At 47.0% G+C, this 143,780-nt stretch overlaps 6 protein-coding genes and 3 non-coding genes across 20 annotated transcripts in view; 5 read left to right on the top strand and 4 right to left on the bottom strand.

The window, feature by feature from the left end:
* LOC144155495 (protein FAM210B, mitochondrial-like) overlaps positions 1 to 22,056 on the bottom strand; it is a 36,813-nt gene extending 14,757 nt beyond the window's left edge. The window contains exons 1-2 of the mRNA XM_077686982.1: positions 21,834 to 22,056; positions 9,748 to 9,830 (exon numbers count right to left, since the gene is read on the bottom strand). Coding sequence (XP_077543108.1) covers positions 9,748 to 9,775 — 28 coding nt within the window. The 5' untranslated portion in view covers positions 9,776 to 9,830; positions 21,834 to 22,056. The remainder of the gene's footprint in view (positions 1 to 9,747; positions 9,831 to 21,833) is intronic.
* The window catches only part of LOC144155494 (peptide methionine sulfoxide reductase-like), a 78,578-nt gene extending 13,210 nt beyond the window's left edge, over positions 1 to 65,368 (top strand). The window contains exons 1-4 of one of the 2 annotated variants that reach the window (XM_077686979.1): positions 2,907 to 3,068; positions 37,439 to 37,611; positions 61,022 to 61,276; positions 65,047 to 65,368. In XM_077686979.1, the coding sequence (XP_077543105.1) occupies positions 2,991 to 3,068; positions 37,439 to 37,611; positions 61,022 to 61,276; positions 65,047 to 65,272 (732 nt within the window). In that variant the 5' untranslated portion in view covers positions 2,907 to 2,990 and the 3' untranslated portion in view covers positions 65,273 to 65,368. Of the gene's footprint in view, positions 1 to 2,906; positions 3,069 to 37,438; positions 37,612 to 61,021; positions 61,277 to 65,046 lie in introns of those variants that run through there. The other variant, XM_077686980.1, reaches the window with a different exon arrangement.
* On the top strand, positions 44,540 to 44,611 carry Trnar-ucu (transfer RNA arginine (anticodon UCU)). Its single transcript has one exon. It is a non-coding gene; the product is annotated as a tRNA-Arg (tRNA).
* A 94-nt stretch (positions 65,369 to 65,462) lies between the features above and the next one.
* On the top strand, positions 65,463 to 65,535 carry Trnat-cgu (transfer RNA threonine (anticodon CGU)). Its single transcript has one exon. It is a non-coding gene; the product is annotated as a tRNA-Thr (tRNA).
* A 17,726-nt stretch (positions 65,536 to 83,261) lies between these two features.
* On the top strand, positions 83,262 to 83,343 carry Trnas-gcu (transfer RNA serine (anticodon GCU)). Its single transcript has one exon. It is a non-coding gene; the product is annotated as a tRNA-Ser (tRNA).
* Positions 83,344 to 92,154: 8,811 nt separating this feature from the next.
* On the bottom strand, positions 92,155 to 95,414 carry LOC144161469 (terminal uridylyltransferase 4-like). The gene has a single exon (XM_077692125.1). The coding sequence runs from the start codon at positions 95,412 to 95,414 to the stop codon at positions 92,220 to 92,222; it is 3,195 nt and encodes a 1,064-aa protein (XP_077548251.1). The 3' UTR covers positions 92,155 to 92,219.
* A 9,815-nt stretch (positions 95,415 to 105,229) lies between these two features.
* On the bottom strand, positions 105,230 to 132,907 carry LOC144155493 (type I phosphatidylinositol 4,5-bisphosphate 4-phosphatase-B). Its single transcript, XM_077686978.1, has 8 exons — positions 132,660 to 132,907; positions 129,075 to 129,214; positions 126,698 to 126,804; positions 124,335 to 124,437; positions 117,816 to 117,865; positions 114,954 to 115,044; positions 108,409 to 108,463; positions 105,230 to 107,506 (listed from the first exon to the last, which is right to left on the bottom strand). The coding sequence occupies exons 1-8, from the start codon at positions 132,745 to 132,747 to the stop codon at positions 107,418 to 107,420; spliced, it is 723 nt and encodes a 240-aa protein (XP_077543104.1). The 5' UTR covers positions 132,748 to 132,907; the 3' UTR covers positions 105,230 to 107,417.
* A 164-nt stretch (positions 132,908 to 133,071) lies between these two features.
* On the top strand, positions 133,072 to 135,568 carry LOC144155491 (ATP-binding cassette sub-family B member 10, mitochondrial-like). Its single transcript, XM_077686965.1, has one exon. It carries the CDS (start codon positions 133,308 to 133,310, stop codon positions 135,273 to 135,275), a length of 1,968 nt encoding a protein of 655 aa, XP_077543091.1. The 5' UTR covers positions 133,072 to 133,307; the 3' UTR covers positions 135,276 to 135,568.
* A 7,115-nt stretch (positions 135,569 to 142,683) lies between these two features.
* LOC144155492 (oxidative stress-induced growth inhibitor 2-like) overlaps positions 142,684 to 143,780 on the bottom strand; it is a 102,208-nt gene continuing 101,111 nt past the window's right edge. For all 11 annotated transcript variants that reach the window (XM_077686971.1, XM_077686968.1, XM_077686972.1 and 8 more), the window contains one exon: positions 142,684 to 143,780. This exon is cut by the window's right edge and continues 3,715 nt beyond it. The gene's annotated coding sequence lies outside the window, so the exon portion shown is untranslated.

Below are 143,780 nucleotides of genomic sequence, written 5' to 3'. Positions count from 1 at the left end.
AGTTTGCTCTAAGCTCTCCCCTAGTCGTGGCTCGACGAAGCGACGGCGACCGGCCCCGCTACCAGCAGACTGCGGTCGCTACAACTCGCTACAAGACGCAACAAGGCGTGGACTGCATCGGCAGCTTGCTGCAGCCTTTCCTCAAGGTCCCCATCACTGCCTCCAGTCGCCCAGATTGCAATATCATCTGCGTAGAGGCTACTGCCGCATAAAAGTTTCAGTTCTTACAGCCCGTGGTTCTATTCTCCAGCGTTGGACTGCAGCGTCGGTACAAATGATTGTGCGCGCCAACAGACCTCCGTCTCTTCGATGTTCGTGAGGTGGCTGAGCAAATAAAGCGTTTCACTCCCTCTCCATGTTTTCCCTTCGATGTCGCCGAGGTCGTTCCCGCTCGGATATCTTCTTGATCAGACTCTTCGACCGTCGTGAGGTGCCGAGGCAAATAAAATGTTTTACTTCCTGTCTTTATTTCCATTCGACTCCGTCGAGGTCGTTTCCGCGTGGCCATTCGTACAGCTTACATTGTTCGTCCCTGGTGGCCTACTATCACGAACGTTAGCTCCTCAGCATGTTTGAAATGTCGGCCGAACTTTCACAGTTAGCAGCACGAAGCTCCTGTGCTGCAATAGACGGAATAAACAGCGGTATGCCCGCCAGACATGGTATCATTAGCTAAATAGGCAACCAACCAATTCGCTGCTGAGCACGAGGTCGCGGGTTCGATTTCCGGCTGCGGCGGCAGCTTTTCTGATGGAGGCGAAAAGCAAAAACGCCCGTGTGTAGGAGATTTCGGCGCACGTTAAAGATCCCCAGGTGGCCAAAATTAATCCGGAGCCCTCCACTACGGCGCGCCTCATCGCCTGCGTTGCGTCGGCGCGTTAACCCATACAATCAATCAATCAACCAACCAACCAATTCCTTACTTTCGTTTGGAGCCACATCCGTGGAATATATTGTCACAAAGGGGCGGCTGCATCCATTCACGCAGACGTATCCGAGACCATGTGCCTGTCCTACATGTGAGCTTTTATTCTTGCAATACCTTTTCCTGCACAAGACGATCATTTTTGCTATTTTAAACCCTGTTTTCAATTTTTTAACCAATTCGCTCTTTCTTCATTAAACTGCTCGGTTTCTAATTTAGTCTGTTAAAGTGGGCGCATTAGCCCTTTTTACGCCCGATTCCTGCACCATTCCCCACGTGGGCGTGTGCCCTGACACGAGGAACAACAACCATGTCCAATATGGTAGACGAGAAATTCCTGACGAGCAGTTAAAATCGATCGTTTTATGTGCGAGAAGGTAAACACTATTCTAAGCACGCCCGAACAGCGGGTGACAGTTCACAACGATCTATGTTCACTGTTTGACGCCTCCGTGGGGTCAAAATCACAACGTTGACGAAGAAAGCGAGCTTACGATGCGCTCCTATCCTTTGAAGAGCATCAACATTTAAATTTCGGTCGGAATGTTCATTGTTGTGGTTCTCGGCAATGCGAAGTGACCTTCACCGAGCTGCGCTGCAGAATTCCCAGGCTAAATGTCTATCTGTACAGAACAGGGCTTTCACCTACGGAACTAGGTGTGCGGTGCCAGGTCCTTGAAACAACCGAACATTTTTTTCTCGCTTGTCACCGCTTCTCGACCGCTAGACAACTGCTGTTGAAGGTCCCTATTGAGCGTTTGGGGTTGACTCTATCTGTTCCACTTGTATTATCTATTGGGGCAACAAATTTTGGGGTATGCAAAAAGGGGTATATATAATTGCATTGAAGCTTTTCTTTCTGCTTCAGGTCGCTTGAATTACTGAAGGGTACTAATTATTGGGAAATTGGGGTTTTAATCATAAAGAACTTTCATTTTACGACCTCTGTCTTTCCAGAGATAAACTAGTATATCGAGTGCTTCATGAAATACAGTAAGGTATTTAGCCCTGGCCAATCCTTCCTTGTGGTCATCATCATAATCATCATAGTCGTCGTCATCATCATCACGTTCGTTTAGAAGAACCAAACTGCATCAACGGAATGGCTGGAAGTTCACAATGACCGTAAGTGTGTGGTTTTCAATCTTTGTTTTTGTTTGTAGAGTAGGTTCTCACAAGGAAAGCAGTTCCGAAGCGTCATAGACGCGCTCCCGCGCTCTTAAATAACACCTGGCATACAAGGCCAACTCAGACTCCTTTTTTAACGTTTCCGTTAGAGATGCACCACCGTGAGTGAAAGAAACGGAACGCAAACGTCAATGAACTATATTCACGCCAGAATCGTGACGACTACTGAAGTTATTTGGCGATGAATCTGGAGTACGCGGTAGAGCATGGGCATGGGGGTGTCACCGGAGCTTGGCGCATACGTTGGCCCGTGCGAATGAGCCCACACTAAGAGATCTACAGGACATTGCTTTACACAGGTTCGAAATTCTTGTTCGAAGCTGTTCCTCTGCTCTAAATAATAACTGAAAAGATCGCTAGGTGCCTTTCCCCCACTTACGACCACGGTCTCCGGCGTGGCGCGGCAAGAAGCCAGTAAAAACAAAAAAATCCCGTTCCTATATAACCGCTGCTCTTGGCCAAAACTTGCCACCCCTGACGAAGAAGCCGAGGTGGCTTCGGCACGTTGAGAAAGCCTTTCGTATTTTATTTTATTTATTTTCAAATAAGTTTTCACCAGACAGCTCTGTCGAAGACGTTCCCATGCAAAGGTGTATCTTAAATAGCCGTCGGTAAATGTGCCGCTCTGCACGAGCTCTGGACGCGCTGTCATTCAAAAGTGTAAGCGGTTCCAGCACGGTGCGTCCAACATGGATGGCAGCCTAAGCGGCGCGCGGAGTCTTGACGGCAAAATCAAGGTCAGTCGCGCGCTCCTTGCACGCCCAGTACGGAACAACAAAAAAGAAGGTGGTGCTGCTGTGTGCGCGATCACTCGCCCCGGCTGCACGCACGGGCGGCAGTTGAAAGAAGCGGGCCTCTCGACAAGGCAGTTGTCGCGATGGCGGCAGCCCTGGCCACGGAGCTCTACATGCGCCTGTGCAAGTGGTGGGACCGCCTGCTCGACCTAAACGTTTCCGTGAGTTGGTCGCAGTGCACCTCTAGAGATGCTTTGAAAAAAAAAAAAAACTGTGAACTTGAGCGGTAGGCGTCGGCACCCGCAGGAATTCACCGAGCGGACAATATCTGGAAGTCGAGGAGGTTGAACTAAATAGCAACTGGCGTCTCAAATTTTTAATTTCTAAACAGGAAAAACATGCACTTGAACTTAAAATTGGCCTTAAAAGTCAGTAAAAGCTCAGTTTTCCCCATTCCTGAAGGTAGGGTTTCAGCCGCGGACGCTCGTGAATGCAGGGTAAGACACCAACGAGGCAAACAGATTAATAATAATAATAATAATAATAATAATAATAATAATAATAATAATAATAATAATAATAATAATAATAATAATAATAATAATAAAACTTTATTTTCATCAAATGATATGAGACTGGGTAAAAGCCGCGCGGAAGCCAGGCAGCTTGAAACATGCCTGTGACACCCTCTACAAGGCAACTAAGCAAACATCAGGGAACTATATTGAAAATACAAGCTCCAGTGTGAACTTCGCCGCAAATTCCAGAATACATGAGAGAGAAACAAACTGCTAACAATGTGTCATGAATAGAATTTCTTCACAAATTAATACCAGGTTGATTGAGCGAATTCAAAAGAGTCGGTAAATGTGTGATAATTTTTCTGTTGAATGTTTTGCAGGTGGGTGACCGCCTTCCCCTGCTCTTTTTTGCGAATTGCGTCAATTAAGCTGCGTGTTTTCCACTAATTAAGATAAACAGCGCAGAAAAGTTCGGTTTGCCCTTAACTTGCACTTGTGCGTCATACTGAATTTATATTTGTGCACCTAAAACACTAATTAACTGGCCTCTAGAAACAAATGAGAACAGTGAGCGTTATATGGAAGGTTAAAAAGTTTCTACAATTCTACAAATTTCTACAGTTCTACAATTCTTTTGTAGAATGCATTTTTTGCTTTTTTACAAATGTGTAGATACCGCCGCACCCCATACTAGAGTAGCGAGAAAGAAAGGTTTTATGACAAAGAATTTTTGCCTAGAGGGGTAGTATATATCTACACCAGGATGACATGCCAACGACACGAGATAACTTGCCTACCACAACATATATGTACGTGAGCATTCCAAAGCATGCTTTGGGAGAAGATAACACTGGCACTATGAATGTCCGTCATGCAGACGACACGAGATAGCTTGCATACCGCTGTGTATACGTGATCATTCCAAAGCATGACTAGAGAGAAGGTAACACCAAGATTTGCACCATGTGTCCCACTTACCACATAATAACTTTGTGTCAGTTACCCAAAAAGATAAGTGTTATATGTGCAGGTAAAAGTTTACAATTTCAACATTTTTAGATTCACTATTTATCAATATTTCAATATTTGACCTTGTTCGAAAAATTATGGCGTTTGCCACATGCAATGCCGGTTTTATTTCCGAGTGGTCTAGCGCAGGCCATTTTTGAATATGGATAAGAACAGAGTCTTTCGGTATTCTTTAACTGACAACAGTCAAGTGCATAAAAATATGTATTGGCATTTCCAGCATAGGATCTTTGTAGATGTTTACCTGGTCGTTTAGATAAACACGAAAAAGAAGAGGCCTACAATACCACCTTGCGGAACACCTTCTGCGATATGTTTCAACTTTGAATTACGTATATCTTAATTTAACAAACTTACAGGTGCTGTAAGTAAGACTGTCTACTGCTTAGACAACGTCTTCGAGTGCCGTAGTACTTTAGCTTCTCAAATAAGGTTGAGTGGTGAATACAGTATAATCCTTGTGAAAAGTATACATATAAACAAAACTCTATGCATGAACATTTTATTTTTGAACTGCGGCAAAATAGATTGCTTTTGTTTAATTTGTGAGAGTTCAGTGGACCGCCGTTTTCTAAAACCGGACTGTGCTGAAGAAAATACAAAGTGTGCTTGTCAAAGAAAGTAGATTAATGAAGGGGACTGAGTTTTTCTAGTCCTTCCGAAAATACAGGTAAGAAAGAAATGGGCCTATAGTTTTTGACACTGTCCATATCAATGTCTTGTGTGACACTGCAGCTTTCGCGACCTGCATTCTTTCTGGAAGGATGGAAAGGAAGTATGCATGCAATATAGGGGGCTAAATATCGATAAGATATTTGATGGGACGGATTTGTATGTCATAGACATCACAGCTTGAGCTACATGCTAACGAAAGGAAGCTGTACGCACTTCGTTTTCTGTAACTGGCGGAAGAAAAAAGGAAAATTTATTGAAAGCAATGACCAATTTCGAAATATCACCCAACGTCCGGTCATCAGCACAGTTCACGAAATAGTCATTAAAGGCCTCTGCAAGGACGCTACCTGTCATCTCAACATCATCCGTTACTAACCTTTCGAGGCTGGAAGGCTATTTCTGGAGATTTTACATACAGTTTAGTTTTCTCCCTGAAATAAAAGGCGGACTTTTATGGAAGCGCGGGCTAGGGCCGGACATGTAGTGCGGGAAAGTGGCAATAGCTGGACCATCTGGGTAGCAGGATGAGCACTGAAAAGCTCGAATGGTCCCAACTCGATGGAGGGATCGGATAAGACAATTGGGGGGCAAGGAAGGGATTCGAACATCGCAGGATATTTGGAAGCAGATGCGCGAGATAGGCTTCATTCTGCTCAGTGGACATCGATAGGCTGATGATGAGCATAAGGGTGATTTTGTTTTTGGTCTAGTCAATGGCTGATATTAAGTATTTGCTTGCGCACAGTTTACAAGGCTGAGCTCGCTCGCAATCCATTCCGCCCTCCGGGCATGCAAGTGCGTCGTCACTGTCGACGTCACACAATCGGCCAGGAACAAGATGCCGGGAAAGAGCATTTTTGAATGCCCAGTTCTCGCCAGAAAAAAAAAAATATTCGTTAAAACTGGCCGAAATATCTAGCCAAAAAGAAGGTGGTCAACGCATTCTCCACCTCAAGTTGATTAAGCAATTAAACAATGTGTAAAGCTCAGCTTCATAGCTAAAAACATCTGATCGCGCTGACCAAAAGTTTATTAAAAAAGTAAAAAAAAGCGTTTATGAATCTTTTACCTGACGAGACAAGATTTCGCCAAACCTCAGACCTCATCACTTTAAGCTTTTGCGCCCACGAAGCATAAAAGCTGTAGTATAAATGTCGCTCTGGAGAATTCACTTACAGGTGTCAGTGTGTGCCGTATGGTTGTAAATAATCTCCTAGCTATCTGCGCTCTAGTTAACTATAGCTCTGTATAGAATTTATCAATCTTTCTTAAATGCAAAACGCACCATCTACTCGCCCTTCTGCCTCGGTATGAACGAAAGACGAAAAAACATGGCGGCCCGAAATGTGCACCGAATAAAGTTATTGGGTTCCCACTTTGAAGGGCATGCAAAAAAAAAAAAAAAAAACCCCGAAAAAGTTGTCATGCGGAATAACTGTTAAAAGCAGGTAGTGGGTCTTCTGTTATTGGAAGTATTGCCTAGAATAAACTTATCTTCAACACTCCACACCAAGTGCATTTAATGATCTGGTTGTTTTCAATTCAGCTGAACTGTTGCAACTTGTAAGAAAAGCTTGTTTCTGATAGTGCTTGTATTGCATTTTCCTTGCCCATTTCAGGTTTCTCAAGCCTAAATGTCTGTCTGTAATATATAACTTCTTTGGTGCCAGAAATTCGCAACCCTAATCGCAACGCAATTGAAATTTCATGATTGCGTCCACCCCTAAAGAATGAACCACTGTACCACTGTACTTCGAGGGCAGCCCCCCACCGCGCCCCCCTTTCCGCCTTCTGTTTTGCGTAACACCTCGTATAAACTGGCAGAGGCTCTGAATGACATTTGCTGTCTTTGCGGCTTGGGCGACCTACCTTGTCCGTCGAACTCGAGTGCACATGACGCAAGAAGTTATGTTTCTGAGATGTTTTCTTCCTCTTCGTGTCTAATGGCCCCCTTCCCTCGATTAAGGGGCCTCGGAAGGCGCAGTTTATGCACTTCTCGCCTGTATACGATGCTGTATACAGATGCAGGGCACAACACATGCATATAATGTTTTCAAAGTCAGATTTTCCTACCGAAAAGGTGGGTTGGGAGGTATCAGTCCCGAAATTCGAGCAGGTTCGATGGCAGGAAAACCGCTGAGACCACCCAGGGCGAAACGTATACAGTAAAGGAGGCGTCGACCGCTCCAACGGAAGGGCTTTCATACGTCACAACATTAGGGAATCCTTCTACTGTATCGGGGTGCCACATTAGCTATGCGGCCTTCGGAAATGGTCGCTCGGATACCATTTATTTACGCTGTCGCGTACGCCCAACTCTTCCGCTTGAATGCGAGCGTATGCGTCATGAAATCACCTTCGCCACAGCAACGCCGCTGTCCAAAACAGCAAACTTCCTGGTTTTAGTGCGCGCCATTATTAATGCCTATCGTACACGGCGGCTGCATGCTGGAGGTTGCGTACGCACAATAGAACGTTGCCAGTGGGACCAGGAAGACGTAGCTATATATCGTCAACGAATATGTTCGGGATACGAAACTGTGATCGTCCTCACCCCTCGATTCAGCGTACACCCTTAGTCAACCCCGCTGTTCAACTTCATGACAATGCACTCAAGTGACCAAGCTATGCCGCCGCCCAAGCAAATTCGGGGAACGACAGCAACGTTCCTTCCATTTGACTCAAAGTGGGACCTGCGCTGTGGCACGGCGCAATGCAGAGCGTCATGCTTGCGTTGCGTGATGACACAGCGCAGACAGAACTTTTCCGAGTCAAATCGCATGCTCGACAACGTCATTCGACGAAATTTTGTTGGCTACATGGATTGCCTAACCGAATTCATTGTGGTGAATCTGAACCGCAGGATTGTAGATTCAGGTTATGGGGTTTGACGCAACGAAGCTACATCGCTGCTGGTCTATGAGGTGCGCCGTGGAGGGCTCCGGATCAATTTCACCCTTCTTTCCAGAGCTATCGTGCGCTCTGGAATAATGCAATTTTTAACAGCAGTGATGTTTAAGCTGGTGTTGGGCCGGCGAACGCGCTCAAGAAAACCTCGCCGAGCGATGGCGTCATCGAGCGCGCCAGCACATACGGAACACATCGACCCGCCCAGCAGAATTTGTGGCGAAATCTCTCTCGTGCTCTTCTCCGCGCCAGTTCACGTGAATTCGCACCTCAAGTGGTAAATACAGAAAATCTCGCGCTACAGACGCCGAGTTCGCGAAGCCGGTTGCCCCTGGTTCTAGCGCGTGCTGACGCGATCCCCTTTGGAAGGGATGTGAAAGCTTGCGGACAAAACGATCCGGGCCTGCCAGCCATGGAGAACTTTCAGCGGCAAGTTCGGAAATTCATATGAGGTGCAACTTTCGGGTCTCCGACGAAGGGAGAGATGGGGCGACAGAAGAAGAGCGCCACTTCCGAAGAAGAAAAAGCGCTGCGCGGAAGCCGCCGCGCCATTACTCGAGAACTGATGCGACACCTCGGTCCAATCCAGAATATCGCGCCGGTGAAGCGACGGCGAAACGTCAGCGGGTTGCAGAAGACCCGGAGTAACCAGCTCACCTGAATTGTACATACATTAATGACAGAGATGTTCATTGCTCTTTGGGGGCTAACGACGACACCACGCAGAAACCTTGACCGAGTCTCGAAGCATAACCGTGCATGCAGAAAACTTGTCCGAGTTTGCAAGCATAGCCACGTATAAACTTAGCCGAACCAAGAATAAGTTGGGTGGGGCCGCCAGCTTCGCCGTTTGCCCAGTCTTCGCGCCACTAGTGCGAAGCTGCCCCAATTTTTTTGTTTCTTAGAATTGTGTACGAGTCTAAATTCCCGCTTTTGGGGAGCTGTTTCAGCGGACATAACATACGTATCCTAAGACAAATTTTCCCACATTTGTTCGCTACAACAGCACTATAATTGCGTCAAATTACCCCACGTGACTCGTGTAGTGTAACAACGAATAATATGCTAGTAAATGCTTCGCACCCCATATAAACATTCATAATTCGTCGAGAGATACTGCCTCCTCCACTCCATGTGCAGGGCACGACAATGAGCTCGCGATTTTTTTGGCTCCATGCACACGCAAGCAGAATGTCTCCCCCCCCCCCCTTTTTTTTTTTTCCTTTTTGACTCGCCGTAGCTACACCTGAGAGTCATTTCAGGTCTCCTGCAACATTTTTTTTTTTTTCAAAATCTAAACTGCTTTTAGAACATGGTCAACGAGCTCGTCTATGGTGGTCAGATTTGGTGGCCGTGAAGTACCCGAGACAATTCGTGGTTTAAGCACATCAGATAGCTGGAAAACTTGCTCAAAGTATTTTTCTGTCGTGTTAATTAATGCCGTGAAATTATTTTTTTACATGCCGTGATGAAACGACTGCTCGACATTGACGTCTCTCTCTCTCTCTCTCTCTCTCTCTCTCTCTCTCTCTCTCTCTCTCTCTCTCTCTCTCTCTCTCTCTCTCTCTCGCTCGCTCGCTCGCTCTCTTTCTCGCTCTCTCTCTTTCTCGCTCTCTCTCTTGTGTGGAACAGTCGAATAGTCGACTTTCGAAGCTGGCTGTTGTTTTAAATATAGCAGATAAACAAACAGGAATGTGTCCGGCGACATAAATGCACGCTACCTAACATTTGCAAACACCTCTCCAGTCGCGGTGAGCTTTTTTATTACCTGAGTTTGGAGCTGCACGGGAGCCCATGGAGGGCGCCAAAGTAGTCAAACTGTTGAGTGACGTTTTCAGTGAGCTTCGCTGTCTGCGGAATAGAAAAAAAAAAGGCGAAACAATGGCTGTTTGGTGCAGCGCGAACGATATTGTAGTTGGGCTCGTAGCAAACGCTGAGTAACAAGTGGCAAATGTCAAGGTAGCAAGAAACGTAGTCACCAGGTCACAGGGGCTGGATAAGTACGATAGATTACAACAAAACAGAGCAATCCTTGGATAGGGACGAAATAATCGTTGTCCGGTTCGTAGCAATGCCTACACTCATCATCATTGTCGTCGCCATCATAATCATCCTATTTTTTTGTACTGTGGGACTAAGGCCTCTTTACTGACTTCCAAAAGGCACTGTCCAACCCCAACTTTCCTTACCATATCCAGCTATCGGTATTCCCCTACTTACCGTCCTGACTCTCGGTAACCACTGAGTTAATTCAAATTTTTTTGTTGTTGTTGTTGCCTCATTCGGGTCATGCGCTGTGGTTGACACCGGCGACCGCTTCCGCATGTGCCACAGCGCCTACCTGCAACGAGGGCGCATGGTGTCTGACGAGCGCCTACCTGCAGCTAGCTTTATGTTACGCTAGGAGGACTGTAATCAAGCTTTTACAAAATAAACAAACCCGTGAGCATGTGGGGCTGAATTCGCAAAGCAGTTTTATGTAACCGATGGTGCTGTGGGATCAGAAACCGCTTTCTAAACCCGCGGACGCTGGCGCTTCGGAGTATACGAACGAATGGTTGCAATGTCCTTGTCGCAGTTCACGTGTCCTATGTCCCACCACTCCCTTCTTATCTTCCTTCTTGCAGAACTTCTTTTCACCCGAGTGGGGCCGCATTGAATCACAAAATCTTGTGGCCCAACAGCAGAAGCAGTCTCGCGAAGTTTTTTCGGGAGTTTCGGTGAACAAAGCGTCTAAGGACATAGTCAGATCACGTGCGAAGGAGCTCGGCGCAATCAAATTTTTAACAAAGAAACTGCCTTATGGTGGTGGTCGGGCGAGCGTCGCAATATAAGACGGCACATGCGGCCTGTACGAGCCATACGTCTCGCTCGCTGCTTTTGCAGCACGTCGAGCAGGGGAGGGAAAACCTTGATTGAGGAAAGTTTCTTCTTTCATTTGTGTACACAAAGGCGTTCGTGTAATTGGGGACCTGCGCGCTACGTATGTGCTTATTTTCATGCGTACGGGGAAAGCAATAGGAAAGAAGACGCACGGAGACAGAAACAACACCGCGTTTTCGGCCTTTTGCGCCGAACTTAGATGCACCACCTACTCGCTCACTGAATGGCGCATGATTTACTCCTGTGCAGAGCGCTCAGTCCGCTGCCACGCACTCTGACAAATGAGCTTAACGCTGCACCGTTACATTTGAGCAGCGAGGCGCGCCGTATATAGTGGAGGGGCGCTGAATCATTTGGACCACGTGGGATTCTCTAACACACAGCGATCTCTCTCTCCCACAGTTTTCTGATTTTTCGTTTCAAACAAGGAAATTTTCCTTTCATGTTCAAAAAAAAAAAAAAAGCCCGCTGATAGTTTTCCCGTTCCCGGGCGGTGGTCGCTGATCTATTTTCTCTTCCCCATTACCCCTTCCTTTTCCTGCCCCAACCACCTGTGTACCACTACCTCAACCCATATTTCTACCCCCTCCCCTTCCCTTTCTCTCCCTGCGATACATATGTGGTGCAGGCTGGGAACCTCTTTCCCTCTCACAGTCACCTCACATTCTACAGAACATTTGCGGCCGTGTTTTGTACAACGCACCCAAAGGATCAATCACTACTCAAACGGGCGAAATAAAGGCCAGTCACGAGGTCCAGCACGCTGACTCGCAAAATGTCTTGTACTTCAACATTGACCAGCGCAAGCATGGCGTTTTTGCATTAATTGCGCGATGCTGGCGGCACTGCATACGTAATTTTGCGAATCAAATTGCATGGCTCGTGATTCACAAAATTAACTCCCAGTTGGCCGCAGCCATTTGCCATTAAGCTGCTGTGTTGTGAAGATACGCACTGAACTTTTTTAGGGCGTGGGTGCTTTTGTATTTCAGCTCTGCGTGATGACGATGTAACCCACGGAACACCCCATGTTACCTTATTTTTTACCTCTTTTTTCCCCTCTCTTTCGCCCTGCTTCCTTTAGGGCCTTTATTCCCTTCACCCCATCCCCGCAGAGTAGCATGTAGGCGAATACATCCCAGCAGATCTCTCTGCTTTCTTCTAATAATCTCTCTCTCTCTCTCTCTCTCTCTCTCTCTCTCTCTCTCTCTCTCTCTCTCTCTCTCTCTCTCTCTCTCTCTCTCTCTCTCTCTCTCTCTCTCTCTCTCTCTCTCTCTCTCTCTCTCTCTCTCTCTCTCTCTCTCTCTCTCTCTCTCTCTCTCTCTCTCTCTCTCTCTCTGCGTGGTGCACAGTCCTGGCAGCCGGGAACCAAACCGGGGATTCTCTGCGCAACAAGCATTCTTGGTTGGTTGGAGACTTTTCTGGTGTAAGAAATCACGCTTGAGGAGCCATTTTCCGCACGCGGGATCGCAACAGGAGAGTCGCATTACAGTATAACGGCACGCTGCCTAATTAGCGTGCACACCAAATTTTACAGGTTAAAAAGATCGCAATGATCACTGAACCGACCTGAATGAAATTTGCTGCATTATAAACAGAAAAATCTAGTGACGGTGACAGTAGTATCCTTAGTCAACCTCTCGATTTTATGTAAACTGAGTGCTCACATTGAGAATGTTCGCATCCTAATTTGATAGAGTTGTAACTTCTGAACCGCAACAGTAATCATCAGACGCTTCAAATTACACCAATTCGAGTAGTCTATGTTTTCTGAATCCAATTTTGAGCAAACAGGTTCTGTCAACCAGAGGTAGTTCGCTGTGGTGTGAAGCGTTTGAAACCCTCGGCCTTTCATTTATTTTATTTCGACGCATAAATGTTCAAGGATTGTCCCTGCGCAATCACCTCGGTTGCAGTATCTTTACTGCTACATAACACGTACTTAATACGGTAGAATCTTCGACGAAAATATCAGACCGTACAGGGAAGTTGCTTTCATATGTGCCACGATTTGCTTATGGCGTTAGCATGATTCCACAATGCGGGTACAAACGTATCTTTGGGTGGTGCGGTTACCTTTGCGGCGCATATAATATACACCAGCTTCTTGCACGCAAAATGAAGGGACGCTCGTACGGATCTGTCATTGGCTGAAGGAGAAGGACGCGATTGGCCCTTTTGCTGCGCCATGGTGAAGAACAGACAGCGTGTACGAAAGTTTGGTGAAGAAACACTGGGCTGCTTTACGTGAGCGTCATTACGAGCCGTTAAGCAAGCAAGTGGCATGCGCGGACGCTGAGCTAAAGGAGCTGGTAAGAAAAACTGCCTATCATTCTTGAGCCCTAAGTGATACGGTCAAAGGGTCCATGCTGCGGTGTCGATTAACGATATCACTCTGTCAATCACGCGTAGAAGCAGTGTGCAAGCTGTAGCTATCCCCAGCGCGGAACGGCCCTCCCTTATTTGCTCACCCTGGCAGATATAAAAGTAAAAATGGAGAAAATAACCGCAAGCTCACGTAAAGCCTGCCCAATGCATCCCAGTTTTTTGTCCTGTTTTGGTTTTTACCGCGTCAACTGTGCTCAGTAGATTGACTTGGTTTCGTGTCGACGTGACTGAAAGCCCCCAAGCGTACTTCACTGTGCAGTCAGACGTAGCGTGGCGAAACTCACCCACCGAGTCCATGTAACGAGGGCTCATTTCTGATGGGCGCGAAATACAAACATTGTCGGCGAGCACGGTGACTAGATGAGAATTGATAGCGCCAGCGCACCGAAACTGGTGTTTGGGGCAATACTTCTACAGTCGAGCGAACGGCAGCACCTGTTGTATAGCCCCATCTCCTCCAACGAACTACCTTTCGCTCGTCCGTATAAATAAACTCCTTCCCACCATAACAGTGCGTTATTTATTAATTGGTTTTGCACACGTGACATTCGGCTCTTGCTAATCCGCCCTCTACTGCTTACTGCGGGGCCGATGCAGGGAATGGGAACAGAAAGTTGACCCGCCGCGGTGGCTCAGTGGCTAAGGCGTTGTGCTGCTGAGTCCGACGTCGCGGGTTCGATCACGGCCGCGGTGGCTGTTTTTCAGATGGAGGTGAAAAGCACAAACGCCCGTGTGTCGAGATTTTGGCGCGCGTTAAACATCTCCGGGTCGTCGAATTTAATCCGGAGCCCTACACTACAGAGAAACTCATTTGAGTTTTGCCACAGAAAGATAGAGAGAAGCTTAGTTGGGTTGAAAGATTTCGAAGAAATGGGGAAAAGGGAGCAATCGTGTCACGCCCGTATGTCCGGCTTCGCTGTATGAATGCTTTGCGCCCGATAACTTTGAACCGCTACTCTTCTTCCGCTGCTCCGTATGTTGAGACGCTAGAGCACGTTAACAATCCACAAGTGACGAAATTAAACCGTAGCCCTGCACTACAGCGCGCTTCATAGCCCCGGTGCCTATCTTCGGTGCGTAAAAATACCCAGCTTGATTTGAATTGTTTGGCTGGCGTTCATGGTATACCAAGGGAAAAATACGGCAAATTAGAATTTCATTTTATCCCGAAGATTGGACATTTTGTAACTGGAAGAGATGTTTAATTATCTGTCAACCGAAGGGACGTTGCTTGACTAGAAATCAGCACATTAGGCCGGCATTTATCTCTTTCATTTAACCCCCATTTTTTTATGAAGCCGCAAGTCGTGAGCCAGGAAGCCCACGTTTATACAGTAATCTAAGAGGAACCTATCAAAGGTTTTATATTTATTTTGTACGCGTTTGTTAGCACGGGCACACCCATGTACGTTGCTGTATGCTAAAACGCACAAGCTCGCTCAGCGAATTCGAATTAACGATTCGCGGTGCTACAAATAGCGGTGCAAAAAATTGCCTGTTGCGGCGTTCTGTTTTCACGTTTAATGTCTTAGGAGCGAAACCCCTTAGGGGCTGGGGCTGCTGGCACCTCCTGTCGTCGTCGTAATCGTCGTCTCATGTAGTCATGGTATCAAAACACCTGGAAACTCGTTTACGCCTCGCGCTAGAACGTAACGCGTACTAAAGAAGTTGGCTCCAATCCACGCTGTGAAGGTGGTTGGAAAGCAAAGCTTTAAACGACACCCACAACAATTGCCCATGCGACGTCACTTGAATTCGCACACGTGGCTCTACAAAGAGTGAAACCAGAGATTCTGCCAGCCGTTGCCTGGGATTCGCGGGAGCGGTGCCCCGAAAGCAGCAGCGTCGGCCACGGCCGGGCTAGAGCGGCGGACGCCACCGCTCTAGCCCGGCCGTGCGCCGGCAGAAAGAAAACGGAGAGGAGCGTCTTTCGAAGGGTGAGACAGCGGAACCTAGCCATCCTGATGTGCTAGCTCGGGGCTACACCACCGCGCGACACAAGCGCAGACACCGAAACAATTCGGAATGTGAGCTTAGTGATTCCCATTTATACCGATGTAAACTAGTCAGCTTAGTGTGTTTGAGAATCGTGAGAAAGCTGAGAGAACTTTTATAATCGCTATTTATCAGAACCAGTTGCTCCTTTCACCTTTTGTAATATCTGTTAAAACACAACCGAATTGGTATTCACCAATTTAGAAAACGCAGTCCCTTTCGTGGCAAGCAGTGCGCAAAAGGTAGCGTTTCTCTAGCGGCCAGATGTCTGTATGGGGTCTCTACATTTTGTTTTCCCGCCCTGTAAACAAATCCTTAACGTATCTTTGTCGTACGACCACTTCATTCCGCCGGGTCCGGGTTACCCAGGAGGTGAGGTGAGGTGACTGTAAGAGGGAAAGAGGTTCCCAGCCTGCACCACATATGTATCGCAGGGGTGCTGTCCAACAAGTTAATCAAGCCGTGCGAAGTAAGCCCGCAGTGGACGCGAAGCTGCGCCAAAACAAGCCCAAAACAACCGTCGCTAAAGCAGACGACAACGCCGTACCGCCGACGTGCCCACCGGCGAGCACGTACTTCCACGCGGGGAACGCTGGGTAAATTCGCGGCGCCATCTCTGATGTGCTCCGTAAGTGAAACCCTCCGCTTCCACTCCCTTGCCCCCCCCCCGCCGCCGCCTCAGCCGCGTTTGGAGTTTATTGTCCCGCACGCCGCGAAAGAACCGTTGGCTGATAGAGGTAGAAAGCGTTGCTTTAAAAGCATCGGGACACTCGTTTACGCCTTGCGCTAGAGAGCTCCGGGCTTCAAAGACAAGAGGCTTTTCTAGCAAAGCTGTATACCTCTACCCCCCAACGGTTTCATCTCCGTTGGCAAAAACGCCAAGATGCCAAGGATACACTTATACACGGCATGCTTCGCCCCTCCTCAGGTTTCACGTTATGTGGAGATGGCCCGTGATTTTATGTCTTTGTTTTTAAAGCGCGGCTGACTCTATATAGCTGTGAACTTGTTAACCTAGAGGTATAGCCCAACCTGTATCCGGCCTTTTACTGTTCCTTTAAAGGGACACTGAAGTGATATGTAAACATTGCGGGATTACTAGCGCAAATTGTAGTCCGGAGTCCCCAGGCCATGTTTCGACCACTCTAGGCGCGTTTACGCGATTTTATTTAGTAGAAAAACTAATTCGAAAACGCTGTCATCCTCTCTTTACGCTCGCCCATTTTCTGTGGTGTTTTCGTGTGACGTCAGGAGGGGATGAGCTGGCAATTGGCTGCGCCACGGCTGCGCTACTGCACGGCTCCCCGGCCGACAGAGTCAGTCGGCCCAGCGTTTCGTCCGCCGGCCGCCGGCGGGTCGTCGCAATCAAGGAGGTTAAAAAAAATTGCTTGGTCGCAATTCGTTCGCTTAGTTGAAACGAAGCCAGGACACTTGTGAATGGAAGAATGTGCCTTTCTTTACTTGGTTTGTTTGTACACTGTATCTAGCTCCAAGTCAAGGTCGCTTCACACAAGCGCTGCACATGCGACGCTTCGCTGACTGGTACGCCAGTAGGAAAATATAAGGCCTCTTGAAGGCGGGAGAAGAGTCAGCGAAGTCAATATAGGTACTAAGCAAATAAAATCAACTGATATTTTTACCGTACAGCGTAAAACTAGGGCGCGGGAAGCACTTTTTTGCGCTGGGCGAACAAGCACAGCGGTCAGCAGCACTACGCATCTGCGAACGCTTTTCCGTCTACGAAATGCAATTGCTAGACGTGAGCTACTGTGGAAACTCGGGCGACGCTTACTGCACGATCGCAGTACAACAAATAGTCACCTAAGCGGCTTGAAATGCCAAAACTAAATAAAAGTGTAAACCGGTTGTACAATATACACCCTATATTAGCAAGGCATTCACGTCCCGCTCCGTGGCCTAGCTTTTCTGCATCCGCAGTTTTGGGGATTATCACCGTGTGTCCTGAATAAAAGGTTGGCGGCAAGATATTGTGATCATAGGCAGCCGTAAATACGTCCAAGAGAACTGGAGCAAGGATACCAGAAAACTTTTGATAGAACTCCCCACCAAGGCCATCTGGCCCTGGGGTCTTGTTAGTCGCCTTCAATTTGTAATCACTAGTTTAGTGGGATCCCACCAAACTTGCGGTATTCGGGGTAGGAGTATTCACACAAATATTCATATCGCTCGTTCTGTCATAAAGTGCGTGTCCGATTCGGTAGATCAGATGGCCCTAATACAAATTGACCTTGCAAAAGCTTTTGATCGGGTTTCTCATGATTTCTTATTCGCACTTCTGGCAGCAGTCAACTTAGGTGATGTGTTATATAAGGGCATCAAGCTGTGCTATGATCGGTGCAGTACACAGCTTATCGTCAATGGTACTCTGTCTGAGCCGATTGCGATCAAGTCGTCTGTCAGACAAGGTTGCCCCCTGTCACCATTGCTGTTTGCATTGTACCTCGAGCCTCTTTGTCTCAGCATTCAGCAGAGTCAAAGAGTAAAAGGTTTTTGCTTACAATCGTGCGAAGTTAAGGTGCTTGCTTATGCAGATGATATAGCGTATTTTTGTACTGACAAAAGGAGTGTCCAGGAAGCCCTTACAGTGACTAAGCAGTTCTGCGATGTGTCTGGAGCGGATGTTAATATGGAAAAAACTAAGGGATTTTGGATCGGACAATGGGGAACAAAACCATCTACATTCGCTGGTATTATTTGGGATAGCGCCCCACTTCAGTACCTCGGCGTGCCGTTACATCAAATACGGAACACAGGGCCTCATTGGTCATCAGCGCTCACGCAAGTTAAGCGCGCATCGCAGGCATGGAATGGGCGAGACCTCTCTGTGTTTGCACGTGCAAGAGTGTGTAACGTCTTCCTTGCCACAAAGCTCCTTTATGTGCTTCAAGTGCTTCACTGTGCGCGAGCAAAAGTTCAGGCCCTACATAGAGTTTTTGCAACATTTGTGTGGGGCTCTCAATGGGAACCTATGCGCAGGGACAACTTGTTTCTTCCTTTAAAGGCAGGGGGTGTTGGGCTCATGCATTTGTTTGTGCACCAACTTGTGTCTCGTTTTTTCTTCTACAAATTGAATGATCACCCACTTTTACTGACTGTACTTCAGCAGCGCATAAGTTTCCATTTGCCTTTTTTGCTTGTATGTACGGGCGAGGTCAATACGAAGACTCCATGGGGATTTCTCAAAGAGGTCGTGGAGTCATTTAACTTTCTTACCGCGCGGTTTTCCTTGGAATATCTGTTCAGCATGTCAAGGAACACTATGACGAACACTCTTATTGAAAGTCTATTCCCGGTGCCTGTTTATCGCCAGCCTTACTTAGGCCACCAGAAAAGCAATGTTTTAAAACGCGTAATGAGCATGTGTATCCCGCCAAATGCAAAAACATTTTTCTTCAAGCTTCATTCTTCCACACTCCCAGTTAAGACATGGCTGCGCGAAAAAGGAATGTCTATTCCTTGGTCGGACAATTGTCGCCTCTGTAATCAACCAGAGACAATTGATCTTTGTTTTGTGTTGTGCCGGGACGCTGTGTTCTTCTGGGACGTTTTGCAGCGGACACTAAAAAAGGACATCGACATCACCCCGTACACCATTCGCTTCCTGCCATTTGAAGATGTTAATCGGGTGCCATATGACGTTTTCGTTCTCCTAGGATTGTTTAGCTTGTGGAAGTGCCGTATGACTGATCGGCATGCGGAACCCCCTAGGCCGACCAAGTGCATTTTTCGGGAACAGGCGGCGTTGGTGCGGAGCGTTTATGCTGCGCAGAGTGATCCACCAGAGTGGCTGCCTCTTTTGGATGCGTGCGTTTGCTTGCCTGAGTTTTGATCTTTGTTCGCCTGTCTGTTAGTGCTTAAATTGTGTGTTAAGTGTCTCGTCTTTTGAAGTTTTCTAACATTTCCATGCATTAAAAAAAAAAAAAAAAAAAAGCTCCGTGGCCTAGCGGTCTGGGGCGCTTGGAATTCCCCGCAAATGTTTTGCGAGTCACGAGTTCGAATCCCCGCGGGTACGTGCTTTTTTTCTTTGTAAGTTAACTTTTTTGTTTTCCGCCGATGTTTCCTATATTGAGTTCACCTTTTTTTGGGCCGCAACGTTCATGGCTACACGAACTAGTTCACAAAACGCGCGCAGGCTGGCACTGGCGCGCTAGCGAGTTCTCGTTGGCGTGCTGTTGCCATAAGCACCGACTGCTTGCAGGCAGTGGGCACAGGCCAGAATGAACAGACCCTTGGCCTGGTGCGAACCCGCTTTTTACGATACAGGCATGAGGGAGGCAAGCTCCAAATATGGGGGAAAAGCGCATGACATTTGGGCGTCTGCGGGTACGCGGAGGGCGTTCATGCACTGCGTAGGTCTCGGCTAGTGAATGCTACGACTACAAGCCGTCCTGAGAGGCTTATCTTGTGCATTTTACAGCCGACAACATGGCAGAAGCGCGGTACGATGATTACTGAGATATTGAGAATGCCCATCCAACAAAGCCATTGGTTATGTTTTACAGAACCGAAACCGAAACCGAAACTTGTGTGATTGCTAACCTTGGGCATCGTCCAATCACGGCGCCCCTCCTCCCAACGTCACAGCCTTAGTTGGTGCGGCCGCCGCAAACCGCGCATGGTAGTTTTTCTTCTTTCGCGCTTTGTAAAATAATTACCGATTTGTCAACCGGATAAACGATGAAAAGTGTGCTAATTTGAGCCAGTCTACGCAGTGCAAGCAAAAACGGGAGCTTGACAAATTCACTTCAGTGTCCCTTTAAGATGCGTTGTGCGAAGCCTGCACAAGTAAGTGCTGGTATTGCTAGTTTGGTTTCGGAGCGGCGAAAAGGCTAAGCAAGATTAGGTGTGTCTTCTAATACTAAAAAAAACGGTAATCTTATTATAGGTCGACCTGCATTTAGAATTTTGGGAAAAGGGGTCGGCTTATAATAATGAAAATACAACCGTCTAAAATTTCTGCGCTTCCGTACCTTATCTGCATGCATAGCCAAACGACTTCAATAGTTGTTACCGCCGCTCCAGCGTCACGCGGGAGCGATAAGCCCGCAGTGGACGCAACGGCAGTTTTTACTCCCTTCAATTCTTTGTTGGAACACAGCACAACAGTTGCAAAAGGTCTACGCGAGTAAGCGCGTACGGGAGTGCGAAAAATGTCTCCCAAAAAAATGCGCACTCAAAAGCACATAAAACAAAACAAAAGTCAGGACACATCTCAGCGACTCCCTCGGCGGAGTTATGCTTTGCTAGCATACTTTGCTAGCATTTGGCACAAGTTTGGAATACCCTCTACCCCCTTTAACCCCATGATGACCCCTACACTCTCTAAAACACACTCAATTGTGAAGCAATTCAATTGAAATTAAGAGCAACCAAAGGGGAAAGCGTACGATTTGGTTCGGAAATTTCGTCTAAGGTGACATCACACAGCGCAAGTATGACGTTTTGTGTTTCGGGGTGTCACGTTGCCGACAAAAATATTCAGCGAAATCGTACGTCTGGCATAATCGGGAATCACTTACAATTGTTGTAAATAAGCGGTCTACCCGGGAGAAGCAACCAAATTAGGCTGTAATTTTTTTTTTTGTCGCCCCTCAATATACTCCCGTGCGAACAAGTTGGAGCGTTACCTCTTCCCTTAAGGCCAGTTCTCTCGGACAGGCGTTTGAGTACGAGCACTGGCAATCTTTTTTTTTCGTTTGTTTTCTCTCGAGGAGATATGCAAGTTCTAGGCGCTATTGCCAACGCGGAATCACAGACAGCAAGCCACCTGCTAAATCTCGAGGCTACGGATATCATGAACGGGATAGCGATAGGGGGGAAGGGGGGGGGGGGGATTGCATGCTAACACCATTCACCTGAAACGGTGCAGAGAGGGAGGCGGAGGGAGAAGAGGAGACTGACCTCTCCATTCATGGCGAATCACCGAAAAGCACTGCCAATTTTTTGACTCCCTGTTCACTCCCGCAAGCTGGCAAGGCCAGATAAGTATAATTTTCTGGGTCCTGACGCGACTATAGTTACTCCAAATGGTGCTGCGTTTATCACCTTGGCTTGTCGGCATGAGTTCATGGGTTCGGTTCCGTGTCGTGTCGGCTATGAGAGTGCGGAATGCAAAATGCCCGTGCTGGTTAAACCTCTGGCGGTTCTCTTTCGCTGTATACATATATGCGGCGTGCCTCACCGCCGAGTCTTTTTTTTTTTTTTCGACGCGTGAAGCCACAAATTTCACTCAAGTTTAATTTCAATGAAATTCAGTTATTGTTCGCGACGCGCATGCACACACGAGTCAAGGCTCGCCCGTTCATAGTTGCCCATTCATTATGCCGAGCTCGCTTACAAAAGTAGTAACTTCAGTAACGAGACAACAAAATCACAGTGCTTGTTGAAAGGGTGATCCGTTACTCGGGCAGCTCACGACTACGATCTCGCGCTGCCGAGAACTCTCTGGGAAGATCCACAGTTCGTGCAACGGGAAGTAGACGCCGCAAGACGCTCGCATTTCCGGCGCTGTCTCCTGGCTTGCGCCAGGTGGCGAGCGCTGTGCAACAGCAGCATGCAGATACGCACCTTGTGACCTCCACTCGAGACGCCTGCGTTCGCGGCCGTTGCCTGCGAAGGGAGAGCCGAGTCGCCGCGTACTACACTGCTCAACTGTCAGTTCTCCGCAGCCGCCTTGTTTTGTGCACGCAGGGGGCCAAGTAGCCGGGAACAAAAGAGGCTCGGCTGATAACCGAACCTATCTAATCTAGCGCTTCCATTGAGCGTGGCCCGCTGTGATACGCGCAGCGCTGCGGCAGCAGATATGTGCGCGTTTGCTTGGGCGTCAGCAGCCGACGTAGCAGCTGTCCTTTCTGCTGGCTTTTGTTTGCGGATTTCCACCTTCAGACGTGCTCGAGAAACAATGTGTATGCCAGCGACAAAGCGCGCTTCGCACGCGACCAAGGGAGATAAAAAAAAAAACTGATTACGGAGTGAAATGAACGCCTCCTCGATATAACGCGCCAGGGGGCTGCTTTCTCTATATATCTGCCATGCTGTTTTCTGTAAAGCCCTAAACAAAAACGCTGTTTGCGTGACAGGCCGCGCTACACTCTCTCCCTAAGTTAATATATTGTAAACACAAAGCATATAACCCATGTTGCTGCAAGTTGTGTTGGTTGCTTACATTTTGTGGACAGCGAACAGGAAGTGTTTGATTCAGGTTCCGAGCCAGCATATACAAATAACCAAGAGACCTTAATGACTAAAAGTTCCAAAATGGATCGATTGACTGGCTCTGTGTATATAAATATATATATATATATATATATATATATATATATATATATATATATATATATATATATATATATATATATATATATATATATATATATATATATAGTTGAAAAAATGGTAGACGCACGATTAAAAACAAAAACAGTGGTTTACTGACGTTTCGACTGGAGGACCAGTCTTCATCTTGAGTAACATACAACGTTGGAGCACGCACGCTTATATAGGTGCAGAAGGTGTGCAGCAGTGCACCCTTTTTAACAACATTGGCGGGTTGGGGCGAGGGAACAGGGAAGGGAGGGCATTATACATGTGGCACTATACATGATGACAAACTCTTTTCTAAAAAGCCCCGCAATATTCAACTTCATCCATTAAAAAAAAAAAAAAAGACAGGGTAGGGAGCTGTTCAAAAACACTTTTCATACGTATTACACGAATAAACGAATGGTGCAGGGAACGTTTCGACACACGAAATGCAAAGTACACGAACAACAAATACAGAACGGACGCCGCCGGTGACACATCCATTCTGAAAACACCAATTACCGGCGGCGTGGGGAATGTCAGGGCAGTTTACAAGTTCACAGAAGTGACAGAAGAGCGCACGTGCCAGCAACGCAACCAATTATTTAGCCAGGTAGGAAGTAATTAGGTGTGTCCTGCGTGGAAGCAACTATTGAATCGGTCGCCAGTAAGGGTCAACAAGTTTCCGTGTATATGATAAAAACATGTCACAGCATGATGGAGGCAGGCAAAGAAGTGAGTAATGATTGACTGTCCAAGAAGCGGAGGGGTGGGGGAACCGCGCAACATCGAAGAAAATGGTGAGTGACCGCGCGGACGGCGCGTTCGCGATAACAAATTTAACCCCCCAAAGGGGGCTGCCAACCGCGGGAGCGGAGGCGTACTGCGAATGCGGCTACTATTCCACGAAAAAAAAAAAAAAAAAGGGGGAGAGAGACAAGGGTGGAGAGGGGGGGAACGTGTGGTGGCTGACAGTGTTCGGTAGGGCGAATGAAACAAATAGAAAAAAGAAAGAAAGAAAAAACGGAAGAAAGGGAAAAGGTGAAAATGGCTTAGGTACCCACCAAAGACGATAATTTGCCCAAACTCTCATTAATGCCTGAGGACGCAGATTTGAACTTGTAAATGAGGTACGATTCGCGGATTAGTCGATCATGGTGAGAGCGAAACCCAGATTCTAATATCGTGGCTCTGAGGTGCTCAAAAGAGTGCCCAGGAAGGTTAACGTATTTTGACAACGGGAGAGATGGCAGAGTTTTGGAATGTGACTTGTGATTATTAAACCTAGTTCTGAACGACTTTTGTGTTTGCCCGATGTATTGTAGGTGGCACACCGTACACTCGAGCAAATATACCACATTGGAACTATCACAGTTCAGGTTTCCTCTGATTTTTAGACGAAAGTCAGAGGCTGAACTGACCGCGGTATCCGTTGGGGACGGGTGTAGGCCCGTTCGTCACATGGCGTTTCGTCATAGGCCGGTTCGTAATAGGTTGTTTGGTCACATAGGATCATTCGTCATAGGCCGGTTCGTAATAGGCCGTTTGGTCACATAGGATCATTCGTCATAGGCCAGTTTGTCACTTAGGAAAGTTCGTCACAGGAACGCAAAAGCAAAATTTCTGGCATTTTTTAGAGTAACTGGTGATGAGGCATGACAATAACTACTTTACACACCTTTTCGCCGTACCGGTCCTCTTAGCGGCCGCCACGGCGATCCTAAACTGGCAGTAAGGCACGCCCCAAAAAATGTTTGGCTTTCAGGGAACCTGTGCACGAATTATCCTGGTCCTGCAGTCCATACCGCTCCCACCCGTCCCCCTTGCCTTTCACATGAATGTCACGGTAGCAGGCGCACGCTCGCGTGACTAATTTGCAGTGGCCGTAGCACTCCTTTTTCTTCACTTTTTTTTTTTCATTTTCGTTGCTCCCTCACTGGTAGCCAAGTGCTCACAGCGTGGTCATTTTTGCCCCTTTCCTTGGAAAGCCTTTTTGTGTGCACATAAGAACTCAGTCGAACTGTCCGAAAGGAGGATATAAAAACGTGCATATCCGCTCCCCAAGCAGCTAGCTGAGGGGCGCTCTTTTGTTTATTTTGCCCGAGAGCTACAACCCGGAATGGCGGACCGGCGCCCCGCGCATGCGCAGATGGCTACGGGGGGAAGGTACATCAAATAATTAGTTGCACCACTTGTGTTGAACCACTAGTAAGTGACACGAAATGGCTCATGTGAAATTTCCAAGAACGAGGAGGTCGGTGCTACCACTTTCCCTATTACGGGACCACTTAGAACCAGACAGACGCCTGGCCTGCCTTCCAAGAACTTTATTGGGCTTCGTCCCTGTCTCACTTTTCTGTCTTCGGTTGTTCAACTCGTATCTATAATATTGTCCGAACACGTCACCCTACTTTCCCACTCTGGCTTGCATTCTTTGTTGAGCTTTGCTAGATGTACCACCCAAAGTAAAAAAAAAAATCTAACTAAACCTGTGCCTCGCTTCTCTCTTTCGAGTCGAAAACAAAAACACGTGGACATTCATTTTGTGCACCTGTGGCGAACTTTCCTAAGTGACAAACTGGCCTATGACGAATGATCCTATGTGACCAAACGGCATATTACGAACCGGCCTATGACGAATGATCCTATGTAACCAAACGGCCTATTACGAACCGGCCTATGACGAAACGCCATGTGACGAACGGGCCGTATCCCGTTGGGGACATGTGCGTGCATATTTGACATCGAGGCTTCCCGCAAGGACTGCATCCGCCGGTCGTTTGAGTCCTTATTTTGCATGAGGTCAGGACATCCCTAATGTTTTTGTTTCTCCTGTACACAACCCGTGGGGGTTCGGGAAAAATATGTTTTAGGCGCTCACTTTGGGTAAGAATGTTATAGTGCTTTTTTAGTATAGACGAGACTTTGGGAACAGATGCGGAATGAGTTAAGACCAAGTTCGTTTGCGGGGTGTCGTGGGAGGTTTTGGTGCCTCTGAGAATGTCTGAGCGATTCAGGTTTCGTGCTCTGTCTATAGCGTTGTCAATTATTTCAACGGGATATTTTTGTTTCAAAAGTGCACTGCGTAGCTCCTTACAATTATCATTGAAGTCCTCTTCCTTTGAGCAAATTCGACGAAAACGATGAGCTTGGCTATAGGAAATTCCGGTTTTGCAATGTTTGACGTGACTGCTTTGAAAATGTAGGTACTGTTGCTTGTCGGTCGGTTTTCGGTACAGTTTAGTGATCAGTTTGCCCTCTGAGACGGTGACGTTTACGTCAAGAAAATTAACAGTAGACGGGGAGTATTGGTAAGAAAAAGAAATGGAGGGATGCGCAGAGTTGAACGCGTCTATGAAGGCTATCAGGTTCGTCTGCCCGTGGGTCCAAATCAGGAATACATCATCAATGAAACGCTTATAATAGAATGGATTTAAGCTTTGGCTATTCAGAAATTCACCCTCTAGGACGCCCATAAATATATTGGCATAGTTTGGCCCTACGCGTGTTCCCATAGACGTGCCACTTATTTGGACGTAGTGTTTTCCATCGAACTCAAAATTGTTAAGCTCTAGAATTAGCCGAAGAAGAGTGCTTTTGTCAAAGGTTGCTTCCCTGTAAGCGTGAGTTACTGCTCGGATTCCATCGTCGTGCGGAATATTTGTGTAGAGTGACGCAACATCCATTGTAACCAGGAGAGAATAGCTGGGAATATCCAAATCTAAAACGCCCGAAAGGAAGTGGTTAGTATCTTTAATGTAGGAAGGAAAACTAGGCGGTATGATGCTAATTATCGAGTCCACGTACCGCGAAAGGTGTTCCGTGACGGTGCCTATCCCCGCGACGATTGGGCGGCCGGGATTGTCTTTTTTGTGGATTTTTGGCAGCAAGTAAAACCTGCAAGCTGCAGGATTAAGCGGAACAAGTGAATGGGCGGTTCTTTCTGCCATTACTCCATCCTTCACCAATTGAGTCAGATGTTCTGTAACGGTTTCTTTAAAGTCGGCTGTAGGATCATTTTCGAGTGGTTTGTAGAATGACGAGTCTGATAGCTGCCTCTGTGCTTCTTTAACGTAGTCAAGCTGGTTAAGTATTACTATTGTACCACCTTTGTCAGCTGGTTTAATTACAATATCAGTGCGGTGAGAGAGGGTTTCTAATGATTTTTTTTTCACTGATGGAGAGGTTATGGCGGAAGGTAGACTGCTTTTTGTAAGCTTCAATGATGTCTTGTTGCACAGCTTTGATATACATATCTAAGAACTCGTCCCGCTGGGGGGGTGGTGTCCAGTGTTGAGGGGTTGGAAGCAATTTAGCAGTGTCACTATATGTTTCGCGGTCATGAAAGTATTCCTTCAACCTCATGGTACGGGCAAAATTTTCCAGATCTTTAAAAAGCGGGAATTCGGAAAAAAACCCTGTTGTTGGGCAAAAACTCAAACCCCTAGAAAGTATGCTCAAATCGGCGTTGGACAAAACCGCATCTGACAAGTTGACTATGTTACTACTCTCGAAATCTTGCTGTGTGACTGGTAATGTGCGGGCAGGGGACCCGTCTGGTTTAGGGATAACATTATCACGCGAGAATTTTTTGGCCTTGACATGAGGCAGCTTATCTCGAACCTTTAATTCGTGCGAGGCCAATGACTCGATCTCATGCTTACTGAGATGGGGAAAGAGAAGTTTTGCGTTCCTTACCAAAAGTTCAAAATTTGTCTGGTAGTGATCGATAATTATGCGTATCAAGTCCAATGAAGCGGATTTGAGCACACTGTCCCACTTTTCCTTATTCGCAGGCGACAACTCAGATGTGGCTGGTTTTAATTCTATTGCAAGACGTTTGGGCACAATGGAGGAATTGAGGTACTGTTTAAGAGTGGAGGCATATATATATATATATATTCGTAGGACCTTCGGCCCATTTGGGTTCATGATGTTAAAGCAGCGCAAAATACACAAGGACAAAGGAAGGAGACACGACGGCACAGCGCATAACTCACAGGTAAAATTTTATTAGAGAGAAGCCTATACACCATTTTCCATAAGCGGCCGGGAAAGGGGGAAAATACTCTCAAACCAGTTCTCTCGGCGGCCGACCAGCGTTGCCTGTGCGCGCTGGGCTGTTAAAATCGCCCGGCGCGGTGTGCTCCGCTGCGTAGTTCAGGAGTATTTCGCACCGTGTGCTTAGTTTTTGCGGAACTTTCAACTGTTTTAGCCAATGCTGCGCTGCCGTTCGATGCGCAAACGTCGCTTGGCCAGCACTGCGCGGTGGTGGGTTATTGAACAACCAGAGGAAGCGAGAAACAGTCGCTGACAGCACGCATGTGCACGACACCGCCTGGAGAAAATGCACTGCGGTCGCGGCGTGTTTTTGCTGCATCGCTTCCCAACGCACACCGAGTTGAGATATCGGTGGATGCCGTTGATAAATCGCAACGACTTTGTACCAACGACCAACTCCAGGGTTTGTTGGGTGCACTTGGACGGCAAGTAGACGGAGCAAAATCCATTTATTACGTGCTGCGACAGGGAACGGAACCCCCTGAAATGTTAGAAGCAACTTTATCTTTTACAATACAGCATTGATTGATTGGTTGATTGATTAATTGATTCATTATGGTGTTTAACGCCCCAACGCTTCATGGGTGATGAGGCGCGCCGCAGTGGAGGGCTCCGGGTTAATTTTGACTACCTGGGGATCTTTCACGAGCGCCGATACAATACAACATTACAATAACTTCTGGTTCCTTGTAGTCAATTTAAAATACCATATATTGCTTGTCATTACAGCCGATTGGCATTAAACAATCCCCTTTTCATTTAATCTAACCTTTAAAATCACGGCGTTTTGTTTACTTTTTTTCTGGCCAACGCATTACACTGCCAAACGATATGAAAAGATAACTTTCTCCATCGCACACTGCTGGTCGATAGCAGGATAAGCAGGCAGCCCAATGTGGAAACGCAGCTGGAGATACGCGTGAACGCTGCATTTGGAAAATAACTCAACCTGTTCACAACGCGGTCAAAGGAAAAGCTTCTACTCCTTTTGCGTTGGCACGGCATCTAAAGTATTACAATTACAAAACAGTTTCTGCTGCTCGCGTAAAGCATTTGTGGTGCAAGCAGCGGTTTTACAAAGGTAGGCTCCGAGCGAAAAGCCACATGCGCTGCGCAGAGTTAGGTCAATCATGATCAACCAATATTAACTCGCCCGAACTTTGACCCTTCTGCTCAGCCTTCGAATAGTAAGTTGACTGGTTGTGCGGTCGTGTTATTTTTCCGCCCAGGTAACTTCGTTTTGTCAGTAACCTTCGTAAGTCTAGTTAAGAAAGATTATATTGCATTGCAATGTCAACAGCGTAGCAATCGCCTCGTCGAAAGTCCATCGCGAGCACGGAGCACCGTGACCCACATATGCTGTGCGCGCTCCGCATTCGACGTCCGCGCTTCCGTAAACATGACTAATCGGTGAACATAACAAGCACGGTGGCATTGAAAACACGTATTTACTCCCCGATATCGATTTCAATGTCAGTCGGTGCCATACCGGAACGTTTGCATCGCGGAACTGCGGAGCACCAGCGGCACCACCACCACACTGCTACTACTGCTTGCAACAGCCGGAGTCGCCATTTTCCACTCTGGCAGCACATTAGGACCTAAAATCCGTACGCAGATGATGAAACCAAAACAGAACACACACACACACACAAGCACTGCAACCGCTAACTTAACGCCAAACCACTACGGTTCACTCGGTAATGCACGGGTACCGAGCAGACGCACGGAAAGAACGGAGCACTTAAAGGCCAACTGCACTCAAATTTAGAGAGTTTTAGCAGTACGTTCGTTACGTTCGTTACGTTCGTTCCGTTGCTACCGGGTTTACCGGGACCCGACTGCGCATGCGCGCGTACGTACCGGGTTCTTTCCGTAGAGTGAGACGGAAAACGTGTTTTAGCACTCCGTAGCGTCGTACCGTTCGTTCCGTGTGACGGCTGATTAGCCGAGTAGTTGCAAAAATCCGCACGCTAAAAATACGTAAATAAACAACGCAGTTTCCCCTAAAGCATTGCAAATCTAAAATAAATCGCGCTCGGCCGGACGCATTGTGAGGCAGGGGCTGCGGTGGCGGCGACGGCACCAGAGCGAGCGCAGGTGACGACATGGTCGCGCGCCGTTCACGTGGAGGAATGGCCTTGGCCTTGCCCGATTGAAGCGCTAGACACATGTAGAATTGGTACACGCGATTCGTATGCGACTGATCGTTACGACTGTCACCACGACTAGTCGTACGCGTGAATTTGAGACACATGGCCCGATGCGGGTGTGCGATGCCTCGTCGGCGCCGCTCCGCCCACTGTTTTTGCTCCATGGTCAACTACGACGATCGCTGAGCTGAATTTGTAGATTCCGCGGGTTTGTACGCAAGAAATGGATAAAGCAGGCAATCGTGAAGCGTTTTCTGCATCGGAAACAGTCCGCGCACACGCCGGTCGCGCCTGCCAGCTCGGCACACTCAGCGGCTCGAACCGGCGCAGACCACGGTAGCAACCGCTTGTCGCTGTTCTTCCAAATCAATCTGATCACTAAAACGAAGTTCCACCTGCGAGAAAGTAGGTGTTAGTGTGGTGAAAAATTGTGCTAGGGATTGTTCTCGGGGCTTATTTTAAAAGCGGCGATCAGATATATCTGCCGCGATGCAAGCATATGCTGACCGGACATGGATGCCGCGCGCGCGGTGCGGCGAGTGGCCGAGAGATGGCGATACCTGCCTCGGAAGCATCGAAACAGGCTACGCAGATGTCTCGGTCACCGGTCGCTCACGGCAGTTGTAGCTCAAATAAAGTTTCACATGCGAGAAAGGGGATGATAGTGAGGTGAAACGTTGTGTTACGGAGTGTCATTCGCAGTTGCACAGATAGCGGCGATCGCCAGGACGCCAAGCCTAAAGTTCTCAACACCCGAGCAAGCCGGTTGCGGGCTCCGGATACGGTAACACCGGTAACACGGAAGCAGAGCGCCGGGATAGACGCCGGCCGCGTACGGAACAAATGGCGCATGCGCAGTCGGGTCCCGGTAAACCCGGTAGCAACGTAACGAACGTAACGAACGGAGCATACGTACTGCTAAAACTCTCTATTCTCCCGAACTGGTGACCGTCCGGCCGCTCGCTGGACGGCTGCAACGTCACTGCAATGGCCGCGCTCTCCTCGGTTTCGGTTTCAAAATCGCCGATTTTTGCTGGCCGCTTGCGGCGTCCACGTGCGTATTTCAGCTGTTGTATTTTGCATGTTGCTTTCTTTTTAAGCAGACTATACGGAAATAGGGTTTTCAAGAAGTCGAAATTTTGAGTGCAGTTGGCCTTTAACAGCCCAGTGCGGAGGTTTCGGCGGTCGCTTCATAGACGGCGCTAGCGGTCCGGTCAGAAAAAGCAAATGGCGGCGCCCACCTCTAGCAAGGAAAATGGTGTATATTTACACAAGAAACGGAACAAACATGTGAATACGTATACCACGGCTAAATTCAACAATCAACCACAATTTGTAACCCCGCAAAGTATTTAACGTGTGAAACTCCGCATCCTACAACTGATTACACATTGTTACCAAACAAGACACCATGCAAATCCCTTGCCCAGTAGCAACACAGATTGAGCACCCACGCACTTACCCTCATTTCTTCTAATACGAAAAAGCTTCAATTATCTCCAGCACGTGCTTTTTTTGTCAATTACGGCAGTATCTTTAAAGACAGGGAATTGCACCTTCTACAATGTTGCGCAATATGTGAATGATTATTTAAATATACAAGGAACGCTTTTGTGCCAAGTAGTATAGTTATAATAGGCATGCAAACGGACCGTTTGCTCTATATAAGTTTTACCGCACAAAAATGGTGTAAAACACCGTCCTTGTGTATCTTGCGCTGCTTCTACATGATGAATCTGAACTGACTAGCCCAACTTGCCATCCCATTCATATTGGACCTCTTAATGAGGCTCGGGTGACGAAGAGGCCCAACGAGGAACCTCACTTCGGATAACTTTTGTTTGCTATCAGTTGAGTTACGTTTAAGGAGAATATTTCCGTGCATCTCACTGCTTGATGCAACATTTTATGCTTTTGTCGTCCTCGAGCGTCTTCCTGGATCAAAACAAACTATTGGCCGCGTACGTGCTTGCTTCGCTGAGAATGGCGCCGAAAGACGGTAGAATTTCTTCTGCCGTTACCGCGTAACGACTCCCACTACCTCTCCCCTGTCCTCTCCCTTTTTCAATTCCTGTCGTCCTTTCCCTTATACAATACGACCTCCTCCTCCTTTTCCATGTCCTCCCTTCCGATCCTCGCCTTCTCCCCTCTTTCGAATAACTTCCCCCCAGCGGTACATTCCTCTTCCCCTTCCCTGATTGCATTCCCCTGCTCTCTGCCCAGTACACTGCTCATTCCGCCATTCTCCTCCCCCTACATCTTACCAGTCCCACTTCTTCCCTCCTTGTCTGTCTACCGCCACTTTCCCTCATCCACTTTCCCTCCATCCTTTCTCCTCTATTCCCCTCTTTTTATTTCACACTTCCGTCTCCCCTTCCCCCTGTAGCTACACTCTTCCCCTCTTCCTCTGCCTTATTTTTTTTCTCCCTGTACCACTCTGCCTGCTCCTCCTTACGACGTATGTAAGACTTCTATATTCCCTGGTCTCTTACTGCTTCCAGTAATGCAGTCTGCAGCCCACAGGATCAAACGCTGTTTGTAATCTATGAATGAAATGAGAAGGGGCTTATTATGCTCTACAGTTTTACCTGTTACCTGATTGACCACATGAATGTGATCAACTGTTTATCCAAATCCATCCCGTTCTCTCACTACTTCAAAAACGTCGCTTGGGTGGTTAATTATTACCTTTGTAAACGATGGGTCTGTAACTCTTCAGTTGTTTGACATAACCCGCCTTGTGGATCAGAAGTACGTTGTCATTTTTCTAAACTAGGGGCGCCTTTAAGTTCTGAGGCATTCTTAAAATAATTTTTCAAGTTATTCTAGTTGAATGTCTCCTCCCTCCTTTAGGCGATCCAGGCTTATTGCATTGTCTTCTGGAGTTTTTTTAGGGGCGAAGCACCTTAGGGGCTCGGGCTGTCGGCATCTCCTGTCGTCTCATGTGGTCGTGGAACTAAAACATCGGGAGACTCGTTTTCCAACGCCTCGCGCTAGAACGTTTCATGTATGTATGTATGTATGTATGTATGTATGTATGTATGTATGTATGCATGTATGTATGTATGTATGTATGTATGTATGTATGTATGTATGTATGTATGTATGTATGTATGTATGTAAGACAGAAATAAGGGTTGGCAGTCAAGAAGACCTCGGAAAGCAAAGGTGAGGATGTGGTAGGTAATTGAAACAGATAAAGAATTTGGAAAGAAAGAAAGTGGAGAAAAAATGCCCGCCAGGTGGGATCCGAACCCACGACCTCCAGAATACCGGTCTGGTGCGATAACCACTACGCTACCGGCGGGGCTATGTTTCCCCTCCACTTTTTGGGTATTTATGTTAGGTAATTTTGTTTCCTGCGCTTGAGGGTGGTAGCCAGCGCCACTCTGACTACTCGGGGTGAAGGGGACCTTCTTTTTAACCCCCGGGCCGTGACTCGAGTGTCGACGACATGTCGAGAGTGGTCGACCAGCATTGAACCCTCTTAAGCTCCCTATGGCACCAAGACTGCCAGAACAGAGGCCCTTGCTATGCATGTAGCGAATCAGAATAGGAAATGAGGGGCTCGTTGAAAGTAAGACAGAAATAAGGGTTGGCAGTCAAGAAAACCTCGGAAAGCAAAGGGGAGGATGTGGTAGGTAATTGAAACAGATAAAGAATTTGGAATTTGGGTTCGGATCCCACCTGGCGGGCATTTTTTCTCCACTTTCTTTCTTTCTTTCCAAATTCTTTATCGGTTTCAATTACCTACCACATCCTCCCCTTTGCTTTCCGAGGTTTTCTTGACTGCCAACCCTTATTTCTGTCTTACTTTCAACGAGCCCCTCATTTCCTATTCTGATTCGCTGTATGTATGTATGTATGTATGTATGTACGTGTGTATGTATGTATGTATGTATGTATGTATGTATGTATGTATGTATGTATGTATGTATGTATGTATGTATGTATGTATGTATGTATGTACGTGTGTATGTGTGTGTATGTATGTATGTATGTATGTATGTATGTACGTGTGTATGCATGCATGTACGTGTGTATGCATGTATGTATGTATGTATGTATGTATGTATGTATGTATGTATGTATGTATGTATGTATGTATGTATGTATGTATTGTTCTATAGAAAGAAAGGAAGGTCCACCAACAGGCGTAAATTGTCTCTTCTAGGGGCGGACACCGGAACGTCTGCTGGTGTAAGGGAGGTGGGATAGGGAGGAAAGAGTACATAGGAATAGGGGGATAGGGTAAGGCCACATTAATCATATATAACACATAGTCAGGAGTAAGTGGCAGGAACGCGTACTAAAAGAACACACCGGGGCACTCGTTTTCCAACGCCTCGCGTTACAACGCATGCTGCGGCGTGTGATATGAAGACAACTTACGGCCAGTCTGTCTCTCATTTAATTGCTTGAATTCGGCTCAACGCAAGAGAGGGAACCACCGCCTCAGCAAGCGCGTGATTGCTCCTCCCTCCGGCGCTTCTCTGGCGCCCAATCAGCGAGCGTCGTGTGGCAGGAGAGACTTACAATCTTTGAATACACTTTTACACTTTTCGCCCCTCCCCAGGTTTCACGTTAGCGGTAATAGCCCTGGATTTGTTTTTTCTCTTCATCCCCTGAAGCGCCTTTTCCACCTCGCCTTTAGTTACTTTTGGGACCCCGCAAACCAAGCTATTCCTGTGAGTACTGTCTCCTAAAAAAATAAAATTTTGTGTGTTTGCGCTCTCAAGCGACACCTAAGCTTTGAGGCACACCGTATGGATGGCTACGGATTAGTTTAGATCGCATAAGAATATTTAATGTTCGCCGAAATCTGGACACGCGGGTGTTTTTGTTTTTCTCCTCTATCAGTCTCCTGGTCAGACATTAATTGTTAGCGTACAACTCGGTATAATACCTTTCCGCCATTTGCAGGATCATGTTCATGACGTGTGTAGTCTTCGTCTCTGAGTGCATAAGTCGCATCTTTGCAAATTTCTTCTTCTTCTTCTTAGCAAGTTTCTTCTCAGTGCTTACGAGGTACATGCAATGGTACCCGAAATGTAGGCTGCGAGCCTTTTTGTATGTATGCCGCGAGCGAGGGCGTTTTCAGCGCCGACAGTGATGTTTGGATTTTTTATTCGCTTAACACAAACAAACCGAATAATACAAAACTACTAGGGTTTGCGTAGTGCGTACTTGTATGAGACCTTGTAACGCAGGCGTGGAGAGGCATCTTTTTAGCAGTGTTGTCTTAGGAGTTTAAATAAGGAATGCTTGTACCAAAACATGTTGCATTTTAGCGCGCAGGTAATTGTGGGGACTTGTCAAGATAGCAACGTGGCTGTTGTCATCGGCAAATCCTATGGTTTCGCAGTATGGGAAACAGTTCCGGGGCTGTAAGTAACGCCGTCTAACATTTTAAACATAACTTCGCAGATATTTCTGTCCATATGTTGTCTTTTCTTTTCGCATCAGACACGATGTTTCAGATTGTCTGGTCTGGTGGACCTCAATGAAGTGCCATGCGTAGCTTTCTCTTGGTGCAGAGCCATCCGATCAGGAGGTGAATTAGCTAATTGGAGGGGCCAAACCTACAAAACGCCAGCATACGGCAGCCAGAAGCGAACCGATCCGACCGATCGACTTCGTCAGTTGTTTATGGCTTGCTGATCAAGTAAATGGGGAGATATGTGTTGGCACTACAGAAGTGTGCGCGTGCGCGTGCGCGTGCGCGTGTGCGTGCGTGCGTGTGTGTGTGCGCGCGCGTGTGTGCGTGTGTGTGTGCGTGCGTGCGTGCGTGCGTGCGTGCGTGCGTGTGTGTGTGTGTGTGTGCGTGTGTGCGTGCGTGCGTGCGTGCGTGCGTGCGTGTGCGTGTGTGCGCGTGTGTGTGGGCGCGCGGGGGAGGATCCTTAAGTACCAGGCTATAAAGAGAAACGGGACATTTCTTGAGAAATACAAGGATGCACTCATGCAACGGGGGGCGGTCACTCGATACTTCACGACAGTAGCTTGCATTAGGACGTACAACGCAGAGCAATTCTGCTTTTGGTGATTTGTCGCACGTTGTAGTGTTTGTAGTGTTTTCCCGCTTTAGTTAATTTATCCTCTAAAGCAAAACAGCCTGCCGATGCACTGGGTGTACCGTAAAGTTCCGAAAGAACGCCGACCCAATACGGGATGGGCGAACTTTCGGGTCAGGTGCGAAAAACTACAAAAAAGTGGCCTCACCGCCAACCAAAACTGCAGAGATATCAAGTAAAAAATACGAGATGTGCGACCTTTCGGGTCAAGCGCGGAAAGGACAAATAAGTGACTGCATCAACGCATGAATCTACGATTCGCGCTTACTTTGTTCACTCATCAGCACTAAAGCCATCGTTTTTAGGGGTGGGCCATCTTTAGGGTCTTTCAGTGAAAATGCCACCCGTAAAGTGGGGAGGGCGACGTTTCGGGGGAGGGCGTTCTCTCGGAACTTTAGGTAAGTGATTTGTCCCTTCAGCTCTAACGTCTCGCTTGACGCAAATTTTATTGCCCCCCACTTCCAACCTGAGGAAAAGTGACCGCGGCCTACTATCGAGTGACCGCGGCCTACTGCTTCCTTATTTCTAAGTTATCTCGATAACACCACTGGAAGTTTGAAATGTGCACGAAGGTTTTTGTGTGTGTGCATGTATGTGTACGGACAATCAGTACACTCCCATGCATTAGTTTGTCAATATATGTGCCTAATCCTTGTGAGTGTTTCCTTCAATAAACCATACTTACTGCTTACAGCAACATTAATTCCAACCAACTCGCCCAGACATCCGCTTCCTAGCTGTCAACTGAAAGTTTATCTCCCTAAATAGGAGCTTGAAATGCCGCTTTGTGCTTGTTGTAAAAAGTCTTATTAAAATTGATTTTAGGATTCGTGCAAATTAATGCCGGAGAAGGTATGGAGTGAGTACGGTAGAAACGCGGAGGTTTTCATACGGCCCTGCAGACTGCATTCTTGAGTAAAGAAAATGAGCTGAAAAAGTGTGAAAGTATGTACCAAATTAGGGGGTGTGGATGATCATCCGTCCCGCCAACTCGCTGCCGGGCCATCGCTCGCGAATGCGAGGGCGCTGACTGTCTGTCGATAAGCTCCTGCCGTTTCATGAATTGCTGAGACTGTCTGGAGGCGGGTGGTGTGCTTGCCTCATTCTATTACAACCTGCTACGAATGACGTACTCCATGACTCAATGGTATTTCAGACTACTATCCACCGGATTTGTGCAGCAAGTGCAGCCTTCAGTTCAGCTTCCTTCAACGACGTGTTGCCTATTCGTTTGCGATGCATTTGACGACGCCGATGTGGCGTCGCTCTACGAGCAGCGCATCTCGTCCGCAAATGCTACGCACGTTTGTTCCGCATCGCCAGTGTGAACGTGCTTCTACAGCGTTGGCTTTGTCGCAGTATTAGACAATGTCAAACTCGTCGCTCCGATTGAATACGTGATTGTGGACGGTGCGTATCCGCGCATTGAGTCATTATTCGTTTGTCTTTGGTGCGTGTGAACGAAAGACGGCCTTTTAGATCTTTCAGTGGGCGGCGTTTCTGAATAACTATGGCCGACAACGACTTTTTTTCCGTGTTGCTGAATAAATTTGGCCGGCAACGACTTTTCCCTTGCGTGTTGCAGATACAGCCGTCGACAAAGCGTCTGTACGAGCCCAACGTGTCGTGCGAGAAGGCCACCTTTGGAATGGGCTGCTTCTGGGCACCCGAGGCCATGTTTGGCTGCGCGCATGGGGTGCTGCGGACCAGCGTCGGTTTCGCCGGTGGCACCAAGAAGGACCCCACCTATCGGTCACTGTAAGCGCACGAAGATACCACGACGCGTCATTGCTGCGTGGCTGAGGAAGGTCTCGTAGTAAGAGAGGAGGGGGGGGGGGGTCAGGATTGTTTTTTTTTTTTTCTTTTTGAGTGTTTTCAAGTGTCACCTTTTCAGCCGCAAGCTTCGGGTGCGAAATTTTTTTCACGCGCGTATAAAAGGGGCCGTGAAGAAAAAATGCGACCATGTTCAGTTTGATGTGCAAGCCTTTGGTAACTCCCTCAGCTATATTCCAGCCACGAAAGACGTTTCCCAATCGAAAAAATGCAATAAATATTTAACCATCCTCCAAGTTTCCGCTACATGACGTCAGCAGTATGTACTAGCAGCAACAGGGACGCAGGAGGGAGACACCGAAACGTAATTATCAGCGTGTTAACTGCCCGTTAGCGTTGAAGCGACACGACCAAACGGAACAAGCTCGAGGCCCATATACAATCTCCCAGTGACGTTTTTTGGCGGTGGCTTTGCTCGGCGGCCGCCAATGGCACGAACAAGATTCTGTGACGTCATCGAGACATCGCCAGTAAGTGGCTTGGGAGTCGCCTCCGTTTCGCCCGCTTTTTTGAATATTTAGGTTTATTGTTTGAAGTTTAATTGGTATCACTGTTATAGGGAAAAAACCATGTTTTTAATGAATTAGACTTGTATTTTCTCTTCATGGCACGGGCCAGGTATAGTTATAACTACAATCGGCCCTGAGGCTTCACTTAACATAAACTGACTCAAATGTGCTCAATACTTTACAAGCTAGTAAAGGCAAAGCGTATATAGTGCGGAGTTGCATACAATGTTTAAAGAAACCAGCCCATTCATTTCACTACAGTAAATCCTCGTTATAGCGAAGTTGAAGGAGGAGTCTTAATTGCTTCGTTATAAAAAATTACTTCGTTATAGCCAATGTCCATTTCTACCGACAATTTGCATGCAAGAGAGGATTTACTCACCACCGAAACTCACAGCATCCCGCGAAAACAAGAAAAACAAGCGAAAAAAAAAACCCAGCAAAGAATCGTTACTTTGATTGTAGGGTTAACGCGCAGACGCAACGCAGGCGATGAGGCGTGCCGCAGTGGAGGGTTCCGGATTAGTTTTGACCACCTGGGGATCTTTGAAGTGCGCCGAAACATCGTACACACGGGCGTTTTTGCTTTTCGCCTCCATCAGAAAAGCGGCCGCTGCGGCCTGGAATCGCACCCGCGACCTCGTGCTCAGCAGCGCGACGCCTTAGCCAGAGCCACCGCGGCGGGTAGAATATCGTTACTTTATTCACACCAAACGGCTCATCAATGATCATTCGACAACACATGAGCTGGTGGCTCACAACTCAGAAATACAGTCCTTGACAGATTTGTGCCGCGTCTACTGGCGAATAATGGGTTTTCAGCTGCAGCCGCGATTTCGAGTCCGTCCTCGCCATCATCGTGAGCGCCAAAGAAGCGGCGCAGCAGGTCTGCCGCAGCCCGGTAGAGGGCCTTAGTGGAAGAACATCCAGGCACCCTGCCGGGCGCCTGGGAGTAAAGTGAGTTAAGTCCCTTCATCGGCTCAGCCGATGAAGGGACTTTCCGTGGAAGACGCGCACCCTCGCGCGTGCGTCCAGGCACATGCGCCATTTTTAGCGCGCTGGAGTTTGCAGCCCCTAGCTAGCGCGAGTTTTGAATGACCGCATCCGTGATGCGACGTAAACCGTTGCGCGCTATAAGACATTGACCTGACGGGTACTGAAATGACCCGTAAATGCTGGCTGTGGGAAAAAAAGGTTCGTTATAACCATTGTGACGAAATTTTAGCTTCGTTACAATGAGGTCCTAAATACATGGGCGTCTATGGAAATTTCAAGGGGAATTTCATTTACTTCGTTGTACCCATTAGTTCAGTTATACCCCGATTCGTTATAACGAGGCTTTACTGCTATATATATATATATATATATATATATATATATATATATATATATATATATATATATAAATATATAAATAAGGGTTGGCAGTCAAGAAAACCTCGCAAAGCAAAGGGGAAGGTTGTGGTAGGCCATATAAACAGATGAAGAATTTTTTGAGTCAGAAAAAAGTGGAGAAAAAATGCCCGCCGGGTGGGATCCGAACCCACGACCTCTAGAATACCGGTCTGGTGCGATAACCACTACGCTACCGGCGGGGCTGTTTCCCCACCACTTTCTCGGGTATTTATATTAAGGTATTTTTTGTTTTCTGCACTTGGGGGTGGTAGCCAGTGCCACTCGGACTACTCGGGGTGAAGGGGGCCTTCTTTTTAAGCACCGGGCCGTGACTCGAGTGTCTACGACATGTCGAGAGTGGTCGACCAGCGTTGAACCCTCTTAAGCTCCCCTTGGCACCAAGACTGCCAGAATACCGGTCTGGTGCGATGACCACTACGCGACCGGCGGGGTATTTTTTCCCTCCACTTTCTGGGGTATTTAGGCTAAGCCCAGTCGAAAAACACAACAGGAATTTCTGTCGCACTACAGAAATTTCTGTCGCACGACAGAAATTTCTGTCGCATGACAGGGAGTTCTGTTGGAACTACAGGATGGTCTGTCGTGCGACAGGAAGTTCTGTAGTACAACTACAGAAAATCTGTCGTACGACAGGCATTTCTGTCGCACAACAGGAATTTCTGTTCGGACTACAGGGTGGCCTGTCGTGCGATAGAAATTTCTGTAGTACAACTACAGAAAATCTGTCGTACGACAGGCATTTCTGTCGCACAACAGGAATTTCTGTTGGGAATGCAGGATGGTCTGTTGTGAGACAGGAATCTCTGCAGAATGATGACAGAATGTCTGTCGTACGACAGAAATTTATGTAGTACAACAGACATATCTATAATGCGACCGACATTGTGCAGTCCCCACTACAAAAACCTTTGTAATAGAACTGCAAAATTTCTGTCGCATGAGACCTTTCTGTTGTACTACAGTTATTGTGCAACACCCTGTAGGCACTACACAAACTTCTGTTGGCCCACAGACTGTCCTTCAGCCACAACATTCAGCATTCGGTAATTACCATTATTATCTGCCATGCGACAGATCATTTTGTAGTCCCTGCAGATTTTTATAGAGTGAAAGACAAGTTTAGATCCATTGCGAAAGCGTCACATGACAGACCGTTCAGTATTGCTACAAAATCTCTTGCTTACCCTGTCGGAAAACCCCGCGTTTTCCGGCATTAGGAGAGCGATGGAATAGCCCGGAAAGAACGGAATACACAGGAAAACGCCGCGCTGAACGACAGCGACGCGGGGAGGTTGCTGGAGAGCATCGAATAACATGGGGACATTGCCTTTGGGGACAGGGCTTCAGCCAATGCGAAGTGGATATCACGAACGGGATATTCCGGGACGGTATGGTGCCGCTGCTTGGCTGGACACGGGAATGCCGCGCGCCGCGATCGACGCAGATGCTCCGAAACTTGGTGTTTGCGGCCCGTGCGGTGCCGCAAAATCCCACTTTTTTAGCGTGCGCTGCACGGAAACAATGCTGCGTGCGAGTGACGGTCATCTCGTTCAATTGCATTGCAAGCGTCTGTTGTAATGAACGTTTGTTGCATTGCGGCCATTAGCATTCCGGCCGTGTTGGGAAAAACCTTCGCTACAAATTTGCAATTAACAACACAACTTAGCACAAATCAGACTAATGTAGGAGCATCTAAGCGTAGCCCCATAATAAAAAAAAAATGGATACATAGAGAACTTCGGAAATTCCTTGGGTTCTTTGAGTGAATTGAAATTGCGTATATTGTACTGTGGACAATGTTTGATAAAAGAATCAGGCAACAAGGGCAGCCCCTCGGCGAAACGGACGCATAAAAAACAAGCAAGATGTGCTGTGTGAAGACGTGGTGTAATAATTGCAGTGCACATTCTGTCATGTATTTCTGGGTGTCTTTGAGAGCCCCATTGTTTCAATCTGCGTGCTGTTGTTTTATTTTTTTAGCGAGCATTTTTTTTTATTTTAACGCGAAACATGTGTCCAATAAAGCCGAAATAGTTAAAATAAGATTTTAAAAACAGCGAACCAGTTGCCGCTACCTGTGTGAAAAAAAAAAAAAAAGAAACGGCGCCAGTGAACTCGCTGCATTACCGAGATGTGTTAAAGAAATAAATGCAGAAAGAAAGAAAACGCGCGCCTTCCCTCTAGCCCGGCCCTTCCGAAGAAGTTCGGGGAAGCATCGTCACCACTGAAGGCATGTCGCGGCGCGGCAGAACTCGCGGGACGGGGAGACCAGAATACGAAGAATCGAGAGGGGTGTGGAGGGGTCGCGAAACAACTTCTCGTGATCGGCCGGTTCCCTCCTTACCCTTCCTTTGTTCCCTCCTGCTTTTCGTCTCCCGGTCAAAATTTGCGGTGGCTGCGTGGCCCAGTGGCTCGTTCACATTTCACATCGGCGCTTTGCCTAGTTGAAGTTAGGCTTAACTTTTTTGTAAAAACGTGCATCTTATGTCCCCGCGGAGTGTCAGCAGCAACATTTGAAGATTCGGAAGCTGTGGTAAAAGCAAGATCAGTGGTCCGGATTTCAAGCATCTCGATGTGAGGACTCCTCCAGCGACGACTAACCGGGGTGCTTGGGATAATTGGCACTTTAATGTGAGTGAATGCGACGAATCTCGCAGGCAGCGTGATTTGGAATACGTGCGATGTGCTTCGACAATCGACTGAACTTGCCACGATCCCTGCGTGACTTCGGCAGGTATCGTGCGTGCATACTCTTCAAGATAGTGCAGCACCACAGAGACGTGCGCTTTTCGCCACAGGATATCCTTCCACCCCTTGCTGTGCGAATGCAACGGAAATAGGTTCACAAAGGCAAGCATTCCAGCTAAAGATTGACTTTCCATTTTAATTTTCTCAAGTTCTCTCACGTTTTGCAGTGTAAAAAATATTTGTTCACTTGTGTTTTAATGCCCTAACTAATATAAGGAACGAATTTTCGAATGGTTATTGTCGATGCTCGTTTAATAAAAATTATTTGTTTGGTGTAACAGCAACATAAGAGGGCAGTAAAAGCCTCTCCATGACAAAAAGTGAAGCCGCGGTAGTGCCCAGGAACAGTGTTGTAAAAAGAGGAAAATAAAATAAATAAGCACCGCAAACTGCTTTTTTTTTTTTCGGACTGTGATCAGGCATGTGCAGTCTGCGTAACATCAAACTTTTGTATTGCATGCATGAATGTACCGCTAGTTTCATTGCTTAAATGCCTTTTGGTTCAGCTTTCTGAAATAAGTTATTCACTGAAAACAATTTCAAGCTTGTACCAGAAAGGCAAGAATGACCCCAAATGCTTATGTTTGTTGGTCATATTTTTATGGAAATTGTTATTGAAATTTTGAAATTGAAATTGAATGAAATTTTATTGAAATCCTGCATACTTCAGGTACTTAATAGAAAAAACATCACGGGAAGTAAATTTCTTATGCCAAACAAGTTGAAATTGGAGACATGACAGGATTTACTACGAAAACAGACATGACAGGATTTACTACAGACTACAGGGCAGGATTTACTACAGACTACAGGACAGGATTTACGACAGACTACAGGACAGGATTAACTACAGACTACAGGACAGGATTTACTACAGAATACAGGACAGGATTTACTACAGACTACAGGACAGGATTTACTACAGACTACAGGATAGGGTTTACTACAGACTACAGGATGTCCCATTCCCTCACAGGATCATTCTGTCGTATTTTTCTGTTGTGTTTTTCGACTGGGAGGTAGTTTTGTTTCCTGCGCTTGGGGGTGGTAGCCAGCGCCACTCGGACTAATCGGGGTGAAGGGGACCTTCTTTTTACCCCCGGGCCGTGACTCGAGTGTCTACGGCATGTCAAGAGTGGTCAACCAGCGTTGAAACCTCTTAAGCTTTCTATGGCACCAAGACTGCCAGAACAGAGGCCCTCGCAATGCATGTAGCGAATCAGAATAGGAAATGAGGGGCTCGTTGAAAATAACACAGAAATAAGGGTTGGCAGTCAAGAAAACCTGGGAAAGCAAAGGGGAGGATGTGGTACGTCATGGAGACAGATAAAGAATTTGGAAAGAAAGAAAGTGGAGAAAAAAGTTCGGATCCCAGCTGGCGGGCATTTTTTCTGGCGTTGTAGACTGCCGACCTATCTTTCTATATTTCCCCCGACGAGCCCCTCATTTCCTTACTATATTATTCTGCGAAAGCCTAGCGAGGGTCTCGGTTCTGGCAGCCTTGATGCCTAGGTAGCATAAGAGGGCTTTCCGCCAGTTACCCGCTCATGACAGGCTGTAGACGTTCAAGTCACGCCCCGGGGGTTAAAAGAAGGTCCCCTTCTCCCCGTGTAGTCTGAGTGGCGCTGGCTACCACCCTCAAGCGTCAGATACACTTCTAGTAAATATAAATAGCCCAGAAAGTGAAGGAGAACACAGTCGCCCAGATAGCCGAATTGGTAAGGCATTCGAGATCTAATCGAAAGGCGTGGGTTCGGTCCCCACTCTGGGCGCGTGTTTTTCTTTCTTTCTTTCTTCCGTATATTTAAAAAAAAATGTTAACTTCATTAACCGTAGTAAAAAAAGAGCCTAACCACACCCCTATGCCTCCTCTGGCGTTGTAGACTGCCGACCTATCTTTCTATATTTCCCTCGACGAGCCCCTCATTTCCTTACTATATTATTCTGCGAAAGCCTAGCGAGGGTCTCGGTTCTGGCAGCCTTGATGCCTAGGTAGCATAAGAGGGCTTTCCGCCAGTTACCCGCTCATGACAGGCTGTAGACGTTCAAGTCACGCCCCGGGGGTTAAAAGAAGGTCCCCTTCTCCCCGTGTAGTCTGAGTGGCGCTGGCTACCACCCTCAAGCGTCAGATACACTTCTAGTAAATATAAATAGCCCAGAAAGTGAAGGAGAACACAGTCGCCCAGATAGCCGAATTGGTAAGGCATTCGAGATCTAATCGAAAGGCGTGGGTTCGATCCCCACTCTGGGCGCGTGTTTTTCTTTCTTTCTTTCTTCCGTATATTTAAAAAAAAAAGTTAACTTCATTAACCGTAGTAAAAAAAAGAGCCTAACCACACCCCTATGCCTCCTCTGGCGTTGTAGACTGCCGACCTATTTTTCTATATTTCCCCCGACGAGCCCCTCATTTCCTTACTATATATATATATATAGTCTGGAAAGATAAAAACTCACACAGAGCGCGGAAAAATAAGGTTAGTAGAGACAGAGACACACGAGAAAGACTCCTCTTCCTGAAACGTCAGTAAACTTATTTCTATTTTGTATGTCTTTCTCGTGTGTCTCTGTCTCTACTAACCTTATATATATATATATATGTGTGTGTGTGTGCGAGAGAGAGAGAGAACGAGATTAATTCTTTTGCACAGCAGTGAGTGCTTTTCACAGAGGACACCGACTGATAATAAATGGCAGAAGTAACAGCATAATGATATATTATTGCTTTTTTAGGAACGCTAATGTGGGCCACATTGCTCTGATGGGTTATAAAATTAGCCAGCGTGTACCGCAGCAATGTATGTCTATCCATGCCTATAGTTCGTACTAACTTACCGAAGTATCCCACCAATCGGTCATAATCTTGTGAAGTGCATTCGGCTCGATTTTCCATAGTTCACGTGTGTGCGCGCGTACATTGAACTCTGTCTTACACCACGGTATAGCAATACAGTCGCAGGCACATTTCACACACTATCCGGTTTGCGGTACAGGGGTGTATGAGTGGGTCACAGATATCGAACCTCTATCCTTGCGATATATGTGACCAGGGGTCTCCTTAACTGTTATCTGCCAAAATGCAGGAGCCCTGAAGAGGACGAGGCCGATAAGTAAGTTAAATCATTGTACAGTTCAGGATTACAACGCACAAGGTCATCACCCGAAAGAGACCAATAGGGATGGTCACGGCGGGTGTGCCTTAAACTGGTGGCCAATCGCAAGCGCTATTATAATAATAGTATGCGGCCTGCGTACATTTTTCTTATATATTTTCTTGGCTGTAATGAAGCATAGCACGAAAAAGGAAAAAAAAATAATGAAACGCAGACATGGGTTGTGTGCTGCCGCTTTTGTGTGCTTTGTCATCGTCCTTCTTTACGAAGTTCGCACCACAACTATGTAGCACAGTAGGGAATTTTAACCACATACCCGTTGATATATACATGCATCGAAGCTGAATGGCCTCGTCCGAAAACTGTGGTGGAGATTAACTAACTACGAACATTTCAAAATGGTCCTCATAACAACACGTGTCCATCAGCATAAGCCTGTCCTTTGCATTAACTGTAAAGCCGGCTTTTCTGCATATCCATTCCCCAACATAGCTCCCCTGATTAACGGAGTTCGTGCGTAAGGCATAGCAACGAGCGCTGCACATATGTCTGTGTGCCCTGCACGCATCTTTGGTGTTTAACGTTGTTTTCGCGGTGAAAAACAATGCATGCATGCCACCATGTTGAGTACATATATTGGCGGGAAAGCTAGCAACATGTGAAAAATGGTTTAATGAACGGGAAGAGTAAACAGCGCAGTTGGCAAGATCAGGTGCAGCTGCCTTCTGGCTCATTGCAGTTAGTGCAGGACTGATCAATTACTGTGAAGTTCGTGGTGTTGTCACAAACCTATTACTGAAGGGGATAGCTTGCTTTGACCAAAATTTAGAGTTCACGAATTGTTTAAGTCAGGCTTCAAAACAGAAAATCAACCGTAGCTCACTGTGCAGCAACTTTTGAGGACGAATTACACGAAAATGCTTGAGAGTTCTGCGAAGTATTTTTTGCTGCGTTCTTACTCAAATTGGTCCCTTGCTCGATGCAAAATATCTCTTTTATGCGATATTATTTTCACTAGGTTCATGAACGGTCAAGTGAAATGGCCGGAGGTGAGTATACATAACCATCAGCCAGGATTTCGGTGGTAGTTTCTCTCCTCCCCCGCCCTCATCGAGGTTCGAAAGGAAACGCGCTACGCCGAAGTGCGCCGCCGATAGCTTTCAGGCTCACCATCGCCTCATTCTGACCTCTTCCCACTCCCGCACCTCTCAATCTTAACACTTCCCGCTAGCCGTACGAAGGACCAGGACGTTGCAGCAGTAACAAATCAAAATACGGCTCCCACAGAGCCTCCATTGCTTGCATCGTGTACGCTCTTGCTGACGCTCTTGCTGAAGAAGTCGAACGTTTGACGGATGCCCATCTAATCGGGAGCATACATATGAACAAGCTTGGAAGCACGACCAAGAAATTCAAAACGAAAGTAAAGACGTTTCGCACGGAAGCCTTGTCCACAAGCATGTTTAAACCATGCAGATGCTGCGTGCCTTAAGCAGCGGATATACATATTGTGTAGTGCTCCGTCGTTGCGGCTAAGGGTGTATTCTGTACAATTCCGCGTGTATTATAACTCTATAAAGCTTGTTAAGGGCGAAGCCCCTTAGGGGCTCGGGCTGTCGGTGTCTCATGTCGTCGTCATCGTAACCATTGTCTAATGTAGTCACGGTACTAAAACACCGGAACACTCGTTTACGCCTCGCGCTGGAACGCTTCGTAACGTGTACTAAAAAAAAAACACCGGGACACTCGTTTATGTCTCGCGCTAGAGAGCTTCGTGCTTCAAAGACAAGAGACTTTTACAGCAAAGCTGTATACCTCTACCCCCCAACGGTTTCATCTCCGTTGGCAAAAATGGCAAGGCGCTGAGAATACACTTGTACACTGCATGTTTCGCCCCTCCCCAGGTTTCACGTTAGTGGAGATGGCCCGGGATTTTTTGCGTGACAACACCACGGAATGTTGCAAGTGTGCTATCGGAGATGATTTTGCCCATTTTACCGACATGGTTGGCGATGTTCACATATCAACTGTCGTTGACAGCAAGCTTTCAGTATTCTAGGATGACCTGAACTGACTGCCTGGAAACACAGCGTATAGCGCGCAGCCGATTAAGAACATCGAATACTACTGCCCCGAGTTCACAAGGGAAACAACGCCAGTGAATGCCGCCACGGTAACTAGCTATTAGGCTGATGTGTCTACTGCAGTCATTATGCGGCCATTCACGAAGGACAATAACTTTCTAGGTAAGAATTCTCTTACAGCGCTGGCTGTTACTATAAAAATTTCGGTTGTTCCGTGCCCGTGCCACTATCACGAGGCTTGCTAAAGGGTGCTCCACGGTACGCAAACTTGCGCTGCGGAGAAGCCAGAAAAACAAAGCTGTGCGGTGCGCGAAACTATTGTCATGTGACAATTTGTGAAAATTGATGCTCGAGTGTGCAAAAACTGCAAGGCAACGCCTAATCAGAATAATATCATTACATTAAAGCAATCGACTGTGAATTTTTTTTGTGCATATTGATTTGTGGTTCGGATTCCCTGTTCTTCTAGCAAACGCTTTGAAGGTGTTCTTATATGCGACGCGTAGTTTTGCGGCTGCAGCGTTATTGCTTGGGGAGAAGCAAGCGAACGAGCTTTTCGTGGTGTCATCTCTGTGCTGCCCCCACGGTATTCTCGTCGAATTGTTTGCGTTAAACTTTTTGTCACTGCTATAACAGCGATGTATTTTTCAGCTATCATTTTTGCATAGGAGATTTCGACCAGAACAGCACTCAGTTATCCAGCCTTTTTAATATTTAGTTTGGCAGAAGAACCTGCGAGGCTGTTCGGTGCAACCAAAATAAAGCAACCTCTAGAGACAACATTTAGAATTACCTGTATCGCTGCTTGCTACGCTTTCATGCCTTTAATAATTACAGTTGATAGGAGCGATGCAGATTTGCTATACGTATACAGTGAACAGCAACGTTGTTTTTTGCGTATAATATGCAAGTCAATGACAGTGATTCCGATGCTGCAGTCAATCGTCGCGTTATAATTGTTCGTTTCAACAGCCCAACCTGACATTAACTGGAAATGAGACCCCATAGTTTGATCTGATTGCCCGCATTGCGTAATGTCTTGCAAGCAACAGAGCGTGCCACAGCTATCGGCGTGGTTTATGTATACTGAACAGATGAGTTTTTTTTATGTGGGTCTGTTTCGTACCACAAGGAATGAAAGTTGCTTGTCGGTAGGTATATCAAAATAGATGATGAGAGAATCAGAAATCAATGAGCACAAAAACCAAAAAGCTTTTGCCATTATTTGAATATAAAGCACTACTTTGGGAGTGTTTCGAACAGCACAAGCCGTTCTACATGGTTTGCCGCCATACTAGAACTTGTAGGACAATATTCATTAGTTACGCACGCACGTTGTGGCGAGGTTTGCAAGCAGCATATGCCGATGTGTCAGGTGAGTAGCGGTGCAATGCGGTACATTATGTCCTACACTTTTGCACCGAAGTATTTCATCTGTGCACTTGAGATGCGTTTATTCCATATAACATCAAGAAAAAAAAAAACTGTTTGGCCCATTTTACTATGTGCTTTCCCGTTCCGTTTAACCTTCTAAGAACGCAAGGCAATATTGCGTCAGGGGATTCCTCGAAGGTGAATATTTCAGAGGTAACTGCATTGGTGCTCACATTATTTATTACAAATTAAAAATTCGCCACATAGCATTTACTGAGACTAATTTACTCACGCTATTTTCTTGTTCTCTTGCCGTTACCAGGTCGCACCAGCGGGGTTTCTTGGGCCGTGTATTGTGTCGAATGTGGCAGTGCACTGTGTGCGTGAGTTAATACAGAGTTATGGCAGAGCGTAGAACTGGTCCCGGTACGGTACCCGGTAGGCGACCGGCGCTACTGCGCGTGCGCCGAGGCGGAAAAAACTGGTTGTGCGCATGCGCAGGTGTACCGGGTACCGTACCGGGACCGGCTCTCCGCTCTGCCATAACTCTATAAAAACATCACGTATCCAGTCGCACATATCCAGACTCTTGGTTTTGTCCAGGCGACAATTAACCCGGCAGGCAGGGTGGATCACGTGGACGCTGAAAATATTAAGCGATCTTTTGATACCGCTACACATTTCTGCAAATGAAAGATAATATCACCAATTTGGAGAAATGGGATCTACACTGCTCACTGAAAACTTGAGTAAATAAGTTGCGAAGCATGTATTCCTCGATATTTTTCGAAAGAGACAACAAAAAATTGAGTCCCAAAATCGGCTTATAAGCTTGTTTGCTAGTTTATATCATGTAAGTATTGCGTTTTCATTGAAGCCACTATTACCGGCAATTGGGTCTTATTGGAAGAGCTCCTCAGATATTTGGTGTTACACTGCTGCTGTTCGTATCCTGCTGAGATTACACATCATGCGCAAGAAGTGGGTTGCCTTAATCTGCGCCTTTGCTGTTTAACCAACGCTTTAAAAAGACTTCTTCCGTGTTCAATGGGGAGCGCTGCAGCCCTTTGGGCATGGCGAGAGAACATTTTCGTGTTCGATTTTTCTGTATTACGCTTGTTATTGCAGAAAGCCGAACAGCTTTATGAGCATGGGAGGGTCGTTTGAAGCGTGTGGAAAACGCACGTCAAACTAGGTGTCCTACATAATGCGCAACGGTCACGTCTACTGGGCCTGAAAACAAAAGCGTGGATCGTGTAAACAGTAAGCCTGATATTTAGATGGGAGTAGAAATGGAACCTTTAGTAAGCGTGTAAAAAAAATAAAATTATCTCACACTTTCTCAGAGTGTGCTCTTAGCCCCACTGAGATGCCTGCCGAAAGTGCCTGCTTGGGCATGCAGTGGGGCATCACCGAGAAAATGCGAGTGTTTCGACCATCCATGTGCCATGTGCGCGCATCTCGGAATTCGGGTACAGCAAGCCTGCCTTCAGCTGAGAGCGAGGCCGGGAATTTGGAACTATATATGGTGCGGTGGTCACTCGAAGAGATCGAGTCTTCAAGGCGGAAGCTAAGGAAGCAACGAGTAGTCATCCTCTGGCAGCAAAATTAAAAAAAGAAGAAACGGGCCATCTCCACTAACGTGAAACCTGGGGAGTGGCGAAGCATGTAGTGTATGAGGGTATTCAAAGGTTGTAAGTCTCTCTCTTGCCACACGGCGCGCGCTGATTGGGCGCCGGAGAAGCGCCGGCGGGAGGAGCAATCGCGCGCTTGCTGAGGCGGTGGCGCCTTCCCTTGCGTTGAACCGGATTTAAAGGCCAACTGCACTCAAATTTTCGACAACGTAAAAATAATGTCACCTAACAGTACACGTAAAAAGAGTGCGACATGCAAAATACTACATTTCAAACATGAACGCGAGTGACGCAAACGGCTCACAATCGAAACTGAATAGAAAAGGCGTCCATTACCGGCGGCCGGACGTGACGTACGTGATGGAACCACTGATGCATGGAGTGAGTGGATGGAACGCTTTCCTCCATGATGGAACGGAAGCGGCCGTGCTAGAACCGGCGTGGTCTCAGAGCCGCCTTCAAATGCGCGGGATATCGTCGCGTTTCGCACTGTTATTTCCACAGAAGAACTCCCACTACCGTTTGCCCAGGATAATGGAGTAAGGCGCAATTTCGACATCGCGTTGCTATCAGTGGAAATGAAGTAGACCGTACGACAGTTTTTTTTTTCATAAGAGTGATCCTCGGCAATCCGAGTAATAAAGCGGGCCCTGATTTACAAAGCTAGTTGCTCGTACGATATCGAAAAGCAGCTTTGGTTAGCTGGCGCCTCGGCTGTCACGTCGCTCTCTCTGAAAAGAATAACGCTGTGTCTAAAGGTACGTCGGACGTACCCGCAGCATTTCTTAAGATGCGTCGGACGTATCCGCAAAATTTCTTGAAGATACGTCGGACGTACCCGCAAGATTTCTTAAAGATACGTCGGACGTACCCGCAAGATTTTTTAAAGATACTTCGGACGCATCCGCGAAACTTTTGTAAGTACGTCGGTGTATTTGGTTTCACTCGGCCCAAACATGCAGCGTACGTTCAGCGTTTTCTCGCGTCGACGTCGCGTCGCCAGAAATGCATGGTGACGCGAGCTGAAACTCGAGCGACGCCGATGTTTACGCTCGCCAGATATCGGCGTCGACGCAGCGCGAGAGAGCATCGGAAAGCCAGCGGCAGCGTCCGTCTTCGCGTGGTTTGGGGTCGTTCCTTTCAGCAGAAAACAATCAATTTCTTTTTAACTTACGGTAATCGGGTGCCTTGAGACAAATTGCAAGCTATTTCTGTTCTCAAGCGCTCATCCATTTGTGGCTTGTTCGGCTTTCATCGGGGAGATCGGGGATCTGCGATAGCTTTGTGTGAGGTAAATGAGGGAGCTCTGGTTACATCGCATCTAGTATTAGCATAATGTGGCTTGTCAGCAAGATCGATGCGTGACGTGCAAGCGTTATCAACGCCAGAATTCTGGCGCATTCCATTCCATTCGTAGCTCCCGTGGCTTGCGCAGGGGAGACCGGGGATGTGCGATAGCTTTTTTTTTACCCAAATAAGGGAGCTGTGGTTACATCGCTTGTAGCACTAGCATTATTGTCCTCGGCTCCAAGATCGGTGCGCAAGAAGCAAGCGTTACCACTGCTCAAATCTCTCAAATAGGACCAAAATAAAGCTCACCCGACACTATTCTTGGGCAGCCTCAGTTGGTACACCGAATTCTTCAAGCTTCGTCTCGGACGGTCGGTCAGGCAGGGCTGCCCCGTGTCCCCTATTCTATTCGCACTGTACATAGAACCTCTCTGCAGGATGGCAATAGCGTCCAAGTCGATCCGAGGCTTCGTCCTTGGAGACGAAGAACTAAAAGTCTTGGCCTATGCGGACGATGTCGCCTTTGTGTGCACATCAAGAGAGCAGGCGGGGGAGGTTGTTGCACTGGCCGAAGAATCCTGTAGATTCTCCGGGGCTCAGCTCAACCTTTTGAAGTCGGAGGGAGCATGGCTAGGCGAATGGCTCACCAAACCCCAACAACTCTACGGAGTTCGATGGAGGGTGGCCATCACCCGCTACCTTGGGGTAAACCTAGATACCGGCGCAGCCATCGCCCCCCGGTGGCAGACAAAACTGGCAGCTGCCGGAAGGAACTTGGAGCCCTGGAGAGCGCGACATATTGCTCTCTTTTCTAGGGCACATGTTTGCAACACAGTGGCATATCCGGCCATCTTGTACGTGGCCCGCGTCTCGACTATCGATGCAGGCTCGGTGTCCAAGCTACACCGGTTGTTTGCGGTTTTCGTCTGGAGATCCACGTATGAACCCATGCGCCGCACTAACATCTTCTTGAGTGCCGAAGCCGGGGGTCTTGGGCTCGTTAACATGGAACTCAAACTGATTGTACAGAGATTTGTGTACTTCCGAGATCGTAGTGATGGCTTCCTCCAGGCGGTTCTCCAAAGTGTAGGCGCCCTACACCTGGCCCCTTGGCTCGTAACAACAGCCGACCTTGCACATGGCACCCGTGCAACAGGCTTTTACAGGGAAGTGGCGGGGGCACTGGCCCTCTTGCAGGAACTCTTCTCCTGGGAGTATTTGTGCGCAGTGAAGCCGAGGAGGCTCTACTGGGATTTGGTAGAACAGACCCTCCCACCCCCCTTGTACCGCTCCCCACCTTTAGGCCGCCTAAAAAGTGACGTCTTACGGCGTGTGCGGAAACTCCCCGTTCCAACAAGCTCGAAAGACTTCTTTTTCCGTTTGCACGCAGGGATACTCACAACTAAGGCAAGGCAGGAAGAGCGGGGTTTCTTCCTCCCTGGAGGGGCCAACTGTCCGCTGTGCGGAAGGCGGGAGACGGGCGAGCATGTATTCTTAGATTGCAATACGGCATCGTATTTCTGGGACGAGCTGCAGTGCTCCTTTGGCACACAATGGCAGCTCACGTGGACCAACCTAAAGTTCTTGGATGCAGACACGGAACTCCCACACCTTCGAGATTGCATCCACGTCATGGGACTCCACTCGCTTTGGAGGGCAAGGGTGGATGCTGTTGAATGCGCTGAACACCCTCGGCCGGCGTGGAGGCATTTTGTTCAGAAGGCGCAGTGGGCAGTGGCCGCCCTTGACCGGCCTGACTCGGACACCGAGCTGCGTGATGCACTGGCGCAGGGTTCGCGTGTCCTTTCAGAATTTAAGGTAAAGGAGCGGAGGAGATGGGACTCAATTTAATGGCTAGAATCGGGTAACACTCCTGCTCACCTCTGCTTGCCCAGAACCCCTTTCCCCTCCCTCCGCTCCCATCCCATTCCCTTCAAGCGGTGCACAAAAGGCACCGTCATCCATTCAACAACGTTCGTGCCCAAACTCTGCGGCTGTGCCAGCATTACGATGCCACTAGCTTACACTTGCCGGCAGAACATGCTTACGCCATGCTAGCGTAAAGGCCTTCAGCGCCTATTTTTCTGCATGCGTAGAGCTGCTATTGTGTACGACGAATACCCTGCAATCATCTGATGTGATCCTGTATATATCTCTGTAAATAAAGTTTTTGTTGATAAAAAAAAAATTCTTCAAGCTTCGTCGTCTCCTCGCGTGGTCGGGCGGTTGAGAGCCGGGCTTCTCTTTTGAAAGTCCGTGGTTCGAATCCTAGCAAAGACGGTTTTTATATATATATTTTTTTCTGCCAGGGTTTGATCAGTTTTTCTTTACAGGGTACAGACAGGGTGCCAGAGTACCTTGCCTTTCAACCAACAAATGACGTTCGACGGTAACCTCAGTGGCAGCGATGGTAGCGCTGAAATTTGTTTTGCTTACAATTTGAATTCATGAACGTGCAGTCGGTACGCAACATGAAGGTTAAATCAAGTAGCAACTAAAGCAGTTGTGCGAGGTGTGTCTTCGTTTGTCATTCTATCTTATTTTGTTCTGATTTGACCGTGATGGCTCGAGATACATTTCGCAGCATTTCAATATTTGCCCGCCAACATACTTAGCAATAAATAAAAACGCCAAGTGATTTCTTTTTTTTTTTTTTTGCTAAAGCTGAAGTCTTGATAATTGCAGTTCAAGAAGCGACAATAACTGTTCATAAACGACTTCAACAGGATGGCATACGTGTCCAGCAACGCCCGCCCATGAAACTCTATGCGCCCGCCGACGCAGCGACTGGCGCGCGACTACGCCGGTCTCCTGCGGGCCCGCGCGTTGACGCCGAACGACGCCGACGCTAGCGCGACGCGTGATTTCGCGTCCATGTGGTTAGGGCTTTAAACAGAAACATATGAGGGGGAAAAAAAGAAAGATACTCGCGTCGCACACGATTTTGTTTCCCTCTTGCGAGAACCCGCAGTGGTCCGCATTCGATCTCTGACCTCAGCGAAGGCTCTAACCACCCCTTCAAATAAGGTCCAACTAGAGAACAGGAGGAAAAAAAATACATTCTTCGTCAGGTTAGGCATCGTTAGATTCTTGGCTTATATACAGCAAACGCGTGATGGTTTTGCCGTCGATGGTTCGAGATAACCACGCTAGTTTCGAGCAACGCCGCTTTCGAGCCACTCTGGGCCCTGTATACGTCCGACGTATCTTTAAGAAATCTTTCGGGTACGTCCGACGTATCTTTAAGAAATTTTGCGGGTACGTCCGACGTACCTTTAGACACCAGCGAAAGACGCTACCACACGCGGGTGGAGATTACTCACTATTTTTACTATACATTACGTGCAAACAGATTCGTGAATATCAGCCTAGTATTTTCCGCCTTGCTGCACATCGAGAATCGAATTATAAAAGGGATCTAAAACGATAAGCCATCTTCCACAGCTAAATGATGCACTAAAACACGAAAAAGATTACCTATACTACCGCTGTTTTCTGCTCTCACCAGAGACCTGTGCTATTGAAAACATTTTACTTTCAAGTAAACTAAATGTAGCGCTCTACAAAATACATAGCTACTTCATTTGAGAATTGAAAAAATCAAATTTATTGTTTATGAGAGGAGCAGTTTTGTTAGCTTTCGCACTTCACGAAGGCGACGGCCGATATTTGTGTGGAAGTATTTGTTACCATGAGCAAGGCTGATTTTGGTCCCCTTAGCGAGTGAGGCAAAAGCCGCACAAATGTTTATACCCGCGTGTACAACAACTCCAGTTAGGTCGTCAAACTTTTAAAAAGGTCTGGATGGAGGTGGCGTTGGGCTAGCCCAATATGGCAAATATTGGGCGCGAGAGTGCAAGGGGTCAAGAATTTATAAAAGATCCTTTTTTTCTGTGATAGATGTAACAGGAATGGCAATTTAAGGCAAGTGTGCGTTTGCGCTATTTTTTTTAGTAGAAATGTTATTTTCAAGTAAAAAGAATTTTGCCAACTCCAGAACGTTCGCAAGCGCGTGAATAGTTTGTAGGCTTCTAATCTCTTTTATTGCATTAAAAAAAAAAGGTGGATATTGCTACCTATACAATTAGTTTGAAACATGTGATGGCGACGGTGGTACAGCGCGGTGGTGTAGCAGGAAAACCCCGGGCGAACGCGTCTCTGCGCCCGGCGGAGCGCCGTGCAAGTCGCCGGAGAAGCGCGAGTACCACGGGACAGGTTCCCCAACCTCCGTCACAGGCCGCTCGCAACTTGTTTTGGCTACCCTCCGCCAGGTGCAAACGTCGTCTGCACGAGGCTACTTTGAACGACAGTACCTTGTGGGCTGTGTGCTTACGAAGCTTAGGATTTCGCCATGGTGATTTTAAGAGCATAGACTACTTATTTGGATCAAATTTGGACAATGAAAAATTTGAGTGTGTTGGCCTTTCAGCAATTATATGAGACAGACTGGCCGTGAGTTGTCTTTGTGTCACACGCCGCAGCATGCTAAGAAGTATGCTTTACAGGAGAAAACCTGGCGTTTGAAATCAATCTCGAGACGGAATTTCACAAATTTCTGTTATTAATGCAATTAAATCCTGAATATTCCTGTATTCTAAATTAGTTGAAATCATGTTAGTTTATTTTTAACCGGTTTTATTCATTACACACTTGTCTTTTGACTATCGTTTGACAACTTGATTTATCGCGGCGACATGAGACGACTACAGGAGACGCCGGCAGCCGGAGCCCCTAACTTTGCCCCTAAAAGGGCGGCCGTGAGATGACGCACGGAAGGTGAAGTGCGGGGGATGGGGGACTTTTTTCGGGTAGGTTCAACTAATAAACACGCATTTTCCAATTTCACTTGTTCACTGTATCGCAATTTCGTGTCACTGTGTATTGGCACACGGAGTCTAGTGGAATGCAGTCTATCCGGAACGTGCCCATACTAATACATTTCAACAATCATTTTTCATACGCACATCCCGAGACTGGAATGACCTACCTGCTGCAGTTGCTACAATCATTGACCCATCTCGTTTCAAGCACGCCATTGAAGAAGTGCCGCCATAATTAGTGTACCCATTCTGTTGCTGTCGGTACGTTGTTGTAACCCTCCTTTCTAGTACTGCATCATACCCACCCCTTATATAGAAGTGCCGCTATAATTACTGTACATCGTCTGTTGCCGTTACAATGTTGTTACCTTTTTTTCAAGTGCCGTGTCATGCCCACCCCTCATGTAATGTCCCAATGGGACCTTTGAGGAATCAATAAATCAAATACTATATCCGTGCGAAGCGCCCAAGAACACGCGTACTAACTGCATCGTCGTATAGATTGGCGATACAGGCTACCTAGAAGTGCCCCTAAAACGGCATTGTTACGACAAGAGAAGTGAAACGTGACCCCAAACGCCCTCGCCGAACACGCACATATATGTTACCAATCACGAGATAGAATGGAGAAAAGCGCGCATCAACGGCACTGAGAAAAACCTTACAGCGAGCCTCTAAACATGGTCCTATATTAAAAGGTGCACGCGATAAAAACCTCGCCTCTCATGATGAGGTTGAGGTTCATTTGAGGCTGAGGCTTAAGCATCATGAGGCTGCCCACCTTTTGAGGCCCAATACGAGCGCGCGCTGCTGCGACTCGCCCATTACCGTCGGACCATGTTTCATGCATGAGTTAGTGAGGAAATAAACTTTATTTCCACAATATTCACGCGCTCATGGGCACCCGCCCGGTGGGGCCTCCTCTACGTGTAGTTCGGGAAGCCCTGATGACAAGTCGGACTGGCCAACTGGATTGCCCACTGCTCGTATGTTGTGTGAGGACTGGGGGATAAAAGATGGGGTTTGCTGACACTCCCATACCATGCGGTACATGGTGCCAGGTTGGGGACAAATTACAGGTAGCGTAGTGTAAAGGATGGTGTTACGATTTTGCGCGCCGCCACCCTGGGCACGCATGCTGCAAGTTTTGTGTAGTGAGGGGAAGTTCTCCTGTGCTGCAGAAAAGCCCGCCTTTCTCGAACATGTGGCGGCAAGCGCCCATCGCGCGAGCCCCGCTGGCGGCGACTTACGCCGTGGCAGCTGGAAAATACAACTGTTCTAGCGAAGACATGTAGAGACTTGAATCGCCCCTTTCCCAGACTCAGCGTGCGCTGGGTTTCACGAAACCGGCAAAGAGTGTTCGTCTGTGTCTGTAGTCTCTTCGTGTCCCGTGCAAAGCATTGTGAAAGCTGTTTGACCGTTGGCGCTTCGGGTTCCCTTCAAGCGCGTTTCATTCGGTCGACAGCATCGGGTCCTGCTGTTGCTCTGTTCGAGTCATGCTGCTGTTCGCGTATCGTCGCTGCTCTCGCCATGCAGCAAAACAGTTAAGTTTTGCCTTCAGCTCTTTGTTGTCGACACCAAGGCAGCTGCTTCTGCTCGCCGCTCACCACGCTACCACTACATGACGGAGGCCATGGAGCCTGGTTCGGGGACGCCTCCGCCAATGTAACAGTGGGGTGCATGGCTTGGAGGAGAGTGTCGTGGGGATAGGAGTTCGTCTGGAGACAGCGAAAGGCGGTAACCTCGTCTCTGGATAGATGAGGGTGTGGAGGCGTGACCTGTGGTCGTTCGTGGCGGTATTGAGCGTAGGTGACCGTCTATGACGTAAGAGTAGAGGGCTTGAGCGTGCGAAGGGACTGCAAAAAAGGCCCAGTGGATGAATTCGAGTAGCGGCGTGTGCCGCCTCGTTTCCCTTGAAGCACTCGTGTCTGAAGGTCCAGATTATGTGTATTTCCGGCCTTATATGTATTATGTGTATATGTATTTCTGGCCTTGCAGGGTGTTGCGGCAGGCTGATTGACAACCTGTAATTACATTCAGGTATTCGTCCTCAGTGGTGGCGGTCAGAGCAATAGAAAGTAGGGACAGTAGCAACCGTAAGTTATGCGCTGTTGGCGTCGAAGAAAAGAGAAAGTAAATAATACAGCAGGAATCATACGTGCACTCGCCTCAGTACAAAAAAAAATGGCGCAGCTTCCACTACTGGTGTAAGGCTGGCGGCCCCTCTCCCTTCGCCGGAGACCCGGCTGTTGCACCTCACATGGATTTCCGAACTTGCCGCTGAAAGTTCTCCATGACTGCAGGCCCGGATCGTTTTGTCCGGAGGCTTGCAAATTTCTCACAAAGTGGACCGCGCTAGCACACGCTAGAACCGGCGGCAACCGGCTTCGCAAACTCGGCGTGAACTGGCGTAGAGAAGAGCACGCAAGAGATCACGCCACGAACGCTGGGAAGAGTGGTTTCGTAGGTGGAGTTCGACAATGCCGGGAGCTCGTCACGAGGCGCATGCTCACGTGCCCTCGGTATTTTTTTCTTTTCTTAACTCACCCGCGCGAAGCCAACGAGGTGACGACGATCCCTCCGCAGCTAGAAGCTGCCACGAGGTGCTTCCAGACATACAACTTCAGGCCGTCCAGCAGGTCTCGGCAGTCCTGGAACGACAGCGACCGAACAAAACCGCGGACAAGAGACGCCCCCCCCCCCCCTCTCACCTCCCCCCCCTCCTTTGTTAAGGGGCGGTGGTCCTCTCGAGTCCCCGGGAGTAGCGAGGACGCTCGACCTCTGGGAGCAGGAAGTCGAGATGTGGTCGAGATTAACGTACAGGCCGCGTTGGAGTAGCATTTTCCGTCCCTGCGTGGAGGAAGTGTTTACTTCTGCAGGCAACTCAATAAAGTTGTTTCTCTCTCTCTCTCTCTCTCTCTCTCTCTCTCTCTCTCTCTCTCTCTCTCTCTCTCTCTCTCTCTCTCTCTCTCTCTCTCTCTCTCTCTATGCGAGCCCCCCACGTGACGCAAGCCCACGCGCAAGCCTGGACGACGCCGGGCGCTCCTCCCGAGATGCACGCTCACGTGCGCTCGGTATTTTCTTCGCTCGGTATTTTTTTTGCGAGCCCCTCACGTGGCGCAAGCCCCGATGATGCCGGGCGCTCCTCACGAGGCGCACGCTCACGTGCGCTCGGTATTTTCTTGGTATTTTTTTCTGTTCATGGACGGCGCAACCAAGCGCTTAAACAGCTCTGCTGTTAAAACGACGTGACGGAGCTCTGCTCATCAGCGGCGCAACGGCCCATGCGCACTGCGATTCTTAACGGGGACGCTGAGGTCAGTTCTGTACACTGCCTAACTACGTCACCAGAATAGAGTCCAGTATGCTAAGGTCATGCTCTTATATAATTCGGTCAATGTACGCGCATTTTTTAAACCGATAGAAATGCTTTTGAACATGCCGTTTCCCCCGCACCACCTGCCCGTCGGTGTGCTGACGTCGGCCATAAGTTTATGACGACACACTCCCAAGCCCGACGGCTAAATTTAGCGAACTCCTTGCATGTTTAACCTGCACAAACTGCGGGTGAGCAGAAAATAGTTGACAGAACACATTTCCGACGACCGCCGGTATATTAATTAGCATAATTCCGATTGTGTGACATATTTGCGTTAAACTCATTTCACTTCAGTCTCTCCCTCCCCCCTCCCTCAAACCCCCCCTCCTCAGTTTGAAGGCCCGATTGCGGCTTCTGTGCGCTCTAAGCGAAAAAACGGCTAGGCAGGCCGGCAGAACAACTGGATGCAGGAAAGCTGAGAATGCCGATCTCATTGAAAGTCGACATTAACAGTGAAGATGGTGAAAATCGAAATCTTGAAGGCTGATGTAGCTCGAAAGCACATTGGAAGCCAATGTGTGAAGTGCGGCGGCCGAGAACGACGCATGTCACTTTCTCTTCTGCCATCGACTACAGACAACGTAATTAAGGCGCTAGACCACCGCTAAATAGCGGAGTAATAAGTTAAACGGGCAATGCACAATGCAGCCATAAAAAAGAGTTGGACAAGTTTACTTCAGGGTTCATTTCTCCTGTAGCACTTCGTTTCAGTTCAGCTTTTTTTAACACGGAAATTTTAAGACATAGTCAATAAGCGTGGCCTCGAAATGCCCGAGTCAATTATTGAGCTTTGTAGTATGTCACCCGCACACCGTTACTGCGACAGTCTAGAGGCTGCGCCATCGTATACTCGTAGCACCCACTCTAGGAGGAATAAGTTCATAAGGTTGGCTGCGTAGGCATGCGGCGACATCGGTACACGCTGATTTGCAGACAAAGTGAACGCGCCTCTCTTGGGTATACTTTTTCAGTGGGGACTACACCGAGGTGACGCGCGTCGAGTACGACCCCAGTGAGACCAACTTCAACGAGCTGCTCAAGCTGTTCTGGGCCCACCACGACCCCACCCGGTCGCGAGCCACCAAGGAGTACATGTCGGCCATCTTCTTCCACGACGGCGATCAGGAGAAGGTGGCCAAGAGGTCGCTGGAGGAGAACCGAAAGAACTTCAAGGCGCCTATTGTCACCCAGATCCTGACACTGGAGAACTTCTACTTGGCAGACGAGTGAGCACGGCTATGGTCTTGCAAGCGGCGCTCGAAACTCAGCACAGGGCTTTCCGGCTTAGCACAGGGAGGAAGGGACTAAGTATAGAACGGCCTTTCTCGGGACCGCATATGGAGAAAGGTGCTGTTCTCTGAAAATAGAAAATACGAGTGCACCTACGCACCTAACACTCTTAACAAATGTGCTAGTAAAAAAGTAGCAACGGGTTGCGTTTACTAACTCCTTACGAACTTTACTACCCCCAGAACGATATAGGTCCTGCCACTAAGTATGGAACCTAAATGACATCGTTACTACAGGTTTCCCCGCTCAATTTAATCCAATCACCATACAATTTAATGCAGGCGCCAGCAAATTTAATCCATGCGCCATATAATTTTATCCAGACGCCATTCAGGTGCCATGGAATTTAATCCTAGTGCCAGCCAATTTATTCATTTCGCCAACAAATTAATCCAGCTACCAGAAGAATGTCAGGAGTGTTTTGTGCGAAATCAGGCACAGCTTTGCGGACTTTTTGGCGTGGTGGGGTGAAAACGAGATGTTTCTTGAGCCATTATGTGACAAATACCTTATGCGAACAGCTTAATATTTATGAATACGCGCAGACCGTTGGTGCCGCTTGCTGTGATCTGATCGTCAGCGAGAGAACCGTCGATAACACACGTTAGAAGCATCGTCTGCTCATCGTGTAACAATGCCTTCAGCATCGAAGAGCTCTGGCCTTCAGAAACTTTTTTGATAAAGACACATTACTTAAATGACCTTTGCATTCTCATTTTCAATTAATGAATGCTTTTCTACAGCTTTAAGCATTATTTCCAAATTATAATATCGTCTGTGAGATCGTCAGAGATATCGCCTGCTCGTGACAGAAGTGTCGTCTGCTCGCGTAACAATACGCTGGCAAATCTGCTGGCGTAACAGTGCGCGAGCAGACGATACTTGTAATGATCTCGCAGACGATCAGCACACGGCACCAAAGAATCAAACGAGACCGCTCTCCTAATCTGCGGGTGCTAGTAAGCTGCGCTGCGCTGTCCATTAAGCGTTGTCCTGCTGCGCTGTTCATTAAGCTGCGCGCATATGATATTTTGCCCATAATGGATTAGAAAACACCACGCCAACAAAGTCCGCAAAGCTGAGCCTTATTTCGCACAAAACACTCTTGAACATTCTTTTGATAGCCGGATTAATTTGGTTGGGGAAGGGATTAAATTGGTTGGCACTCTGATTAAATTCGCTGGCACCTGGATTAAATTAAATGGCGTCTGAATTAAATTAGATGACGCTTGGATTAAATTCGCTGGTGCCTTGGTTAAATTGTATGGCGATTGGATTAAATTGAGCGGGAAAACCTGTAGTCTACACCGTGCACTTAGTAACTGCTGCTTGTTTGATACTAACATTCACCGATCGTAAAAAAATTTCAAGAATTATTGAACATAATAACTACGGCACCTTTCCCAATTCAAATCACGATTGCAACGTTTTTGCAAATCCACATGCTGACTTGTATATGCTTACATTAAAATGCATAATTCTAAACTTTGCAGCTAAAATATTTTATTTTTGTGACAAACACGCTGACTTTAACAGAGGACTCTCCGCTTCTGGCTATAAAAGCAAGGAGAGGAGATGTATTTATAATGTAACTGTTTGTACTCGCTATCCTCGTGCGCCCCGTTGGTTTTCTTGCTCAATTTATTTGTTGTCTAATTAAGTGCGATATGTGCATGTTGAATTTGTCTGTGTCGTGCTACGCGCTAGGCCGATCCACATTGCCACTCGTAGCTTTTTAATATAGGTTATACATGGCGAGTTAGTAAAAGCACTGAGTACCAAGTGGATACCGTGACAAGAAACTGGTTAGTGTTCTGTTAGTAAGTGCCACGACCTGTTTCTTAAGAGCGTATGATGATGTAGAGCTAAAGAATTTGTATCCAATTGCCGAACATGTACTTTAGTTATCAGCATCAACGCGTCTTTTTCTTCTGTCCGTTACGAATAACCTCTTGTTAGGCATATATCTAGGCCTAGCGTTGCGTAGTAACGCCGAGCCTACGGCGTGCCATGCAACGTCAAACTCATTGCACGTGAAGTTGCGGGTACCGCGCGCGTTGACCACGTTAACGCTCAAAACGCAACGTTCGACCTAACGTCAGAACGGCACATACCCACATTCGCACCGCTCGCACGCCATGTGTTGGGGCAGCACCGTGCGGTCGCATGTTTCCTTTGATGCCGCGTGATGGCGCTACTAACGTTAGGCCAGAACATACCCACGTTCACATCCAGGACACTTGGCCGAAACGTACTTGGCTGGTCGCCTGATTTCTACTTCTGATTGATTGTAGGGTTTTTACGCGCCGACGCAACGCAGGCGATGAGGCGCGCCGTAGTGGAGGGCTCCGGATTAATTTTGACCACCTGGGGATCTTTAACGTGCGCCGAAATCTCGTACACACGGGCGTTTTTGCTTTTCGCCTCCATCAGAAAAGCGGCCGCCGCGGCCGGGAATCGAACCCGCGACCTGATTTCTACTTCTATAATTAGCATGCACAAATTATTTTGTAGGGCATGCCTGTAACACACGCTTCTAAGACGAAGGTCACAAGCAGGGACGTAGCCAGAGGGGGGTTTGGGGGTTCGAACCCCCTCCGAATTTTTTTTCAGGCAGTGCACAAGCGAGGCTTAGTTTTTGTTTCAGCAAAGCTCCTCACCTGCGAAAACCAACAACCCCCTCCTAAAGAAAATTCTGGCTACGGCCCTGGCCACAACGCATTCACTGGGTCCGATTTTGGTTTTCTGGAGCCATGGAGCCGCCGTTGAGGATGCCTGATCGTCTCGCGAATTCCGGAGGCCTTGAGCTCAATTTCCATCCAGACCCCAATTGCCTAATTCTCAACTCAGTCGCTTAAGTTCTATAGGTGACCGGTAACAAGCGCAAAGGCTCATGGGTACATTGTCTGCTCCTGTCACTTCCGGTTGGAGAGATTTCCTGTCCGCCCGTACGCCCGCGGCTTTCACGCGCGTATGCGCGTGTTGCCTATCTGTTTCCACCGGAAAAAAAAAAAAACGCTCATGCACCGCGCACTCAACGGATAACAACGATTAATCCTACTAGGGGCTTCTTTGAAAACTAACCACTCTGTGACAAATAGACAACACGCACACACGCGCGTGAAAGCCACCGGCGTACGGGAGGCCAAGAGAGATCTCGAACCGGAAGTTGCAGGAGCAGACGACGTACCCATGAGCCTTTGCGCTTTTTACCGGTCACCTAAGCCACCATAGGTCACCTATTCTCTCTGCGCCGTCGGCCATTTTGTCAGCGTCAGCCGTCCATTGCTTAAGCCAGGTTTTCGAGCTACCCGGTGACTAACGCTTTCGCATTATAAATAAATGGGCAGCTTGTCTACGGCGGGATAATGGCACGCAGTGTAGTGCTACTTCCCACCCAGAAGCTTGAAGCCCAACACTCGGGTGAGCCTGTGAGGGCACAGGAGGCCACCGTGACAAAAGCAACAGTAATGAGCGACTCGGAAGGATCTCCAAATAGCCACTAAGACCTGCGATATCATTAAACTAAGCGGCGGTGTTCGCTAGAATTATCGAAATAAATCGCTCAGGTTGCTCGCAGCTCCCGAGCGTGCAAATCACACAAAGAAATACTCGCGTTTTGTTGTAGTTTTTTGTTCGGAAGGCAAATCACATGGCTGTTGTCAAATGAGCCATGGTTGCCAGCGGCTGTGTTTCCGCTGCGCAGGTCCCACCAGAAGTACCGTCTGCAGCGGCAAGCGGCGCTCTACAGGAGCCTGGTCGAGTCGGGCATGAAGGACGTGACCCGCAGCCACGTGGCCACGCGGCTCAACGGCTACGTGGGGGGCTTCGGAACGGTGGCCGCCTTTGACGCCGAGAGCCATCGGCTGGGCCTGTCGGCCGACCAGATCAACGCCGTGCGCGCGCTAATCCGCAAGGGCACCGGTCGATGAGCGTGCAGCCGATCGAATGGGCGCTCCATGCCGGGGCTCGCCCGTCGGCAAATCACTGACCCTCCACGTAGTCCATTAAAATTGATCTTACGATGCTGTGGAGACCTCAGTGTAGATCGAAACGCGAAAGCACGCACAAGTATAGCGAGAGGGCCAAAGTTTCTGCCGAGAAAGTGGAGGGGAAACATCCCCGCCGGTAGCGTAGTGGTCATCGCACCAGACGCGTATTCTGGAGGTCGTGGGTTCGGATCCCACCCGGCGGTCATTTTTTCTCCACTTTCTTTCTGTCTTTCAAAATTCTTCATCTGTTTCAATGACCTACAGCATTCTTCCCTTTGCTTTCCGAGGCCTTCTTGACTGCCAACCCTTATGTTCTGTCTTAATTCAACGAGCCTTCATTTCCCATATCTATATATATATATATATATATATATATATATATATATATATATATATATATATATATATATATATATATATATATATATATATATATAACAGAAATAAGGGTTGGCAGCCAAGAAAACCGGGGATTAAAAGAAGGTCCCCTTCACCCCGAGAAGTCAGAGTGGCGCTGTCTAGCACCCCAAGCACAGGAAAAAATTACATTGACATAGATATCCCAGAAAGCGGGGGGGGGGAATCGCCCCGCCGGTAACGTAGTGGTTATCGCCCCAGGCCGGTATTCTGGAGGTCGTGGGTTCGGATCCCACCTGGCGGGCATTTTTTCTCCGCTTTCTTTCTTTCTTTCCAAATTCTTTATCTGTTTCAATGACCTACCACAACCTCCCCTTTGCTTTCCGAGGTTTTCTTGGCTGCCAACCCTTATTTCTGCGTTATTACTACGAGCCCCTGATTTCCTATTCTGATTCGCTATATATATATATATATATATATATATATATATATGTATATATATATATATATATATATATATATATATATATATATATATATATATATATATATATATATATATATATATATATATATTTATTTATTATGTGTGTGTGAGTGAGTGAGTGAGCAGTGCGGGAAGCTCGGTCGGTCCCCAGCCACCCCGGGAAAATTACAGCTTTCCGCCTATGCCTGAAGGTTTGTAGACCACAGCTTGAGAACGTGGGGCAGGGGTTCCCAACCAATGAGCAAGTAAATAGGTGTCAGAGCTACATAAAAATTCACTGAGAGGCCACTGTTACATTGTCGAACCGGGCTCCGTCGCCTGCGTCATGTAGTGTACAAGCGGCGAGCAGAAGCAGCAGCCTTGGTGTTGCCGACAAAACGCCGAAAGCAAAGCTTCACTGGATTACTGCATCGCAAGAGATGAACAGCGACGGTACAGTAACAGCACCCTCCCGGGCGAGCGTATACTATGACTCGAACAGAGCAACAACGGGATCCGATGCTGCCAATCGAATGAATAATGCGCTCGGAAGGATCGCGTATTTATAACACGAAGAGCTAGCTAACGGTAAAACAGCTTTCCTAGTGTTTGCACACGCACCGGGAACAGTACAGGCACACACGAACACTCTTTCCCGAGTTCGTGAAAGGGGGGGGGGGGGGAGAGAAGATCTCGGCGAGCGGAATCCGCTCACAGATGCACGTCTCTACATGTCTCCGCTAGAACAGTTTGTTTTGTATTTTGCAATTGCGGCGGCATGAGTCACCGTCAGCGAGGCTCTCGTGCGGCGGACACACTCCGGCCTGTCGTAGTATATTTGAGGAAGGCGGGCTTCTCCGCAAAGCACAAGATAACTTCCCCGCACTACACAAACTTGCATCACGCGCGCATAGGGTAGTGGCAGGCTGAATCGTAACACCCCAACACAAAGCCGTTTTTCTGGTACGTAAGGTGTGGGAAGTTTCCGGAAATGTATAGAATCATACACACCAGCGCTCGCGAGATAGTAGTCACGTCGCCACACAGAAATACCGGTGGCCAAGAGCGTCGCGAAGTCGCCAGTTCGGCGAAAAATCAGCAAAGCAGGCAACCGTCATTAGGGTAGGGCATATCCGCTCAAGCGCAAAACTGAAAGCCGTTTCATTGAATGCGAGTGGTAGCGCTTCAGCGGTGTTGCAGCACTATCTATGAAAGTGGCCAATAAACAAGGTAACCAAATCATGGTCTCCGAGATCACCCCGGAGGTCATGACTAAACGGCCGTCTGTGGGATGGTAGCAGCCCTGGTCAGCTGACTATATATCTTTAGTTTTAAGGCCCTGCTCTGGATACGTTAACGTCGACGTTACGAAAACTTGATTTAGCGGGAGATTCGAAATTTTGGCTTAAAATGCTTAATTTCTCAGTGAATAAAGCACTGTTCGCTGCCGAACAAGCGCTGGGGGTACTATAAAACACTAAAGCTTTCGAATAAAACAAACTTGTATTTCATCTTCATGTCCCCTTGGCTAGTTGATTCTGACTTGAATGTATTCTCTAGCGAAATAAAGAACATGATGAAGATGCACATAGAACGCTCGCTAGTCCCGTCAGCTAGCCAGGTGGTTACCGCCCTTCATGGGAGATGTCTACGACGTGCGTCTATTCTGCTGACACCCTTTCGGCTCATAACTGCGCACGTAAAAAACTAGTGGTCCGATTGACCACGCGTATTCGCAAGGGGCAATAATACGTCGAATATTTCTCGTTGAGGCTCGTATTCCTCGACGCAGTCGCCACTGCTTACGGTTATGCAGAATCAACTACACCAAACACAAGAACACTTAAGAAAACCGCCACAACAGCGTTCGTTTCAACCCACCTATTCCAAGATGAAAGCGCCGCTTTACGTCGATTTGAACGTGTGTGACAGATCCGCCATATTTTTTTTCGGATGAGGAGGAACAAACGTTAATTTTACATATTTAGAGCAGATGGGCGGCCGCCTTAGTCCAGGTAGCCGCGTGCTGTCGCTGCTCGGGTGGCCCGCTGGATCAGGCTTTGCTGGTCCTGCAGGTCCGAGCTGGTCAGCGCGCATTCCCACTGCTCGAGAGTAGGTGTGGGGAGTGGCGAGGGGTGGTGTGGGCAGAAGAATCATTAGTTTTATTCGAAACTATATTTAAACATTAAAGTGCGACAGTGTTGTGACATAAAATTTTAAGTCTGTAAAAAGACTGCTGTATGCTTCCTCTGTATGCAAAAACACTGAACACGAAGCGCTGGGTACAGCAAACGTTTAATATATTTTTAAATTCACTTTTAAAAGTACTTAAATGCTCGTTTTGGACATCTGGACCCATCGCTAGCGCCACTAACCATGATGTCAATGTATTGCCAGCATAACAAAGTTTCAGTGACGTCATACCACGTTAGCGACCCGAGCGACGCCGACGTGAACCCCAGTTACCCCAGTTATTTGTTTGGTCGGATCAGCAAGCGAGTGCGAACGATGCGCGAGCCCCATCTGCTGCGCTACGAAGTATCATGTTTGTCTACTGTTGTGTTATGGATTTTGTCCAAGCAAATTCGGGGACCCTGTAAGCTTTCACAAGAGGCAGCTGGCCACGACTTAAGTACTAGAGCGGTTCCAGGCACTATACTTTCATTGCTTTTTATTACACTGAACGCAAAAACGCGCCGCGCACACGATAGGCGCACTGAGGGAGCCGTACGGTCGCTGCGCTCAGGCGCAGGTCGGCGCAGGCCGGCGCAGGTAGCTCGACCGATAGCTTCTTACCGCCGCACTAAATGAGACTCAAGTCCAAACAAAGCTGAACATACGAGAAATAAGGTAACGATCTGATGGTCAATTGCATTAAAAATCGTCATCTGAACCGCTTACGAGAGCGGCAGTCGGATACCCGCCGCAGTGTTAAGCGTAACATCTGTAGGCGGACCTGTAGGCAGACCGGCAGGCTGCTCCCACCACCGTGTGTTTGCGAGAGCTAAAGCCCCTTCATCGGCTTTTTTTAAGCCGATGAAGGGACTTTAGCGAGACCAGACACTGCAGTAAAATCGAAGCGTACCGCAGCGCCACATGGTAGACACACATGAAAGAGCGTACTTGCAACACTGTGACGTCACTGCTCTAATCGGCGCCCAGGAGCCTAAACCGAATCCTGTTCACATGAATCGTGCGATAATAATTTACTCAGAATATATGAATATGAGAGCGTGTATCACGCTTTCTAAAGCAATATGAAACGTTTGCGACAAAGAATGCGCAAGCAACAAATTTGATGTCACAACCCTTTTAAATTATTCCAAGCAGGATTTGCAGTTTCTGTCTGTCTGTCTGTCTGTCTGTCTGTCTGTCTGTCTGTCTGTCTGTCTGTGTGTGCGTGTGCGTGCGTGCGTGCGTGTCCGGCAATGTCCCCACCAAAACATCCCATCTTGTACAGCAGCACATCGCCTTATAGCCACTGACATGTTTCTTTCGCACGATATTCCGTGTTTGGAGCAGTCATGTAAACCATTACGCGAAGCACTTATGAAATATTTGATGTGCTTGCGCGTGACCCGCGTTTACGAAGCAAAACGTCAATGTTTTTTTTTTTTTTTTTTGCTTGTAGGGGCCCTATTCTCGACTGCACAAATTGCCGGCATTTCGCCCATGTTTTTTTGCGTAAGCACGACGTAAGCAATCAGTGACGTGCTGCACCTATAGCTATGACGACATGCAGTGTAATTTGACGAGTCACTCGTTAAGATCGCTACCAAGGTATCAAATATCGTGCAAGAAAGATATAAAAACACTTGGCATGTACTATAAAAATTAAGACGGTAGCTGAGGCTGACAAGAAAAACACATTTCTGGAGGTCAAATTTGGCGCCAACACCACAAGGCGATCGAGTAACGTTGATCCAAAAGCGAGCGAAAGGCGGATGTCGAGCTAAAGAACATCACGCAATTTTTTTACCGTATCGATTTATTTCTTTCAATCGCTTTTATTAACATAGCTGGGCTCTCTGCTTCAATGCAAGCTTTGTTGCGTTATCACCTTCCCTGCTGCCACCACCGCAACGCCATCGTCTGCTGCTATGTTACAAGTTTATGGCGTGATCACAGAAAAAGACGGCCGCGACTATCGCTTCTATGACACATAAGAGCAGCGAAGCGCTACGCCTGATAACCGCGGAGCACACCGATGTCACCGATTCACTCATTCGTCAAGCTCAACTGCAATCAGCGCTGTAATGAACTAAATATTCACTTTTCATTGTTATTTTTCTCTTGAGTTCGATCATGTGACCCAACAGCTTACTAGGACAAGTATGGACAAATGCCAAGCATTCGGTTCTCTTTGTCATGGAGAGGCTTGTACTGCCCTCTTATGTTGCGGTTACGCCAAACAAATATTTTTTATTTCATTGCCAAACATAAAAGCAAAATACTGCATGTTATTTGTATGTCGCATGATCGCTGACTTGGAAGCAGTTGAAACTATAATTTGTTTCGGTAGGAAGCATGCTTTAAACAGCGCGCATGCGAAACTGCGCCTGCTGCAAATTGCCGCACATTTCGCGGCGCCGTAAGCCGGGGCAATATTGTGCCCTATTTTGCTTGTATTTTGCGACAAAAACAACCGCCATTTTCATGCTGTTACGTAGCATTACGTCACTTTTACGCAGGCTGAAGTTGCCAATGCATGACGTAATCATTCCCGCCAACTGTTTAAATTACGTCATGCCTTCTCAGCCAATCACAGAGGGGGTATGTATTAAAAGCAGTATTGTTGTTGAATAGCAAAGACAGGCTTACGTTGTCATTTCCGCCGCATTTTGTCTGGTTTTTCATTGCCGGCCAAGAATTATGCGCCTTTAGTAACGAGAAATAAGGCAAACTTTAGAACTGGTGTCCGTAGACGACATGAAACGTCAAAATGACGACACCACACACAACCGCTTTGTCAGCCGGAAGCACGTGACCAAAATTGAAAGCCAATCAGAAAAGACTTCCGGAAAATTGCCTAAATTGCCGGCAATTTGTGCAGTCGAGAATAGGGCCCTAGGAACTAGAATTTTTACTTTAGCGTTTTGTGAGAAAACGTCATTAATGAAAATTTCGCTGCGACAATTTACGATGCACAAAGCACTCGAAATTCAAGCCAGGAGAGTATCTTTGGAAGCTTTTAATGGTCCTCATCGTAGCAGTGCCACATAGTGCCTGTGAGCAATGGTGAAAAGGTGCGATGACGAAAAGTCAAGTCGCGGAAGGCAGCACAAAGTGGTGGACGCCAGCTTTCTCGGGTTTTCTCTGGTCAGTTCATAAGACGCGGCCTTGAGTCAGCCAGCGCCTCGGGTTAGGTATGTCCTTGTATACGCAAGCAGCTGCAGCACCGCACGCAACGCTTAAGCCCGGGGCATTGTGCCATACACGTTCCCGGATATCGTATCGCTCGACGAGCGACACTGTCGTATCCCCGTTGACCTCTCCGGCCACATAGATGCTTCCTTCCAGGAGCACGGCCACGAAGTTGCTTCTCGGGAAGGTCATGCTGGGCACCTCGGACCAATGGCCCCGGCGCGCGTCCATTCTCTCGGCCGTCGCCAGCCTGAAGGCACCGTCGAAGCCACCCAGCACGTAGATCATCTCGTCGTGCACGACCGCTTTCAGGCCGCTGCGGGGACTCGACATGCTCCTCACGTACGACCACGCATCAACCGACGGGTCGTAGCACTCGACGCTGTTGAGCACTTCGTGGCCCGAGTAGCCGCCCATAATGTAGATGCGTCCGGCGGCAGCCGCGGCGCAGGCGTCGCTCCGGACTGCGTGCATCGACGAGACGAAGTCCCACTGGTTGCGCTTGGCGTCATACCGTTCGCAGGACGATGTGCGGTCCTTACCGTCGAAGCCGCCCATGGCGTATATGTAGCCCTGGAGGACGGCTACGCTGACGTAGCAACGGACTTTTTGCATGTTCGACCTTGAAGCCCACTTCAGCCGCGACACGTCCAGGGTTACGACAGTGTGGCAATAGTGACGGCCATCGAAACCGCCCACAAAGTAGATGAGGCCACCCAGGATGGCCACGCCATGGCAGGCCCTCGGAGGCGTGTCCTGGTAAGGCTGGAGCAGCCAACGACTGGAACGGCAGTTGTACGTGATCAGGTGGTTGGTCGCGACGCCGGTCCAGCCCCCGAAAATGAAGAGTACGTCCTTCGGAACGCGCGGCTTGAGCCAGCGCCGCTCGGAAAGGGCCGGTCTAGACCTCCAGTAAAGGTCGCTCAGCGGCTCCTGGTTCAGCGTCCGCGTGACAACAAATAACACCTCACGCGCCTGCTCGCATGCGCGCACCAGGGGATCTCTCTCGACCTTTTCCATGTCTGCGCGGCTGCAGAAGGCGAACCTTATCAGCGGCAGCAGTCGAGGCAAGTGGCCTCGCCTCTCCTCGACGTTCCCGGCGATCCACTTCAGAATTGCCCCAAAGGCGCACTCAACCTCATTCGGGGCGTAAAGCTCGTCGTCGCGCAGCAGTCTCATAAGCTCGGTGGGCATGAGTGATTGGAACTGGGAATTCGTGGCCCAGACCTTGTCAAAGTTTCGCACTATGTAGCGAAAGGCATCGCTACAGAGCATTTTGTACCCTCTGCTCAAAGCCAATTTGTAGGTGACGACGCAGTTCTCAGGTTCCAGATTCTTCCCCAGCAGCTGAAGACAGTGGTCCCGTACAATTGAGATTTCCAGCGCCTCGGCTACATCGAGCACCGCGCGGACGTTGTGAGGGCCTACGTGCTCCTGAATCGGGACCTGGTATGCAAGGTCGATGAGGAGCTCTAGCATTTCTGAGCTCAGGTCACTCACGACTGCCTTGCTCAAGGGTGGCCACACAATGTCTTCGGGCTCCGGTGCCCATTGGAAAAGTAAGTCCGTTCTCTCTTCAGAGCTGGAGAAAAATGCCCCACAGCCCGCGTATCTGGCGGCGAGCACGAAGCGATGCGCCCAGAGCTCGGCACCGTCCCTGGTCCGGAACACGACATCGCAGTGCTCGCGGGCTCTCCTCAGCGCTCGAAGCGCGGGCATGGAACGAGCCATGAACCCGGCTTTGAAGGTGTGCTGGCGGCCGTGATCGCTGAAAAGCTGCCTGGCAGCAGTCGTTGCCGTGTTGTCCTCGGAGGCGGTCCGGTCTTCACTGCTGTCTCCGGCAGCTTTCATCTTATGGCGGCCGGGGAGCTCACGGGTCGCACGACGTCAGAAATCGCGAGGGAAGTTCAGACGAGCGCGGCCGTCGGTGTTCGGACAGAAGTACGTGCTGGGGCGCACGAGCGTTTCCCAGCTGGTCTGCACAACGGCCGATTCAAATCTAGTTGGTTGGTTGGTTGGTTGGAGCCAGAACAAGAATGGCGCGTACCCACTCTGGGGGATTGGCCAAGTCTGATTGTGGTTGACACTGTTGAAGAAGCTTATGAATTAGTTTCAAACTAAGGGAAAATAGGGTACAGTAATGGTAACAATTTCGGAACCAAAAAAATTCAATACTGCTGTACCAACAGGTGTTTCAATAAACGATTAAAAATTGGTTGATGCGATTGATTAACAAGGCAAGCGACCTGATTCGGCAATAAAAGAGTGAAGAGCGCGACAAACATCTTTGCTGCACCAACCAAGCCCCAAGTCGGTGCAACAAACATCTCTGTTGCACCGACTGCCCCAAATGACAATAAATTAGGCACCGACAAGGCGAGACTCAGGCACCGGAGGGGAACCTCCAGGTAACGGTTACGGAGGGAGCAGAACCGCCGACAAGACAACAGGAAGTGGTAAATTGTTTCTTCCCCTTGACAGAAGCTGCACATGGACGATGGCGCTATGCGAGCGGTGTAGATAAAAATTCAAATTAGGTGTTCGGCAGGGAAAGCAAGTCAGTGTGACCTCGCACAGTCGAGACTGCGCAAAGTCACACTTCGAAGAGTACCGGAGATGCTCAATGTCAGGGCAACCAGCGATACTGTCTGGTGGGAAGCTGTCCAGCGAACTGTACCTTTGAAACTTAGTTGCAACAACGTAGGCTATCGGGGGCATAGTATCAACCAGAGGACAATTCAGTGCTACTCCTGCCAGGTAATTAGCGGGTTCGGGTTCGTTAAGTTCAACACCTCTGTGCCCTGGGACTCAGACCAGACGGATTTCCCTGACATGTGCCGGTATAAGCATCGACAGCGATCGGCGAAGTGGAGTAACGGTTGGTGAAGATAAAGCCGAGCAGACCGAAAAAGAATCCAGTAGCGGCGCGATCTGCAGTCGGATTGTTGTCTGCAGTCAGCGCGTTCGCTTCTTCCTCATTCAGCAGTTGTTTCTGATGCTTATGGAAAAGTTCTGGAAGGCTAGCATCCAAAATTGACGCTCAACCGTATACGTTTCAAGGGCGATATTCAGTTCGGATGTGTATAGGCGTTTCCTAATCAGCACGGCCAAGCGACGCATGGCGCCATCTAGGGGCATGTTTGGAGCTATGTCCACGTGCATGTGGCCCTCAATTTAATTGCTCAGAACCGCTTCTTCTCGTGGTGTAGTAGTTCCGCTCCTGAGAAGCAGTCATCCTAACCCGGGTTCAAATCCCGTTACCGCTTTTTTTTTCATTTTCTAGGGTTTGTCATATCTGAATATTAACATTTGCTATCACGCATATAATCTATTTATGACATCTTTATGCATTATAAATGGTATTCCGGGTATTTTTTTGCTTTTTGGTCAGTTTCAGCTACTGCTTCTTGTACGTTTTTGCGGGTTTTCTCTTTTTAGGTCGGTTTCGGCTATTTCTGTTGAATATTTCTCTACACCGTGGTTTACAACCATTGCAGGTCCCTTTTGGCTGCTATTTATTTCAGTTCAGGTGGTTCTGTATGCTTTAGGTACGTTTATGCTGTGATATAACCCCCATAAGCAAGCTCAGGTGACGGGTGGCTGTACTGACTAGGAAACGTATATATGCGTTCCGGATAGGTGGAAGCCCGACACTTGCCTTGCGATGCAGATGGTAATTAATCGTGTTGATATGGTGCCCCCTGCGCCTAAACAGACCTGAATAATAATATCAAACTGCCTATATTTACAAAAACAATGCGTAGAATTGAGATAAGAGATAAGAATACCCTTACAGTGAAAAACAGTCACGGGTCTTTAAAAAAAAAGCATTGCTGCGGCTCGAATCCAGGCCGTGCGCTCAAAAATCCGCGATTCTACCTTTAGGCTACTCAGGCATTTTAACAGCAAGGCTCCTTTAGCAGTTGTTCAAAAGAACTGAAGGAGTGTTCCAAGCGAGCGTGAATACGTGTCGCTGGGTGTGCACGGGAAATGCTTGGCACAGAGTTATTACTACTGACTCGTGCTTGGCCTGTTGCTTCCAGGATTGCCAGGTCCTCAGAAGGAAATGTCGCCGCAAAATTGCTGAAAGTAGCCAAAAAAGTCCTTAAAGGGACACTCAAGTGATTTGTGAACATTGCGGGATTACGAGCGCAAATTGTAGTCTGAAGTCTGTAGGCCATGTTTCGACCGCTCTCGCTGCGTTTACGCGACTTTATTCACCAGAAAAATCAATTCGAAAATGCTGTCCTCCTCTCTGCATCCTCGCCCATTTTCGGTGGAGTTTTGTACGACGTCAGAAAAAAAACATGGCTTGGCTTGACTGCGCTACTGCACGGCTCGCCGACCCTCCGACCAACGTTTTTAGATTAGGTCTAAAAACGTTGCCTCCGACAGAGTCAGTCGGCCCAACGTTTAGCCCGCCGGCCACCGACGGGTCGTCGCAATTCGTTCGCTCAGTTGAAACCTTCCTACACCGTGGTTGAAACTAAGCCACGACACGTTTGTGAATGGAAGAAGAATGTGCCTTTCTTTAGTTTGTCAGTTAAGCTCTAAGTACAGGTCACTCCACACAAGCGCTGCACAAGCGCACATGCGACGCTTCGCTGACTGGTACGCTAGTAGGAAAATCGAAGGCAGTTGAAGGCGGGAGAAGGGTCAGCGAAGTTAATATAGGTACTAAGGAAATAAAATCAACCGAAACTTTTACCGTGCAGTGTAAAACTAGGGTGCAAGAAGCACTTTTTTTGCCCTGGGTGAACAAGCACAGCGGTCAGCAGCACGGCCACACATCTGCGAACGCTTTTCCGTCTAAGAAATGAAATTGCATGCTAGACGTGAGATATTGTGAAAATTTTGGGGACGCTTACTGCACGAGCGCCTTACAACAAATAGCCATCTAAGCTGCTTTAAATGCTAAAACTAAGTAAAATGTAAAACTGGTTATACATTGTATACCTTATATTTCCCGCATCGGCAGCGCGGGCTCGGGACAAAGAGAGCTTCAGCAGAGCGGTTCGAGTAGCCGCGGAATTTTGTGAGCAGACAGGAAGCGCAATCGATTGGAGCAAGTGCATAGGCACTTGGCATGGAGACTGGGAGGGCACGCCAGAGGAATTTGCAAACGTCAACTGGAACACATCCCCCACTAGATACCTTGGTGTGCCATTACAATGGTACCAGAAACCCGCTGAGTTCTGGTCTGAGGAAACTGAAAGAGTCCGGAGTGAAACGCTAAAATGGGGGGTTCATTATATGTCAATATTTTCGCGCGCTTCTGTCTGTAATGTATTTTTGGTTGCTAAAATATAATATGTGCTTCAGGTGTTGTGCATGTCAAGGGTCAACGTGCAAAAAATTCACAGGGTTTTTGCTGTGTTTATGTGGCGCTCAGGATGGGAGCGCATGAGTCGTGCGAATCTTTTCATTCCCGTTAAAAAAGGAGGGCACCTATTTCTTAGGCAGGTTGTCTCTAGGTTTATTTTCCTGAGAGACGAGACAGACCTTTTTCTACGAACAGTTGTTCAGACGAGGTTGGTGAATTATTTGCCAGATTTTGTTGTGTCTCCCAGTGCACTAAAACCAAGAGCCCCACGAGGCCACTTGAAGGAGGTCGTTATGGCCTTTCAGTTCCTGAAGGCCACGTTTTCCTACGAATACCTTGCTCTGGTACCTAGAAAGAAACTGTACAAGGATGTGATCGATGTGGCATTACCGGTACCTGTTTATCGCTCTTTATACTGTGCAGGGTCGGGGAAATACGTGTTAAGGAGAGTTAAACAAATGCTTGTGAAGTCAACAGTCAAAAGCTTCTTTCAATTACATACCGGAACGCTACCCGTCAGTCCTTGGCTGCGGGAGAAAGGAATATTTGTGGCGGGGTCACTGAATTGTCGACATTGCGGTAAACTGGAGACCATAGAGCACATTTTCTTGGACTGTTCTGACGCAGTGTTCCAGGACATTCTCCAGCGGACACTATAGAAAGAACTGCCGGTATCTCCGTACGGAATACGTTTCCTTCCAACGCGTAATGATGGAGGCATGAAACTTGACATGTTTATGACCTTGAGCCTGCACAGTCTCTGGAAACCTCGTATGGCCGTGCGACATGCAGACATGGATGCACGACTGGCAAGTGATTACTTTATTGAAAGCATTGCTTATATTAGAGATGTAATGAAAATGCAAGACGAGCAACCTGACTGGGCTAACATCTTGGATGAACTAGTTAACCCGAAACGCTTTTAACACGTGCACCCGTAGCAGCGGGAGGGGCTTTTATCATTATGTTGTGTTGAGGCATGTGTCATTGTTTGGAGGGTTTTTTTTTATCATTATGTTGTGTTGAGGCATGTTTCATTGTTTTGTTTTTTGTTCACTGTAACAAGCCGGTAATCAAGAAAAAAAAAAAAGACTCGTGACGGAGTGGTCTGGAGCGCTAGGTATTTGGTTTTGCAAGTCGCAAGTTCGAAACCCCAAGAGTAGATCTTTTTTTTTTTTGTAAGTTGATTTCTTCGCTTTCGGCCGATGTTTTCTATGCTGAATTCACAATTTTTGCGGTGTAACGTTCATTGCTCCCCGAGTGAGTTCACAGAACGCGCGCAGACTGGCACTGACGAGTTAGCGAGTTCTCGTTGGCGTGCTGTTGCCATAAGCACCGACTGTTTGCGGGAAGTGGGCACAGGCCAGAATCAGCAGACCCCTGGCCTGATGCGAACACGCTTTTTACGATACAGGCATGAGTGAGGCAAGCTCCAAAGATGGGGGAAAAACGCATGGCATTTGAGCGTCTGCGGTGACGCGGAGGGCGTTCAGCCACTGCGTAGGCCTCGGCTAGTGATTGCTACGATTCCAAGCCGACCTGGGAGGCTTATCTGAAGCATCTTACAGCCGACAATATGGCAGAAGCGCGGTATGGCGATTACTAAGACATCGAGAATGCCCATCCAACGATAACGTCGGATGCAAGCATGTTGTTTCACAGAACCGAAACCGAAACTGTTCGAATGCACCTTTACCTTGGACACGCCCAATCATGGAGCACCTTTACCTGACGTCACTGCGGTTAGTTGGTCCAGCCGCCGCAAACCGCGCATGGTGATTTTTCTTCTTTCAGGCTTTATAAAATAAATACCGCCTTATCTCCCGGATAAACGATGAAAAGTGTGTTCATTTGAGCCAGTCTACGCAGTGCAAGCAAAATCGGGAGCTTGACAAATTCACTTCAGTGCCCCTTTAAGAGAAAGAAAGGTGCCTGAAACATCTGGTTACCAACATGGTGGAAGGCCATGACAAGTTTGGAGACATTGGCGAAGCAGGTAGTGAAGTACATCTTCCCAAGTCAGAAACTGCCGACGAAAGTTCATCCTTAAGGAACCTTCTGAGATGGCCTCCAACAGGATGGCAAGATACTACCTAATGAGAGTACTTTGAGCACACAGAGGCTGAGGTTCAAGTTTAAAAGCAAAATAGTGACTCAATAGGTCCGAGCTAGGCGTCGCGAAAGCAGATCTTTGTTAATGACTCCGAACTATCAGAGATTGCGGTGAAAGAAGCTGCAGCTATAGGCGCAGCGATCACCCAAACAGATACGCTGCTTTCAAATGCTGCAAAACGAAATGAAGGTTCCGGAAGTGAGTGTTCGGAACTTCGATCCAGCCGGTCCCAGAGGGAGCCAAAACTTTCTCTAGAGGAGAGCAAAATGCGGAAACATAAACTCAAAACTCAAGCCCCCCCCCCCCCCCCCCCAAAAAAAAAAAAAGAGAAGAGGTCGTCCCTGACAAGATATACGACAAACTGCAAGAGCTTTCAGGAACAACGTAGCCACAACCGCCTCAGAAGTAGGTTGAGGCTGCATTACTTCTCGATGCGGAGGCAACCCAAGCCTGAAGTAGGTGTCCAGATGCTGCGGTGTCCAGAGGTTGGCTCCGCAGGGACACAGTTACAGCCTCGGCCAAGACATGTTATCTTTTCGAGTGGCCAACCCGCCGCGGTGGCTCCGTGGCTAAGGCGTTGTGCTGCTGAGCCCGAGGTCACGGATTCGATTCCCTGCCGCGGCGGCCGCTTTTCTGGTGGAGGCGAAAGGCAAAAACGCCCGTGTGTACGAGATTTCGGCGCACATTCAAGATCCACAGGTGGTCAAAATTAATCCGGAGCCCTCCACTATGGTGCGCCTAATCCCGTGCGTTGCGTCGGCGCTTTGAACCCTACAATCAATCAATTCTCGAGTGGCCAAACAAATCTTGCCATGCATTCGACATGTCATTCCTACTCACGTATCCGAACGTCCAGACCAGGTTCCTAAAGAACCCAAGCACTGCACTGAACTACGCGGATTTGTTTATGTCCACATGCGTAGCCTAGGAATCTACGTAAGTAAGAAGAGTGACCGCTTACAGATGAGGCCACGCCATCCGTAAGCGGCTTCCTTGCCAGCTCTGTTGGAAGTACAGGAGGAAATCAGTTGTGAAGAACCTATCCGCTCTCTACGGCATGACAACTTTGGTGACTTCGGACTACTAAGCTCTTCATTCCTTCTTTCCCTTGAAGATAAACCTGTGATTTTTTAGTGGCATTGACGTGGACATTTCAGTTCCTGTAGTTTGAAAGGACAGTGGAGGGACAGTGTTTAGAGTGTGATCTTTTCTTTTGAGTTTGGGACCTTGAAAGTGTGTGTGGTTTGCCCCAGCAGCTTTCTTTGAGAGGGGATTATTGTGATGGGATGGACAAAATCGAAAGTGTACGGTCAATCCCCAGAGGATGCGGGATGCAACACAACAAAGGCAATTCTTGTGTCCCCATCAGGATACTGAGGAAGCAGAAGAGGAAGAAGACGGTCGGGAATAGGGCGGCTCAGTGCACTAGCTGTTAGTGAAAAAGTCGTTATGTTCTGCGGCCTGTCGACCGGACGGCCAGAACCACGGTGTTATGCGGCTGTCGACCGGACAACCAGGCACCATGCAGGTCCCTATCCTCCACAACGGGCCGCCTAGGTATCATTGTGCCACAGCTCTCTGTATCCGCTGCTTCACCTGTCAACGCAGATGTCTTCATTTCGCCTCTGCAACCACAGCGAAACACCCATTCCACTTTTTCTTTTTTTTATCGGTTACGACTTGCACTGAGCCATAAGTTACCCACATCTTCCACGACCAGAAGATTTCAACCGTCTTCCGTATTCGTTTGTGTTGCGCCATTCTCAATTAGTATCGTCTCGCATAAATATTCTTTCCATTCATAATTCCGAAACCCCGTGTTCCAGTTTGACCTGTGCCTCTGAGTACCTCGTTTTGAGCCCCCGAAACCTTATAACATCACACCTGGTTCGCAACAAGGCTCGTTGGGCAACATTAAATTAACGTTGTGTGAAAATACCGTGCGATTGTTTTTTCTGAATATTTTAAGCAATTCTTTTAATATATCAGCTTGAAACATTAATTCTTCCTTGCATGCAAGCGTTGAATCTTTACTTATTGTCGTTCTGTCCATTTACAGCTGCTAAAAAACTTTCATCATTGTTATTACTCACGCGTGCGCTTTTGCCATCTTTAATTTCTCAACTGGTGATTACTTCCTGCTCAAATTTCAGTAAACACCAGTTTACTTAATGTGCAAAACGTTAAGGCATCCGTGTTGCAAGTGTGCTTAACGGAATGTGCCTGTTTGCTGCCTTTACAATTGTGCGGTTCCTGAAGACTGATGAAGTGGAGGCTGTGCCTTCTTCATGGGTATGGGACAAGATTTGCTTTTGGCCTGTCGACTAAAACACGGCTGAAAAAGATAATTACTCAGTTTGACCAACCGGACTCATCCATCAAAAAGCACGACGTACGGGTATTTGGCATAGTAAGTAAGTGCTTGTGCGTACCTCGTGGACAGCGTACCGTTAAATGACGGGGAAGGGAAAACTGACTAAACTGCTGTTTGCTCTAACGCAAGTAAGCAATCTTTTTCAATGCGCTTATTATTCGGAGAAAACACAAGTTGGTAGAGAGCGCACATAAATGAAGGTCGTTTGTTTAGCTGCAGTGGCTGTCATCCGTATTTGACTTGTCCAGTCACTCATTTACCTTTCCATTGCGTGCGCTTTCCGCACTGTTTCAAGTTGTGTTATACAGACCAGTAAATGTTCGCGTTATGCTAAGTTGGCAAGCGCTATTTGCAGTAGTGATTGCTTAGAAGGGGGTTTGAACAATGCTTGTATACTGCTTGCTCTAGTGCTTGTTCCAAGGAAAAAAGCGTCTTCATGCTGCACATGGCTTTTAATTTGTTTGGAAAATTGTTTAACGTCGCTGGCGCCACATGAGCACTGGTATTCTGCCCAGTCATTTTGTTATACACTCTTTACAATGTGATCTTTCAAATAAACTTAGTTTATGGTTTCACTTTCCTAGGTGGCTGTCATTTTTTGCAGAACAAGTTGTCCCTACATTTCATTGTTTAAGCTTAAAAAGCAAATGTATAAAGTTCTGGACTTGGTGGCACAACTTTTTTGTATTGATCGTTTTTTGTTAGTGTTTTATTCATGCTACATTCTTGCTTTCAAATAACCATATGCAAATGTACAAAGCTGCGCACGTGATAGTGCAAGCTTCTTGCGTATACCTTTTCTTTGTACAATGTTTTAGTTGTGCTGCGTTCTTGTCTCCAAATATCCATAAGAAACTGCGCAGGGCTGTGGACCTGATGGTACAAGTTTCTCGCATTGATTTATTTTCGTTTTGTTTTCGATGTCTTGTTTGCGCTCCATTCTTGCTTTAAAAATAAGAAAGTGCGCAGAGTTGTAGACTTGCTGGTACAAGTTTTTTGCATTAATCTTTTTTTTTTTTACAATGTTTTATTTGCACTGAATTCTTCCGTTCAAATAACCAATGTAATGGTTTTATATAATGATACTTCTGGCGGGTGCAAGGAAGGCTTTTTCACCCATTTGTGTTTTGAATGATAACGGTATTTTTGTGCTCAGTACTTTCCCCCATTGCTTGGTCTGAAATAAAATGTTTTCCCAAGCCAAATACCTTTTTTATTGCGAATGCGTGCAGTGAACCGGCTGCATTCACGCCTAGCATCACCTCCGGGGGGAGGCGGAGGGCGGGGGGTGGGGGGTGGGGGGGGGGGAAGTGTAGAGTGTAGTAGGGGAGCGGGTTAATGCGGCCGTATGTTATATGTCTAAAATACGGTTCTAGATATCCCAAGAAGCGGATTCTTAGCGTCTTTTAAACGCTCTTTTCTGGACCGGCATTATCACGATGTGTTCTACCCATCTAAAACGCGGATTGAAAAGTCACATTTACAGACTTATACAGCTCTTTCAAAATCCCACTTTTAGACCGATTCCCGAAGACGTTTACAAGCTGTTTCTTTCGTCCTGAAAAATACTGAGAGTAGACGTATTTAAACTCTTTTGTGCTACCTGGGTACGCCGTTGGGGGAAGAAATAGAAGCACCTGTTTGTAGGCATTTCGGCGCCTGTTGATGATCCCCTGGTGGTCAAAACTAAACCCCAGCTCTCCACATGGCTCCACATGACCCATCCTATGGTGTAGCCACCATACCCATTCGGCGCGTAAAACTTCCTAAATAAAAAGAAAGATTGCAGGCACGACGAAGAGCCGGGTTTTCCTCCGAATCTTTAATGTATGTCGAATGACTGCGTTGTTCGACGCTACAACGGGTGGAAGCAAATACAAAGGAGCAAACTTGCGTGACTGGCGTCGTGCAACGAAGATACCTGTTCGTCCAGACGAGGTGGCCGAGAGGTTAAGGCGATGGACTGCTAATCCATTGGGCTCTGCCCGCGTGGGTTCGAATCCCATCCTCGTCGTTCTTTTTCTTATTTTTTTTTTAACCAGGAGGTATCTGTGGCCGGCGCCACGTTTTACACGATAAGAGCCGGTGCGTGCGCACCTATGCCAACGTTGGCGGGGCGGAGAAGGAAGGCAGGACGACTGAATGCGTCATGGACGTAGAAGGCGCCGAGAACGCAGCAAAGGGATGAAGAGCCGACGAAATAAGAATCGTCCCCTGAGCTGGCTCCCGCAGTGAAAAAAGCCGACGAAGGGATTTTAGCGCCGTCAAAACGACACCCACCCAGGGAGATCCAGAGCTGTGAGAACGCTTCCGTGTTAATTCGTAGCGGACGCGCCTACCCACGCAGCCATGCAGCGGCGAACGAGTAATCGGAGAAGCGGTGTCTGCAAGAGCCAGGGAGAAGCGGGCAAGGGGGAGCGAGGCGAACGACGGAGGCGACACCGGCTTGCTGAGCATCCAGGAGCCGCTGGCAAAGTTGCGACACAAAGTTCAATGTGGTAGGAATAAAATCCAAGGTTCGCACCAGACTGATAAGGGAGTGGGGAGCTGCGTTCATCAGCTGCATCGCAACAACACTTCAATGTACGCGGCAGAGATGTGTCTCACGACTTGCTAACCATGAAGCTTAGCAAAGTAAATATCAGCCCAAATGTACCCTGCGGATATGCGACTTCATTTCTAACCGAACCCAGCATGTAACCACCCTTGTCATGCTGTAACTACTAGAGTGCGCAAAGGGAAGTGCTGGAAAAGTTGCTGTTTCTTGTTTGCTTTAGCCATTTTCCCGACTGCAGGACTTCCTCTAGCAATGGGCTATTCGCAGTTGACTGTGAATTATATCTGCACATCCTAAAGGCCCCTTCCAACTCTAAAACTACCTTGACAACCTATTTGGTGCAGAAAATAGCTTACGTGGCTTAGAATTGAGAAATGTAAATAGATGCTAATTGCCCGTCGCCCTAACACTGCTAATACTCGGGCTTGTACTGTAAGCGACCTATACTTACAATATCGCGAATTGGCGGTCTTGGAAAATGTATTTTGTGTATAGCTCTGGTTTTTCTAATCGCATGCTGATATAGTGTCTGTCGATTTTTTGCGTGTGTGCCCGCCTGACTCAGTGGTACTTTCAAAACTTCCTCCCCAGCCTCCCTCTCTATCGGGTCAATCCAAAACGCGTAGCCCATTTTGCCTAATGAAACTTCTCTCGCCATTCCAGAAGCTCGGCCATGGTGAAGAAAATTAAAGAAATAAGGCTGTATGACTTGTCATTGCAGAAGCGAACAAAAGCATGCTCGTCGTGCAAAGAGATGATTAATGATCATCAGAGTTAAGCAATGCTTGATTAGTGATTGATAGCAACAAAAAGGATGTATTAAGGTGGTATTAATTAATGTTAAGATGCATTAAGGTGGATAAATCGATGAATGGTTGATTAGAGATTGATAGTAATGATTAGTAAGGTAGGATTAAAATGGTGTAAGGTGGATCAAGGTGGAGTAGAATGAACTAAAGAGGGATAAAGTTGGAATAAGTGGATTAGGGTCCATTCATGTGAAATAAAATGAATTAAGATTGAATGGGACGGTTACAGCACGTAAGCAGACTTGAGTGCTCAGAGAAATTCTTGCGCGCCTTTTTTTTTTCAATCACACTGCCTTTTTTGGGCCTCCGTGCCCTGTAACTAGGTAAATAGGCAATCGAATTGCGTGAACCCAACCACGTAGGTGTCTGCATATTTCCTTTTCCTGATTAAAAAAAATGCGTTACATTACGCTGCAAGCTATCGCCGTACCTAAATGGCCGGCAGGCCGGCAAGAATCAAAAACTAAGCCTCCTTTGTTTTGCAGTCAGTTGGGCAGAAGCAAGGCAATGCGTGTTTCTTTCCGAGCAATGAATTCCACTGCCTCACGAGCAGCATTGTGCCCCTTGACGTCACGTTGGATGACCAATCAAGGACCGAGCTCAACCGTGATGGATAAATCGTTTGAATACGACACCATTAAATGCCCCATTACGTAAAAAAAAAAAAGAAAAAAAAAAACGAGGATGGCTGCAAAGCGGCCGACGGCGAGGAGAGAATAAAAGTAAGGAAAATAAAATCGGCTGAATTTGGGTTTGGCATTTCAAACGGGAGCCTACGGTATGCGAGTGGGGCCTGCATCCCATACACTCGGCTAATCGCTGGCTCTAACCGTTTACACACGGCCTCCGCGATCGGCTGCCGGCGGCGCGCCGCCGGTAGCCGATCGCGGAGGCCACGGTTTACAGCGAGCAGTTAGGCCCGCCTCAGCCAGATGGCGCTGACGATCGACGCACTCGCCACTGCTGGCCTTTTCCAACTTCGGTTTCGCCGTAGACTCCCGTTGTCCGCTCGAAGTTCGTCGTTAGCAAAATGGGTAAGGAACGAAGAAAAGTCATAATTTAATATTGCGGACGCAGTCGGACCTTATGTTGGTCGTCGCGAAATGTAACAAACGTTCACGGAAGCGCTGCAGTGTACTGAAACATGTAAAGTCTCCGGCGCGGTTCCACCATGCGTGATTCAGTCGTTCGCTCCCAACAATTCAGGTTTCCTCCATAGGTCCGGTGTGTCGCGCTTATTGCGACAGGTCGATCAGACGAAGTGTGGAAAAGCAGAGGAAAAAACGTTATCGATTACAACTGTGTCTCGGGACGTATACTCAAGCTAAAATGAAAAGCCAAAACAAGGAATCATATACCACGAATTTTGATATGATGCCGTATCCCACACTACTTTCCGAATGTTTTGTTCAGTTTCTTGTCAGTCAATTTGTAAAATAGCTAATCGTAGTGGTGAAAGCCTTCATGGATACGGTTGGTGTGTAGTTTATGACAGCAAAATAGTTATTATTGCATAATAGGCAGGGTTAGTGACCTCGTCCGTTTCCGTCCTCTATGATAAAAAAAATTCGGTGCGGGAGGGAGGGGGGGGGGGGGGGGGGGCGAAAAGTAAGGTTTTCGCATTCCAACACATAAAATGTCTTAATTGTCTTTCTCGACTGTTTCTATTTCCGTCGTCGGTGGTATTTATTCTTGGTTCGGTGAGCTCAGGCGTCTTCCATGCATCGTTTGCTCACGGTCTTGTTTTTTATTAGACGCCAGCTGGCAAGCTGCCAACCGTTGTATAGCTCCTCTGCAGGCGTTGCTTGTTGTTATTTAGTTATAAAGCAGACATGGCAGCAAATAAACTGTAAACAGTTGCTTTAAAGTCGATTCCGTTTCGTCATTCACGGCCACGAAATAAGGGTACCCACCAGCGGAAGGCGAAAACCTGGTGAACCTATATATTGTAGGAAATATTGAGGGCAGGCCTGTCAAAATTTTACTAAGCCTTTTTTTCTGTATACGGACACCTGTGCAGTAGCGCCTTAACATACCGGAGACAGACGTTAACTGAAGGGGCGCTAATTTTCCAGGTGCTAACGGTCGGATGCCAGGAAATTGCCCTTCCAATCAAAATTTAAAGGAGGCTGCACACGTACTCTCGCAGATGGGTGATCGAGGAGCAAAATATGCCGTCTTGCTTCTAAAATATCTTCATTAACAGACTACGGCCCCTAATGTCACGACGATGATGATTACCTAAAAAATCCTGCATACCCACGCGGGGTTGCCGGAAAGAAAGAAAAGAATTGCGACAAAAGAAGCAGTGTCATGGGCCGAGGGGCCGATGTGGAAAGCGCCGAGCTCGCCGTGGACGAAGATGAGGCGGCAGGAGCTGCAGTGGCCGCAGGCATAAACACGGAACAAGGCAGAGTCGAAGGGACCGGCACCCAGGGAGCGAGAGCTACTGAACCGGAACCAGGTGAACCGGCCGCGCCGAAACACGAGCCCGCGACTGCAGGCACTCCAGATCTTCCCGTTTCTCCCGTCGGCACGCCGATGGATATCGTTCCAGCGCCCCAGAAGCGGCGCCTTCAGGACGTGCCACAGGAGCAAAGGCTGCGTCAACTGGAGCGCCAGTGGAAGGTTTCCTTGTACCGCCGCAATTGCCGCCGTTGCGAGGCCACAACCGTCAACCTTGAAAATGACTGCGCGCTGGACACTCATTCGACGCAAGTCGACTGGTGTATGCGTTATCTTTCCCTTTTCGTGACAATCAACAGATGTGACCGGAAGGCTTGAGACAGAGTCCTCCTGAGAGTTGCAGGCACAATGTTTGAGGGCGAAACTCCAAAAGAAAACAAAAAGCAGCTTACCAACTCGTGAAAGAGCCCGAACTGGTTGTTGTAGGGGTAAAAAAAGTCAACATTGAAAGCGAGGAGCAGACGGTCAGCATGGCGCGATCCTTCGCTGCACAATATATGACGTCTGCGATAGGCACGCATTTGAAAAGTCGGCTAATATGTACCCTGTGTTAGGCAAGAGTTTAGGCGAGCTGCGAGCGTGGTCTTAATGCTAGTTTTGTCTGCGATTTTTTGCATTCGTCGTTGCGAACACATTATTTTGCGCATACTCTGCTCATCCAGTTGACGGAAGTCATGGATTCTGAAAAAATTCGGTAGTATGTAATACCTGAAATGAGACTAATTATGATTGCCACCTTAACTGCATGTGTACGACGAAAGTCGTTAAAGCTTTTAGGAATACGAACGTCGAAGTGCTAAACAATATAATAAACGATCTTTGTCGGTTGGCTGTCGTCGAATGCGCTGGTTCATCAATCAGTGCACCCACTCTCTCTCTCAGGGCAAGTCTAGACCATTCTTACGTCTCAGTTGAAGAAATATCGCCCTTGCCTTCCCACAACGAATGAATTTTACCGGCCTCATTCAGTGGCTGCTATTTATTTATTTATTTATTTATTTATTTATTTATTTATTTATTTATTTATTTATTTATTTATTTATTTATTTATTTATTTACTTATTTATTTATTTATTTATTTATTTATTTATTTATTTATTTATCTATTTATTTATTTATTTATGCAAGTGGCTGTCGTAGCATTTGCTGGCTAGCCACACGGCGGAGAAATCCCTTCAAAAACTCTAACCCGTGCTCCGTTTACTTTGTGGGGAACCTGCATATGTACGTGCACAACCAAGCCCGCGCGGTTACGCAGCTTGCCAATGTCATTCCGCCAGGCACCCCTTGGATATGAGACGGTTTTCGGACATTATACGAAACGTTCGGTTGGAAATGGCGGAATGATATTCGCTGATGAACGCATCTTAAAGATTTCTGCAGCGGGGGCTTTCCTGAGAAATGCGGCGTCATTTAGAGCCTCCATTAATCTTCTCCTTATCGTCTGAGCAGTCGGCCATATTTTGTGAGCCGTACTTCGGCCATTTTATGTGCCATGCGTACGTCGGCTGCATTTTGTGTGCCATGGTTGCCGGATTTTTGACCAACCGAGTTAAATAATGCTTTGTCATTAATAAATACTTTCGGGAACTTTTTGCAGAGCCCGTGCTTCTCAAAAGACACAAACCTCAGCTAGCAATTATTATAAAGTTTCAGTTTTGATTTTATTGATTGTTGACGCCTTGCAATACAAGCGCAGTCAAAAGGTGCATGCGGGTGAACACGGAAGTTTACCGTGCTATGTATGTGACAGCCAGTGACAAAAGTCAGACACTATCAGCGCGATCGGCTGATAGCGTTTGAGTTCATTGCTGGCTCATTGGACGCCTTCTCCCAGGCGACGGCAAGTTTCTCGAGTGGCGGCATACATGAGCGGGGCTTTATGACCGACTTTCACGCAAGTATGGTGCTAAAGAAAGAAAGCCTTTCTAACTGGCTTCCAATATTTACGGCGAAAGTGAAAGCTCATGAGAACAGGCTTTCGGGGACATGTCGCCGATCGACAAAAGTCAGGCCGCGGCTCACTCTCGCCCAGCACAGCTGGGATGCATACGCCTGCGCACACCGTCAGGCACTAGAGGTCTCAACCCAACACATTTAGGTGCAAGAAAGGCCTCCACGTCACCGTTTCGCCAATCCCCGAGAGTCTGACAAGCCGCACTCGCGTCAGGTGGTATGCGCCATTAAAAAAAATGGCTGGCGATTACGATACTCCCTAATGCGATATTTGGGTGCAGCAGCAGTGCGCTGAGGCAGCACTCACTCGTGGGTTCTCTCGACGGCAGCGACAATGAACCTCTGCGTCGGCGGCGCGAAGTGCGTCTCAGGAAGGGACCGCGAACTGCGTCTTAAGCGAACGCACATCATAGTAACGCGCACGCCCCCCTCACGTTTTCGCCAAGCGTCGCGCTGTCGAGCGCCTCGCGCGGGCACAGCATACTGCTCCCTCCCCTCCCCTACCGCACACTTTCGGAGAGCGCTGGCTCACGCCGCCACGGCGAACCGCCCTCCCCTCCCAATTTCGCGACACTCTCCTCCTTTGCTTTCTTTCATCATTCGCTTCTTCTTTCACTCGTCGGTCTTGCCATCGTTCTCTCGGTAACGACGACGGCGACGCGGCTTAGCCCACGAACGGGCGACAAAGGGCTGCGCCCTAAAAACCCTGTTATATATGCAGGGTGACGCCTTGAGGAGACTTTCTGCTATACAAAGGCGCTTTTGCGCGCTATGTTTTTTCCCGTGCTCACCCACAAGCGTAGCCAGAGCGCCGCGTTTCAAGGTGACTCGGTGCACCGCAGTCATTCCGGGATCGATGAGTATACAAGAGGCCCGTATGCGTTTCCTTCCCCTTCTCGTAGGAGGAAGTGTTTAATGTGCGACACAACTCGTTGAATAATCAGATAAAATAATAGTTGAAGTAATTACTCGGTCTGTCTAGGTAACAGGCCAGGCAATCATGACAGTTTTCTAGGTCTTCCAGATGCACCATTCAGTGGCTAGATTCTGATTCTTCTAGTGTTCCATTTCATTTCATTTATTTTACCCTCAAGACCAGAGGCGTTACAGAGGGGTCGTTAACGTTGAATGGTAAAGTCACGCTGCTGTGCAGCATGAGGCCAAGTTTTGAAGCAGCTTGGACGCGCTCCTTTAGATAACGAGTGGACGGTCCATGCTAAAAATGCCCGTAAACATGCTTGTCGCAGGTGGGGCAACGACTCCCTGGCCACAGCCCTGAGCTTCCCCTCGTTCCCGCTCAGCTGCTCCCCCAGACTAAAATCACAACAAACCTAACAAGAATTCCTGTCGTACGACAAAAAGCTTTGTTGCGACAACAGCCGTTGTTACGACAAAGCCATATGTTGTTACGAGACGCATTTCTGTCGTTACGACAAAGTCAATTTTCTCAACGACAAACATTACTGTAGTCACAACAGAACTTCCATTTACGCTACTCTTCACAACGGGCAAGAACATTAAAACCATCTGCAATTACTGATGGAACATCAGGATCACGACAAGACAGGAATTCGGCACTACGGAACATCAAACTTAGGACAGGAATACGACACACGACAGAACATCAGAATCACGACACAACGAGAATACTACAAGACGACAGTACGACACGCGAAAATACGACCAACTACAGAAATTTTTCTTGTCGTCTTTTTCGACTAGGCCGGAACTCCCAGAGGTGGACAGGCCGCCACCTCTTCCCCAGAAGAAAGCGTACGCTGACTATACACAAACCTCACTCACGACACTGCGGCACTGCCAGCCCGCATGTCCTCCCTAACCATTCCTGGCATAACCAAGATCTCAGTGAGCTGCCCTGCCTAATTTGGCTCTTTGCGTAACTTCGAGGGGAACCGACACCAATTTTGGGGATGATTATCGCTACACACTTTGCTTCCTTTTCTTACCAGAATACCCTGGCTGAAAGATGAACGGGCTGAGACGCGTGGAATATTGTAATGTGAGAGCGTTAAGTGCCCCATTGGTAGAATTGTGCAAATATCAAATTTGGAACTGTGTATGAATAGTAGAAAACTTATCGCGAATTAACCCACGTATTTTCGAATACGATTGTCGTCGTTTTAGTGTGTATGGAGCTTCTAAAACATGCCTACAAAAAAGCGTTCGAGTGTTCATATAGTAGTCCCTGATAATAAATTGGTACTAAAAATTGAAAATACATAAGACAGGTGGTGAAGCAGTGGAACAAAAATTTGGTATACATTTCCATGAAGTGACGCAGGCCCCTCTACATGTTGTAAATGCAGGAAGTATATTTGTCTGGCTGCACCCCCTCCAGTCAGAAAGCAGGAGCAGTACCTTACTTCATGCATTTTTTATGTTTTTACCACTTAAAGGCCTGAGAAATTATTGTGTGAGCTCAAGAAGCTCAAAATGCTGTAGCAAAACAGCATAACTGTGAAACGTACAAGCTAACATCGAGATGCACTAAAGAGCTTTCATTTTTATTTCGGCCACAACCCCTCTCCCCGTGAAGGAATCCAGCAAAAGGGGAACCCGAGTATTGCCCAAGAAACCTGAACGGCCACCTACAAACCGCAATTTGAGTTTTCCCCGGGAGGTTACTAAAAAAATGACACGAAGAGCATCCGAGGCCACAGAAGTTTGACCTCTGCGAGGCTGGGAGTTTCTGGGGAAACACCCCTCAGCTGCACCCTTTAATTCAGAGTCTGGTGCATGGAAATGTTTGTTGGCACACAACTTCAGCATCACATATTGTGCAGAGGCAAGGCCTCTCCACGGACCGGAGCTGCCATAGCTATGCACAGAAAGAAATGTGTTGGGTTGGGGGACCCGTCACTAGGGAGGTCCACTGTGCGGCCGTTTTCCGCAACGTGTGTACAGTGTCAAGACATTACACGGACGTCGGCAAGGTGGGTCCCCCCCCACAACAGCACTTTCCCCCGTCCCCCCGCCCTCTCCCTCTCCCCCCACAATGCAAAAAGGTTGCCCCTAGAGTCACTAAATAAGGTTAGCACTGGCTGTTGTCCTTCTGGCGGCTGAGTGTTCCTGCCTTCACACTCATTGGGACCGGGTGCCGGCGGTCGCGGGCACGCCTTGACGCGATGGCCAATCTTTCGGGCACTCCTTCACGCGGTGGCCAATCTTGCCGCAGCGGTGACACCCTCGGTCGTTGGGCCGCTGTCCGTCGGTGAGTTTCCTCGAGTCAAAGAAATAGTCCACGTTCGTGGCGTATGTAGCGGGAAGGTTACCTATTGGCGTTCCGAACAGGGACCTTCCCTTGATGAACGCCTTCATAATGTATATGTACATCTTAGGAGACACTCCAATGCCGAGATTGTGGTCCAAGTCAAAAGGATCCTCGATGGCGATGCACCTGCTGTTCCACATCTTCTGGAGCTTGGTTATGGGAGCCTTCTGACGGATGCACACCACGTGTTTCTTGAAGTTGAACTCCTCTGTGTAGAACCGCAGCATGCCCAGCCATAGCTCCCCCACGGACTCCTTGTTCTGGCCAAACTCGCTCCATACGCTTTGCAGACGGCCGATGTCCTCAAAAAACCACGCATTCCAACCTTCAATGATCACTTCTGGCTTTGTCTCCCCATCAGGGTACAGCTCCTGCAGGACTGGAATGACTGGTGGCTTGCGCTGCTGGAGGTAGTAGAGTGCCATGAGGATGTATGCATAGGAGGACAGGCTTCCTCGTGAGGCGTCACAAATGTCGCAAGTTTTCGCGAAACGTTTGACGGTGTAGCCCAGTTCCCGGACTCGGTTGTCAATGCTACTGTACGTTTTCAGAAGCCGTGTATTTTGCTGCGCCAGCCTGTTGTACAAGCTGATGTCGACCTCCAAGCCACTCAGGACGTGTAAAAGTTTGACGATTGGCACCTTGGCGTTGGTAATGGCAATGACCTCGTCAAACTCTGAGTGTTTGTAGAACTTCTTCGCAAGATACTTGATCATTCTGACGTGACTGATGTCCTTGCCGTCTTTACTGCTGTTAAATGTCAGACAAATGTCGAGATCACACCGTGCCAAGCCAAAGCCGTTACACGACGAGCCGTACAGGGTCAGCTTGGCGTCCTTGTGCGACTCCCGAATCAAGGACTGCAGTTTATGAAGCACATCTTGGCGATCTGCCTCTTCCTGCGGCTGTAGAACGCAGGCACTCATCACGTCTTGGCACACGTTGTTGAGTATCTTCTCAAAGTTCCGGGTCATGTCAGGAAGCTTCTTTAATTCGGGAAGGCGCTGGCCTGGGCAGAACTCGCGCAGATGTCCACTCTTCTGGCAGAAGGAGCAGTCAATGGGAGGCACCTTTCCGCAGGCGAGAGTCTCCCGGGTGAAGCTGTACTGGAAGTCATCCATGCTGCAGAGGTCGAGTTTGGCCAATATCCCCTGAGGGATTGGCGGTCCCGGTTTGACAAACTGCTCTCGGAGAAGAGGCGTTGTCGTCTTGTGACCTTTGGGTTTTGTGGCCGGGTTCGAAACGAGGTGGCGGATGGTAACGACATTGACATTCTCGTCAAACGAGAGGCACTTATCATCGTTACTCTTAGCACCATCCTCTCGCTCTTCCTCGCCGTCATCCCCGTCGTTTGCCCTGGTCACAACCGAGCATCCCGGCGACTGGCTCTGCCTTTCCTTCTTTCCCTTGAGCTTGTCCTCTTCCTGGTCAGACTCAGACTCGAGGTCTGAGTCGTCCTTGTAGTGAGGCAGACCCGGCAGCATGGTGAACATGGGTCCCGACCGGAGCTGGGGCACTAGGAAGTAGACGGCTGACGAGCGCAGGCAGCCCTTCACAAACAGGTACACCCGCTCACTCGGGATGGAACGGGCAAGGTTCCATTTTGGAGAGTAGGGATCTTCGATAGCAATGTAGCGGTTGTTCCACTTCTTCTCGGTGATGAGAACGGGCTGGGAGTTCCTGATACACACCACGTGTTTGCTGAGCTTGAACTCGACGGCGTAGAAGCGCAGGAGCTCAACCCACAATTGGCCCACGGAGCGGAAATTTTTGCAGGCCCACCGGCCCTCCAGATCTTTAGGCTTCACGTATGATTCGGGCTCATCGCACCTTTTCAGCTCGTGAAGAACAGGCAGCACGGCAGGCTTACACTGCTGCAGGAAGAACACAGTCATGAGGGCAAAGGCGTGAGCTGGCAGCGTGCCTTTCTCTTGCTGGTCGAGGCCACAGATGTTGGCCCAAAACCGGAACGCGACCCCCAGAGTTTGTACTCTGGGGTCGAGCGACATGTAGCCTTCTAGAAGCCTCGAGGTCTTGAGCGAGTTGTTGTTGTTGAGGCTGATCTCGCACGAGAGGGTGCTACTGACATCCGTGAAGCGTATTCGCGGCACCCTGAAAAAAAAATCCGTCTGCACGTTCGAATACTTGGGGCACTGCAGAAGCATGTCGCCAGTTTCGATGAAAAGCTTCACGGTGTCCGCTTTTCCGACTGTAGACAGGTCGATGTCGACCTTGCTCGTCTTCAGGCCAAAGCCGTTCACCGACGACCCATGCAGCGTGAGCCTGACATCTGGCAATGTTGCCTTGATGTGGGCCTCCAAGTCCTCGGCTATTCTCCTGCGCAGTTCAACTTCCCCTCTCGTCAGGCCGTGCTCATTGGCAATTTGCTGGACGAAGTTGCTGATCGCGTCGCACTGGGCTTTGACCGGGTACGGAAGGTTCTTGACGTCCATCCGCAGGTCACTGAGGGCCTTCTTGGTAAGGTGTACGTCTTGCTGAATGTGCTTTTCAGCGTACCCAACGTCGTCAAGGTGTCGCTGGCAGAGATTGCAGTAGAACTGCGCCCGCGGGAATAGTGTGGATTTTTTTCGAAGCGGCCGAATGTGGTGCTGCCTGAGTGTCTCTAGCCTAACCTTGGATGGGCGGTAATGGTATGCCTCCCGCTGGTCTCTGTCGGTGCTACTGGAACCGAAAGGTACGCTGGTGGAATTGGCGCGCCGTCTCTCCTGATGGAACGGGGAGGTGTCGAGCCTCTGCTGTGTGAATGGTTGGCGGTCAACCAGAGCCCTCACGTCCCCCCGAGGAGCATCACCTCCGCCCTCTTCGTGCACCTGGCAGTTCTTTGGTCCCGCAGCGGTGTGCTTCGTCCCGGCGTAAGCATTTCCGCACCGGTCCCGATTTCCGGGCTTCTGCGCGGACTCAATAGGTCGCTGGTCGGTGTCGTCGCGGGGCATGCCAGATGCCGTGAGTCCGAATGACCGCTGGGGGCTCTGAGCACCATACATAATGGGATATCACTGTTCCGAGTTCCTTGCCATTCCTCGTTTGCGTGGAATTCTCCGCGTGCCGCGTGCCGTGGTATGATGGTGATTGTGATGTTCTTATGGAACCTTTTCCAGAGAAGAAAATAGGAACCTAAATAAAATTTACGGCGATGAAATCCCAAATTACATAATATTATGGCCTCCATATGAATTCAACCTAACTGTAGCAGAAACATCAGCTCGAAAAATTCGAGATATACTTAAGAGTGCTTACGTGTGGTATTGCGAAAGGATTCTGTGCATTTTATTTTAAGCTGTGCTATGGATTGTCTTGTGGGAGGTCTGTCGTGATTGCTGATTTATTGCGGGTTTAATGCGCCGATTCTGCACCTGGGCTACAAGGTGCGCCGTAGTGGATGGCTCCGGATTACTCTTGTCCACCTGGGGTTCTGGACACGCTCACGTTTTCCCGTTTCGCCTCCATCAGAAAAGCAGCCAACACGGTCGTGACCGAACCTGCGTCCTTAAACTCAGCAGCACAACGCCTTAGCCACTGAGCCACCGCGACAGGCGGCTTTCCAGTGATGAAGACGAAAATGATAACGGTAATGACGGATTTCCTTGAAATATTTGGCACGTACCCACAATAGTGAATTGCGTAGTGCAAACGCGTTGTCGACTGCGCTAGGGATTTTGTACCATCCGGTGCTGACAATGCCCCCTTTTTCTGCATCGTGGGGACATGCTATCGCATTCGTTGGCTCATATCGCAGATCGCAGCAACCCCAGCTTTGGGCAAGCAATCAGGACCATCAAAGCTCCAATTCCAACTCAAGCACCGCAGACAATGCCCCTGGGATTCCCGCCCTGGACTCTGCCGCCCCTTCGAATAAAAACATGCATACCTGGAATTGATTCAAAAAAGCAAATGCCTCAAATCAGCCTACTTCAGATGACACTTGCACACATTAACAAATTTTACAGTGCAACGACTCACATTTTTACAGATGGATCGGCAACATCTGAGTGCAGTTCATCAGAAATTTATATTCGATCCATCAGCTGGGAAAGCCCTATCATACCGGCTTGAGCGACTGACTTCGTCCACGTCGGCTGAGCTTCACGGGATAAAAGAAGCCATCCGATACATTCTTCGCCAGCCGTCGACACAGTGGACCATTTTTTTGCGATTCGAAGGCAGCTCGTCAGACCCTGCAACGCGCTAGCTGCTTCAGCCTTCATGAACATGCCCAGCGAGAAGTAAAGTATCTCCACCATCTCGCATTCGTCTCTGGACATCGTGTGACACTACAGTGGCTCCCAGGCCACTGTGGCATTTTGGGAAACCAGAAAGCGGATGAGGCTGCCCGCAGGGGCGTAGATTTAGAACGCCAAGGAGGATTTTTTTCACGAAAAATGATGCCTCAGCTATGACTAAGGCAGTAGTTTTGGCTGAAAGAAACCGCTTATTGCTCAGTCGCTGCCGTATGTGTAGTGAATGCTTAGGCATGAATGAAGGGGGCAATTGATATACTAAACAACCAGCCATAACCTTGCTACACAAGGAATATAACCAAGAACCACCATGGAGTACGTCCCCGCCCACGCGCTTAATTGGGAATTCACCCATTAAAGATTTTATATATTCGAATGCTAAGGCATTTTATGAAAACTTGATCAACAAACGCGTTGGTCCGTGTATGACGTCTGATGGGTCATTTCAGCCTGATACGAAAATGCTTTTAATAATAGGCGGAGAAGAACTTCTTGCTGGGATAGTTGGTGAATAGTTGCCATGATTTGAAACGCAACAAAAGCACGGACGAAGAAACAGAGTAGACGAGACAGGCGCTAACTTTTTTCTAGTACCTTGGAACCATCATTTGGCAGGCCAGCATCTCCAAACACAACCATCTTCCGAGTTCTTGGCTGCTTCGACGTTAAGCAGCTTGGATAGAGTCACCCTCCAAACTAGTGCGGTTGTCTGCTCCGCCAAGTGCCTCATGATCTGTACTTGTGTTCAGCAACCACAGGCGGGTACTTGCTAAAGCCCAAGACTCGGTGCCAGTCACAGCCGTCTCTGGTGCATGGGAGGCTGCGGGGGCGGTTGGCTGCCTCGGCCGCAGCGGCGGTGGCGACCGCTGTCGGCGCCCGCAGGCGCCAACAGCGGGCCCGGCGAATCACGCGATGCGCTTCGAGGTGTCTCCGGTCAAAAAGTTATTTGCGCATCCTCCACGAAATCGCTGGAAGAAAGTAGTCAAGCTTTGCTTTAAAAAAAAATGCGGCTCCCCCGAGAGGGCTCGAACCTCCTACCGTTCGGTTAACAGCCGAACGCGCTAGCCGGTTTCCCCGCGGATTTTTTTTCTTTAATGCATAGAAATTTTAGAAAAACTTTAGAAAAACTCAGACAGGACACTTAACAAACAATATAAACATTAACAGACAGCAAAGGGCAAGGACATCAGTCGAACAAAGATCGGCATCATTTCAAAACTCAGGCAAGCAAACGCATGCATCCAAAAGAAGCAGCCACTCCGGGGTGGATCACTCTGCGCAGCATAAACGCTCCGCTATGCTATGCACTGGCATGCTAAGGGCCTCTCCTGGCTATTCTTTCCTCCATTTGGCACAGCTTGTGCCACTGCGCCCGTACCTCGCAGGAAAAAAACAAAAAAAACACCGGCGTGCGTCATCTGCCCCGTTTCAAATCGATTCTCGGCGGTGTTGTCAACAGATATGTTATTATCGCACTCACACAGTAGAGGACTTTGCGTTCGGCGGGGGTGAGCGTGGAAAAACACAAGTGCTGAGCACGGGCAAGTACCGCCATCTCGCGGAGCTCGACGTAACCAGTGATGGCGCACACACATGGTTGCCCGAAAGTGTGCCACGCCAGTGATTACAACCTATTAGGTGTATTCACAGGGCTTTGGCCGCGCGGCGGCGCTACCTGCGTGGCGGCGACGACGCCATGTTTGAGGTTGCACAGGTTGCACACTGCCGCAACGTTTCTAGATTCTTTCTAGTAACGTTGCCCTGCCGCGCAGGCAGCGCGTCTCCCGACGCGAAACATGGTTTGCGGTGTGCTGCTGGCAAGAACGTTCGTGTGGACGGTGTTTTTTCTGCGTGATTCGTGAGTTTGAGAATGCCTTGTCGTAGCGAATAGTCAGCATTACTTTCGCTGCGAAATTCCTGATGCACTGTTCACGTTTCCTACAACCGCAGTCCCAAAGCACGAAGCAGGCCAAACGACGAAAGCAAGCGCGCCTTTTTTTTTTTTTTTGCTGTTTTGAAGCGAAGGCCAGGGCAGTGCTTGAAGACGTTATGCTTTCGCGCGAGAAGAATGCAACTGTCCAACAGTTTGACAGGCGCGGCCAGCGGTGTGCGTAACCCGGTCCATTTCGGCGATTTCGCGCTATCTTGGTGTCCTTCCGTGCACCGATTTTCTTACTTCCTGCGTTGCTTGAAATGACCGTGGTTCGAGTTCAGAAAATTTCTTCACCCAAAGCTGCGGGGATATTTGATGTGGTGGTGGCGTGTGAGATAGGGGCTGGTTTTACCGTGCCACCAAGGCATATTTGCGCGTTTCTTGAGGAGTATGAGAGACGGTGGGGTGCTCTGGCGACAGTTTTCTGTGTGTTGAACGCACAAAGGTCATCCATTTGAGCTCCTAAGGAAGCGGAACAATTACGCACAGGGTCTGGGTGGAAACCGTCGCGAGGTAAGAACGTGATAATATTAGGTATGGTGGCGACAGCAAAGATCCCACCGATGATTTTCAAGTGTTTTTCTTTCGGTAAAGACGAAGCGGAAATTATAAGCAGAACAAGATTATGGAACACGCTTTGGCTACTTCGAAAGCAGCGTAGAGACAAGCGACAAAGAGTGCGCTAGTTTGTCCCTGCATACGTTTTCGCCTCTGCGCTGTTTTTGAAGTAGTCAAACTGTGTACCCAGCGTCAAGCTTTAGTGTATGGTCACGTAACACGCTTGGTCAGTCGAACACGCTAGGAAACAGTCGAAGGCGAAGAAGAAGAATTGGATGCCCGCAATTATTTGGGAAGCGACACTGTATGTACATACTACGCGTGCGTTCACTTCAACACTCAAAGGAGCCCATGTTGAGGCTGTGCGCCCAGTATGGTTCATCTCATCCATAATGTACGCCGGCTACCTTAATTTGTGAACATTCTAAGCACTGCGTAATGTTTCAAACATGTGACGAGGTGCGAGAAGCTCCGACGCCCATCGTCCAGGGGACCACCTGAATGAAACGGGCTCCAACAGATTTAGCCATGTTACCGATAACTTCTTTGAGAACTCGTCGAATGAAGACAGACCGTCTTCAAGCACTGCCCTAGCCGTCGCTTCGAAACAGCGAAAGGAAAAAAAAAAAACCCCGGTGCGCTTGGTTTTGTCGTGCGGCCTGCTTCGGGTCTGCGGTTGTAGGAGACGTGAACAGCACAGCCCGGAATTTCGAAGCGAAAACAATGCTAGCTACTCGTTACGACAAGGCATTCGCAAACCCACGAATCACGCAGAAAAAACACCGTCCACACGAACGTTCTTGCCAGCACCACGCCGCAAACCATGTTTCGCGTCGGGAAACGCGCTGCCCGCACGGCGGAGTGCAACCTCAACTATGGCGTCGTCGCCGCCGCGCAGGTAGCGCCACCACGCGGTCCAAAGCCCTGTGAATACACCTTATACAGTAAGATCGTTATGATGAGGGGACAGGAAACAGCTTCGTTATACGTGACACTTGGCTTAAAGCGAGTATGATGTGCTCTCTATACACTGCAGTAGGGCCCATGAAACACTTCACAAAGTGAGATTTTGAATAAAAAAAATTGTCGTAACGTGAATTTACTGTTATTCTTTTACTGGGAAGCAGTATAGGTCTAACCAATCCAGTTTTCATTCCAGTGAAACTGCTTTACTTGGTGCCCCTCCGCGGCTCCTCCTTGCCATCGCCGGCCCTGTATCACAACTGCTATTCCCTCGCCACCACTGATGCCTTTTTCACAAGTTGCGCAATAGGCTAACAACGGCGGTGTCGTCGTTATCGGATGATTGCAGAAATACAAAGAAGCACGAATGGGCTTTAAAGGGACCCTGCAACACTTTAGATAAGCGCTTTCACTCTTTACTTCGCGTTTGGAAGCACTGTGAAAGCTACAGTTATTGCCAGCACGGAGCGGCACTGCGTGATTTGTTCGTCGCACCAGATACGCCTTCCGTTTCTGCTTTGTTTTTGTGGCTTTATTTTTGAAGTTGCTATCGAAAAGCGTTCACTGCTGCAGCTGAAGGAAAACCGGCCAACCGCCGCTACATGGCCTCAGTGACGTAATTCGAGCCGTCGAAGAACGTCGAGACCGGGAAAGAGAAAAATATTGTGAGCGAGTTTCCAAGTTATCTGATGAGCATAGAGCAGTAATTTTTGGCTGAAGCACTTTGCGACCCCATAATCTAAGTGCTGGTTGTTTTGGGTGACTACGTTCTGCAGGCATTGAAGATTTCAAAAAAAGTTGAAAGAAGTGTTGCAGGGTCCCTTTAAAAAAAAGCCGCCGCCGCTGTTGCCATCTCAAATTTCACCTAGCCAAGTCGGTACGAATCATTCCCGGTTATAAAGCCACTTGCCTGGTTGGGACGCCAGCGTGAGCCCATAATTCTTCAGCTTGAAAGGCTTTCCAAGCGACATTTTCACTGGTGTATTTCATGCTGAAGTATGTGCCAATCACTGGTTGCCGGTTTATTCGCAGACGGGTTGGGAGTGGAAGGAGGGGGGCGTGCACGCACAGCTGGTCTTCATGCTGCTACCAATGACATGCCCGTTGTGCTGGTGAGAAATTTAAATGTGGAAGCCTCATGGCTCAATGCACCCTGTCAGTTGTCCTCCGTAATCTACCGGTTTGGCCCTGGGTTGGTATGGTACACGGAGAGTAAGATGCCTACGAAGAAGGAGGGGAACGGACAGTGACATGTTTGTACACTAGAATAAAGAATCAGGCCTTTAAGGTTCACCTCGCTGTGAGGCACGCATGTCGTTCACTTAGAGGAAGAGCGGGAATTGAAGAAGCGTCGGCCCAAACAGACGTGCAAATAGTCACGAAAACAAAGGAAATCCACTGCTGCAACCGTTGTCGCCTCGCGTACCAGTCGCATAGCTGAGAATCCCTCCCGAATGAACGGCAACTTGCTCTGTTGTAACACTGACGTGGGGCAATGTTATTTGGTCTGCTTGGAGGAAGAGCGGGAGTGGAGGAAGCGGCAGCCCGAACAGAAGTGCGAATAGGCACGAAAACAAAGGATGGATTGCTGCCGCAACCGTTGCTGCCTCACATACCAGTCGCATAGCTGCGAATCCCTTTCGCATAACCGGCAACTTGCCTGCTTGGAACACCAATGTGGGCCAAAATTACTTGTTCAGCTTAAGGCTCTCAGAGCGACATTTCTGTCGGTTTCTTTCACTTGTAAAGGCGCGCAAACCGGTTGCCGACGTGCACTGGTTGGTGGGGGAGAGAAGTGAACATGCAAGCAAAGCTATAAGTTTCATGCCCTTGCTCATGACTTCTCCGTTGTGCTGGCTGGAGGTTTAAACATGGATGTGAAATGGCCCAATGCGACCTGTCCGGTGCCCTCTGAGTGGTCGCGAAGATTGATAATGTATTACACAAACAGCAAGATGCCCACGACGCGGAAGTGAAACAGACAGCTCTATGTTTGTCTGCAAGACTGAAGCTCGAGTAATTTCAAGCTTCATTCAGCTAATTGGCTAGAGAGAGTGCTCAATCGCAAATTACACACAAACGTGGGTTGTTTCGTGCACTCCGTGGAATGCCTTCAACTTCGCTGATCATCCTTCTTCATAGAGTGGAAGGGCACTAATTTTTTTTTTCATTGACGACATTTTTATTAAGGATGTGTGATTAGTTAAGGATTAGTGCTAACAGTGGTATTTAGAGCTGGACCCCAAGGATGTTACTTGGTGCAGGTTCAACAGACCAAAATGGTACTGCAGGTGATTTTTTGGCATATGCCCTTCACACACACAAGAAATTGGGCATGGAAGAGAAAGCTGTAGTAATGATGTGCTGCCAAAAAGCTCTACCAGCCCATTTTATTTTAGCAACGGCATGTTTTTAGGGTTCAGTATCCGACTAGTATTGTTGTGAAGACGGGAAATATATTCCCCTGAGGCTACCTCCCAGTAACTTTCCTCCAGCAAGGCTTGAAAAAATACAGTGTACATGAACACAAGCACAGTGCTTAGAGTATTATAGTGAAAAGAGTGCAAATGCAAGCAGAGTGCAAAAATGCGCTGCTGAAGACCCCCCTGATCTTTCTCGCGTACCTGGAGTTCGTAGACTCTAGCTTGGGAAATCCTGCTACATGCGATGGCAGGGGTTCCCCACCAATCAGCAAGCAAATCAGTGCCAGTGCTACGGGTACGTATGGGCTGTGAGTGAGTTCAACGCATAGCTGGAGCAAAATACTGGTCGTGCCATGGTCTATAACATCATTTTTTGCAGCACACTTTTTCTCGGGGAGAACTTTACTCCATCATGCTCGAACAGTCAGTGTGCACAGTATGTGCGGAGCTTATTACAAGAATCTAGTTTGTGCCAAACTGGCTGGACCATCAGTCCCCTTCCAACAAAATGATAGGGAAAGCCACAAATGCTAGGATCCTCGGTTGTTCCCACTCCAACCCCACTCCCAACACCGCTGCAAAATGCGAGCACCCCTCTGCAGTACCTTCTGCCAAAAATAAAATGATTGCACGATTCAGTGCTCACGGCCATGCTTTATGATCTATGGGTGTATGGTTCAATGCCAGTCAGGAGGTACAAGCTTTTATGTGCGATAGAATATTCTCAACTTTCTGCAGTGTTGGGCAACTCTCGGCTAGGGTTGCCACCTTTCCCTGAGAAAAAAAAAAAAAAAAAAAACGGCCCTTCGGGGAGGGGGGCGGATTTAGAAGGTTGAATTTGCAGTGAAAAAAAAAAAAGAATCCATGTTTTACGACATGCAATGCCATATGCATTGTAGCGTTTTCCTAGAGAGGAATCAACATAACGTTTCTACTGAAAGTTACTGAAATTTTGGTTATAGCTCTGAATGTTCTGCCCTGAAAAGAAACCGCACATACTTCGTCCACTAAAAGCTCTTTTTTGCATCTCGCCCGCGCTCGCCCGCATATTTTCTCTGCTCGCGTGTCTTTGCGCAGCTTGCCAACGCCTATTTATCGTCGTGGTAGTTGCTGAATAAACGCTTATAAACTGCCAAACAAATAAATAATCGCGGCACAATGGCCAAAAAACCGGCCAATGACGGCCGGTTTTAAGCACGGACCGACAACCGGCCCGCTGCCTAAAAAACCAGTCGGGCCGGTCAAAAACCGGGAAGATGGCAACCCTACTCTCGGCAGTGACATCATTTTGGTACAAATGCAAACTTGTATCTCTGCGCATGCTCTTTATGCGTGCTGACCCCTTTTTCACTCACAACATAAGGAGAGGAAGACATGTAGCGGGCGTATGGGAATGGCTAAGCTACACCTGGGAACATGCATTTCAATGTCTTTAAAGAAGCCATGAAGACAAAATACAAGTTGGGTTTATTAGAAAGACTGCTTAGTCCCGATAACAATGATACCAATATCATCGCAATCTTCGAACAAATAACGGAGATATTAAAGAAAACGTGTGAAGCCGTCGCGACTCCATAGCCAATTTCCCGCAACTTTTCTATGACGTCACGGAACGTTTGTGCGATTGGCGGCCGCCTAACTCGCCTGTCGCGACGACACATGGCTGGACATCTGTGATGGGGCCTCTAGATCCATTTGACCCCATCACTTGAATGCTAACGTGCAGTTAACGCACTAAAAATTGTTTTATTTTTGGCCCGTATAACGTCATTCTTGCTCATAACACGTCACTGTGGCGCAAAATTTGAGTTTTTAAATAATTCTTGTTTTTTTTTTGTTAAAAAAACATCTTTTGTGGCTGTAATGGAGCCGAGTGAGATACTGAATCCTAGTTCTTCCAAATTAAACGAAGTTGTATTTTCTCTTCATGGCTCCTTTAAGAGCGTAAACTTACACCCCAATTACTTGCTACAATGATTTTTGACCAAAGCTACCTACTGTAAATAAGAGAATAAAAAATAAAAAGGCATGCAGTGAAAAAAGAAAAAAAAAGAGGCTGCTATTTCTCATTTAACTCACCTGTGTGTCATCAGCTATACTCGGTGACAACATAAGAACGGCACCGGAAGTTGCCGCTGTGCCTTATCACCGTAGCCGGATGTTTCTCCGCGTGGCGCAAGTAGGGCGTTAGTGGGAATATTTTGAACATGGCGTGAGCCGTTCCCGTGATTTTTTGGACTTAATATACTTATAAATGACTCCAGTGACGGCAAACAAACTGCGTGAGACAAGGAGGACGATATCACGCATGCATAGCAAACCCCTTTCAAAACGCGCGCGTCCATCGACATCCGGGTCCGGCGCTTTGGCGGAGTGATACACTACATGAGGTGGTGCCGTTCTTGAGTTGTAACCGAGTATAGTACAATAACCTACCTGATTATCTGATAGAACCTAAGTGCATATTCTGCTGTTAACAAACCACTTTAATGGCTACGACGTCAAATAGAATCACTGATTTATCCACACATAAACCTAATCTATCATTTCCCTTGTAGAAACACCCCTTTGTATGCCATGTCAAATAGTGATCGCTGATGTTTAACTATGGAAAATTTGGGCATTGGCATGCTGCAGTTGCACAGGCACACATACAAAAAGGTTATAATTTTAACTGCAGGAGATGCACATCTTTGCATAAATTTATTAAAAATACAACACCAACTCAATACAGTGCAGCCACGGGCTAATTAAAAGCATGTAACACCACTAAGAGACACTATCATACAGTAGTTGCACACAGCAGCATAAAGAGCGAGTTTTAAGAGCATGTTTCCATAATCTGTTACAGGCAGCTTGGGCAATTGTAAACTTTACTAGAGCATAATGTAATATCTTTTCTGTACACTGTGCATTAACCTAACCCTCTACTGGCTATCCTACATAAGGTTTTCCCACCGATTTCATGCACTCAGAATACACACGACCTCAGGTGTTTCTCAAACAGGTACTTCAGGCAGGTCTTGTCCAGAAAAGCATTGAGACACCATTCAGTTCCCAGTCAATAACATGCAACACTCGGATACATACAGTGATCATTTGAAATACAAAATACATTCCTGGCAAGGTCGTCCCTTCCCACTTTCACAACAGTTCCAAGGCCCGTTTTTTTTTTTACATGCAAGACCAAAATGCCCCCTCAGCCCTTTGAAGAAAACCTTACCACAGCATCGAAATGTACAACATTTAGGTCTTCGATGACTTTTATCGAAGTTTCAAGCCACATGCGCTGAAATTCTTGACTACTGACTCAACAGTAATGTTATAGACATGGCCACAGTCATTTTACAAGATGGCTTTCGTGTTTAGTGCCATGCTTGTTGTGTTACTGCATGTGTACCGAAAGAAAGGTTCAGGAGTCATAGCCCGATGGATGGCTAGAGGACGCAAGCGTTGCTATTTTCTGGCTAGAATTCATTTTCCCCACAACTATTGCGAACACTGTGGTACGTAATCTTTGCCACTACCCTAACAAAGTTTTGCGTGACCTAACATTTGCCTCGGTATACTACAGTGATTCCATCTGAAGCACAGGTGACAGCACATGACATGACAAAATTAAAACATGAACCTAAACAAACAAATTTAAAAATTTTAGTTCATAGCAGGAAAGGAGTGGCACTGTTCACGCAGATGTAGGCAGCACTGTCAATGAGCCATGTCATTCATAAAAGTAAATCCAGAAAGTAGCGCTCAGTCGCACGCTCCTGCATTCAACTTTCATTCAATGTTAGCTGTCGAACAAAGCGGTGCTATATGAAACCAGCAACGAAGTACATTAAGGTCATTAATAGGTAACTAACCCTAACTATTTTAATGGTAAATTAGTGTGTCAGCAATAAAAAAAAAGCAATGGGAAAGAAAGTGGCCATGTTCTATGCACCCCCCCTCTCCCCCCATGAAACTGTGTACGACTAACCCTGGTAATGAGGGTAAAAATTGCACCTTTAGACATTTTCTGCACGTAAATGCAGTGACACTAAGCTCAGAAACAACCTGAACGCAAGAGGTTTGGCCCAAGCAAGCATTCTTTTCCTGTTTCACTTCGTCTGACCATGCAGTATTCACATGTGACATCCGGTATGCCAGTGGTGGTGCATGCTGACACGAAGTGAAGGGGATGTTTTTCGAGAACACAGCCGAAAATTCATTTTACAGAGGAAGGATTGTAAAGAGGGCCCAAAGTTTCACAGTTACTTATAACACCTGAACGGCAAGCCTGCTGCCGAACTACTGCAGTTTCACAGCCAAAGAAGAAAAAGAAGGAAACAGCCCCCCTACAAGAGCTGGCCAAAAGTGCACAAAAACAATGTAGGAATGTTGAGAATTGCATAAGTTTCAAAAGTTTCAAAAGTTTCAAAAGTCTCCAGGGCTTAATGACAGTACTGGTTACTAAGAAACAAACTTTGGCCATCTGCTCCCACTTGTGTCCTTAAACTCAGGAGTCCGAGGGGGGAAATGCAGTTTGCTTTTATTTCCCATTCAACAAACAGTCCCCGAATATTCAGCAAAATTTACGTAAGAAAAGCTGTGGACCTCACATGACATGCAATCATAGCTGTTTCGAGGGCGCTTCCGTGAGAACGTAAAAAATCCTAAAGTGCTCACGAGAGAGCTCTCGTACCCCTTCTTCAGAGCCAGGCGTTGCGAATGCATATGTACACAGCTAGAGCACGCACACACAAACTGGCAAAAGGAGTGGTGAGAAACAGATTCTTCTGGCGAGGAGCAAGAGGTATGCCAAATCACCACGTGTAGCTGCATTCAGTGCGAGCCCCCTCCAGCCTTGTCAGCACAGCGGCAGCCCGGGATTTACGCTTGCGGCTCCTCAATGTGCGACACCCTCATGGTGAGGTAGTAGAGGGAACGAAGCAGGAACAGCAGGAATGCAATCAGGCCAGCTGAAAGAAGAATGAAAAAGGGCTGTGCTTGCTTGCTTGCTTAGCTCGGTTTTAGCATTATTCAAAATCAGAATGGAACATGTAGAATTAATGGGTCGTAAACCTATGAGAATCTAAATCCGAAATATTTTAGCAGGTGATGGCTTCGAGATTTTAATGACAGTTTTAGGCACACCCCAAATGACTATGTGACGACACCATTGGCTGCCGGCGAGTTTCGGCACAGTACAAAACACAAAACAAGAATTAAATGCACAAACAAGAATTAATGAAAAGGAACATCAGAAATCGATGTGCAGAAGATAGCTCTGTCGTGCATGTACTGGTAACCATAGAGTTTCACACTAGTATATACTAGAGGGGAATCTGGCGCTGCAATCGTGGGCCGTCGTGGGCGCCGCCATTGCCGCTAGCGATGTTCCTTTTCCAACTTGGCTTGGTTAGCCGCATGGCTTCATTTTTGTCTCGAAGCCAAAATTAACAAAAAAGGGTAATTTTTTTAGGGTAATTCTAAATAATCGCTGGTAAATAAATGTTTTTGGAGCTTCATTGTTATAATAACAAAACAAATTTGAATAACCTTTTACAGTAATATTGTTGCTTTTTTGCAGCCGCAGCCAGAGGCAACTTTCCAGCCCGTTCATGAGCTACGCCAAGGACAAGTGGAACGTGCCTGCCAGGTACATGATGGAAAGCTCGCTGAAGCGCGGCTATATATTAGTATGAAACTCTACGCTGGAAACGGTGATAGTGGGAATCGTGTTCTCACGGTTGCCAAACTCTAACACAAAGGGTGAGTTTTGCACGCATTTTGAGGGGGCAAAACTTGACCTACCCTCTTATTTATATGGCACGTAACTGCTTCTAGGAGAGGGAGCTAATAACGACATCCTGCCACTCACCAGCGTACACCACATAGATGCCCTTCTTTTCCACGGCATACTGGTAGGTCCCAAGCTGGAAAAGAAGAGTTGCTTGCTCAGTTGGTGCTCTCACGGTTTCTCAACACATTGAGGAACAACAGCCACACAGGGAAGAAGCAGCTATAATGAGCCAGCCAACGGACAGTACCCGTAAAGCACATAAGACAATACAGTTTCAGCATGCATCAACGTCTAGATCTGGTCTCCTGGGCAACAGAAGTACCAAATTTTAGGCATGATAACGTTAACGTAGAATTCTTTGCTAAGCAACCAATAAAAATCGTTTTTTCCCGTGGAACTGGAGGCTGCCAGGCCCCTAATCACCCACTGAAAAAACTGCCTGTGCAGAACTGAATGCCCCCCTTTTATTATTGGAAGCATTACAAGGCCACTTCGCAAGGATCTATAATCTGCAGCATGAATCTGCATCTCGGTCTGATAAGCAAAGCCGAACCAGAAACTTTTCATAAGCCTTGGTGACTTCCCGGTTACATATACGCATGGCACATTCGTATATATCTTCCCCACATAATACTACAAATGCATATTTGGCCACTTTCAAACTCACCTTTTTTCATCCTCCCACAATATTTTCTCACAATCAGACACATTTGTTCAGAAATACTGCCATTCCTAACACCAAAAAATGCTACATATTGATGATGATGATGGTTGGATGTTTATGGCGCAAGGCCAACTGGGGCAAATAGCGCCAAAACAATAGTCATATATGTGGGGTGAAACCTTAAACACTAAGAAAAGTCAGCAAAAACAAAAGTAAAATCACAAAACGACAATGAGCATGGCTGGTGTATAGGGCTAGGGAGTGATCACGCATGGTATGAAATGAGGTCTAAAAATTGAACTACTTCTAAATATTTAAAAACGCACTTGATAGAAAACATGGGATCGTCAGAGAGGAAAAACGCTGGGTGTAGTGGGACGTGTATAGTCTGTATAGCTGTGGGAAGTGTTTGCGTCGTGTTGTGCGAAGTGCTTTGCATTGAATGAGTATGTGAACTACGGATAGGGCCTCTCCACACCTGCCACACTGGGGTCTTGAAGACCCCGTGAGGAGATACGAGTGTGTGACATGTGTGTGCCCTATCCGTAGCCTAGCAAGGGCAACTTCTGTGTATCTGTTGTGTGTGTCAGTGGTGTATGGTCCCAAGTGTGGTTTTATAACGTGTAACTTGTTATCTGTTTGTTCACTCCAGTGTGTTTGCCATCTGTTGCGAAGTTGGTGTCTGATGTGTGGCTTCATGTCTGTGTATGGCACTGTTGCTATGTCCATTGTATTCAAGAGTGTAGCTCCAGTGGCCATTCGATCTGCGGTTTCGTTCCCGGCAATTCCAGAGTGCCCTGGAACCCAACAGAAAGTTATTTGAAGGTTTGATGCACATGCAGACATGATAGCCTTAAAAACATGATTGATGACAAAGTTTTTAGAATGCTTTCCTGATGCAAGTGCTTGTACAACGCTAAGAGAGTCCGTGTACACGATGGATTTTAGGATTTGATGTTGGACTATGTGATTTATTACTTAAAATACCGTATGCTTCTGCTGTGAATATACTGCTACAAAGGTTCATTGTTTTACTGACGTGAAAGTTTTGCCCATGCGCAGCACAAGCCACAGCAGTTGCAGTCTTGGACGCATCACTGTAAAACTCTTCACAGCGGTACTTATGCTGCACAAACAAGAAATGCTGCAGAAGCGCAATCCTTGGTGACCTGTTCCTGCTAAACTGCATAAACGACAGGTCACATGACACAGGGCGGAGATGCCATGGTGGAATTGAATCAATGATGGGCGTCTTGTGAATGCCTGAAAACGAGACTTCTAGCTCAGAGGCTTCTTCTCATACTCTTAGAGGAAATGGCATGGAGATTGATGGACAATTTAAAAAGAGTTGCTGTGAGGATGCATCATTAATGGTCAGAGTAAAAGGATGATTTGTCATAGACATGATTTTTGAGGCATATAAAATGTCCATGTACACCCTCTGGTGATCTAGGGACCAATTATTGCATTCTACATACAGACTTTGGACAGGGCTAGTGCGAAAAGCACCACATGCGAGGCGTAGCCCTAAATGCAGCACCGGGTCCAGCATTTTTAGTGCCGTTTTTGTTGCGCACCCATATACAACACTGCCGTAGTCCAAGCGGGATCCCACTAGGGCGCTATAAACCCGCAGAAGGAGTTGCCTGTCTGCAACATACGACTGGTGGGAGAGAACTTTGAGAATATTCATAGTTTTTAGGCATTTGTGCTTAAGATGGTTCAAGTGTGGAACAAATGTTAGCTTGTTATCGAATATTATGCCTAAAAACTTGTGCTCCTTTTTAACAGGAATTGAAACGCCATTCAGAGTAATATCTGGGTCCGGATGGATCCCGCGCTTTTTGGAGAACACAACACAAGAACTTTTTCCTGGATTGAGTTTAAAACCATTCTTGTCTGCCCAGCTGGCAAGTTTTTTAACACCAAGCTGGACCTGATGTTCACAGATTGACATATTACAATATTTAAAAGATATCTGTACGTCGTCTACATACATGGAGTAAGAAATGGTAGGTGGCAATGCCTTACCAAGAGCGTTCATTTTAATTATAAAAAGAGTACAGCTTAGAACTCCACCTTGCGGCACGCCATTTTCTTGCACATGAATCCTTGACAGTGCGTTACCAACTCTCACGCGAAACGTTCTTTGGGACAAATAACTAGCCAGAGTGTTGAGCATATGGCCCGAAACACCGAAAGACTTCAGGTCACTGAGGATCCCGTAGCGCCAAGCGGTGTCGTAGGCATTCTCGAGGTCGAAAAACACAGTTACGCAATACTGTTTATGCACGAAGGCATCCTTAATATACGATTCAAGAGCTACGAGTTGATCATTCGTGGATCGCCCCGCCCTGAAGCCTGCCTGGCAGCTCTCGAGAAGACCGTTGTACTCAAGGAAGTACACGAGCCTGCGATTTATCATCTTCTCGAGAAGCTTGCACAGGCAGCTCGTCAAGGCTATAGGACGGTAACTTCAGGGGGACGACGGGTCGTTTCCCTCCTTCAAGAAAGCCACTACTACAGCCTCCTTCCAAGAGTGTGGGATGTGCCCCGAAAGCCATATTTTATTATATAGATTTAGAAGCGCTTCAAGTGTGTCTGCGTGTAGGTGTTGTATCATTGTATATGTGATGTTGTCTGGGCCTGGAGCTGAGGGTTTGTTTACACGTGCTCAAAGCAGACCTCAGCTCATGCAGTGAAAACTCTGAGTTATAAGATGTTGACCTATTGTTATCTAGTATAGGCTTCTTTTCGGCCGTTTGTTTGTGTTTCATGAAAGTGTTTGTGTAGTGTGCTGAACTGGACACGTGTTGGAAGTGTTGTGCGAGTGTGTCAGCCTGGTCTTCGAGTGTGTCCCCTGTGGTGCTGACCAGGGGCAGGCTGCGTGTGTCTGTTGTCTTTTGAGTTTGCGTATACGTGTCCATACTTTTCGTGTGTCTGTGTAGGAGTTAATTGATGTTATGAATGTACGCCAACTCTCTCGTTTTGCCTCACGGTGCACATGTTTTCCAAACGCCTTGGCCCGTTTGAACAAAATGAGGTTACCCGACGTGGGGTACCGACGTAGGATACCCCACGCCTTGTTCTGGGCCTCTCGCGCTCGCCTACAGGCCTCATTCCACCACGGCCTCCTCTGGTTGCGCGGGGCACCAGAGGCGGTGGGAATGGACTTTTCGGCGGCGGCGAGGATGTGTGCCGTGAGCAATTGGGTAGCTTCTTCAACCTGTAGGTGTCCAATGGATGTGTGGTGTAGTTTGAATGTCTCTGTAAATGTATTCCAGTTAGCTCTTGCTTCATTGAACCTGCTTTGGGAAGATGGACTGCATGGGCCTTTACCTATATATGTTAGTGAGGTGGGGAAGTGGTCACTACCGTATGGGTCAGTGCCCACAACCCACTCGAGAAGAGGAAAGAACTGCGGAGCCAATCGCCAAGTCAAGATATGAGTATGTGTTGTGTCCTATGTTATGGTATGTAGGCTGTTTATTGTTGAAAAGGCATGCTCCTGAAGATGTAAGGAATTTCTCTATCAGGCGACCTCGGGCATCCGTGCGAGAAGAGCCCCAAAGAGAGTTGTGAGCATTAAGGTCGCCTGTCAGGATGTATGGTTTGGGCAGCTGGTCAACCAGCGCCTCGAAGTCAGAGCTTGAAAGTGAAACATCAGGAGGAATGTATATGGAGCATACCGTTATCAACCTATTAAATATTATTGTTCGAATTGCCACAGCCTCAAGGACAGTGTTCAGAGTGAAAGGGTGGCATGCTAAGGATTTCCGGGCTATTATGGCCACACCCCCAGAAGAGTGCGTGCAGCCATCCCTGTCCTTTCTGTATACCAGGTAACTGTTCAAGAAATTTGTTTGTTTAGAATTCAAATGTGTTTCCTGAACACACATTACACTTGGCTGATAAGCATGCAGTATTTCGTATACATCGTCAAGATTATTCAGAAGGCCTCTGCAGTTCCATTGTATTATGTTTTCTCTTCCCATTAGGACGTGTTCGGAGCTACTGGAGTGTGATTATTTATGTAGGGTCTTTCGGGGCTTGGACTCTTGGAAGGGGTTTTCTGGCCTTCTCTACTGACCTGGACGTCGCAGCCCGTTTCTTCCTTTGCAATGAAAGCCGGAAGGGCTCGACATCCATGTCGTCATCTGAAGGCAAGGGGGTGCCCAGCGGACTGGGCCCCCTTGACTTGGTACGCTTTCAGGGGTTCTTTGCCTGCGCCGCGGGCGGGGCAGGCGGTGGAGCTTGGATGGGCGCTGCTGTGGGCCCTCCAGTCTCCATCTCCGTGCCCTCAGGTGTCCCTAGGGCCGGTGAAGAGGAAACAGTGAGAGCGGCAGAGCTCCCAGTGGCGAACGCAATCGCCACATTTGCTGGAGTCGCCACACTGGGCGATTCCTGACACCGGTGGACTACCAAAGGCAGTCCGGCAAGAGACGGGGTCCCCCAGCCTCTACAGGTGTTGTAGAGGCAGCAGGTGGCTGCTCAGCTGGGGGCTGGGACAGCAACACAGCAGCAGCAAGGCTGCACTGTGTCTCTGTGCTGACCAAACGCCGCCCCAGCCCCCAGCGGGCAGCGTCTGCCTAAGATGCAGCCGAAAGCAGCTTGTGCTTTTGGCGTGCCTCAGCAAAGGTGATGTTTTCTGTTACTTTCATTTGTAGAATTTCTTTTTCTGCTTTGAATTTTGGGCAGGTTCGTGAATAAGCAGCGTGTGGGCCACTGCAATTCGGGCATTTCACTGTGCTGTTTCGACAGTCATCCGACGAATGGTCAGACTCTGAACATTTAGGACAAGTCAGCTTTCCTCGACATGATAGACTTCCATGGCCGTATCGTTGGCATTTAAAGCATCGCCTGGGATTAGGGACACATGGTCGTACATTGCAGCTTAGGAAGCCCACTTTGACCTTTTCGGGTGGGGTTGTGAAATCAAATGTTAGGACAAGATGCTTTGTTGGGATTTCTTCATTTGCTCTACGGATTACAATTCGTTTGACAGAAGTTACTCCTTGAGGTTGAAGCGCCTGAAGAAGTTCCACCTCTGTCTCAGACTGTAATTCCTTTTCTGAGATTACACTTAGAGGAGTTGAGGGTTCTATGTGGAGTCACAGTAACAGACAGGTCAGCCAACGTGGTCTGTTTCAGGAGGTTTTCGCTTTGATTTTTTCTTTTTACTTGAACAAGTAGGTCACCGGATGAAAGCTTCTTAGCATCATAGTCTGAGCCGACAACAGGCTCAATGCATTTGGCCAAAAGAATGACTGACTTCTTGCCAACAGGGGTGTCCCCTGTGGAATGAACTACAAGATGTTTATAGAAATGTTCTGCCTTCTCTTTAGCAAGTACTTCGGTGCGGCCTCTTTTGGGAGGCCGATCATTGGAGGGGGGGGTTTGAGAAAATACCATACAGCATGTATAAAAGCAGGGAGACGGGGGTACTTTCTCCTTTGACGTTACCCTGGTAGTCAAAGAGGTCCCGGAGCTCCCTGCCTGGTAGACAGGCAGGGAGCCCATCGGCCGGAGCTTGACCAAGGCTCCGACGGCCACCGTTAGAGGTTTCTACCCTTCACCTTAAAAACACATCACCACGGTAGGTCACAGTTTATGTTGGGGGGCTCGGGGTCCGCGGTATTGCCAGTACAGTCACCAAGATTACTCAAGGTGCCCCGTGCGGGGAAATGCTACATATTCCCCCACACATCTTGTGCAATGCATGCATAGGCATACACAGAAATAAAGAGGCTTGTCTGCTTCCCCCCCCCCCTCCCCCCCCCCCACCCCCCCCCCTTTATTTTAGTGGATGTTTCACCCCTGCACTGCGAGCCACGAGTTAACTCTGTCTTGCCGTGACCAATTCAGCACATAAGATTTCGATGCACACTGCAACGGTTCCTAATAAAAATCTGAATGATTCCACAAAAGAAACAGAACAGAAGTCTGTTGTAGCACTCACAGTGATGCCAATTGTGATGGCCAGAATCAGAATAGCCAAGAAGAGTGACAAGTATCCTCTGGCACGTGCAAACTGGGGTCCCACAGATGACCTGTCAGAACAGAACGAGTATTGATGAAAATGAATACATGCAGTTCCACATATCCCACCAAATAAATCATGCACCGTTTTTCAAAAGACAGGTGGTGGCGTTCTTGGACTCTACTCCTGATCCCAACACGCTGACCTTTGAACTTCACTATAACAATGTCTCATGCCCCAAAGAACTATCCCGAAGAAATTCCAATGAACTTACTACAGTGGAACCTCAGACAAATTCTCGGTTCATATGCTCATGGTTGAGAATGCTGAAAATGCTTCGCAGAGTCTTGCCTTTGTTATTTGTTTAACTAAGTTGGTTTGCAATCAATTAACATGATTCCCTGATAAGTACGCTTGACATGTTGCTGAGATTAGGTCGGAGGATATATGTTTTGGGACCAACAGAGTGGTAACGTACAAGCAGGCCGGGCCTGTTTGTATGTTACAATTCGCAAAATGATGCTTGAAAAATTATGCCAAGAAAGCCCAGCTTGCACTTTAGGAACAAAAGGAAGAGAGAAGTAAAGAGGAAAAAAAGGAAAAAAAAAAAAGAAAAGAAAAAGCAGCCTCAAGCTTAGACATTCAGCTTTGATGTGTCCTAAGGCTGTGAAAAACAGCTCAAGCCTTGCAAGGCTGGACCTACTGCTGATTTTTTTTTTTTTTTTTCTAACGGCTCCTGATTAGTATACAATTCCCTGGATATTGGTGTCCTCTTATCCCTGGGTACTGAGAGCACAGGCGCATAAAAAGTGGTATTAAGGGCCAACTGCAGTGAAATTTCACCACTGCCAAATTTATTCGGAATGTGGAATAGGTACCCCCACAACAACCGAGACATGACTGCTAGCCCCGTGAAAAATGTCTAAAATAGCTTCGTAGCAGATGACATTACACCTGCCGCCGAATCGTGCAAACAGCGACAAAGCACGAGCGACATCCCTGCTTGACCGGTCTGCTAGCCAACCAGGCAGCTGAGAACCACTGAAGCTCTGCTCGGCGCACTTCTGACATCACAAGCCTTACCGGCTGCAATGCCACTCCCATGTGGCTGTAATTGCTGCACTTTATTTCGGTTTCAAAATCGCCTATTTTTGCTGGTCGCCTGTGGTGTGCATGTGCATATTTCAAGTGTCACATTCTCTACTTATGGACTTTTTGGTCAGAGTATGCGAAAATAGGGTTTTCAGGAGGTCGAAATTTGAACTGCAGATGGCCTCACACCACAGCGATTTCACATTTAGCAACAGAGACATGCACACATGCAAGTTTTTATAATAACTTGGGTGCCACATTCTTAAATGCAATTCAAGTTTACAATGTAAGTAATGTAAGTAATGTAAGCAGAACATTTACAATGTAAGTAATGTAAGCAGAAAAGGGCCAAAGCAAGCAGTTAATTTGCCACACATTGAAGAAAAACATTGTTTCAGAATTACGCTGCAATACCACGTTAAAAAATACAAAGCGATAAAAATGTTCACAGCACATGGGCCTTACGTGCAGCGCATGCTGCAAAGACAATGCCATTAAACATGGTAAGAGCACTTGAACGTTTTAACGTGGATACCACCATAAGCTGTACAAGCTACTCCCACAAAATAGCAATGTTATAACCAACCGTAAACTTCTTTTTCGAGGTACAGTCTTTGTCAAAATTTTGTGGGCCACGGCTACCGTGGCCGGCACGCGGCCACGCAGCGGCGCTCCAGCTGCCGCTATCGGCTGGTAGCGCGGCTAAAGAGAGAGAGAAGAACTTTCGCTCTTGCCTTCGTGTGTCCGGCGCGAAGGGCCTGCGCTGAAACGAAGTGCCACGCACTGCTCTTGTTGCGCTAGCCACACAACAAAGGCAAGAGCAAGAGTTCCCCTCGCTCTCTTTAGCCGCGCTACCAGCCGATAGCGGCAGCCGGAGCGCCGCTGCGTGGCCGCGTGCCAGCCACGGTAGCCGTGGCCCACAAAATTTTGACAAAGACTGTACAACCATGCAAGCATTAACAAAGCAAAAAGAGGCTGCAGATACCATTTTTTAACTAGCTGCTGAATGCTCCAATTAAGAGACGCCTTCATGCACAACAAATCTACAGCAACTATCTTGCATTCAGTACTGACACTAAGCACGTGGCACACCACAAAAGCTCAAGTTGTAGATTAATTCTAGTTGCTTTGGATTACCTGGCAAATTTGCACCAAACCAGCTGCAACCCCCAAGTAGGAACACCTTGTACCACAGCCTACTGCAGGCAAGCGACCAGCGACAATAGGCGATCGCAACTTTGGAGGGGTTTCTGACTTTTCACAGTGCAACCTCAAATTACTATTTGTGGTAATAAGCCTCACATTTTGAATGGTCAAATAAATTAATGCTTGCTTACTTACATGCCCACATTCCTCTGCACTAAAGAATTATGGTACAATTAGGAGCTCTTGTTGGTAGCAGCCTATTTGCAGATCTAAACAAAAATGCAACACACCTGTGCCATTTCACAATAGAGATATTATTATTGCAATTACTATCATTATTATGAAAACTCAGTGCTACCACAACGATCTCCGATTATGTAGATCTATTATCTTTACTATGAAAACTCAGTGCTACCACAACGATCTCCAATTATGTAGATCTATTATCTTTACATCCATGTCAAACAAAAAAGTTTACATTTTTAGTTTTCTAGCTGTATTACATTCCAATCCAACCTGCTCTACTAAAACACCCCCACCCCCCCTTCTAGTTCTGTAATCATTCACGTATTACAGAAAAAGTGAAACAAACAGAAAACTTACACTTTCCTGCAGTGCGGGCATCGAGAAAGAGCATTGTTCTGGGTGTTGAACTGAAAAGAGAGTAGTGAAAATATATATTTATACACGTCTGTTCCCCAGCACAATTATGAAGACTCAAAAGATTATGACCCAAACATAATTTAGTTCTAGTCTTCAGCAATTAAAAATGCACAAACAAAGCATGCAGGCAAGCATGCATATACCAAAACGGTACCGACGCTCTGCTTGCACCAAGCAGAGCACATTAGCAAGCTCCCTCATCACTGCCTCCACTTAGCCTCAGAACCTCTTCCGAGTGCCTAGTGAATGAGCCCCAAGGCAATTAGCCACTTGAGCTCACCGCGGGCTACTGAGGCTCATAAAAAACAGAAGGATGCCCAAGTCTAACTGAATCCCTGTGAGTGTGAGTGGGTGGGTTACTAGGTAATGAGAGAACATATCGCAGCTGCGGGTTTATGACACTTTTTTTTTTGCTTCAGTTTTGTGCCTCAGGATTAATGTTGTGCTATATCTGAAACTCTGCTACAATACAATAACGTGACTTGAAAATCTTCAATTCACTGTTTCATAATGCCACAAGTCCAACCATGACTAACAGACAAAGTGTAACAAAGTGTAACAGACAAAGTGTATGACGCTACAAAAGATGGGTTTAGACCATGGTGGTGTGAACGCCACTGACATCCAGAGTGGAATCCAGAAAAAGGATGACAACAGTGTCCGCTACCACCATCTCAGTGAGGCACGTTCGAGAGCTTTGAAACCTTGGAAGCACTTTGGGCTCCCTAACATGAGTAGCAATCACGCTTGTCAGTCTGTATTGTCTGCTTGTTTGTATTGGGAAGGGTGTCAGAACGAAATGTTTTTTGTTCCGGTTTCTGTTTAGTTCCTTAAATGAAAGTTCCTTTCCGGTTCAGCTCCGGAGGAAAAAAAAAAAACCGGAACGGTTCACAACGGTTTGCGTTTGCGCGCAAGAAAAATTGAGATTTATAAAATTATGTTAAAAAAACATTGAGAATTATGAAATTCTGTCAAAAAGATAAGTGATGCTTATAATTGTTTGTAAAAATGTCCGTTAAATAGCTCAACTGCAAATAAAAAAATCAAGGACACTTAAGCACTCCTTGTCGCATACCTTTTGATAGCGCAGTTGCAAATTACGCTCCATGTTTCCACCCTGGTCCACAGAAACTACATTCAGCAGTGCCAACCTGGCACCCAGGTTTGATTGAAATGATGTCGTAGGAATAAAATTTGAGTGCTATCTGTTTTAGGGCGCCCCTTTGGGGTGAAGTATATAACTGTTAGGTGCGAACCTTCAAAGCTTCCAGAAAACCAGCGTGCTGTGCGCGTATGCTCAATTCTCGAGTATGCCGCCTTGGTCTGGGACCTGAACACTAAAATTCTTATAAGTAAATTTGAGGCAATTTAAAACTTGGCTCGCACTTTGTTACTAACCTGTATAGTTGTGATATTACCGTTATAATTTTAAGGGGGGACACTGGCCTTGAGGACATTTTTGTTATTTTTTAACCTATGTGCTTGAGATTTACACATGAAGTGTATTTCAACATCCTGAGCACAAATATGCTGTCAGTTTTCGTCTATGGGGTGTAAGTTTACAGTTGTGCAACATGTTATGTCACTCCATTTCGGGCATTTTTTTTCATTATGTACCTATGAAATACTCAAATAGCTTTTATTCCTTTGTGCTCTAGAAGGACCAGGGAGTGCAACTATACCACTGCAGTAATTTTATCACTGTTTCTGCAAATGCTGTAAAATTCGTAAATGTCAGGTCATCAATTTACAATGTTTTTGTAAAACTAACTGCATAAAATCTTGTGCCAGCAAAAAGAAATTCTGCACTTTTGTGGTTTTATTGCACTGTTCAGTTCACAAGCTTTCGAAAGAAGCAAAAATGATGTAAATCGAACCAGTACATCCCAAGATATTGTACCCGACAGCTGACCATGTGGGAAAAAAATTGGTTCTGAGAAAACAGGGCACGAAGTTTGCAAACATAGGCAAAAATGGTCATTTAGGCGACTTCAAAGGGCGACAGCTTTGTGAATGCTTATGATACAGCTATGATATTTTGCAGGTACATTCTGTGGGACCTGTAGACTGCAAATAAAATTACTACAGAAAATTGATTTTTTGGCAAATTTTCGGTCCTCAAACACTCTGTCCCATGGAACACTCTAAAACTCCTATGTTCAATCTCAAAACAGTTTGTATGAGAGGAGGTAGTAAAGAAAGGCCCAACATAAGTGCCTTAAGCCACCCCCCCACCCCCTCCTGTATACATCTAGACGAAGGAATAACAGCAAATCGGTGAATACTTATGGTGCACATACGCATCGGAAGCGCTTTTTCCAAAAACTATTATGGGGGCACACTGGTCTTAAAACCAGAAGTTATGACCATTTGAATTTTGGTTTCGAAGGTGGGAACCAGAAAAACCGGTTTTGCCTTCCAAGCCCAAACTTCAAACGGTCGTAACTTCTGCTACAGACCAGATAGAATGATACTGTTAGTCTTATTGCACTCCCTGATTTGTGCACAGTTCACTGGTACCTTGTTCAGCTGCATCACTCCAACAGTCTTTTTACAAAAGCTGTCAAAAAATCAAATATAAAAATTCAAATAAATTTGAATGTAGTCATTTTACACAAAAACAAATTTTGCATCTACAATTAGAATGAAAAAATACATATGTCCTCCCATTTTTATCATCATAACTGTAAAAATAAAGTTTTTGATCAAGGACCCATGTGCCCCCTTAAAGATGGGAATGCCCTGTCCGACAATGTTGCTTCCGCCCCTTGTGAAATGTTTTCCGCTGCGCTCTGGCAGCACTTGCGTACAGGTGAAACATGACTTGTAGCTGTTTTCATTGAGTATGCAGCAGTAACCTGCTGTTTTTCGCTGCTAGTCGTGTATGGTGGTGTTCATGCCAAATATTCTATTTTTCTCTTTTTAATTCTTACTTGGTATTTCAGAACATTCGTGTCTATTCATGGATAACATGCCCTTACAACAATGCCGTAGGGCTAATGTGGATATTTTAATAATACGGAACAAGTACGGAAGCAGGCGGCAAGCCTGCCAAAGGAGAGAGGGCACCAGCGAGACGAAAGACGATTTTATACAAGCGAACCGATGACAATCCAACCTCACTGCATGAAAATTGAAATTAAGCCTAAAATTCCCGAAATTGCCACTGAAGCTGAAAACCGAAACAAAATTTTTTCGGTTTCGCTCCCGATCGAAATAATAACGTTACGTTTTTTGTTTTCGTTCCGGCCAAACATATCGTTTTTTCATTTTTTGGTCAGTTCCGGTTTTCATTTCGTTCCAACACTGTGGCGTTGGGCTGGTGAAAACATGTTTCCTGGTTTCACCACTTTGCGCTCGCATCGAAGACTGCTTGCCACAGTGACATCCAATTAAGCAGAAGAAAATGTGGCACGGAAGGAACAAGTCTACAATTTGAAAGCAGCAGCACTAACTAGAAAAGCCTTTCCTAGACCATAGCAGTGACCACCCTGCCATGGAGGAGAGGCTGCAAGAATTTCTTCTGCATTTTTCGTCCGGCACCAAATGCCAAAAGTTGTCAGCGAAATATGAAGAACAGCCTCATGGCATTTATATTCCCCAATATCCCTTTGCTTGGGGTTAAGGGTTACCCTTTAGGTCAGACTGAAAATACGGATGAGACGGTGCTTTTCTTTGAATGCGCCTGAAAAATACGTCATTGACGCTAGTGGCACAAAACAATTTTGTTCCTACTATAAAAAAGGAAAAACGTGAGTGACAACGACATTTTTCTTCACAGCGACGGCAACGAACTGCCACCTTTTGCAATTTTAACAAAGATGATGATGAAAAAGAAGCAAGTTTCCCTTTGCACTTTGCACTGTATAAGCAAGTGACCAGATGCCAGTCTTAGAATTTTGTCTATGCTTGTTTTACATACTTTTAATGGGCCCCAGACAGGCAAAGTAGAACGCTCTCAGGCAGGCCAAGAGTGAATTTGTTGCAATTCATGGAACCATAATTTCCCAACTGTGGTCCCGATATAAACAAGCTCCTCTAGGACTTCATATGAGAAGAGCAAGAGAAGTGGTTAACAACCACAAAGAGCCGACACCAACATGCTAGTAGGGCGATAGCCGATACCAACAAGTAGGGTAATAGCTGCAGTAGTTTTTGTTTTGCAGCGGTAGAAGTTCAATGTGCCATTGACCCGAAGCTGGCTTTGGGAATTTTTTGAGAAAGGGAGAATTTTTTTCGGCAAAATAACTCGACATATATAGCACAAGGAGCTATATATATATCATCTTGGTCAAAATGAAAGATGTCGATTGAACACGCCTGTTTGACCTCTCGTGAAAACACCCTACAGTTGCTCTACATGATGCTCTTCAGCTGCATCATGCAAGGTCAGCACTAAAACTGCAAGTGTAATGGTTCAATATTACTTTACTTATACGATGCTTTCACAGAGCCCTGGGGATGTCCTAAATCGGGACCCCCCCCCACACCATTTCATACACCACTTTTCCCCCCTCCTCTCAACTATCACACCCTTCCAGAACATCAATTTGGGTTAAAATTGTAACATTTCTTTCTTGCTGTTCCTTTCTTGAGATGTAACAACAAATTATACCCCTCACACTATATTCATGGCTGCATTCCTCTCATGCAAATTCACTACGCAAATGCATAGAGCACTTTTCATGCACTATGCAAAGTGGATAGCAGTGTCTAAAATGCACAGGAGATATTTATGCACGTGTGGCTACAATATGAGTGTGCTGAAGCAGTAAAAAAAAAAGTTGTCATTGCATGAATGGGTATGAGTGGATGCAAGCAAATGAGCTATTGCTACTCAGTGAAGTATCCTACCTGTATTATAGGCTGTACGCAGTGACTGCTTTACAAACTCACATGTTCATGCTATTTAGAAAACATCACATGCTTCTAGATAGATGTGCCAGGAAAGTAACACATGTTTGAAGACAAGCTGCACATCCTGAGCATCATCATCATCATCATCAACAGCAGCCCGCTAGGTCCACTGCAGGACGAAGGCCTCCCCATCAACCTCCCACCGCTCCTGTCCTGCAATGTTTATTCTTAGGCTCCAAATTTCCTTATTTCGTCTCTCCATCGGGTTATTGGTCTTCCTCTTCTAGAACCGTCTCTCGGTACCCCCTCTGTTACCCTGGTGGTCCAACGGCTGTCCTTTCGCCTAATTACGCGGCCAGCCCAAGCCTATTTCTTTTTGTTCACTTGAACCAGAGTTACTCAATATATACAGTTGCGGAACTCCGCTTCAGAATCCGGGCAGCGCTAGCCCCCCTGCTCCGTACAAGCTGAGGGGCAAGTCGACGCGCGCGGCACCTAGGAGGTAGAAACTGAACTTCGCTAAGCTATTATTATCCAATTTTTTTTTGTAAAATAAAGCTTGCTTTTTAAATTAAAATACATTAATTACGTGAAATGTACTTCTGTTTTTGCGGCTTTTCTTTATATGACTTATGGCAGCAGCCACAAGCACTTGAGTATACTACTTCAACGCCCTGCCAACAGACGACCAGCTAGTCAACTTGCCCCGTGCTTGTCCCTGCGCAGGGGGGCAACAGAAGACCGGCTTTTGATACATGGGGCCTGTGGGGAGTTTCGCAAATGTACATATCCAGTAACTCTGACTTGAACTACGACATCCTCTTCTACTCTAGTTTGTTCTCTACACCAGAAAGCTCGTTTCCTCTCCTTTAACGTGACTCCTATCATTCTTGTTTCCAAGGCCCATTGAGCCGACCTAAGTTTGCTTTCAAGTTGTTTAGTAAAGTGCCAAGTTTCCACTGCATATGTCATCAATGGCACTACACATTGGTCGTACATTCTTCTTTCGGTGATAGAGGTAGCTTACTTTTGATAATTTGGGAGTGTTTGTCGAGTGCACCCCAGCCCATACCTATTCTGCGCTCGATTTCTTTCTCGTGGTTGGCATCAGCACAGACAACCTGACCAGGGTAGTCAAAATCTTCCACTTATTGTAGCGTCTTGTTACCTTGAAGAATCTCTAAGCATTTTGCACTGTGCTAAATTATGCAGCTTGCAATTTATCCTTGGTAGGATACAAAAAGAAATTACAGAGTAAATTTGCATGAGGCACTAACCCATGGTCAATTGACTTACTAAAGCTCTAACTGGAATATTCCAACATAATAGAGAACATTGTTTGATTAACATTAAATTTACCATTAATTAACAGGCCATTCCATGCTTCCATGTAACAACCAGTCAAGATAATACTATGGTGCCAAAATGACGGTTTGCACTTTATAGATTTTTGCTGAGCAGAGAGGTAACGAAATTTTATGTGACAGCAAGTGCTTTATGCAAAATATAAGAAAGAATAATGATAAACCAGCTAAGAATAATAATAAACCAACCCACAGCTTAGCAAAGCACATTAAGGGCTTCATGAACAGGTGTCCTCACCAGAAAAGTTTGCTGGCAATGAACGCAAGACACTCGGCAAAGGCCAGGCACCGCGGCCGGAGGGATGTTGGTAGTGCTAGGAGCCAAGTTGATGATCCGATGGCTGGAAGATACAACCACACATGAGATACTTATCTGCAGCTTTCATGCGGCCAGCTACTCTTATCATGCTACTTTTTTTCAAAACAGGTACTCAGCCCCTTGAAGTGACACTGAAGCATTTTTGTTGAATTAATTTTTAATTGCATTGCACATTTCGATTCGTGTAATGCTTCATTTCTAGCTTGATGCTATCTCTGTCATCATCAATTTTCCATTTTCACCTAGTTTGCAGTTAATATTGGCTCTGTTCATGCACAGTTCCTATAGGTTAAATGCCCTAAATTCCACTCTACAAACACGACAGCACGTCGTCGCAGTTGATGTTGCCAAATCGGCGAGGAGCATGGTGCGAGATGAACAGCCCTGTTGAAAGCAATTTTTTAATTAGGGCTATGAATTCAAAGAACAAGACATGATCTGTTTGGTTAAACATGATTCATCTGGCGCAGGCCTTCATCGTCTCCAGAATAGTTTATGTGGCTCCCCTTGTGGTCCGGATCGCATCGGAGCATTAAAAGCTAGATGCACTCCTAAAGAAAGGATAAAAGCAAGCCCTTTCATTCCCCTCTATGATTTGCCTCACGGCCTCGGGCCTGCACAACACCATCAGTGAGCTGACTGAGGTCAACCTGACGATGCAGAAAGAGACTCCAGATTCCAGGAAGAGACATGCAAGATGTGGTGGTCATCCCGCCCCCTCTAATTCTTGTCTGACCAGCCCCCATGAATATTACCCCTCAACATTATTAGGGAAGAAGGAAAGCATGGCACCTAAACCCAAAGGGTGCCCAAACTGTTTATTTGTGGTCATTGTAGTCCATGCTAGCTTAATATTGTGGGCGTCATGTGCCCAAAAAGCAGTAGCGCAACTCTAAATACTCTGAGCTTTGCAGTCAGCCTGATGATCCTTTGTATTATATGATCTGACAAACAAACAAACAAAAAATGAAATGAATGAAAAACATGCAGTAACAGTGTGCCTAATTTTCTTTGCAGTTTTTGTTGCCCTTTGACGGGAAAGACTTACTGAAACTTATTTTTGTAGGCATGAGCAAATGGTAATTTTTGCTTTCGAAGTGAATATAATATTTTGCTTCAGAAATTTGAATACAGTTGAAAAAAATAAAAAAAAAACATCACCAGGAGTAGCCACAAATATGCAGTGAGAATTAGACGGGCCACTTATTTTTTTGCCTGCAGCACACGCAACATGTGATGAACTTCATCAACAAATGCAAAACTAATCTACGGATCCAGTTTTGCTCTAGAGAATGGCTTTGCATTTGAAGAAGTGAGCAGTATTTCCCTGCAGGATTTGTTAGCTCCAAATTGACTTTCAATGCACAACACCATCACTGTAATTGTTAGGAGCCACCACCACTGGTATGCCAGCAACAAGGTAGGCCCACACCACGTATGGGTGCAAGAGAGGAAACTGTCAGCACTGGGTACCTTTTGTTATAATGCAATTTTTTTTTTACATATCAGACTCATCCGGATGTGAAATTTTTTAATACTGGAACTGTGATGAAGGCAAATATCAAATGCATTATTTGATCGAATGTTCGCACACTGATTGTTTGCTGTGTTCTGAACATAGGTTTGTGTAACAAATTTAAACGATGCAAATAACTCCCGGTGAATCAACATGGGAAACCCTGAAGCGACATTGTCACAAGAACCATGACTTATACCCCTGCTACAAAGGAGTTTGAGATGGCATTTGACTCAAATCGACTTCGAAATTTCCCATTTGAAATTTCGAAGGCCCTTGACTCTAACGTCATTTGAATGCTATTTCAAACGCCCATGTAGCAGGGGTAATAGTTTTAGCCAAAGTTTAAGACTAGATCGATAAAACTTTCTGCTTGGCCAGTTGGTGCACTCTAATGATGTGCACTGTGGAGTAAAAACAAAGGACAAGGTTGTAGTGTAAAAATGAACACAAAGACTCGCAGGACCTGGTGGGTGCCTTTAGTAGCCAACAGCCTAGTATGCAAGACTGGGTTCTAGGCTAAGCCCCCATGATATATCCGCAAACCTGTGTACAGGAATGAAATGCTCTACCATTCATATGGAAACAGTGTCAACTCGATGGATACGAACTCAGCCACCATTACTGGCAGCAGTCCAGAACCTTTGCATGCATGCAAGCAAGAACACCAGCTGGCCAGCTGTAGATGCCCACAAGGGAGACCGTAAATCTGGTCACAGCACTTTCAAACACCAAACCAACCAAACCTGACACGGCGACAACTCACCAATTGGCCCTCGGGCACCCTATTCGTTGGGATGATATATTGCAGATCAGCAGGCAGTTGCAAGGGCAGCGCACATACTTCTTGCCATTGGGAGCATGCCGAATCGGCTGCAACACAAAATCAACCCGGAATATAGTGCTCAACCTCACAGCTGCTACCAAAGTGACATCATTCAAATGCCCAGGATTTAACCCAAAAGCCACCATTGCAATGGCACCCCTAATGCTACATCACCAAACATCTAACGAGGTTTTTGTTCGCTAGATATAAGATTGCTCGCTATCGTCCCCACTACGGGGCAAAAGCAAGGCAATGACTTCCCCCTGCTCCTTCCTGTCCTTTGTCAAACCAATCCTTCCCTGTCCCCAGAATATTCTTATTGCTGCGCCTCCAAGCTGCTACAGTTCTCTCAGAATTAACAGAGAGCATTTATTATATGCAAGACCACATTTCACGCAGCCATCTTCACTCGCTCGCGGCTTGAGTCATGGTGACAGGGCAATGCTTCCCCACCCTCCGACTATTCTGGCTTCCTTCCCTGGTCTCGTGCAAACAATGTGCGATTCGCACTGGCAATGTATGGCCAACAGTTTCGGTCTTTGGGTGCCCATAGTGCTAATTAACGTTGCCCAACCTTTGCCCCATATGCCCAGCCCAGCCTTACTTCCTCTCCACAATTTGAGCTGGAACGCCTCCCATTGCAGTTTTCAGCCATGCAGAACATTACGTAGCACATTTCTTTCAGTGGCACTTTCGGCTCATCTACGCTTTCTTTCAGTGATTTGTAAGTAACCTTTTCATGGGGTAATTGCACCAGACAGAGGTACTCTTGTACCTCTTCCAGCATCTCTCACTGCCTACACTAAAGGCTATTTCACATTTTAATGTTTAAAGGCTACTGCTGAGCTTTGCATACAAGTTGACATCATTATTTGCAGGCATCTTGTGGATTCACTTAGCAAGAATTGAGACATTATTTTATTGTGTTCCTTGCAAAGCAAGTGTTCTTTCTACATTTGCCAACTGCACCACTTGGCCCTGTCAAGCAGTTTTCATGGCTTGCTTCTAGGGAGGCCTGTCAACATTTTAGAAATAGATAAAAAATTGCACTAGCCTTCAGCACAAAAGGGAAAACGTAATTTCTGAACGTTGGAAATGAACTTGCCACATTTATTCTGTGGCCCAACCCCACACTGTCCTTGGCTCTTGCTCGACATTTGGCTTTGGAAGCCTTGCACATATAAAATTAATTGTAACAACTACACTTGTTTTCTGAATATAAACTTTATATACCTATTTAAGATAGCAATGGCAAAAAAGTTGGTTTTGAAGGACCGAAGTGTTCACTTTTTTTCATTTGGGTGAAAAATTCTCTAATTCTTAAGTTGTTTCTTTTACTTTCCTCAAAAATTAGCACACATTTTTCACCCCAATAAATAAAAATGAATACTTTTGGCCTTCAACACTGTTTTTCTGGCAATCTGCCTCCTTATATTTGTGTTTTGACAATGCAGTGCTACTAAAGTGTCCTATAGCCCTATGGCGTAATGAGGTGTCCCCTTGGTTTCATTTGTGGAGGAATAAGTTGAAAGTGGCCATACAGTTTTCTCCCCCATGGTGTTCTTGAGTAAGTTTTCCCCTGTTGCCAAGCAGACCGAAGCTAACAAGTTCACTGCTTTTTGAAACACCTATTTTATACTACACCTCTGAGCACGTTTCCTGAAATACACGTTTAACACTGGGCAACTGACTCTTGTGCACGGCACAAAACACGCCCCAACCAAAAATAAGCAAGACAGTACACAGCATCGCTAGACAGTGTGAAATTATGCATCAAAATTATGCATGGAACGGAGCATTTAATACGTGGATGCCATCAATAATGGAGAGTTGCAGGAAGGCAGTGGAAAGTCAGCCCCCGGCAGAGGGAGCTGCCAAACGCAGTATCAGATACACGTAATTTAGCACTTTATGAAACAACTGAAGGAGAGTTTCCAATTAAATTGATGAGCAATAAGGTTTGTAAGAAAAAGTAACACTGATGCACCAGTTTACACAAGCCAAAAAAAAAAGCATGCTTCAAAGCTACGGTATTTTGTGCAACAATATAAACTTGCTTTGGCTACACAAGTGTCAGCAATACTGCACACGGATGGCCCTGACGAAATGCAGTTTACGCAGGAACTTATTTGCAAATGCAACAATCAGCTTCTTAAGCACTATTTCAAAGACCCTTCTAGAGGAAAGGAACCTCTGGAGGAACACTGCTACTGCATGACGAAACCATAGCATGAAAAAGTGCATGGTAAACGATGCAAATATTTAAGGTAAAAATGAGGCCATGGTAGACGAAAATGATCGTACGCAGGCACCTTACCGTGGCCTCGTTGCAGTGTGAGCACTTGACCACATGTTGGTCTCGTCGGTTGGTGATGTCTATGACGTTCCCGCAGACTCGACAGGGAACAATGTTCCCTTGGGCAGCATACTGAGGACTGTAGGGTGGTGGCAGCTCATCTGCAAGGATTGCACAGCAAAATCACTAAACACGATGGCACAAGCCGCATATTCCCGACATATATAGAGCTCAAACAATGCCTTTTTCTTGTAGCCCAAATGTAGAGCCTAGTCCTTCTGCCTTGGGCAAACATGCCAGCAGACAAGGCATGTGCTCCGTACCCATTTCGAACCGAGCACTGCTGAGCAGTTAAAGAGCCACCGCCGAGATTAAGAATAAAAACTCATGTTCGGCAGAAATAAGAACTTGACCAATCAGATAGAAGTCATGAAGTCTTAAGCTAGGTGTCTTAAAAAAAAAGAAAGTTGATGTGCCATCTTGACCATGTGAAAGTGGGTGTGCAGGGAGGCTGTTGCAAAATCAATACACCTGCTGATGGGGATATATAGTGCTTTATTGTTTTTGAATAGTGGCAGTGGCAATCAGTTTGTTGTGAAGACCAAACCCAAACAATCTGTACCATGTGGCTGGTTGATTGGGGTCATTGTAGCATGCGAGACTATAGTTGTCCAAAACAAACACTAAAAGCAAACCCTTCTTGTTGTATTCGGCAATGTCAACATTAAAGCGCCTTGTTCCTGTCCCAGCCATGCAAAGTGCCTATGCAGGAAGGTGTCAATTTCTGTTTTTGATTCTTTAGGGGCAATGTACACTGAGAATTGTCATTCAGTCACTGGAGTTTACACTACAGAGATCCATACAGTTGATGGAATTGGCCTCTGGCTCCAACATGAGTTGGTACGTTCACTTAGTACTATATTAGTCACATTGTGAGAGTTTTGGGACTCGGATAAAACGGGAAATCCCAGGGAAAGTGTTGCCCAACGCAGGCATGTGCTGCTCTGTGGACAAGTACCATTGTGCAAATTTTGGGTCCTGCACGAAATGTAAAAAAAAAAAAAAAAAAATAAATAAATAAATAAATAAAAAAAACAGGGATAAGCACTGCCCAAAACACTGCTGCGGGTATGTGCTGCTATGTGGGCAGGCAACTGGAGTATGAGTACTGGAATTTGCACCGAACAAAAAAAATTCCAGGGTTAGGTGTTGGCCTCTGGGGGTATATGCCCCGGCCCTCGTTAGGCTTAACATTCAGTAGCTCTTACATTGAGCCAAGCAACGCCAAACTCCTTGTACATCAAGTTGCAACCTCAAACTGTAACATTAGGCCTTACACCCGAGCGTTGGCAAATACACTACTGTGGGTGTGAACCCTACGAGTTTTTGCTCACACATGGGCGGCAAAAAAAACTCCAACCAACTAGCAGATAACAGCTTCACTATATAAAAAAAAATTAGCCAGCCATCCGTAACTACGAACATAATTCACTCATCACTCACTTCTGTGGCACATACACTTCCTCCTAAAGTAGACACTGCTCCCATAGCAGGAATATATTTCGTGGCATATCACGATGCTCGTTTTAATGAACAAATGTACTGACTTTGTTTGTACATGTACATGTTTGTTTGAAATGTACACGTTTTGTTTCTTACTGTTGCTGTGCAATGTCGCATGTATGGGGTCGATGGCCGCCGTCAGGCAGAGTTAATCTGCCTTTTGCCTCTCCTCCCGAGACATGGTTTGTCTAAATAAATCAACTGAACTGAACTTTGGCTGTACTCAATGGTGCCTATTGCATGCTGTATACAGTGTGGCTGTGCAACATGCTAAAGGGCTTTGAGCACCATTTTAATTAATTTGCAGAAAGTGATAAAGATGATGCAACACTAGAATACGGCTACAATTTCTTATGCATTTTCAAGTTTTGTTATGTGATGAGTGGGCTTAACCTGAACAACAAACAAAAATCTTTTGTACAGCAAAAAATACTTTGACCCATTTACTGAACGAACATTAACTATGAGTATCCTAATTCAAAAGTATAACAAACTAGTAGTACTGAAAGGCAAATTCTGGTCGGCTGGGCAATCAAACTGCCAGGGCCCAGTAAGTATCAGACTGCGTTAAACAGATCCAGAGCGTAGAAACAAGTTGAACCATTTGATAGAGCACAGTTTAGTACAAAAATGTCACTCGCTGCAACAGCAATTGTTTCACAGTGCAAAACATGTCAACGACATAAAAATGGGTATTGGCACACCGTAAAATTTTCCACTTGTGACGTCATCAATCCTAAAAGCTGAATGGAGATGTGCTTAGCTGGTATAAACATTTTTATGAAGAGCACAGTACGGGAAGAACCTTCAAATGCAGATATTTAGCAACTTCTGTTGCACACGCCTTTCGAAAAATGTATACAGACTGCAGCCTGTAAAAATTACCAGACAGGCTGCATCCTCCAATCTGTGCAAGCAGCCAGTCACCCTGTTCCCGTTTCGATTTTGGTGATGTGCTATGTTTTGCCCTGGTGTGTCACAGGAGAGGTATGTCAGCTTTGATAAATTCTAAACAAACAAATCGTCTGTCACTGAGCGAAAGCCAGAAGAGCTATGAAATGCCTCATCTTTAGTTCAAGCAAAAAGTTACTTAGCCTTTAGTGTCATTTTAATGACATCCTTTCAATTCCGAGCGGCACTAATGCAGAACCTTGACCAACACTGGCTTCATGCACATTGACGCGAAAGGAAAAAAAGTTCTTTACACCGTGAAACCTTTTTTTTTTTTTCGCTTTTGGCAGAAGTAGGAATATTGAGCATGCACTACACTGCTCAGTCTGAAACAGTGGGGCACTTCAAGTATCAGCCACGGGCTCACTCACGGCGAACTGGCCGCGAGGCGTCACCATTCGTTGTTAATATTTCTACGGCGAGGGGAGTCCTCGGTGATTCCGCGACTGCAAATCGACGAGCCCAAGTGTCTTTGCTGCCACTGTTGAGGGATAGCTCGCGTTCGAATTGGCACGGCGAGGTGGCGTATAAATTCGGCCGTAAGATAGTAAAATGGGCGATATTGCAGTGAAAGCAGTGCAACACACCCCGGTTATAGTCTAGTCTGTTAACGAAAGCGCCCGACGACAATTGATTGAAGTGACAAAAGGACCGCATGTCATCTCAATGCTACGCCAGGCACGCTTTGCCCACACTGATCGGCATAGCGACAACAGGCGTCTTATGCAAATTTCCGTTAAAGGGCTATCAACCAAACACTACACGCCTCTGTCACTGCCGATCACAGCTGGCTATGAGTATACACGGCTGAGTGAATTTGGACACTGATAACGTCATACCAAGAAAATTTAAGCTGTGTGACGTATGTCGTTTCGAACGCAACCTAGCTGAAACACAAGCTTCGTATATTATCGCATGATCACTACAGTAGAAACCAAAATATTAGCTGAAAACGGCTGGAAACTGCGTAACTACCCTAGAACAAGCATGTCGATGGGTGGCGTCCTAGGAGTCGACAATGCTGGTTAGCTGCTCCAATTGTCCCTACAGCACACAGCGAAAACTCAAGTCTCTTTAATCACTTTTACGTACCCCTGGCCTGGACGTAGTTAGGAAACGACGAGTCTGACTGTTCCTGCAGCAGCGGCGTTCGCTCAGCTGAGTCGTCTTTCAGATCCATTTTCGCGAGACAACAAACATGTGACACCCTTCTTCAGCGAGATTTTGCACCGCTGGACTAGCTGGATTGCTGGAGCGGCTGAAGGGCTGAAGCTCTAGCTGGGGAAACCGCAGCGAGGGGCGCGAGGCGCGAGCGGCTGCTGCCACTGCTGCCACTATCACAAGGACAACGAAACAGATGATCCTACAACTGCCAAATAAACAACAAAAACACCAGCAGAAAATGCTATCACTTAATGCGAAATATTAAGAAAAAATTGTTACAATAATGTAACTGGACTGATTAGCCGAGAAAAACAGGAGTAACTTTTACCAGTGAGCAACAATCCGTATCCGTATCCGCACTGAATGGGGGAGGATGTATCCATGCTGAAATGTGCATGTTTTCTTTGGGTTCCCTGAATTTTTCGAAGCGTGTATATTTTGCCGAAATGTGCCCCTCAGGAGAGCTAAAAGCATTTAGGCAACATTCGAGATGAACGCTGCAGCCGATCCGCTGAGAGTTCTGGTCAGCACGAAAGGCTACCTTTAGTGCACGACGAACTCGCCGAACTGATCACCATGCACGCCTTCGTATTAGGCGCAGGCCCCCAACTCCTGCGTCAGGTACGGGTGCTCAGGCACCTAGCACCAAGATCCTTGACATCTGTGAACGGTGGCATCTTCCGCTGCAACAAGAACGTCCTGCGCGTGTACGTACCTCCGACGAAGCCAACGGGTGCTGCTCTGCTATGCCGATCTTGCTCCACCTCCCGTCGCGTGGACGGCGGCGAACTCAGAAGACTCTTGCAGCAGGCGAGGCCAGAACGATTTCGCCTCGGCGCTGCAGTTTTATTGCTTTTCGTATCCAGCTCAGTTATGATCGCATTCCCTTTTTGCATTGGCAAAGTCATCGACGCGATCTACACTGCGCCAAGTAATGAACAACTTCGTGAAAACCTCAATCGGATTTGCAGGCTCTTGATGGGCGTTGTGATCGTCGGTGGCCTGGCAAACTTTGGTCGAGTGTACCTCATGAACAGTTCAGCACAGCGCATAATCAACTCTCTTCGCAAGCGAGCGCACGCTTCATTGATGCAACAAGAAGTAGCCTTTTTCGATCGCAGTCGCACGGGCGACCTTATTACTAGACTGTCTAGCGACACTGCGCTGGTTGGTATGTCCTTGACGCAGAACATATCAGACGGACTGCGGTCTGCCATTGCAGTGTGTGGCGGTGTTGGCATGATGCTCTACACATCGCCGCAGTTGTCCCTGGTCGGTCTGGGCGTTGTGCCGCCAGTGGCCCTCATTTCGTTCGCATTTGCGCGCAGGCTGAGGCAAGTCGCGGCAGACGTGCAGTCGCGGCTCGCCGAGTCTAGCGCCATTGCGGAGGAACAGCTGTCCAATATCAGGACTGTGCGTGCTTTTGCTAAGGAGAGTTTCGAAGGGAACAGATATTCTAAAGGCCTTTCTAACCTGTTGGACGTAGTTAACTCTGAAACGTGGCTAAAAGCAGTCTTCTTTGGGTGCACCGGTGCCACAGGAAACATGATTGTGCTTGCAGTCCTCTACTATGGTGGTGTTCTTATGTCTGATGGCAAGCTTAGTGTTGGCAGCTTGTCGTCGTTTTTATTGTATGCAGCCTATGTGGGTGTGTCCATTGGTGGCCTTGGTGGCTTCTTCACTGAAGCAACGAAAGCTTTGGGTGCTTCGAAAAAAGTCTGGGAGATTGCCGATCGCGTCCCGCTCTTGCCAAATTCTGGTGGTCTGGCCCTTGCGGACTTACGAGGCCATGTAGAATTTCACAATGTCACATTTGCATACCCCTCCAGACCAGATGTTGCAGTTCTTAGGGGACTGAGCCTTACAGTACCTGCTGGATCAGTTCTAGCTATTGTAGGACCAAGTGGGCAGGGAAAGTCTACATTGGCTGCTCTGCTGCTCCGGCTGTACGACCCCAGTTCAGGTGTTGTTACCTTGGATGGCACTGACATAAGGGACCTGGACCCTCACTTCCTGAGGTCACACATTGGAATCGTTAGTCAGGAACCTACACTCTTTGCTACATCAATTTTCGAGAACATTCTTTATGGTGCCAAAAATATGGAGGATACTGCGAAAGAAGATGTGGTAAGGGCAGCGAGCGAAGCAAATGTAATGGAGTTCGTTCAAGGCCTCCCCGATGGGCTCAACACCATGGTTGGGGAACGTGGAGTTTTGCTATCCGGTGGCCAAAAGCAGCGTATCGCTATTGCCAGGGCTATTCTTAGAGACCCGAGTGTTTTGATTCTAGATGAGGCAACTAGCTCACTGGATGCTGTCAGTGAACGGGCAGTCCAGGAGGCTTTAAAGAGACTCATGAAGGGGCGCACTGTACTAACTATTGCACATAGATTGTCCACAGTTCGCAGAGCTGATAGGATCGCGGTGCTCAGGGCAGGCATTGTCGTGGAGTGTGGAACATATGAGCAGCTGATGGACATCACCGATGGGCTCTTCCGAAAACTAGTGCAACATCAACTTCATGACGAGAGTGTTCTGAAGTGAACGTAGGTGCAACTTGCTGGTTGTCAGTGATGCTTCATTGCTGTGATATTGGTGTGTAACAGGAACGAACCATGTGAACGGCTTTTCAAAAAAGCTGCAATTGTTGTGAATTGTTGGAAATTTGAGTAGGAAGCAACTGTTCAACTTAACTTTTAGTTTTTAGTCAGTTTATGCAGTATGAGCAAAAAGTAAATGAGGCTCATTTAAGAACTTTGTGTGCATTGTCCCACCATGTTGGCCATGTAATGTAGTGTTTTTCCTTTAGTTGTTGAAATAAATGAAAGCTATTGAGAGTATGGCACCCTGAATCAGTAGTACATCTGCAGCACTTGTCCTTGAGCTGTCTCATATGGGGCAGTTGCTGCCCCCGATTACTTTCCCACTGTTAAATGCTTAATGCCCGAAATGAGTGCAAGAAAGAGTAGAAGTTGCAGCTTATTGCAGGATAATGCTTTCATGTGTATATCGCTATTGAGATAATAAACAGCAAAGCAATCAAGGAAGGTATTGCAGACAGGCAATCAAACTGCTTGTTTTTGAGAAGCTATCAAGGTGACTAGTTGCTGCCATGAAAATGCCCAGACACTCAGACATAACCACATGGCTATGCAGGGTCTTTTTAATGTGGACTGCACCTGCTGCAATGGCTCAGTGGCTAAGGCATTGTGCTGCTGAGCCAAAGACGTGGATTCAATATCTGCTGCGGCAGCCTTTGTTCTGATAGAGGCGAAAAACGAAAACTCCAGTGCGTCTAGATTTCGGCACACGTGAAAGGTGCCCAGGTGGCTTAAATTCATCCCCAGCCTTCCATTATGGTGCGCCTAATAGCTAACTGCACCTTCGACTTCTAAAATCCCCAAAACTTGAATTTTTTTTCTATGTGGCCTGCATAAGTTCACAGGTGTTGCTGCCATGAAGGGCACTCTGGGACTTTTCATGTGCACCAAGACCATACCATTTTTCCTGTGGGTGCTCGAGGAAGCTGATTGCTCACCAGCTCTGCCAAATCCAGAAAGCGTATAGAAACCGTGACCTGTAGGACTTCTGCGTGAAATATCTGCCATCCTAATGTCTCTGGTTAAAAACAGGGCATCATCAGCGCTGATGTAAAAGGAAGAACACAGCACAGGAGCTGTTCTTGCTGTGAGTAGTTACTGAGTCACCCAGCTGCCTGTTGTTAACTGAATCGCAAAGAGAATGTGGAGTTACATTCAGGTGCTTTTGCTATTCAATCATTAAAATCTCGCAAAGCAGTGCCTAGCTCAAGTTTTGCACCGAAAGTAGGGGAAAAGTTCTCGAAGTGAACCATAAGTATGATAATCAGTCTGTCGAACCAGAACAAATACCAGTTTGGTTACGGTTCTGGTTCAGAGAAGTCCATTTCAGTTCAGTTCTGGTTCGACTAAATCATGCTCCAAACGGGTTTGTGAACCGGTTCGCAAAATTGAGCTGGTTCACAAACCGGTTCAAAGCTGAATTATTAGCGAACTGTAAGAAATGTTTTGTACTTGAAATTCACCATCAAACTAAAATACAACTTTTGTTCATTCAAAATGCTGCATTTTTAATATGCGTAGTGCAATATTAAAGTCAACTTTAAAAAGTTAGGCTAGATATTGAGGAAAACGTAGCCAGAGCTCTGCACTCTCTGGAATTCTCCACTGTTGGTTAAGAGATCCCACCTTTCTGAACGGACACGCCCGACCTCGAAATCCCCCTCGGTAATGCATACAATGCCCTTCTATCTTATCGCACCTTTACCCGACGGGTCTAAGCCCCTTTGCATCCCACCCTAACCGACCACCAAGCCTTCACCTATCGTCGCTTTCAGACCAGTACCTTCTACAATCACGTCATCCTCCACCAGATCGCACCCACCATCTACCCCCTTCAATGCCAACACTGCGACACCCCACTCACCACATTCCATTTCATGTACTCCTGTCCCCACTCCCCTAACCCTCCCCCTTCCCCACCCCAAACCTGGCCCTGAGGGTCTTGGTTTCTCGGGTCATCGAGCGGGCCCGGTCAAGAGGCATCTTGTACTAGGGGCGCTTCACCACTACCCCCTTCCCTTTTTCCTTTTGCTCCAATGAACGTTTACTGCTACTGCCAGCCACTCCTTCTCCCTGACCTAATGTCGTGCTAGAGACTGCATGAAGCCCCCAACAAAAGACATGACTGAGGGATTTATTGGCGCCTCTTGTTCCGTTTTATGGCATCGCTTGAATGCTAACAACGAGTTAACAAACTGCCAGTTCTGTTTAAATTATTTCCCTGTTAGTCACTGATGATGTTGTGGAGCGGAAAGTTGAAAATTTTTTCAATGTTTATCATCTCTTATTGTGACAACAGCGTCCTTGAGGCCATACTGAGGTTAAGTGAGTTTCCAAAGGCTAATTCTTTCAAATAAAGCAAAGCAGGGCTTTATTTTCATGGCCCATTTAATGTTCCTATAGCCAAAATGCGGGCGAAAAATAGCACCGACTACTGCGTTATCGGACTTGCTATCACGGGAACCGAGAGGGAACAACAATCCACAGCAAACTTCCACGTAAATCACACACACAGAGTATGGCATTCCACCCGCCTGTGAAGAACAGATTTCGTGCACAAGAGAATATAGCACGAAATTTGAGGCAGTAGTGTAAATCAGCGTACATGTAGTGCCCAACGCTCAGCACACCTTTCGATTCAAAAGAATACATTCTCTTAAATTTTGAATTAACACGCGAAATTCTGTCTTGGCACGTCTCCTCTGCTATCACCCTGCTGTGCGTTTTAGAAACCTATTTCTGCGGTCCCCCTTCGCTGTATTTTTTTCTTTCTTGTTGCGTGTGATTCACCTCACTTGTATAAAGACAATGCCCGAACTCATAAAAAACTAATGGTTTATATTGTCAGCGAAGTGTGCGCCCCTTTCTTCCTGTGTCCCATCCATAGCACTGTTGTTTTAATCCATACGTATATGTACCGACCAGCCAAAATTTCAACACATTGGATTTGCTGCAAGTGGGCGCATGTGGGATTTCAACCATTGAGCAGTTCTCAGTCCAGCAATCTCGCAGCCTCATCGCCCCTGCACAGTCCCAGGGAGGGAAGGGCAAAGTCGGGGCTGCAAGCCTTGTGCAGGCTGCCAAGAGTGTGACATTTTTTTTCCCAGCCTTGCACCCTGCTTGCTCAGCAGGAGCAACATGTCATTGCAGAATTGGTGCGCAGTCCTTTTACCATGTTCCAACCACGGAGAGAGCGTTTGTATTATCTTGATTCTTCTGAAGGGGAAAAGTGCGTCAGAGATTGCGAAGTTGATGGTGCATGAAGGTGAAGGAGAGAAGCCCCTAATGACACTGACACCCGTTATCAACAACAGGATGGTCGAACCGTTGTGTCATGAACCCGAAACCAATATTTCCTTTTCTGGAAATATTTTCTGGAAATCTAAAATATAATGGTTCATGTTCGGGTTCAGTTCCAGGAAAACTACCGGTTAAGTTCCAGTTTTTGGTTCGGCTCTGGTTCGACACCCTGATGATAATGCATCATGGATCACTGATATTGCAGCAAGCTTTTAATTCTTGTGCCTTTGAACTACTGAGTTCTATTAGAATACCAAACTCGTTTTAACACGAAGCAAAACTAAAATGCATCTTAATAGCACAGTGGCAAATATGTATGTTATTTTTAGTATATCCTGCTATTGATTTCACTGTTCACATTGATTTCCAATGCTGTTGTTTTTTATTTTTTATGTGGAACTAGCAGCAACATGAACCTGGCAGTCATGCTGCATCTATTTGTTAAAAACTGAAGGTTGTGCTAAGTGACAATGTTGTACTAAAATATGCTTCAATTGCTCATAATAAGCATAGCTTTGTTATAAGTGGGCTCACCTGTAGCACCATTGCTTCAATATTTGTTCATCTCCATGTGTCTTAAAAGAGAACTTAACCATGTGAACATTTCAATGACCATCGTTATTCCACAGTCAGGCGAAGTTTGTGTTATTGATGCCTTCCTACAAACAACCTGCCACTTGCAGCCATTCCTTGCATTGCAATTGCAGGAGACCTAAAGCTTCAAAGCAATTGAACAGTTTCCACCGGCATATTTGATTGTGGGGTTTAACGCGCCAAAGCTACACCCGGGCTATGAGGCGCGCCATAGTGGAGGGCTCCGGATTGATTTTGACCGCCTGGAAATCTTTAACGTGCACCAAAATCTTGGCAGACGGGCCATTTTTTCACCTCTACCAGAAAAGCAGCCACCATGGGCGCGATTGAACCCACATCCTTGGGCTCAACTGCACAACACCTTAGTTACTGAGACACCGCAGTGAGTCACGCGCATATATAAACCCGTGGGAAAGCTTACATCGCAGCATAGCACGGAGCTACTTGTTGTGAAGGAATAAAGGTGGTGAGCAAAGGGCCAATCCATTATTTCATCCTTGGCTTTATTGCAGAGACGAGAATTACTTTAAACCTTTCAGACAAGGCCCATTAGTGTGAAAGCACTGTATGGCCTGTTCAGTGAAAATGCAACGGCAGCGTAACTACAATACCAAAAAGCCTGTTGGTTGCAAACATGGGTATGTGCTGGCCTGACATCCTCATTGGCTGCGACACATCATGCAGCTGTGAATGCAGGTGTGCGGCTGCTGGTCGTCCTCAGTGAGTTCGTGACAGCCCAATTTTAGGCCTAATGTTACCCCTCGAGGTATACTGCCTTCAAGTTCAAATGGTACCCGCAGTGCGACACACAACAAGTTTGATGTTGCTTGACATGTCGCAAGGCTCAATGTTAGGGTGTAATATGGACATAACACGATTCTTTCCCCACTCGGGGATTGGCCAGTGACGATGATTGCTACCATCAAAAGCTCATAGCAAATTCACCAATTTCCATTTGGCTGCAATGTCATCACGCCAACCTAAAATGCTCACATATCCATTTGGGGATTGGCCAGTGATGATCACAGCTGCCATCACAAACTTGCGGCTAATTCACAAATTCTTATTTGGCTGCGACCTACATACCCATGCTCACATAATGGTTTCACATATGGGACACGTAAGGAGTCTTAAGTACCTCTCTGAATTTTCGCCTGTACTATAACGACCGCTGCCCATTGAATCCTCCAGTACAGTACAGCTACGTAATGCTGGAAGCATCGCAAATAGGTTTGTCATGAAATAGATAATACCGTTTTGACACATAGGCATTTTAATCCTGCTCATCACTCCCATGAATAGTAGCATAAGGTTCAGCTGCCAATGGCAAACAGTGGCATCTCGCCTCACTCTTCATGAGGAACAGCGGCATTTAATCCCGAGCAAAACGAGGAGCAATACCATGACCTCACTACTCGCAGGTGTGAACAGCGGGATGGCGATCATGGCCCCAAACCTCAAGGGAGAGTGGTGTTTCATCCACATATGCAAGAAGTGCAAGTGGGATCCTTATTAGGGACAGACCCGAGTGGAGTCATAGTATTACCTGGAATGGAGACACACGCCACAAGTTCCTGAACAGGTACGATGGCATGCTTCGACGAGCGTTTAAAAGTGCACGCCTGCTGGGGCTCCGGGATGGTAACCCGCTGTAGCTCGCCCACTGCACAGGAAAGAGCTTTCCCACCAACTTTAACAGCTCCCCTTCAGTCCCGTGTATCCTGTGGCCTTTGATTGATTGTTTTGTCAGTCTGTCTATTTCTCCTACTGCCCCTGCTTCTCTTTTTGTCCTCTCTGTTCACAGTATTAGTAGTGCTGTTCACCAGTTGCCCATTCCATGCATGGGGCATCTTGCCTAGCTCCACTTCATCTTAAGTCAGAACGTCCTCCACCTAAGTTAGTTCTGTTATCCATGCTTGCTACCAAGTGTGAAACCCATGGTCTTTCTTTTCATGAACCTTTGGACTGGTGCAAGTACAGTTTCATGTTGACTTTCAAGACAAATTCTCTTATTTTTTTCCACATAGGCAGCGCTGTGGCTATGCTTAGATTGTACACTTTATTTTTGTAAAAATAAAAAAGTTATTTTGGAGTATTTCCTGAATTCTGAGTGACCCATTCAAATTTTTCATCCAATTTTATCTTTTGTGTTAAGTACAGTAAAACGTCGATACAAGAGACACTCAAGGGAGCCGGGAAACATGTCTCTTGTCTCTTGTATGTGAAGTTGCTGAGATGGCGATCATTGAAAAACCAACCAAACCGTTTTCATTAAAATGTCTCTTATAACCAATTGTCTCTTGTAACAGTGTCTCTTGTAACAAGGTTTTACTGTATACTGAAATACAGACAGCTTGTATCAGATTTCCTTTATGTGAAAAAAACAAGGCTTCGAGAAAGTGTGTGCGATTAATGTTAAAAGAGACAGGCCAGTTTTGCTTCTCAGTTTTTATGCACGATAAATAATGCTTCTGCTTGCGGAGAGCCTGGTATATTAACCCACATAATTTAATAGTCGAGCAGGCACTGCATGCTTCTGTGGCCACTGAATTCCAGAAATGCCTTTCAATTTGATCCGTTGCCGTAGGTGTCACAGTAAGTCAATGCCAAAGGGAAGAAAGCACTGCAAGTGCATCACTTTTGCCCGCTTATAAGCCATAAGCAATGATTCAAACGAAATTCGTGGCTTACGCAGCAGACGGTGCTGGCTGCCACCAGCACAACTTGTTCCCATAAATATTCACGTGAAGTGCAAAGGGTGGTGTCCCATTTCATTCTAGCCTAGTGGCTTGATTGCTGCACAGCAGGACAAGTGCCACACTGCTGTTCTGTGTACTGTTGACAAAAATAGGCTGCTAGAATTTCAAGTTGACAAAACATATCACACTGAGTGGGAAACAAAAACCAAGTTTGATCCCTATAGAAATAAAAAATCTTGGTCACATTGGCCAAGCTTTTTTCCTCACTCCATGGCAAAACCTAGGAGGCTAAACATGGCTTACTGACTAGCCACTATAGAAGGCAAGCACTGTTGATATTAATACGAGTAGGTTGCAGATGTGAATGGATTTCGCAGGTGATTTCCTTGAAACTTCAAAGCATGGCATGACAAATATTGCCAACATGATTTTTTTTATTATTCAACTATTGTGCCACTGCCAGTGTCGGCACTACATTGCAAATCGAACAATTTACCTGCAGACAGCTCGCATTCTTGCTCATAATACATATATCTCCACTCTTGTAACTACCATCCCTATATCCTGGAGATCACAAGCATAGCTGCGGTTTCCCAACGGAGAAAAGCCATTCATACATTATTCACAGTGACCAGGCATGACCTGCGTAATACTTAAAATCACCCTGGAATGTGAATGCAGAAGTGCATGCCCAAAAAAATGAGCCAATGTGGGCTCTACGCATTTTTACAACTATACCAAAATACTATGCAGGCTACATAGTTTTTTCTCATGTTTAATTATTCAAACAAATGTTCAAACAAATGCTGAAATAGCCAGGTTTTACATACTAGAACTTTGTTAGAGTGTAGAGCACCAAACAGCATTACACAAGCCAACTGTCAGGGTATCTGAAGTGGTGCAGAAGTAATAAAATTTACACAAATTCGTTCAATGCATGCTTTATGTTTGATGCGGTCTATTCTTAATACAAATTTTGTCTCCTTCAATAATGAACCAATTAGAACGTATAGTAATCAACACCTGTGCAACAATAATGCGTGACAGCCAAAGCAAGTTCAGGCTCTAGCAGAATTTTTAAGGATATATATTAGTCAGTACTGTCTAATAACACACCAGTCATAAAGTAGTGGTTGCTGCCCACCACGACCATTGTAAAACAAATCACAAATGCTCCGGTGTACCTTGATGGAGATGTCACAATGTCAAATTAGATATTTACTTTTCTTTCTTTTGATACAGCAGCCAAATTCTTGTACCTGAAAGATCCAACCGCAAGGTTTTTGGTCATACAGATATAGTAAAACTAAATAGTTTTTTTTTTTTTCATTATCGGGCCTAAAAGCCTTTAAAAAGCAATACCATTGTCAGTTGTCAGCCAATTGTTTCAAAGTTTGTTTGTAGTCAAGTATGCAGGTGTGTTTCAATTCACTGACAGCAGTCGACCTGTAATGAAGTGTGCGACGTCAAAGCATTGGTCCAATGTCAAAGTATTAAGAACTAAAATACAGCTGCAGGTCACAGTTTTGCATAAACACAACTGAATAAAACACAAATTTTGCATAATTAAAAAGACACGGTCAAGTTGTAAGACGCGGAAAAAGTATTTTTGTTAATAACTGAACAGTGTGACATGTGAAGGTGGAGCTGCAGCCATTGTTCTTCCAAAGTAGAAGGTGAAGCCAAAGTAACGTTGGGTGGAGCAGTCTGTATCAATGCCAATTTAACCAATGGTGTCTTCTCAAGATGTGTATCCATCTTTGCGAAAATTAGAACAGAACTGGAAACAGCTACTTCCCGAGTAGATTTGAATTGGAGTAAATGCACCTCAAATTTCTTAAATTTCTTAGGTTTGT

The sequence above is a fragment of the Haemaphysalis longicornis genome, unplaced genomic scaffold (assembly GCF_048455015.1).
Source record: "Haemaphysalis longicornis isolate Haplotype H1 unplaced genomic scaffold, Haemaphysalis longicornis Haplotype H1 scaffold_1, whole genome shotgun sequence".
NCBI lineage: Eukaryota > Metazoa > Arthropoda > Arachnida > Ixodida > Ixodidae > Haemaphysalis > Haemaphysalis longicornis.
This window is presented reverse-complemented; position numbering and strand designations above follow the sequence as displayed.

What these genes read in the sequence shown, in the direction of transcription:
- LOC144155491 (XM_077686965.1), top strand. Translation starts at nt 133,308, where the DNA reads ATGCACGCCTTCGTATTAGGCGCAGGCCCCCAACTCCTGCGTCAGGTA.
- LOC144161469 (XM_077692125.1), bottom strand. Translation starts at nt 95,414, where the DNA reads ATGTATGGTGCTCAGAGCCCCCAGCGGTCATTCGGACTCACGGCATCT.
- LOC144155493 (XM_077686978.1), bottom strand. Translation starts at nt 132,747, where the DNA reads ATGGATCTGAAAGACGACTCAGCTGAGCGAACGCCGCTGCTGCAGGAA. An exon ending in CACACTGCAACGAGGCCACG is followed by an intron (nt 126,805 to 129,074) that starts GTAAGGTGCCTG and finishes TTTGTGTTGCAG; the next exon opens with CCGATTCGGCATGCTCCCAA. An exon ending in ATTGCCAGCAAACTTTTCTG is followed by an intron (nt 117,866 to 124,334) that starts GTGAGGACACCT and finishes CTCTCTTTTCAG; the next exon opens with TTCAACACCCAGAACAATGC.